This window comes from Leguminivora glycinivorella, chromosome 16 (assembly GCF_023078275.1).
Source record: "Leguminivora glycinivorella isolate SPB_JAAS2020 chromosome 16, LegGlyc_1.1, whole genome shotgun sequence".
In the NCBI taxonomy this organism is placed as follows: domain Eukaryota; kingdom Metazoa; phylum Arthropoda; class Insecta; order Lepidoptera; family Tortricidae; genus Leguminivora; species Leguminivora glycinivorella.
In genome coordinates this window covers 17,420,097-17,560,098 of record NC_062986.1, presented here as the reverse complement: position 1 = coordinate 17,560,098, position 140,002 = coordinate 17,420,097, and the positions used below count along the sequence as shown (strand labels likewise).

Below are 140,002 nucleotides of genomic sequence, written 5' to 3'. Positions count from 1 at the left end.
AGTAATATGAATGAAGTTCCTCAAGAGCATAGTTTACCCTATTTATGGCAATGTCTACACTATGATGCACTGAGTATAATACAAGGTCATCTGCAAATTGCAAAATATTTACAAACTGTGTATTTACATATTTACAAATCTCACTAGTGTACAGATTATATAACAATGGGGATAAAATTGCACCTTGCATAGTACCCTTAGATACAGATCTTGGTCCATGTAACATGTTATTATGTTTCACATATAAAATACGGTTACTTAGGAATTCATATATCCATTTTGCAAGTAGACCGGGTATCCCCAAGCCAGTCAAGACTTTAACTAGAACACTAGGCTGGACATTATCAAATGCCCCTTTTACATCTAAGAAAGCACATACAGCACTAGAATGACTATTTTTTGCATATTTCAGGTCAGATATGAGAGAAAGGAAGCTGTCTGCGCAGCTCCTACCCTTCCTGAAGCCATATTGCACATGAGGAATGATGCCGTTAGATTCAACAAACCAGTCAAGTCGACACTTAATAATATTTTCAAATATTTTGCCTATACATGAAGACAAGGATATAGGTCGATATGAATCGGCGTTATTTGGAGGTTTACCAGGCTTAAGGACTGGGATCACACATTGCGTTTTCCAAGACTGCGGAATTATTTGTTTCGACCATAATGCATTGAAGATGGCTAATAAAATATCTAGTACTGTTGAATCCAAATTTTTTATTAATATATAGGGAAAATCGTCTAAGCCAGGGCTAGTATTTTTACGTGATAAAAGACTTGATAAGAATTCAGTTCTTGAAAATGGTTGCAAAAGAAATTTTGTATTTTCGTTGTTATTATTGAGATTGTAGTAAACATCAAGATTATCTAACAAAACTGTGCTGTCATCAGACAACTTATCTAAAAAGGAGGGGACAAATTCATCACTATATGATTTATTTTTATTTGTATTCATACCTTTAAACCTTTTTATGTAGTTCCAAATGATGCTTATTGGCGTAGTTTTATTGAAATAATTACAAAGTCTTTTCCAGCCATTACTTTTTTCCTCTGCAATAGTTCGTTTTTTTAATGCATCAAGTCTTTTGTATTTTATATAATTATCTATAGTAGGATTAGCTCTATAGTATTTTAAAGCTTGATAAGAGTTGATGACACTCTGCTCACATTTTTCATTCCACCACGGAGCGGGAGATTTGCTTTTAAAAGTTGATGTTTTAGTAAATTTTGGAATACATTGTTGTTTAAGAGTATCAAGACCTATGCAAAATTGATTGTATGACTCTAAAGGATTTTCATAATCAACAGTAAAATTTTCAAAGACGCTACTTGATAACTGATTAAACTTTGTCCAGTCTGCTTTGCTGTATAAATATTTATCAATAGGAGAGTTTACTTGATATCTATCAACTGAAAGTGTAATGTCGGTTATGGTCGGGAAGTGATAGCTTCCCATGTTGTTATCATTTACCAACCATTCGCAAAGAGGGGCAACACTAGGACTAATTAAACTAACATCTATGGCAGAAGGATTACGATTTGGATAATTAAGAGTTGTAAAGCTACCATCATTCAAAATGCATAAATCACACTCTTCTATCATGTCAAATAATTGCCGGCCACGCGGTTTGGTGGACGCACAGCCAAATGCTATATGATGAGCGTTGAAGTCGCCTGATACGAATATAGGTTTAGGTAGATCAAGAATTATTTTCTTTAATTTATTAATTTCTAAAAGACCGCCTGTTGGAGGGCAGTAAACACATAAGATTGTCAACTTACCTGTTTCAACCGACAGTGATAAAGCAATTGTCTGTACATCCTCATAGAAATCTGTTTGTAGTATTTTGTACTTTAAAAATGGTTTAATAAGTATGGCTACACCACCATGTCTATTTTTTGCATTTTTATTATAGAAATTGTATCCAGGAATATTAAAATTATAACCATCTGTGAGCCACGTTTCGTTAAGTAAACAAATATCTATGTTATTTTCTTTTAAAAACTGAATAAGTAAAGGTTTTTTATTTTTAACACTTTGAATATTATGTAAAGCAATTCTTAACTGTGAAATATGAGAGGGACAAGAATCCATGTTATGACAAATTCTTTAAGAGCATATCCTTAATTATTTTGGTGTTAATTGGAGAGTCGTCAACTTTATTTGCTAAATCTACTAAAGTTTGAACAACAGCTGAGGCCAGAACATCGTTGCTCAGTAACTGCGCCTTAACATCGGCACAGTATAATAAAGAGTATTATCATACAGTATGGCCACTCCTGCTCCCCGCTGAAAGTGCCGCCCACCCCCTCTCGGTTACCTCACAGTTACCGTCTGTCAAAAACGCGAACAGTCGACCTGTCATATGTCACTCATACAAGCATAGTACTCGTTTACCTACACGAGCTTAGACTGTGTGCTAGGAACGCGCCTCTTTCATATATTTAATCGCCAGTGTCCGAGGTGTGACATCGGCAACAGTGGGCAGTGCCGGTGGGGTCTGTGACTTATTTATAGTTACAGGTTTATTTACATTCTTTTTTACATTGGTATTTACATTATTAGTATTTACATTTTGCGCTGCTTGCAGCGGAGCCTTTAAGGCTGGGAAATTAGTCAGGTGTTCAGTATTTACAACAGTATTTACAGTGGAGGCGTAAGTGATTTTACTCCTTTTTTCATTAATTTTCTGCATTTTAATTGGGCATGCCCTGGAAATCGCCATATGAGGTCCGCTGCAATTAACACAATTAAGTTCCGTTGGGGTTTCACAGTCCTTGTAGTGATGCTCACCAGCGCAACAGCTGCAGCGCTGTTTGCCGCTGCAGATCTTGGCCGAGTGATTAAATTTAAAACATCTGTAACATTGCTGCAGAGGAGGAACATAGTCAAAGACTCTGTACGAGAACAGGTCGTATTGGACATTATCCGGTAATGTGTTCGACAAGAATGTGATGCTTACAGTTTGTAAAGGCACTCGGTCTTGACCTACTTTTTTTGTGAATCGTCGAATTGAAATGATTTCGTAAATCGACGACAGCTTCGAATACAAATCCTTGTTAGAAATGGTCGTTGGAACAAATCGTATGATACCAGTTTTTTCTATATGCGCCGCAGGAATAAATGCTCGCAAGCCATTTTTTTCAAGAAAAGCGGAGTTATTTATGAAATTGTTCGCCGTGTTAAATTGCTTAAAGGCCACTACAATTTTATTTGCATTAACTCTGCGAATAGCCTGCACACCTTTGATTCCATTTGTGAATATATGATTCAGGTAAATCGGGCTTTTATTTCCAATTTTGTCCGTGCCGGTTGACTCAACAAAAACTTTAAATTCACTGTTGAGTGAGTTTTCTGGGTAAAGTCTTTTGTAATTAGGCTTGAAGTAAGGTAAATAAGAATTTTCCTCACCGCCGCCGACGCCATTACCATTTTCCTTGTCTAGGTCCACTGTCTTACTCCTTTTATTCTTTTTGTTCCTGGAGGCCGGGGGTTTCTCACCCCCGCCCTCGCCGTCACTCATTTTCTATCAGTATATTACACTAATACTATATTACAGACAAAATTACAATATATATATACAGAATTTTGAAAAGTTTGAAAAATATTTGAAATTTTCCGCCCTCTCAGTTCAAATTCCCGCCAAAGAATCCCAAAAGTACCTTAACTGAAAAATACAGTGTTACCAGTTGGTTACCGGCAAAGAATATTAATTTAATACGTTAGGGCCCGCGCACACGGATGCAACAGTTGCTCGGCGACTTTTTTGTCTCAGTCGTCACCCCTTGCGACAATTTCCAAGGTGCGAAAGAATATATGATCAAACGAGCTTCGCAAGCGAAGTTCGATCGATATTATATGACTCGCTTCATTGGAAGATATAATTATTAAGTTTACATTATTGTAGTTTATTTAATCTACTGGCAACATATTGCACGCTTATTTTAGAGATTTATAAAAAATAAGTATTTCAATTGGCTCTAAACCTTCCCCCCCCACCCTCAGGTCGGTGTCAACCGGCGGTGGGATCCTCATTATTTTCAGAGATTATTCTAAGCAAAACTTTGGAATCTGGGTGTATCGGGAGGGAGGGTAATTATATCTTCCAATGAAGCGAGTCATATAATATCGATCGAACTTCGCTTGCGAAGCTCGTTTGATCATATATTATATTTCCTCGCTTCATTGTTCGATATAATTATTAAGTTTACATTATTGTAGTTGTTTAGAGACAAAGTTTTGCGGATGCCAATTGTGAAACCAAAATTAAATATTTATCATTAAATTGTGTTACATAATTATTACTAAACAACTAGCAATTACATAATTATGTAATTTATACACAAGATCAGTCTTATTCAGTAACACAGTTCATAATTAATTATAGCAAACTGATCTTGCAAATAGGTCTTCGTCAACTATTTGACGATGGCAGAATTTAGGAAATATTTGCGAGGTTGAGGTCCAACCCGCAGTTTTTCTGATAATGTCAAACATTGACCCATGCCGAAACGGCAGTAGACGTGGTAGTATGGCGAGTGCCTGTGTGCACTAAATGTTGCCACGTCCATCCCGATCTCCGCTAGTACTTGTTTTATCCACCTGCTTATTGACTGTGCCATCGCGTCCCTGTGAGGGCGCTTCGCAGTTAATAAGAGGTGTTCTGAGTTCGGAGGCCTTTTATCGCTTGTTAGAGTGAGATACTCGCGAAGGACCGAAGTCGCGCGACACGTTTTTTTTTTAAGGTACGAAAGGAACAGTATAAGTATGTCGGGGCAGATGGTTATATCTGACACGATAATTTTTACCCCATTTGGGTAGTGTATATTCACTCATTTAATCAGTAAGAATGTTGGCACGCGATGGGCAGTGCATAATGCCAATAATACGACAAGCTTTTTAGTACCTAGGTAATCTGCTCTAAAGATATAGTCGTATTTGGATACCATTCATCAATGTAATCCAATACTATTTTTGGATCCCAAGAGTAAGTATATTTTGGAAAATTAGGTCTCATTTTAAATATGCGTTTTAATTTTTTTTTTTTTTTTTTGGTCCTGAGAAACAGGGATAATGCTGACCTTATGATTGTTTATGGATCCATAATATGACGATCCTGCTGTGATCAAAATGTCCACCATAGTTTAAATCACGTTTAAACGAAACGTTATATTGCTGAATGGTATTTTTAGAAATAGATGCGATCACATGAAGTTTCCTCAGATAACCTTTACCGGAGAGCACCGCTGCACCCAGGAAAAGGCGCTCGTGGAACGGATTCCTGGTGCTGTGATCAGAACAGACCTTATGTTCTTCGGGGCTCATGTAAATAATATCGGATTTTACTAGTGACATTAACAAAGGAAACTACGCTTGGGATTGCCAGACGGGGAAGCTAAACTTCCTGTTACTTTGTCATAGATTATCTTTTTTAAAGATTTTAAAATGATCGGCAATGGAGGGAAACTATAAAAGTCTAGTGTAAAAGCATCTATACAGCTGATGCATCTGGGTATTTCCACCATGATAAGTAAGTGTACATTTGACATTGGAGCGAGAAGAGAAAAGATCAACATCAGGCTCACCAGCAGTATACCTACATTATGCGTAGCAGTATAAACGCTTCATGAGATAGTTCCCATGCAGTATCGAGATTCACATTTCATGATACAGACCGGGTATCACTTCTATAATATATAATGTCTTTCGTATATTTAATATTTATATACGATGCAAAAAAACCAAAGGTTTCGCTTCTTCGCACCACTGCCAAATCCGTCTGAAAGGGTCGTTCAAATTTCGAAATTGAACGCTGCCCATGCGATTTTCATCGCTTATATCAGTTATAGCTTTCGTATTGTCTATACGAATTAATATAAAACTGTCACAACGACTATTAAGAGGTATTACGACAAATATTAAGAGGTAAACATACTGCTAACATTTCCAAATGGTTTATGTGGAAAGCTTTTTCCTCGGATCTCGACGCTCCGTGTGCAAGAGAATATAATATTCATCCCCCAGTTCGGATCATTTAATATTAGTTTCGGTAATTTAATTTTCTTACTATAGTTTGGGTCGCGTTGCAAGGCTAGAAATTTTTGGCGTTCTAGAATTTTAGTATATAGCCACCCAAATTTAGCTGCAGGGCATGCGTCAATAAGTACTCCGATCAGTTGAGATAATTCTCTAACGGAACAAGAGTGTAGTGACAGAGATTTTCTAACCATCACGTTGATTTTCTTACGTTTTTCCCGTAGGTAAAAAAATCGACTGAGTTTGAACATAAAACCTAAGTCTCGACAAACCTGTCGCGGTTTTAATGTCCTATTAGTATAGTTTATGACAAAGCACAAGCATTCTAGTAGGTTAACGTTTACGTTTCGTAAACACTCTACATAAGAGTACCCGACACATAAAATACCGCGCTAAAAAAGACCATAAGACAAAGCCGTAAATTCATTTAAGTTAATAAACTAGGGTTTTCATCTTCAAAATGGACGCTCAGATATTTGCGGCAATGTCTCGCAATAAGAATCAGTGGGTAAGCTTCCTTCAAATCAACTGTAGCCATGAATCTACCTGTTGGTAAGTATAAGCTTAACAGTTGGTCTGTGGTTTTCCATTTTGAAATGTTCTCTAGGAATAAATTTGTTCAGCTTTTCGAGATTTGGAATAAAACGTTTGGTGTCATAGATTTTTGTGACAAAAACGTTCTCGAAATAAACTGGTCATGCTGTGGGATGCAAGGGACAACTGCATCCAGCTGAATTAAATTTTGGACGTACCTCCATAACGGCTTTTCCACTACTCCAATTTATTTTTGGGGTACAACGTCTTGAAAAAACCGGACGTTCAAAAGTTACAGAGCAACCGTTTTTAAGCGAATCTAAAATAACTTCATTTGATGTTATTTTTGACCAGCAATCATAAAAAATATTTTATTTTACCAGCGTGAGGTAACTGTCTAGCTGGAGGGTTCGGGGTTGGTTGACTGCTGTCCTTTCTCTGGGCTCCCCCCCCCCGTTTTCGACTGGTAACGAGGAGGGCCTGACCCATTTCCCTGAAACTGGTATTGGTTGCGCGCCGACGTTGTTGTCGAAGTTGATGGAGCCGTGTTGCTCTTTCCCGAATATACAGACTTTTTTATCTGTAGCCATTGTTTCTCAATTACTTTTGAGGCTTTTATGTTTTCCGGGAGTTTACTCCATAGAGTAAATCGCCCGCATCTTGAATTATGGTCAAAAAGGGTTTTTATAACCTGGGTGTGACAAGCCTTGTACGTGCTTGGGTTTTGCAATAATGCAAGTCTGATAAGATGCGACAACTGTCGCTTAACAGCTTGATAGCAGTGATCTTATATATCATCAGACGTCAATAGAACAGTAATAGCTCGGTTTATGGCTGTAATGCCTACACCCAACTGGCAGCTGCCACAAACAGCATGGCTGTAATGGCCGCAGAAATTTCTGCATGAAGCATCTAAATGCGTACAATTTTCGGAGATAAGGTATTCTTTTAATATCTTATCCTTCAAATATTTGGTAAACCCTTGCGGACTAATGATAGCCAAGGGGAGGCTAAGTTACCGTGAATTTTTCCCCAAGTATGGGTGTATGTTCGGTATATAGCCTCACCTAAACACGGTAACCAGGTCTGGGTCCAAATCAGGTACTTTTGGAGCTGAATTTTCAGGAGTTGAGCCTGGCGCCGTACCCGCAGGGTGTTGCGTCTTCAGGTAAGATCTCCGGAACATTCTCGATGTATGGAGAATTAGAGTCCTGGTAATCGAGTTGGTTGTCCGGAATGTACCATTTCGGTCTCCGTGACTTCTTGTTCGAGAAAGCAACGATGCTTTCTGAACAGAACAAAAACCAAGCCATAATTTAGTTTTATAAAAACTAAAATAAAAATAGTACCAAAATTGTGGGTACACTGAGAGAAAATACAACCAGTTTCATGTTCGTTCAACAAATTTTTTGGTTAAAATAGCACCTACGTGCTTTTTGGTTCAAACAACAAGCTACTTGTCATTTGAATCAACAAGTCGATTTTATAAAAACAACCTGACACATATTGTTTTAAACATACGTTTGGCTGATTCAAACGGATAAACCGCAACAAGTCGAACTTGTTAAATTCACAATGCAAATTTCTCTCAGTGTTTCACCCATATGCGCGAATGCGCGTCTTACTTAGTGTTATCTCGCGGATAACATTCAGTAACTAATGTTCATATCAACATGTGTTCGTAATAGAATCACCATGTCTTACATGAGTTATGCCTTCGTGTTGACTCACGGTCAACCCCCGGCTGCCTTCGTGTTGACTCACGGTCAACCCCAGGCTCGCGTCTTGTTAAAAGTACGCGTTGTGTGATCATCCGTAGATGATGATAAAAATACTAGTCCACTGTTTTTCTTGGTTAGTGCGTTTTACGCTTTGGCATTGCCAACAACCAAGATAAACTTAGTATCAAAAGATAGTGCAGTGGACGCGTGCGTCTGTTGCCGTGCACGAAAAAATAATGAGGATCCCACCGCCGGTTGACACCGACCTGAGGGTGGGGGGGGAAGGTTTAGAGCCAATTGAAATACTTATTTTTTATAAATCTCTAAAATAAGCGTGCAATATGTTGCCAGTAGATTAAATAAACTACAATAATGTAAACTTAATAATTATATCGAACAATGAAGCGAGGAAATATAATTAATGATACCTTTTACAACTCTCCAAAGAATTTAATACTCACCTACTGCGGTAATTTACATGTCATTAAAATTTTATGGTTTTTGAACGCACTTTGATATTTTTTATTTGACAGTCATTTGACAGTGACATTGACAATTGACATGACTTATTAAACGTCCGGGTCCGGTCATCGGTGATGACAGTGATTTTATGTTAAGATTTTATCTCATAGAAAATTAGAAACATTAATGAAATAACATTTTAAGCGTAATTTATATAGCTGGATTGATGCCGCTAGGAAGTTAACTTTATTTAATTCATTACACTTCACGTTATAGAAAAGGAATTTTATGTCACTAAGATGACTATAATGTTTGCGTAATTTCGCCACTATACCTACTGGTATTATTATGCAAATAGAAAAACTTCCTGATTCATAATGACGTTACGCTTTTACAATTACTAAGAGGAGTATCGGGATTACATTATTACTTCAGTCTCGGTCGCAGGCCGGATCATGTCAAAATAGTGCGAAATTGTAATTTAACGTTTTTATTTTCGCTCCTGAAAATGTGGGACAAAGTGATGTTTTACTGGTCCAAAACCAATCGTTGGCATAGAGGTTTGTAAATCAATTTACCTTTTTAAATTGCTTTTGAAATTTTTAGTAATCATATCTCACCTAAGTCCATCATCCTTGTGTTATCCCGGCGTTTGATTGGCTATTAAAGATTGCCTTAAGAAGTTACAGCCTGGTAAAAAAAGAAGAGAAATTAAATAGTGTCGCATTTATATCACAAATAAATAAATATTGGGGACACCTTACACAGATCAACTTAGCCCCAAAGTAAGCAAAGCTTATACTATGGGTGCTAAGCGACGATATACATACTTAAATAGATAAATACTTACTTATATACATAGAAAACATCCATGACTCAAGAATAAATATCTGTGCTCACTCAAATAAATGCCCTTACCGGGATTCGAACCCAGGATTGTCGCTTAGCAGGCAGGGTCACTACCTACTTCGTCAATATGTTTTGAGAGAGATGATACTACTATGTTGTGTTAAATTTTAGTTCTTGTTGCCAGTTTGTTACTCTTAATATTTCTAAATAAATAAAAATATACATAAAACCTTTGAAATTTCCAGTGTTCCTGATATTTCTGCTAGTAGAGCTGCGACTGATCCCCGGAGGGCAGGTGGGGTTCTGGTGCAAGGACCCTGCACTGTCACACCCGTTCACCGGAGACACCGTCAACTGGAAATGGCTGCTGGTCACAACTATATTCCTTCCGCTGGTTGTTGTGAGTGTCTTTAATACTATTAACTAAGGTCCGACCGAGAACGATATTTTTGTCTCGGCCGAGAACGAGACCGAGACCGAGATTCAATTTGATTCTCGGCCGAGACCGAGACCGAGACCGAGAATTTGTAAAACAGTAAAAAAATATGCCATTTTTACAAAAAAATGTTTTCATAATCGAAATTCGCCTATTAACCAGGAAACCAAGAGTATGTTGGGTCCTGCTTAGTGTTTGGTTCCGTAACTACCCAAACCTACCCGCGCTCCTTACCTATCTACCGTAGCAAAATAGACTACGTCAGTGACAAAAACAACTATACGGCTCGCCCGGTAGTAAGCAGTTGCCATAGCCTATAGAGGCATGCAATTTCAGAGGTTTTACACGCGCGTTTAATACCCTGATTTTTTGTGACTCTTTGCAAGAAATCATAAAACAGGTTGTCGAATCGTGTTTTCTACGGATAGTTTTCCAGGTTTTACTTGAAAGTCTTTACTAAGCTTTACTTTGATTTTGACGTATTTTTAGGCACATGATTCAAAGTTAAGGGACACGAACTATTTTTTTTTGATAGCGATTATTTCCAAAATTGTATGTATGTATGTATATCATAAACATGACTATGAAAAACCCATACTCATTAAAAAAACTCAAAACAGCATCCACAAAGCTCAAAATTTCGTCCGATATTCCGTAATTCGCCATTTCTATCATGTAAGGTAGGTATTATTCTAACCTGCTGCTTTGATTTTTAGCGTCGTCGTTGTCTTCCACACACATCAAGTTGTCGTAAATATTTTACACTCTTTTATGAATTATACCTAGGTATTTGTTTGTTTTTGGCTTAAAATGTCGATAAAGACCCTACCAAAATCACTAAAATCGGGATACCAAACGGGCGATGTAACAAACTGAAAGCTAAAAACCGGACGCGAGTGCGCAATAAATTCAAAATCACAGTCTCGGTTTTGCCGAGAATCTCGGCCCATTTTGGCCGAGAACCGAGACCGAGATCTCGGCCCGATTTTCGGCCGAGAATGCCGAGACCGAGACCGAGACCGAGATCTCGGTCGGACCTTACTATTAACCCGCCATAACTCAGCTTTAAAACAAAAAAAATCTAAATCGAAATCGGTTCACCACTTCAAGAGCCACAGACAGACAGACACGTCAAACTTATAACACCCTGTCGTTTTTGCGTCGGGGGTTTTGCGCGGCTCATGGGAGCCTGGGGTCCGCTTTGACAACTAATTCCAAGATTTGGCGTAGGCACTAGTTTTTACGAAAGCGACTGCCATCTGACCTTCCAACCCGAAGGGTAACTAGGCCTTATTGGAATTAGTCCGGCTTCCTCACGATTTTTTTCCTTCACCGAAACACGACTGGCAAATATCAATTGACATTTCGCATATAACTTCCGGAAAAGTCATTGGTGCGAGCCGGGGTTTGCGACCTCTGGAACGAAAGTCGCACGCACTTACCACTAGGCTACCAGCACTTGTTATTTAAAACAAAAATTAAACTAAATAAATTTAAAATATAATTTAATATTGCTTCCAGATGTTACTAGCTGAAAGAAAATACCACAAACATGAGAAGTCCAATGGTAAAAGTAAATCTAGAGCACTGGCATGGTACAAGGAGTATTTGTTCGGTCTTCTCATCAATATGACCGTAGTGCAAACCTTGAAGTTGGTAGTCGGGTCTCCGAGACCGCATTTCTTTGACACATGTCAGCCGGAAGAGGCTTTGAGCTGTCAAGGGTGAGTTTTAATGGTAGTAAAACACTTAATTGTACAAAAAAACACAGAAAACAGAAAATAACACACACGTTGTACAAAGGTGAACTTATCCCTTTTAGAGATTTCTTCCAGTTAATAGTTGTTATGGTTTTCTGATTTTGGTTGTGGTAAGGTACATTGAGGCAATTAAGACTGTGTGGCAAGTTAATAGTGTAAAATATGGAAAAAATTCGATCAGTTAAAAATCCCTCCCCCCTCCCCTCACCTGAGGCTATTTGCTCGGCAGTCAGTCACAGTTCAAAATACACTCACGTCCATTTTTTTTAACTTATTAGGTTTACTAGGCTATTACAAATGGCTCTAAAGTTTTTGCATTACGTTTAAAGGAAATAAAAAAATCTTAAGCTTAAAATATCGCTGTTGGTGACATGTTCCGAATTAACTGGTGATTCTTCGTCAGGCATGACAAGTTTAAAATTTTATTAGGCCCGAGTGGCACTGAAATAAAGGCCAATTTTTCACTTGGTCACTAATTTCTTCTACAGGTCAAATTTGTAATAGTACATTTTACGATACAAGTGCGGAAAAGAAGAAGTTCAGAACGAGTACTGAAAAAGTCTTACGATATACGTGCGAAAAGGAAATTCGCAACTCGTGTCGATTTAAATTAATTTATCGGCAGTCGTTTCGAACTTCCTTTTTTCCGCACTGGTATCGTAATTATTAGAATGGGGTTTTCAGACAAATTGACGGTTACAGATCAGAGTACGTGCAGAGTTACACGTGCACTAAGGCAGTGTGGCAACACCAGTCGGATAAGAGCTTCCCCTCCGGACATACGTCATTGGCGATACACGCCGGGATTTTTATAGCGGTAAATCCACAGAACTTAATTTAGATAGAAGAAACAAATTCATATATTTGTATAGGGGCCGAGCGTGTCAAATTTTGTACTGAAGTTGATTCTTGCCTGTAATTTTAAATATGTCTCAGGCTCTTGATTGTTCATAATTTTTGTGTTGTTGCAATTGAATATCACGTAACGAGGCATTTTTTATGTTTTGGTTGACTTCAACTTACAAAAATTGACGCCCGAAAGCTGCAAGCTGCGTGTAAAGACGGACAACTCAGTGGATTTCACTGAGTTCATTTGACACGCTAAGTAGATACGTTTGCTTGATCTATGGTGGTGACACCTATATCACGTTTTGGGACAACTCGAGTCGATTTAAAACACTGTTTTTACTGTTAGGTCAACCGGGGTATTTGTGTCTGGTGGTGGTCGTCTTTAGGACTATGATAGCCGTATAAATTCGCGTAGGCATTCGTTTTTACAAAAGTATCATGACCCCCATGACCCCTACTGGAGCCCAGGTTGGCCATACAAATAGACCACATAAAACAAATAACTATTAGGAGAGACATTTTTCACGAAACACTAGGTAGCTTCAAACGATTATCTTTACAATGTATTCATAAGCACACTATTTGTATTAGATATTTTCACTTGTATTACTTAGTAATGTATACCAATACCACTCAAACACCAGTAAACAATATATTGAATGTTATAACACTTTTAACTGATAATGTTTAGGTTAAGATAGTTCAAATATAGTCTACAATATTAGTAATTTACACTGTAACAGTCTACAATATTAGTAATTTACACTGTAACAGTCTACAATATTAGTAATTTACAGGGTAACAAAAATAATTAATTGTATATTTTATGTCCAGGTTACGCCAATCATTTGGATCTAATCATATCATTTCTATGCGACTATTTTGTAAAAAAAAAAAAATTCAGTATTACAGGTGAATAGTTCATAGCATTAAAATATTATTAAAATTATAATTATATTAAAATTTATATAAATTTAGATACAAAAACTATAAAATGATTTGTTTTGTATAGTTTGTAGCTGCGCTCTCTCGGAAGGGTCTCCACGGAAGACCAGCTTCAGGGTCCTCCAGGGTCCCTTGGCATGAAGCTGAGTGGAGACCTTTTCAGTTACGCTTTAATACAATAATATTTATTATGTTAGTGCTCTGCCTACCTCTTTATGGGATACAGGCGTGATTGTATGTATGTATGTATGTATGTTAGTGTTATTAGTTAAGTTTAAATTAAGCGTTTTTGAATAAAGTTCTTCTATTCTATTCTATTCTAACAATTGTTACAATATCAGACTTTTTGTTTCTTAAGAAATAAAATAAATAAATAAACTATTGTTACAGTATTACATGCGACGCCGCGCAGGGGATACCAGGGCAACATGGGCCCTGCAAGGACTGACTCTGTTAACCGCTGCATACTGCAGTCTGTCCCGCATGTCCGACCATCGCCACCACTGGTGGGATGTGCTGGCGGGTGCCACACTCGCGTTGCCTATACTGTTGTACACTGTAAGTATTCAAGTAAACTGGCAACCACCATGATATTGCAAAAATGTTACCAATATATTGCGATTAAAGGTAGTAATTAGAACACCAAAAAAAAAAAAACAGCCAAGAGCGTGTCGGGCCACGCTCAGTGTAGGGTTCCGTAGTTTTCCGTATTTTTCTCAAAAACTACTGAACCTATCAAGTTCAAAACAATTTTCCTAGAAAGTCTTTATAAAGTTCTACTTTTGTAACTTTTTTCATATTTTTTAAACATATGGTTCAAAAGTTAGACACACACTTTTTTTTCCTTTAGGAGCGATTATTTCCGAAAATATAAATATTATCAAAAAACAATCTTAGTAAACCCTTATTCATTTTTAAATACCTATCCAACAATATATCACACGTTGGGGTTAGAATGAAAAAAAATATCAGCCCCCACTTTTCATCGGGTGCGTATCGATCGATATAACTTTTTTTGATATATTTTTAGTCGTTATAACGATCATTTGATATAATTATTGAATCATGTAACAACAAATAATATACTAACAAATTGTATAATTCTTATTTAATATAATGATCATTTTTTCGAATAACATTTTTTATAACATACTTTGAGTATAATGCTTATTTCCGATAATAAATAAATTGTATAACACAAATTATTTCTAAAGCACAGTTAGAATAACAAAAAAATGTACAATAAATTAAATCCATCACTTACCAGAAAAGTAAATTAGGTTAGAACTATAGAAAAATAGGTTAGGTTAGAACTGTGACCCTTAAACATAGGTACTGCTATCAGAAAAGTGGGTTAGGTTAGAACTGTGATCCCTTAAAAAAAGAATAAAATTAATTCGTGAAATGTTTTATACTGTTTTTTTTTGTTTGCTAGTTATATTATACTAGTCGTATATCGATATTATCGATAGATAGTTATACCATATAACGGTTATTATAAATAAGTGTTATACGAAATTATGTCAAATGAGTAATTATATCCTTTAAATATATACCAAATGTTGTTATATCAAATGTTACTATACCAATCATTACACACCCCTTTTCATCTGGGGGGGGGGGGGGGGGGGGGGGGGGGTACCCAAATAAAACATTTTTTGTATTTTTTATTTTTGCACTTTGTCGACGTGATTGATATACATATTGGTACCAAATTTCAGCTTTCTAGTGCTAACGGTTATTGAGATTATCCGCAGACATGGCGAAACTATAAGCGTTCCTAGTTGACTACGGAACCCTAAAAAGCCCGCGGCTTCGCTCGCGTTGTCTTCGAGAATTGCGGAATGTTCCATACAAACTTCCACCCCCAAAGAGAAACATAGTAAATGAATTGACCGTGACGTCACTCCTCGGTATTTCATAGTAATTCCATATTAGCAAATCGTTTTGACATTTCTTAAACAGAAGCTGATTTGACTAGTAGGAAACTAGCCTATTATAGTCCCAGATTTCTAAGAACCTCTTTTTGACACATGACAGCGTCCACAATACGCAAACTCGCGCAACCTAATGAACTTTTAAATAAAATCCTGTAATAATATTAAAAAAAATCAAGTACTTAAAAACAATGTTTCGCTTACTTTAAACATAATCTAGCACATAGCACATGTTACATTTTTGCGGATCTTCGTTAGTGAGTATTTTACGATATTAATTTATCACGCAGGATTTACTTATCATGTCATTTATCATTCATTTTTATTTTTAAACTAGTGCTGTGGCAGTCTGTCATTTCGATTGAAATGACATTTCAGTAAGTTGATAGAAATCGTATATTTGTTTAAGCGCCTCCTTGTACATAGGGCCTAATCGATTCAACCAATTCGAAATTAATCGTTAGATTTGGCAAACGATACATCTTAGCCACATCGCGACATACTTCAAAACAAATGTGTCAAAAATGTGAACTTACAGATCCGGGACAATAAGTAGTTGGCGGTTTGTCATTCCATACTACACATAGATAACATTTTGACAATTTTCATTTTCAGATTCTATTCCTCTGTAAAAACTTCGAATGTCCTGAAATCGGAGTTGACACAGATGCCAGCAGTACAGATACATCACTCAGTGCCACAGCCAACGAGACAGACAAATCACATGGCAACGGAACTGTGGGCCATACGTAACAGTAATACGGTTATGAAGGGCCGCAATTTCGAAATTGTTGGTTCTGTGTTTCACTTGTTTGAACATGATCTATTCACATTATCAGCATCACTATAGATATAGTAAGGCACAGCTGGGAAAATCGCGACTGATGGGCAAATGTAACTGGTCCAATTCTTCCATGTTTTACAACGTTTTCATTATTAAATAGAGTGTCCACCGGTTATATTTGTTAGGCGTGTTCAGAAAACATACATATACATGTAGAACCCAAAACTATAGTGTAATATTTTATTTTATACTACGTCGGTGGCAAACAAGCATACGGTCCGCCTGATGTAAAGCGAAATAATTGGAAAAAATAGATAAGTTACAATTGCCCCCGAGGTTTTCCCCGCTGTACCTTAGGGATCATCCATTAATTACGTCACACATTAGGGGGGAGGGAGGGGGTCGACGAAGTGTGACAATGTGTGACAAGACAAGGGGGAGGGAGGTGTCCTAAATTTCGTGACGTCACATTTCAAAATCTATCATAATCTAAGGATTAAAACGAACGTTTTTCTACTCCCGTACTGTTATTCGTGAGTTACAAGGTCGTGCATAGAACTTTAAAACCCTACATAAAAGATGTCAGGACAAGTCTATCTAGTCTATACCCTGAAAACATTTAGTAGCAGTAGCACGATATAGCTGTTACAGTTCAGTAAATACATTGCTACCAACTTAACAAACCAATTCGCAGAGTCGAGACTCCTTCGTTTTCTTCTGCGTTCATTGGCGACGCGTCGAATCGCATTCAAATGTATGAGAACTCGATTCAACTCGGCTTCAAAGAACCATACCATAGACAGTTTTATTTTCATGTTTGCACTCAAACTGCATATTCAAAATGGTAGGCGGTCCACTAGATAACTAAAGAACTAGATAACTAAAGATGACTGAAAGTAGGTATTTGTTGATTTATAATTTTCTTTCAAAATAAGTGCTTGGTCGTAGAAAAAGTATTGTATGCAACGGTGTTTAACTGAGTCAAAAAATGCTCGTGGCGTCTTTATTAACAATTTGAGGCGAAACCCACGCCACTCACCTTTTTTGACCTCTTTTAACCACCTGTTGCATAAAATACTATAAACTGTTACTTTATTAAAACCTCATAAACATAATTATACAAATACAGGATGTTCGGTAACCGGATTAAAAGCCGAAATTAGGCGATAGTCTAGGCCATTTAGAGCATTCTTTAGCTATAAATGTCTTGGACAAAACTTGATTCGTCGTTTTTTTTTTAAACTTCTCAGTGAAAACTCCAAAATTTCAGACTAAATCGATAAGCGCACTCTTGTTACTGTAGGTAATTGTTTTGGTTTTATTTCGTGTTGTAAAATGTCTATCGTACCTATACCATAAAATAAATTTGTCTAAGCCATGTACATATAGCTAAAAATGTTCTAAATGGCCTAGACTATCACCTGTTTTCGGCTTTGCATCTGGTTATAAAATTAAATATAAGATACCAATTGTTATGTCGACCGATTCAGAATGTGGAATGTTGAGCGTTTCGGTCTGTTCAAGGCACGTAGGTTAAATAAATTTGTCACATACACACACCAACACGTGGAAAATATTAACTGCAAAACATGAAACAATTTAGTTTGATTCATATTTTTTTAATTTAAGAATCAAAATTATCATTCAAACGTTTATTCTATCAGCCACAGCCAGCTCAAGCTCAAGTTAAAATTTCTATGAAAATACTTGGCACTCTTTTAGATAAAATAAAACTTTGTCATTCGTTTTTGAAGTACCTATCAAGAGAGCCTTTACCTGCTGGTGTGGTGAAGAATAATTGAAGTACATAAATAGAAATAAGATTGATTTCAAACCGCTGTTTTCATTCAATAATTTCTACGTGTAAATTTGCAAAATATGTGACGTCACACTAGGGAGGGGGGAGTCTAACAAATGTGACCAGCTGTGACAAGGAGGGGGGGAGGGGTCAAAAATCATGTTTTTTAGTGTGACGTAATTTATGGATGATCCCTTATGCACTAAAGTCGCCGTCAATAGAACTTGTAAACAATGTAAACAAACCTTGTAGTCAAAATGTCTTTATTTCAGATCAGATACTGGCTAAATCCATGTGTTATTTAATGAATTCATCTGACATTATGATCCTCAACCTTTAAAATAATAAAATTGTGCTAAAATATTGATATTTTATATACTAGTTTGTTTACATTGTTGACAACTTCAATTGACGGCGATTTTATTGTTTTATAAGGTGAGCAGATGTGGTGGGAAATGTTTCTCCTTCGTATTTTCTCGGAAACTGACGAACGTATGCTATTTCAGTCTGCCTCGTTCCCTCAATGCTGAGGATCGCGACCTCAAGTACCGTGTCTCCATTGAACGCGGCCATAAGCACGTGGACTGCAAGGTATAGGTTGCCGCCAATCGACTTCACACTGTCAGACCACTTACGACCCCCACCCCAAGCGCGTTTACCATTCATTCGCGCTAAATGATACACCTCCATATCTATTTCAGTCAGGTGCAGTACAAGAAGTACTTTGCAGCTGTTGCGGTTCTATTAAATATGAACGTTTCCGAGAGAAAGAACCCATTTCTCACTATGTCTGTACGTACCAGTAAAAAACAAAAACCAAATGAAACACTAGTCAGACAGCTATTTCGAAGTTGCGATAGAAAATCAAAAACAGTGAACGTTTTACTAAAATGTAAGCTTTATTTATTTATTTAGTTATTATTGCATCACATTCCAAAATTATTGTAGAATGTAAGAATATTTATTTAGAATTAAGTCAGTTTTTATGCACCTAGTCACAATATCTGCCTGATAGTGAGATGCTTTTTACTTTTTTACCAAACCAAATTTGCTAAGAGAACTAGTAGGATTATAGACAAGTTTCCAATAATATCCATATAATAAGTTTTCTACAGTAATTTAGACTATGTATATCTACATATACAGGGTGTACCAATGAACGTAATACAAAATAAGTGATTCCGGCTCTATTAACGACCAAGAATATAACGCACGTATATTCATATAATTTTGTTAAATATATAATATAATTTTGTAACAAAATAAATAAATCAAATTCTGGCATGGCATGACGTCAGTTGTAGGACTGTAGGTGTCTTATCAGTTTATCAATGTGTTGATTATTGTGACAGGTAACATGTCAGAACGCATTTTATTCATAAAATGTCAGTCTAGATAAACAAAAAGGTGAGTTTATACTACAAAACTAGGTTCTAGGCTTGTGCCGTTTCGTTCGTTGATCGGAGCGCTCCGATCTCGTTCAATCGCTCCCACGAACTAGTTCGCTCTTTTAGGTCTTTTGCTCATTTAGTTCAGCCAGACCAGCGACCACTGCGGTCGGAAAGATCAGAACGAATGGGACCGAATAGTGTCAAAATGACACGAATAGTCCACAGATAGTAACATTCCGGGCCGAAAGGTTGTAAGTAACTGAAGTTTAATATGAAAACTTGACTTTTTTTGTTGCTCTGCTAAGTAGCTCTCGCTCTCGGTCGGCGCAGTCACACATTCGTTCTCGATCCAAACCGCTCGCGCTCGCCGATCCTATACTGAACTAAATGAGCAAAGACCGATTCTCAGACCACGGAAAGATTTAGTTCATTTCGGTCATTGATGGGATTTTATTCCTAACTCCTAACAGTTCATAGTTCGTGAACGACACAAGCCTACTAGGTTCGAACTATTTTCTCTTAACAACCTAGGTAGGGTAACCATGCTGTGACCAAAATAACAGGATTTAGGAAAACAATGATACTAGTGATTATTAATAGTTTAACAACACGCGACCTAACATAGTGTTTTAGCAATAGGAAGACGTGTTTGAAAAACATGTTTTTCTCAAACATGCAATGAAATATTGTCTTTACGTTCCTTAAAATGGGCTGGGAAGTATCGCTTTTTGGGCGCAACAACTCGAGAGGACTGTAAAGGGATTTCATATTATTTTTTAGGCCTAGGCCTGCAAAGTAACTTTTTTTTTAATTTCGACAACATTTTTTATTTCATTGTATGTTTGAGAAAAGCACTATACATGCCTCGGCGTGAAAACGGATTCCCGGCCTCGTATCCCTATCCGGCCCTAGCCTATATATACCCACTTGGCCGGAAATCCTCATTTTCCCGGCCTCTGATGTAATGTACTACGTTCGTTATATTGTATGTAGATTCTAAATTCAAGAGGTAATCAAATATTCGAAACGAAACAAATGGTCGTTTTGCGTCGGGGGTTAAAAATGACGGTACACTAGCACTACTAGCAGATACAGATTTCTTAATAATATGCTATTTGATTGTCGCTCCTAAACATATAGAGAACTTATGATATGGATGTACTTAGATATAGTTATTTGTTATACAAGGGGGCAAAGTTGTATTTTAACGCCGAGTGTGGAATTGAAAAACAAGCAAGTGAAAGGATTCTATAGTTGAACCACGAGCGAAGCGAGTGGTTCGAGAATAGAATCCTGAACTTGCGAGTTTTTTAACACACGAGAAGTAAAATACATTTGCTCCCGAATGTAACACAAAACTTTTCCCCTCACTATAGCGAGGAAACTACAACGCAAAAAATGCGTTTATCACTGCTTCCAGTAGTTCCACAGGTGGTAAATCATCTTTATTACTAGATTCACCTACTTTTATCAGTTTTAAAGCAGTTAATTTGACTTTATTCAAGGTCAAATTACTTTACCCACTAGTGGATAAAATGAGTTTATACCCGCTGGTATTAAAGGACAAAACACGTGTTTCCGAGCTAGTGAGGGGAAAAAGAAATTAATCTAAGACTAGCGCCAAATTGCAATCCCTTACCAGTATTTTAATTTAATGCCAGATGTTATTTATATTTTGTATTCGGGGCTCATAATTATGTAGTATTTTGCTTGGGTATGGGTGAATTTAGTTTAGGGCAATTATACATTTATTTTGTGTACAGGTGTATTTTAATAGTCAGTGAGGGCAGTACCACTACCAGATCCCGTGCTACGCGACAACGATCTTACTAGACCTTCCCTCGATCTCAATTTACAATTCAGCATCGATAGTAGCCAATGAAACAACGTACCATAGGTATAGTACGAATCATTTGAGATGGTTTTTGGCTTTTGCCGTAATCTGTTAAACAAAAGCCTTTGTTTCTATTATTCACGGCGGCTAGCTCCCGTCTCCACGGCATGCGCTAGTCTCAGTGTAGTTAAAAAGCAACTATCAATAAGGTTCCAATCCATAAAAAGCCATTTCGGAGATAACACGTTTTGTCATCTTCAAAAAAGTTACCTGCATACTGCAAACTGTTTTATTGAACCTTATTGCTATCATGATAGTTGCTTTTTAACTACACTGAGACTTTAGCGCGTGCCGTGGAGACGGGAGCTAGTCGCCGTGAATAATAGAAACAAAGGCTTTTATTTAACAGATTACGGCAAAAGCCAAAAAACCATCTCCGATGATTCGTACTATATCTGACATCCTGACCTGAATAACTTTTCTAAATACATATACACGGTGGGAATGAGTATACCGGCAAATTTTAACCACGCATTTCTGAGCCCAAAAGAAAGAAAAAATGCTATCTAAGAGATGACGAAATTTAGCCAAAAAAAATATTTTTGTATTTTTTTTTACTACTCTTGATGTTGATGTTGTTTCACATAAAAAGTAAAAGCTGTTCATAAAAATGGCACTTAAATTGAATTAAACTTTTTTTTCTAAAAACCTCGTTTTTGAAAGGTTTTGTACTATTATCCATAATGGTAATGGCAGCAACGCCGTTAAAAAGGCCTTTTGTACTGAGTAACAATAAGAAAATATTTTTTATTCAATTGGTAATAACTCTGAAACTAGGCGAAATCCAGAAAAGTTTGTGACATGTTAGTCTTAAAATGGGATCTGGAATACGCCGTTAAATTGTGCTTTTTAATTGGTCGGTATACTCATTCCCACCGTGTAGATAAATCTCTACAGTTCGTGGTCAGAAATGTCGAAATTTTAGGTAATTATTTTGTCTATGTATAGTATAATGCACATCTCTTTTTGTTTAGAGGTGCAGAATGGTACTTCTGAAGCGCTATTTATACGCTACTTTTTATGCTGACTATATTACAAAGTCACAAATGGTCTTTTTCTCGCACTTGCATGTTTTTTCCAGCATGTGTGAAAGCCAATCTTAATTAATTTAAAATCAAGGGAAGGTCTTCTAAGACCATTTTTGCATAGCATCACGGCATCTGGTGTTAGGGCATTTTCAGAATTTGGGACCCCCAATTAGCATAAGTTGTTAACAAAAATTAACTCACTGTCAGTTTTGTGACGATAATCAAAATCAATAAAAAAATTGTTTTTGTGTTAATTACATAAACTTTAAGCGATAATCTACATTCAGAATGTGAAAAAAGTAAATTTTCAGACAGATTTCATGCTTAATTGTCGTCACAAAACTGACAGCGAGTTAATTTTTGTTAACTTTTGCTAATTGGGGGGGTCCAAATTCTGAAAATGCTTATTAGCTGCTCTTGGTCTTGACCCGCTATTAAAATTCACCCTGTATAAGATTGGACGCTTACCTCGATGTAATATTTTTATACAATACAAGGTGTTTGTATAGATAATAAGTACGGATGAAAATAAACAACGAATTTATAAATAAAAGCATTTTTATTAACCAACCATAGCTTAGAAATGTAACTGGAAACACCATATATTAATATCGTATTTTTTTTATACTGCCAATCTAATGTAGTTTATATATAAACTTTGTTGAGAAGTCTATACAGATTTATTTCGTAAGTACCTAAGTATTAGCCACCAAACTTTGCTTTACATTTGAGGTCATAATGAACAACGTTTAGTATGGGAGGAATGCCGAAATCGCGAAAGAAAAATGGCAGTACATTTCTGTGGGCCTAGTGAAAAAGGGTATAACTCGAATTGACTCGGTGAAAAAGGGCACAAGTCCCACCTCGGACTTGTGACCCTTTTCACCGAGTCAAATACCCTTTTTCACTAGGCCCACAGATTTTGACTGACGTGACGCGGCTCATTTCTATGGAATAGCCGATTTTTTTTTAAGTCACTATGCAAAGTTTGTCTCGTACTTACAAAATCACCCTGTATTGCAACATGTTTGTTTACCTTCAGATAATATAATTTTACCAAATGTTGAACGATACTTAAAAAATTAAATGCAACAAATGCACTCATTGGCCGTTTAAACTAAGCCTTTGAAGAAAGAGACACGCTAAATAAATTACTACATTAAAATACAAGAAACTTATTCTAATCGAATCACAAAAAAGTTAATTAAAGAGTGAATGCCGTAAATTCATACCAGCCCCCAAAAAATAATTTTATTTTTTGTCTTAGATATAACATTTTAATAGTTTTACCGGCGCGATTTTAGCGACGAGACACTGAATTGAAACTTCATCCAACTGGGAATGTAGCTCCTTGCCACATCTCGGACACTGGCGATAAATATAAGAGTGCCCTCTGCGTTTGATACATCCATATGATTTTTTCTAAGTAATATCAATTATCCAAGAAAAGAATGTAGGTTTTTGTAGTGTTCTTTCCGTACGGTAGCACTATTCTTTATTATATGCTTCTATGCCGTCTTAACCTTTACACCACTCCCTTAAATGATTGGTATCACTTAGGCTTCTCTTGCAAAATGACAATAAGAATTGAAATCCACATCAATTTTAAACAAGCATACTGTATGATAGTCGGAAATGGCGCTGGATAGGACATGTCTTACGAAGGCCAAACCACCTGTCCAAGCAAGGGTTGAGTTGGAATATTCACGGATGAAGGGGGAGAGGTCGCGGACTACCTGCAGGCGCGCGGTCGGCAGGAGGCTGGTCAGCGCGCCTGGAGGAGGCCGCCGAGGGCCGGGAACAGTGGAAATTCTTCCTAAGAGCCCTATGCCCCTGATGAGGGACAACCGGATAAAATCATCATCATCACTGTATGATAGTCTCATATTGACGTCAATCTCGTGTCTGGTTGTATAATTTCGATCAGGGTTCGAAAATATCCGATATTTATAATAAATATCAAAATATCGGATATTTATGATATATATCGGATATATATCAACTTCGATATATATCCATTTTGTATGGAAGGCATATTATTATTTTGTTGCACTATTTATGAATACAACTTAAGATAAGGAAAATTCTACTAAAAATCATAACATTTAGCAGAAAAACAGTAACAAACAAAAAAAAACTATATTTTTAACAATGTAACATTTTTTTTAAACCATTTTTGTATTGCAATATTTATAAAAAAATTATGTTTATCGGATATTTATATCCATTGATATATATCGTCGAACCCCGCTGGATATATATCCGATATATATCGGATATATATCGTGATATATATCCATTGATATACATCCTCGAAACCCTGATCTCGATAGTTACGATTCTGATATCATATGCATCTTAAAGGTTAAGCTATTCTCGGCGTTCAAAAGTCGAATAGGTATACTACTTGAGCAGCTGACTGTCTTCAGCCAAAGTCTTCTCTTTGACGAGCGTGTTGAAGTGTTCGATAAGAGCCTCTATAGACATCTCTCCGTGGACTTTGTTGTCTCGAGTGCGCACGTTCACCGTGCCTGAGGATTTCTCGCGTTCACCCACCACTGGAATGAAATATGAATGTTATAGGGGAGTAGGGGAGTAATTTCATTTTAACACATTTATTTATTGGTAAACATGATTACATGACTTTACAGCTAACCATCGCGTCACGTTTTTTAAGCTGACATAACAAGAAAAACAAGTAGACATATACATTTACAATAATAGGCATACACCTAACAGACATTTTATATAGGAACAGTTGAACACCTCGCATCCATCGCCTCACACAATCTCAAGCATTCACTACATATTGCCGCCCATCGCCACGCAAACAAGTCGCACTCAGGTGTCGATGTCAGGAGCGCATTGAGCTGTGAGAGGGCGCGGGGCAGCGGCGAGGTCCTGTACGATGCGGCACGCGCCGGCGGCGGCGGCGCGGCCCGAGTGCTCTCCGAGGAACATCAGGAACAAACAGTACGAGACAAAGAACAAAGAGTCTTAATGATAGCAAGCAACGGGACCATAAAATATACATTGTACCACGAAGGGCGGCGGTAAGCGAAATTTACAAAATTACTTACTGAGCTAGTCGAGCGTTGAAACTTTGTGACCAGATTTAATTGAATATACTGTGTGTGCCTGTCTGTGTGTGTGTCTCTGTGTTGTCCCTGTCTTACCTAGGATGTAATTGAACTGGGCGAGCTGAGCGTTCCGCACTTTCTTGTTGAGCGTGTCACCAGCGTCCGTGTCAGCTTCCGACATGAAACCGGCCGCGTATAGTTGATCGTTCACCTGCACAACAATTATTTAAAGAATAACTACCTTATTCATAAACGTACTCTAAAGTTATCAAGCCGATAAAGTTCGTTTGTCCTTTTCTATCACACCAATACGTCGGAAAGGGACAAACGAACTTTATCGGCTTGATAACTTTAGAGTACGTTTATAAATAAGGGGGTAAGTCCGGAGTTAGCCTATTTAACGACTTTTACCATATCAAAGACATAATTATGTAACTCCGTATAGACGGATAGTCTATCACATGGCAATAACAGACAAGAAAAAGAGTTTTCATCACACCCGCACTTTAAATGTGCACACAGGCGGAGCGTGAGTTATAGAAAAATCGTTCTCCCGAGGGAATAATGAAATGTCTTGTACCGTACTTAACTTTTTTACATCTATTTAAGTAAGTAAGTAAGTAAGTAAGTTTATTTGCGAAGAATAAGTAGGTACATTAGTGTCTTAGTTGGTAGGTGACATTTGGTTGCTTATTCTGCTATTTGTACTATACAGGTTGTACTAGCATGCAAAAATCTTAAATTAACTACTATTCTATCTGTATATCTTCAAAGAGGAAATCTTTTACACTGTAATAGCTCTTTTCAGTCAGCAACTGCATCAACTTATTTCTAAATCTATGTACAGGTAGCTCTCTTAAAGATTTTGGTAACTTATTAAAAACTTTCATACACATGACAAAACAGTGATTGGAATATAATGCTGTCCTGGGAACATAATTATGTACTAGTCTTCCAGGATCACGTTGGTTTCTAGTAGAGGCGCTTTCAGCTGTTGTAAATAAATACATATGCCTCTTTACAAACATGCACATTTCTAAAATATATAGACTTGGCAGCGGTAAGAGCTTAAGTTTTTTGAAGGATGGCTTGCATGTTTTGTAGGGGGCTAGATTACAAACAGCACGTATACATTTTTTCTGCGCTACAAATGCAGTATTAAAATTCATACAATTTCCCCACAAGATAAGCCCATATCTCAACACAGAACTAACATACCCATGGTATGCGATTAACGCTGTATGTAAACCTGATGCTCGTCTTAACTTGCGAAGTACATAAACAAATCTGTTAAGTTTACATCGAATCTTTTCTAATTGTGCTTGCCAATCTAAATATTTATCTAAAACTATTCCTAAAAAGCTTACACTTTGCATTTCTTTAATTGTCTCATTTCTGTAGTGTACATTCATTTCAATACTATCGCTAAGTTTTGAGCTGAATTGTATATAATTAGTTTTACTGATATTAATTTGCAGATTATGTGCTTCTAACCATTTTATAACATTTTTTAAAGTATCATTTATTTTACGTTCATGTTCTTCAATATTTTCATTCTTTTTTGTTGTAACAATAAAGGATATGTCATCAGCAAACATAACAGTTTTATAGGGAATTATATCTGGTAATTCATTTATATACGCTATGAATAGTAAAGGCCCAAGCACACTGCCTTGAGGTACACCATAGTTGTTACATTTTAGCTCCGATCTGTATCCGGTCTCTACATTAAATTCATTTAGTTTGACAATTTCTACGCATTGTTTCCGATTCTGTAGATATGTTTTTAGCCAGTTTAGTGCATGACCTCTGATACCATAATTTTCCAGTTTATCTAATAGTAACGAATGGTCCACAAAGTCAAATGCTTTTGACATATCCAGAAAAATCGCCGTAGTATGTTGTTTTTCGTCTATGCATTTAACGATATGGTGAATAAGATTAAAACCAGCTAGTGTTGTTGATTTTTGTTTTTGGAAACCATTTTGTTCTAATTTTATTATGTCAAATTTATTTAGGAAGCTGTTTAGTCTTTTGTGCATACACTTTTCAAAGATTTTTGCAAATATTGGGATAAGCGTAATGGGCCGATAGTTTCCCATATCCTTTTTATCATTTTTCTTATATAGGGGTTTAACTATTGACAATTTAAGTAGTTCTGGAAATATGCCACTTTCAAATGAAAAGTTTACTAAGTGTGTTAAAATTGCACTAAGTTGAAGTTTGCATAGCTTAATAATATTTGTGCAAATACCGTCAAAACCTACTGCGTGCGAATTATTTAAAGAAGTAACGATATTCATTATTTCATTTTCCGTACACGGAATTAGAAACATACTATTATAATTATAACCTGTATTATTTGCAGACTCTTTTTTCGTCTGCTTACCTGAAGACTTATTTTTAATATCCGCTAATCCAATAAAATAATTATTAAAACATGATGCTATCTCTTGAGGTTTTATAATTTCATTGTCGTTTATGCATATTTTTTCTATATACTGTTGAACATTATTGGTTTCCGTTTCTTTTTTTATTATATTCCAAGATGCTTTACATTTATTTTTACTATTAGCTATGTAGTTACTGTTACTAATTTGTTGCGCTTTATATATGCATTTCTTTAGTAGTTTAGTGTAAGAGTAATATTCTAATTTCCTTTGTTCCGTCTTTCCCTGTTTATAATATTGGTATCTAAGTGATCTTTTAGTTTTGCAACTTTTTTTATTCCATTTGATATCCACTTTGGTTTCTTAAGACGTCCACAAGTGATTTTTATGCGTTGAAATGGAAAACAAAGATTATAATAAAGTAAGAGAATTTCGTGAAATTTATTAAAAGCTTTATTGAAATCTGTTTCCATATATACTTCTGAAAAAGAGAGTTTAGATAGGCATTCTTGAAACTTTTTTATGTTATCTGTACAGTAGTCCCGTTTCAGCTTATAGTAGTGCATATTGTCCAGTATTTTATTATGTGTATTAATGCTAATCATCTGAGCAGTATCGTGGTCAGAGAGACCAAGAGGTAACACTTCTGATGATGCGTTTTGTATATTGCTTAAAATATGGTCAATGCAAGTTTTATCTCTTGTAGGTTTATTAATGTGTAATTTTAAATTATAGTTTTTTGCAATATCTATTAATTCTTTGCTGGTTTTATTTATGATTAGTGTGTTAATGTTTAAATCTCCGGATATGACAATTTTATGAAATTTATGATTAAGTTTATGTAACAGAATATCTAATTTATGAAAGAAATGGTTTGTTTGTGAATTTGGCGTTCTATAAAGACAAATCACTGCAAGCCCATATTCGGGAATATTTATACCACAACATTCAAAAACTTTCTCTATTGCGAGCTCCTTTACACATTCTAGCTCATTGTACATAATACCTTGCCTAACCATAATACAAACACCACCTCTTTTTTCATTTTTGCGAGAAAAAGAAGCGGCGAGTTCAAAGTCTTGTACTTTACAGTTGCTCTCGTTTCCCCTTTGAATGAATGTCTCTGTGAGACATAAAACATGTGGATTGTTATTATTTTCAGTTAATTCATTTAAAGCTACTTCTAAAATATCTTTTTTTGAGATGATGCTAGCAATATTTTGATGCATAATCCTAAGCATATGTGAATTATGATTTTGTAGATCGAAAAAGCCACTTATTAGGTGATGTGCTTACTGAAAAATAGTCATAGATCTTCTTTTGGGTAGCATTTTTTTGTTGTTTTGTCTTGGTATGCTCTTCTGTTTTTGTTTTCCAATTAATAAATTTGCTCACATGACTAATAATATTAGCCATTCCACTTCTATTTAGGTGTCCTGATGGTAGAAACATATCAAATTCCAAATTCAAATTGGTGTCATAGGAGTAATGCATCTCGTGAAATTCTTCATCGTTCAATAATATTGAGTTAAATTGCTCTATCTTGCTGTTGTATATTGGTTTTCCAAGTTGATATGTTGGACAGGCAACTATTATATTGGTGTGTTTCACAGATTTTAGAGATTCATTTATATATTGCATTAGTTCCCGGTGTTCTACATTCGTTTCGAAATCTTTTTCCCCTATTAGAATGACGCAATAATCATCGGCGGTAAAATTCCTCACCTTATTTTGTACTCCAAGGAGTAATTCCTGTATGCTTCCGCCAGGCGTAATATAGTGGCAGTACGAGAAGTGTTGTAGTTCTGGGTCACTGCTAATCAATTTTAAGATTCCGTGCTTGTTGTTCGTGCTTATTATAGCGAATTTTCTTTTTCTTGTTTCCAACGGAGGGTTTGTCTGCTGCGTAATCATGTCTTCCTCCAATCTTTTTTGAACGAATACACCAGATGTATTATTATTACTCGTGTCTTTTTTAATTTTATTTAATAGACATGTAGTATTTTCTAAATTGTCAACGCTCATTATTGAATTGTTATTTTTCGGTGTACTGGGACGTAATTCTTCTTCAAGGAAGCTATTATCTTGGTCTAGTGATGGCAGGTTCTTTATAACTGATAAGGTTTTCTTACTAGGGGTAAGTTTGCGTGCAGGTGTACGCTCTACAAGCAACTTTTTATATAATTCCATCTTCTTTTCCTTCTCTTCTAATTTTTTATTTAGAGTACAAATCTCCACGTTTAAACGGTCCACTTCGTTGTGTGCACTAGCAAGTTGAGTATTTAAAATATCTATTTCTTGTTTAAGCTCCAAAACATGTGAATTTTCACACGTAGGAAGGGCGGGTAAGCTTCGAGAAGTGTCATCCAAAATAGATGATACTTGCGTGTCCGTGTCTAACTCATCAGAGGATTCACTATCCGAGGGTTCCTGACTATCCCGAATTTGTTCTTGTGGTGTAATAGGTAAATTGTTATTTTTTGTTGGTCCGTCATTTGTCGATTTGGGTCCACGCGATGTGCCAGTGATTTCACGTTTTGGCTTCTGCTGATCTACGGGTAAATTACAGGTTTTGCATTTCCACGATGATCTAGATCCAGTTGTCATACTCCCGAATTTCCTCGCGCCAAGGTTTGTACAAGTAATATGAAAGAATTTCTTGCATCCAGAACATTGTAAGTAATCTTTACTGTGTATTAATTTTTTGCAGATAAAACAGGACTTTTTTTGCGATTTCGGAGACATATTGTATGATTATTCGATATTTTTTATATTTCCGGTATGGTATCACTGATCTCTGAACTCTGAGGTGATGATCTATATTTCTAAACGCAACTTGGATGTCCGACGTAGAACGGAACGTCAAATGTCAGTGACTGACAAGACAATGACAGTTTGCTTGTCACTTGATTTTGTATCAGCTGGTGGATTACCTCTTTGTTTTTGATATTTTTTGGAAATATTGTGTCGTTAAATCAAAAATATCTATGTGTGAGTGCGTTTACTGACAAATTATTATTCCATCATAATAGTTTTCATAAGAAAAAGTAGCCATAAACAGCTCACCTAGGCCATGGCGAGTTATTCCTTGTGTTCTTCGTGTTAGTGCTGTTGTTTTTCTGAGGTTTGTATGCAACTTCTTGACGATTTTCTTAATTTTTGACGATTTCAAATGTAGAGACTAATTTACGCAATGTTTATCCTTCAAACGTCAAACCTCTTTTTTTACATTGCGAGTGTGATGAAAAACATTGTGTGTAACTCGGGGAGTATGAATATTACTAACTCGAGTCTTTAAATCGCTCCGGCAAGCCGTCGCGATTTAACTTACTCTCGTTAGTAATGTTCAACTTCCTCCCCTTGTTGCACAATGTACTATGATTCACCCTAATAGTACATTACGTCACAAGTGCGAAAAAGAGGAAGTTGAAAAGTGGCGATAAATTTAATGCGACCAAACGAAAATCGACACCAGTTACGAATTTCCTTTTCGCACGTGTATCGTACGACGTTCTTCAGTACAGATGGCTCTTCAAAGTTTCGACCTGACAAGAAATGAACATCTTTTCACACTAGTGCGTAAAAAAGCACCATCTGTACTGAAAAAGTAAGTTATTCCTTGTTATGTATATAAGTATGTATGTACCTATATCGTCGCCTAGCACCCATAGGTTTGCTTAGTTTGGGGCAAAACCATATGTAACTCCGTATAGACGGATAGTCTAAGAAAAAAAACGTACCTCAAAGCCCTAGAGCAAAAGGTACGGTGGCCTAGATGGCGTTACACCTTTGGGGAACGCTCGCTCAGGATGGCAATCATTCGCTCAACTCTCTGTTTACTAATATTTCTCTCTCATAGAATCTAAGATATAAGTGACTATACCTTGATAGCGTAGTCATCGAACGCAGGACCGACAGGAACGATGCAGACTTGCCGTGGACTGAGCCAGAAAGGCCATTTGCCAGCGTATGACTCGCTCAGGATGGCGATCATTCGCTCGACTGAGCCGAGGATCGCGCGATGAATGATGACCGGCCGTTTTTTTTCGCCGCTCTCACTGAAAATAAAGTATTAGAAATTAAGGACAATACATACATACAATCACGCCTGTATCCCATAAAGGGGTAGGCAGAACACATGAAACTACTAAAGCTTCAGTGCCACTTTTGGCAAATAAGGGGTTGAAAGAAAACGAAACTGTGACATTGCAGTGACAGGTTGCCAGCCTCTCGCCTACGCCACAATTTAACCCATATCCCATAGTCGCCTTCTACGACACCCACGGGAAGAAAGGGGGTGGTGAAATTCTTAAGAGGGCATTCAACGAAAACGTCGTAATAATGTAAAATTGATAGTTTTAGTCGGCAAAATGCTACACTTTCCCTCATCTGAAAGACTTATTACGTTCAGGATTCGATTAGGACATCTTCTTAACTTACATGTTGTGAGACTGGATTTTTTAAAACTAACTCACTTAATTAATTATGATTTTTTTTCTGGTGCATGTTTAGGAAAACCCGCGAAAAGTGCTGACTTAGTCCGTCTAATTTGTAAAATTTGGATAGTTTTGAATGCTTCAAGTGGTAAATTTGTATTATGTATATCCTGTACTACAATCTTCTGAGACTACTTCTTTGTTATAAGGCTTTAGAATAGAGTAAATGAGGATATGATGAATCCAATTTGTTTCAGAAATCACCTCAGAATAAGTGTCAATTTCTTCGAAAACTTACGTGTTTTTGAAGTAGTTTTAATATAAAAATAATCTGCAACGCTTACTCAAACAGATTTTATGCAAAAGTTTTCTATTAATTGCAATTTAATATTTTTGACGATTTTTTTAAAATGCCTCCTTATTACCGGTTACGCGCACTTGCGATGTCAGTACCGCGGCAGAGCTTGTAGAGGCAGGACGTATGTTAGTCCGCTCCGCACGCGGCTCGACGATCGCGAAGTTATTTTGTCATTGTGTGCGGCACCCGCCGTGTCCAAAACCGCACTTGTGTGCGTGTTTGGCTGTACTGTTGCATGTATACTGCGACCGAAAACTTTGATCCTTGGGTTGACGACTTTGGTAACTAACTAATTAACTTGACTAATATTTTTAGTAAGTATTATTTATTATTGAATATCATTTTAGGTTACTGACTCGTCTCAACAAAATCTTTGACAATAGATGGTACTCAGGATCTGATGATGAAGTCAGATGGTAGTCATGAGTTCTCATCAACCAGGTCTTGAAACCATTTCGTGTTTGGGCTCGTTTGATTCGCCTCAACAAGATCTTTGACAAGAGGTGATGGTACCCAGGATCTGATGATGAAGCCGGAAGGTAGTCATGAGTTCTCATCAACCAGGTCTTGAAACCATTTCGTGTTTGGGCTCGTTTGATTTGCCTCAACAAGATCTTTGACAAGAGGTGATGATACCCAGGATCAGATGATGAAGCCGGAAGGTAGTCATGAGTTCTCATCAACCAGGTCTTGAAACCATTTCGTGTTTGGGCTCGTTTGGTTCGTCTCAACAAGATCTTTGACAAGAGATGGTACCCTGGATCTGATGATGAAGCTGGAAGGTAGTCAAGAGAATTCATCAACCAGGTCTTGAAACCACTCCGTGTTTGGGCTCGTTTGGTTCGTCTCAACAAGATCTTTGACAAGAGATGGTACCCAGGATCTGATGGTGAAGCCGGAAGGTAGTCAAGAGTATTCAACAACCAGGTCTTGAAACTCTTCTGTGTTTGGGCTCGTTTGATTCGTCTCAACAAGATCTTTGACAAGAGATGGTACCCAGGATCTGATGATGAAGCTGGAAGGTAGTCAAGAGTATTCCACGACCAGGTCTTGAAACCACTTCGTGTTTGGGTTCGTTTGATTCGTCTCAACAAGATCTTTGACAAGAGATGGTAATCACTCTTTTATACTCTGGCGCATCCACTGTCTCAGTGTGTCAACAGTCAACTAAAGCAGGTAGGCGTAGCGTAGAGTTGTATTTCCTTACAAAAAACTAACACATAGATGTGGACCTTCCTGTGCTCCATGCAATTAAAACAACATAATATTTAAAAACCGGCCGAGAGCGTGTCGGGTCACGCTCAGTCTCAGTGCCTACACTGAGCGTGGCCCGACACGCTCTCGGCCGGTTTTTAAAGCCGCGTTGGTAAATAGCCGCTCGGCTCTTCCGTATTTTTCCATATTTTTCAAAAACTACAGAACCTATCAAGTTCAAAACAGTTTTCCTAGAAAGTTTATAAAGTTCTACTTTTGTGATTTTTAAATATTTTTTAAATATATGGTTAAAAAGTTAGAGGGGGGGGCACACTTTTTTTTCCTTTAGGAGCGATTATTCCCGAAAATATTAATATTATCAAAAAACGATTTCAGTAATTCATTTTTAATTACCTATCCAACAATAAATCATACGTTAGGGTTGAAATGAAAAAAAAAAATCACTCCCTACTTTACGTGTAGGGGGGTACCCTAATAAAACATTTTTTCCACTTTTTATTATTGCACTTTGTCGGCGTGACTGATATACATATTGGTACCAAATTTCAGCTCTCTAGTTCTAACGGTCACTGAGATTATCCGCGGACGGACGGACGGACGGAGGGACAGACAGACAGACATGGCGAAACTATAAGGGTTCCTAGTTGACTACGAAACCCTAAAAACACATTTTAAATATAAAAAAAACTACTTAAAATTAAAGAAAACCGATCTTAGTTCCATTATATATATGTACCTAGAAACATCATCATCTTCCTTGCGTTATCCCGGCATTTGCCACGGCTCATGGGAGCCTGCGGTCCACTTTGACAACTAATCCCAAGATTTGGCGTAGGCACTAGTTTTTACGAAAGCGACTGCCATCTGACCTTTCAACCCAAAGGGTAAACTAGACCTTATTGGAATAAGTCCGGTTTCCTCACGATGTTTTCCTTCATCGAAAAGAACCTAGAAAACATATCATATACAAAATGAAATAAAACTAAGAAAACGGATTATCTTATACTTTTAAACGAGCAATTCTTGTATATTTATTTATATATTTATACTGACGATCTCGAAAACCGCTCTAACGATTTCGCTGAAATTTGTTATGTGGGGGTTTTTGGGGGTGAAAAATCGGTCTAACTTATCCTTAGGTCCCGGAAAAGGCGAATTTTCGAGTTTTCATGCGTTTTTCTTCACGCGCCATCTCGTGTGCAGTAGTTGTACTGTTAAGACAGAATTCTTTCGGTCGATGTAAGTACTATTTATTGCAAACACTAGATGGCGACACAGGTCAAGGCTAAAACGAATAGAAAAATACACTATTTGAGTTTTTGTGGCGAAACGCGCGCCATCTCGTGTGGAGTAGTTGTGTTGTTAAGGCTGAGAATTCTTTCGCTCGATGTAGGTACTATTCATTTTTGAACTAGATGGCGACACATGTCAAGGATACGAAACAGAACCGAGCGAAGCTCGGTCGCCCAGATATTATTCATTATACGCGATATAATCTGATTCCATAAATTTATTTCATGAGTAACTATCGCGGTGACAGAAGACAATATTATATACACAATTTATTATATTATAAAAGTTTTTTAATTTATTTCTTCCAAGGCTACACACGTTTTAATAAAAAAAACTGTGATAAGTTTAATAATTAAACTAAAAGGTCAAGTATTTATGCACGAAATCATGTATGCAAATATGTAATATATATGGTGGTGTTTTTACGCAAGTATCAATAATGGTTAGTCCGCAACGCTACTGACGGCGTGGCGGTACCGACCATGAATGCTATCCCTTTCGCTCTAGCCGCACGTAAGGTTGGTTCGAAGAGGATCGCACGCTATGTCTGCACCGCAGGCTACAATCGTTATGCTTCTGGTTATAGTGTGCGTCTGCACACAGGCGCACGCCAGCGCCGCCGGCGTCGAAATGCGAGCAAGCAGATTTTTTGAAAGCGCTCTTAACCCGTCACCACGCAGGCAAGGACAATAATAAATAAATAAATATTGGGGATACCCTACACAGATCAACTTAGCCCCAAACTAAGCAAAGCTTGTACTATGGGTGCTAAGCGACGATATACATACTTAAGAGCGTTATAACATTTCGGCGTCGGGCGAAATTAGGTATTTTACCCGCCGCGCGAGCCCAATATGCCGACCCTTTCTAGCACGTCTTATCACTCGCTCGCACTACAATAATGGACAAAACAATCTTGATCCTTTCTATGGAATTTTGATAACAACCACAATCTACTATCTCGATATAAACTTTTGGTTTCTAATAAACATTATTTTGTACGAAAATACGAGAATATAGCGCGAAATAATATCAATTATGTTAAAATTTATTTAAAAAATTAAAGTAATAATTATAAAAGTAGATCCCATCCCAAATATTTGCTTTTGTTATATGATAAGTATTAGAGTAAAGTATAATTATATTAATATGATGATAAAATAAGACAAATACAATTCTAATTACTTCAAGGTGGTGCTCAGGGTCTGATGATGGAGCCAGATGGTGGTCACCAATACCAATGAACAATATGACTATACAACTTCGTGGTTTACATGTCATTCTAGCATTTTCACTTTCACATTTCAAGTGCATATACCACGAGTATAGGTTTTCGGGTGAGCTGATTTAAAAATTAATGACCGATTTGGAATCTGACATTGCTGACTGGCACTTTGACACAAAAGTCGTCATGGGTGTCGTAAAATAGGTTTTAGGGGGTGCTGATTCCAAAATTAATGGCCAATGTGGAATCTGACATTGCGGACTGTCACTTTGACACAAAAGTCGTCATGGGTGTCGTCAAATAGGTTTGCGGGGGTGCTGATTCCAAAATTAATGAACAATGTGGAATCTGACATTGCTGACTGTCACTTTGACACAAAAGTCGTCATGGGTGTCGTAAAATAGGTTTTAGGTGGTGCTGATTCCAAAATTAATGACCAATGTGGAATCTGACATTGCTGACTGTCACTTTGACACAAAAGTCGTCATGGGTGTCGTCAAATAGGTTTGTGGGGGTGCTGATTCCAAAATTAATGAACAATGTGGAATCTGACATGGCTGACTGTCACTTTGACACAAAAGTCGTCATGGGTGTCGTAAAATTGGTTTTAGGGGGTGCTGATTCCAAAATTAATGACCAATGTGGAATCTAACATTGCTGACTGCCACTTTGACACAAAAGTCATCATGGGTGTCGTAAAATAGGTTTTAGGGGGTGCTGATTCCAAAATGAATGACCAATTTGGAATCTGACATTGCTGACTGTCACTTTGACACAAATTTCGTCATGGGTGTCGTAAAATAGGTTTTAGGGGGTGCTGATTCCAAAATTAATGACCTATGTGGAATCTGACATTGCTGACTGTCACTTTGACACAAAAGTCGTCATGGGTGTCGTCAAATAGGTTTCCGGAGGTGCTGATTTGAAAATTAATGACCGATTTGGAATCTTGACATTGCTGACTGTCACTTTGACACAAAAGTCGTCATGGGTGTCTTCAAAAAGGTTTCCGGGGTGCTGATTCCAAAATTAACGACTATTTTGGAATCTCACAGTGCTAATTGTAATTTTGACACAAAAGGAATCATGGGTGTTGTCAAATAGTTTTTAGGGGGCACTGATTCCAAAATTAATGAAATGATTTAAAAAGTAATGACCGATTTGGAACCTGACATTGCACAGTACCCCTGGAAAGGAAACCTATTTGACGACACCCATAACGACTTTTATGTCAAAGTGACAGTCAGCAATGTCAGATTCCAAATTGATCATTAATATTGAGATCAGTACCCATGACAACCTATTTGAAGACACCCATGATCACTTTTGTGTCAAAGTGACAGTCAACAGTGTCAGATTCCAAATTGGTCATTAGTTTTCAAACACCTCCGGATACCTATTTGACGACGCCCATGACGACTTTTGTGTCAAAGTGACAGTCAGCAATGTCAGATTCCAAATTGGTCACTAATTTTGGAATCAGCACCCCCTAAAACCTATTTTACTACACCCATGACGACTTTTGTGTCAAAGTGACAGTCAGCAATGTCAGATTGAACATTGGTCATTAATTTTGGAATCAGCACCCCCTAAAACCTATTTTACGACACCCATGACGACTTTTGTGTCAGAGTGACAGTCAGCAATGTCAGATTAAACATTGGTCATTAATTTTGGAATCAGCACCCCCTAAAACCTATTTTACGACACCCATGACGACTTTTGTGTCAGAGTGACAGTCAGCAATATCAGATTGAACATTGGTCATTAATTTTGGAATGAGCACCCCCTAAAACCTATTTTACGACACCCATGACGACTTTTGTGTCAAAGTGACAGTCAGCAATGTCAGATTCCACATTGGTCATTAATTTTGGAATCAGCACCCCTAAAACCTATTTTACGACACCCATGACGACTTTTGTGTCAAAGTGACAGTCAGCAATGTCAGATTCCAAATTGGTCATTAATTTTGGAATCAGCACCCCTAAAACCTATTTTACGACACCCATAACGACATTTGTGTCAGAGTGACAGTCAGCAATGTCAGATTGAACATTAGTCATTAATTTTGGAATCAGCACCTCCTAAAACCTATTTTACGACACCCATGACGACTTTTGTGTCAAAGTGACAGTCAGCAATGTCAGATTCCACATTGGTCATTAATTTTGGAATCAGCACCCCTAAAACCTATTTTACGACACCCATGACGACTTTTGTGTCAAAGTGACAGTCAGCAATGTCAGATTCCAAATTGGTCATTCATTTTGGAATCAGCACCCCTAAAACCTATTTTACGACACCCATGACGACTTTTGTGTCAGAGTGACAGTCAGCAATGTCAGATTGAACATTAGTCATTAATTTTGGAATCAGCACCTCCTAAAACCTATTTTACGACACCCATGACGACTTTTGTGTCAAAGTGACAGTCAGCAATCTGAGGTACTACATATTCGTAATCTGAAAGTAATCAAGTCAATAATTTCAGTTATTTTGAATCGACTATGATTCCGAATTATTGGTAATAGTAATGATTGTATAGATGATTAGTGATTCCTTTACATGTAATGGTAATTTACCGTTTCACTTGATTACATTACAAGTAATCTGACACCCAGTAGTGTCAGATTACAAAGTAAAATCAAGTAATCGTGTAATCCGGAATCGATTACGATTTCCCCATCTCTGGGTTTAGTTATATGGTTCATTGGTACTGGTGACCACCATCTGGCTCCATCATCAGACCCTGAGTACCACCTCTTGTCAAAGGTCTTGTTGAGACGAACCCAACGAGCCTAAACACGAAGTCGTTTACTTACATGGTTCACTGGTACTGGTGACCACCTTCTGGCTCCATCATCAGATCCCGAGTACCATCTTGATGTGTCTTATCATCTTGACCGTATTGTAATTTTCACATTTTTATCATCACAACGTTGTAATACTTTAACATTTAAACATAACAAAGTATTACAAAAGCAAAGCAAATATTTACGGATCTAGGATCAAATTCGTTGGTCGCTGTTTACACACACACAATGCGAGGATAGCCCGTGTAGAAACAAGGCGTCCGACCCACACAACAATAAATATTCTCGACGTTTGCGATGAAAACTCGGAGACCAAAGCGACATACGTCTTACCTCCTCGAGCTCCGGCGCGGCACTGAAATCGCAGGCGTCCGTCGCCGGTAAAATAGCGACAGGAAGGCTAGTTTTCAAAAAATTGGCAAAAAATCATGATAAAATATTATAACGACAAATGGATAACAGCAGTTTAAGCACATTGTGCAGATTATTTATATACTAAAATAACTTCGATAACATGTAGATTTTCGGAGAAATGATCACTTGTTTCGATGTATTTTCAAGACAAAATTGAGTTCGTTTTACTTTCAATTTCTCAATTTCAAAGGATTAAATGATAAATATTGTTTAATGGGCCTTAAGTACAAGATATTTGGAACTTAAATTTACCTCATTTATGAGAGTGATCTTATCAAATTGTACATAATAAGAGCTCCGAATTCTGTGCTTCACGCGGTTTTTCCTAAACGAGCATCAGAAAAACAATCATTACTAATTGAAAAAGCTTTTTTTTTCATATGTTTTTTATTTAACCGACAGTTAATAAGATGTTCTAACTGAAACAAGTACTTTCACTGTCTTTTAGTATGAGTAAAGTGTACAATTTTGTCGATAAATATTGTGCATTTTACAATATATCGCCTTTTTTTGTCATAGCGCTCTTAAAGTCGCCGTCAATGGAACTTCCAAATAATGTAAACAAACCGCCATTTTGAAATTGTCTCTGAATGATGAATTTCTTAGTGATGCGAAAATACTCTGTCAAATAATGTCCAAATGTCAAGTAAGCGCTCTCCACACTCGCGCGATATTCGATACGCAGAAAGTGTCCACACTCGTGTTCGCGGCATCGGCATGCGTACATGCCAATAAAAGCCATTAACGAGTAAAATAATATTGAAACCGTCAGTACCGACATTTTTTTATTCTTTTACCTACCTAAACAATGATGGTTGGTACAAAGAGTATTGAATCACTACGTGGTTGGTATAGAGCGTTAGTTGGGTAGTGTGTAGCTGGCTTTACAATATCGGCAACTTTAGTCCCAGCCCTATCCATCATAGACAATTGTAGAACTTAAAAGAAACAAAAACGTCATTTTGATTCGTCATAATAACCTAACTTTTAAACCATTTCAAGTTTTTATTGAAATCTCTAGATTAATATAAGGTTTTGCATGTTACGATAATAGGATCGTTTCAGTAATGTATGGTTTCAGTGGTGTTTGATGAGGTAGCGTGAAAATTCAAGGAGAAACAGTAACAAAACAATGTGATGCCGTTTGTTTACATTGTTTAGAAGTTCCATTGACGGCGACTTTAGATAGATAAATACATACTCATATTCATAGAAAACATCACTCAGGAACAAATATCTGTGCTCATCACACAAATAATTACCCTTACCGGGATTCGAACCCAGGACCGCGGCTCGGCAGGCAGGGTCACTACCGACTGCACCGGTCCTCAAAGAAGTGGATGACAATCATGAAAAATACCGAATATGTCAAAATAAGAAGAAGACAGGTATTTATTTACCTACTAAAACAAATAATTTCTAAAGAGAAGGTAGAAATTCAGATCCATATGTACGACAGCTAAGGCTGAACATCAGACTGAACAGGATAGTAGTCTAGCTAGAGTCATAAATAACTAGCATAGCTTGAGCACGCCTCAAATATATGAAAGAGGCGCGTTCTTAGCACACAGTCTAAGCTCGTGTAGGTGAACGCGTACTATGCTTGTAAAGTCGCCGTCAATGGAACTTCTAAACAATGTAAACAAACGGCATCACATTGTTTTGTTACTGTTTCTCCTTGAATTTTCACGCTACCTCATCAAACACCACTGAAACCATACATTACTGAAACGATCCTATTATCGTAACATGCAAAACCTTATATTAATCTAGAGATTTCAATAAAAACTTGAAATGGTTTAAAAGTTAGGTTATTATGACGAATCAAAATGACGTTTTTGTTTCTTTTAAGTTCTACAATTGTCTATGATGGATAGGGCTGGGACTAAAGTTGCCGATATTGTAAAGCCAGCTACACACTACCCAACTAACGCTCTATACCAACCACGTAGTGATTCAATACTCTTTGTACCAACCATCATTGTTTAGGTAGGTAAAAGAATAAAAAAATGTCGGTACTGACGGTTTCAATATTATTTTACTCGTTAATGGCTTTTATTGGCATGTACGCATGCCGATGCCGCGAACACGAGTGTGGACACTTTCTGCGTATCGAATATCGCGCGAGTGTGGAGAGCGCTTACTTGACATTTGGACATTATTTGACAGAGTATTTTCGCATCACTAAGAAATTCATCATTCAGAGACAATTTCAAAATGGCGGTTTGTTTACATTATTTGGAAGTTCCATTGACGGCGACTTTATGAGTGAAATATGACAGGTCGACTATTCGCATTTTTGACAGGCGGTAACCGAGAGGGGGTGGACGGCACTTTCATCGAAGAGCTGCGGGAGTGGCCATACTGTACGATAGTACTCTTTATTATACTGTGGCTTAAGTTTTCTTTTAAAATATACGTAGTCATATGTAGAGCCTACCTGACATAGCTGAGGTTGAATCTCTCCGGCAGCTGGAAGTCCAGTTGTATGGTCGCACATTGGTGTGACCTTCGCAAGGCGTCCTGGATGGTGATGTCGATCTTGGGCCCGTAGAACGCGCCATCGCCCGGGTTCAGTTGCCACGGCTTGCCAAATTTGTTTAAAGAGTCTTCTAACGCCTGAAAAAAAAAGTTAATATTGTATAGATCGTATTCATATCATATCATTTAAAAGGACTCCTTGATTTTATTGTCATGATACCATACATTTGACAAATTAGCGCGGCATTATAATAGTATTTTATGCAACAGGCATTAAAGGAGGTCAAAAAAGACAAGTGGTGTGGGTAACAATTTGAGGCGAAGCCACGAGTATTTTTTGACTCAGTTTAACACCGTTGCATACAATACTTTTTCTACGACCATGCACTTGGTTTTTAATAGTTTTCTACAATAACTTTCGTGAAATTCACACTGTTTCCTATAAATAAATAAATATTATAGGACATTCTTACACAGATTGACTGAGTCCCACGGTAAGCTCAAGAAGGCTTGTGTTATGGGTACTCAGACAACGATATATATAATATACAAATACTTATATACATAGAAAACATCCATGACTCAGGAACAAATATCTCTGCTCATCACACAAATAAATGCCCTTACCGGGATTCGAACCCGGGACCGCGGCGTAGCAGGCAGGGTCACTAGGCCAAACCGGTCGTCAAAATCCTATAATTTGTCGTTCTATAATTGTCGTCGTTCCTATAATTTGACGCAAAGGTTTGCACTGTCAGCGCAGCTGCCCAAAGCCATCCAGCGCACGCGCGCAGTATCGTTATAACAATGCGTTGCCATAGTTACAGAGCAAAACAATGCGTTTCCAATTTTTCGGTACTGCGCGCATGCGTGGAAAGCTGGCAGACGCTGGCTTTGGAGAATAGACTTTTATGAAGGGTTTTAAAAGATCTATGCACGTAAATGCCGAATAACAGTTCAGGAGTAGAAACACGATATATTGGCTACGTGCATGACGGTCGCTGTCTATGTTTTGTGGGCTTTTCGATAACAAATTGTATTTTCAGCAGTTTCATGTGCTCGGCCTGCTCCTTTTGGGAATACAGACGTGAGATTAAGTGTGTATGTATGTAGGGTCAATGCGGGGCCCTTTGCCCAATGTTGCTTTGCAGCAGGGGCACAAGCCTTTGTCGGCCCAAAATACAATACTTATGTCTAATTTCCGTGGCAGTTTTCAATATGCCGCCATGACATGTTGGAACAATGTGCCCCCACCTATTATAAACTATACGTCGATAGCAATTATTAGAGTGGTTATATCGACACTATCCCAGGATTTATTAGTAATGTTTGTATGTATGTTTGTGTGTGTGTTTGTGTACCTTTTCAGCCTCGTTCCAAGCGGCGAGCTCCCCGAGATACTTCTCCGGGCGAGTGGATAGCTTCAGTTGGAACGTGAACCCAAAAGTCGAGTACACGGCTTCTAGGAACTCTAGGCAACCCACCTGTAGATTTACATAACGTATTAGTAAAATAATGCTTAAATTGTTTTTTGACACTTTATTCGTGTATTTAGATTTAATTCAACCCATATTTTTAAATAAAAGGAAAACTGAAAAAAAAAGTCAGAGTCCTGCCGGAGGTGTGAATTTTTCCATTTTTCCTTTAATTTTAAAATATGTAGTATTGCTCGCAGACGTTTCTGCATGATAAAAACAAAGATTTTTAAAGCTATTATGAAGGAAGAAGGCTCGACAGTGAGCAGTTATTTACCATCTCTTTCTCAATGTAACAGTTACTGGTAAATCAATAAAAAAAATGCTGTTGCGCGCAGAATATAGGCCAGTGAGGGCGCCACTGAGCTCGTTGCGTTGCAGGATGCCGAAATAGGCTTTACAGAGCGGCAGTTCACTTATAAATATAGTCACTAGTATTGAAATTTGGTGCCAATATGGAATTTCAATCACGCCCACAAAGTGCAAAAATAAAAAGAGGTATTATAATAGCGGTCACTTGTTAATATCGTAAAGTATTATTTTAACCCCCGACGCGAAAACGACGGGTGTTATAAGTTTGACGTGTCTGTCTGTGGTATCGTAGCTCCCGAACGGGTGAACCAATTCAGATTTAGGTTTTTTTTTTTAAAGCTGAATTAGTCGGGAGTGTTCTTAACCATGTTTGATGGAAATCGGTCTACTATATCGGTTTTTTTTTTTCAAAATTTATTTACCATCTCCTTTTCAATGTGTTGTTGAGCGCAGAATATATGCGCGTCATCTTGCTGGAACCGCCTGACTCGAGTTAGGCCAGTGAGGGCGCCACTGAGCTCGTTGCGGTGCAGAACACCGAAATCCGCCATACGGAGTGGCAGCTCGCGCCACGACCGGGTGCGGTTGTCGAACATCAAACTGGAAGATAAATTTTATTGGTTTTAATATTGACACAACAGAAAATACAGTAACAGCCACTAATAGCTAACAATAAATGCTTTACGAGCCTGATTCACCTAATAATCTTTTGTGCTTAACCGTCATATTGATTTATGTATTTGAGAGAAAGGGATAACAAACTAGTTCAACTAATTTAGGAAAGTTTTTAGGTGATACGAATTAAGGGTCTGCCAGTTTTAAGGGCTAACCCCCTTATTCATAAAAAAGTTACTAGAGATCGCTCTTAAGCGATAAGACCGCCTGTTGTTACCTTTGTTTAATTTGTTTTTGTTTCTTGTGCATTACTTGTAAACTATGTGAGGTGTGCAATAAAGAGTATTGTATTGTATTGCATTGTATTGTAAGTTACTGAACTGATTAAGTGTTTTGTTCCTTTCTCACAAAAATATAAGTCAACATGACAAAAAGGGACAAAACACTTTTACAACTAATCAGTATGAAGAAGTAGATTAAATACAAGCGACGCATGCACAACCTAGTGAAAATTAACAGCTTTCAAATGGTTTTCACGCATTGTTACTACACAATATCTAATAACCGTTTTAGAAGTATAAATTGAAATGGATATCATACACGAAAGAAAAATCGACATGGTCCACTGGCGGCCGAGAATCGAACCCGGGTCTTCAGCTTACGCGGCTAACGTCTTTACCACTAAACCACCCGCCCGCCGTGGTACCTGAATATCTATTTCAATTTATAATTTACTAGCTTTTGCCCGCGGCTTCGCTCGCGTTAGAAAGAGACAAAAAGTAGCCTATGTCACTCTCCATCCCTTCAAATATTCCCACTTAAAATATCACGTCAATTTGTCGCTCCGTTTTGCCGTGAAAGACGGACAAACAAACAGACAAACACACTTTCCCATTTATAATATTAGTATGGATATAGTAGTGTGACTACTTGAAAAAAGAACAAATCAAAAAATATGCAATAAAATAATTTGATTTGTTCCCTAGTCGTTTTAGAAGTGTAAAACTCTTACGGTAGGGGTAGGGTAGGTACCTTTACGGCTCAGCCACGACATTGGTCTAAGCGCGACAGCGGCGAGCGGCGGCCATACATTGGAGCGAGACACAGCGATGGGACTTTTCATTCGCACGTATGGCTGCCGCTCGCCGCTGCCGCGCTTAGACCATTGTCGTGGCTGGGCCGTTAGGCGCACATGGTTGAAATATTTGCTATGCTGGTTAGCGTCTTCGTAGCTCAGATGGTAGAGCATTGGGCTAGCAATCCAGTGGTCGTGGGTTCAATTTCCACCCAAAAGATTCCGCTTTCAACTAAATTTATCTCTAAGTCTTTTTCAGACGGTTATGCTTGTTCATAATGATTATAAAGATTGTTATCAGCGTGCTGTATTGGTGGCAGAGTATGGTTGGCAATAAAACAAAAACACAAATATTTAAAACATTATACACTTAACAAATTATGAAATATATACATATTTATAATTACTTATCTAAATTACATTGAATAAATAACTAAAATTTGTTCAACAGATTTGGCTTCGGGCACTACTTTTGACTTGAACTACTTGAATAACAATTCTTGATATTTGTATCTAGAGTGCATTTGATTATTTGGATTACAATAATAATAGACTTCGAGTAATGTATTTTTATGGCATAATTAATGTCATTTGACGTATATTGTTTCAAAAATAAATAGTGGTCGGAAAAGGCTTTGTACCGTAGAGGTGTAATCCTAAGGTAAGTATTTATTTTGTAATTAAGAACAAATTGAATATTTAAATGTAAGTATTTGGTTTTTTTGCCAACCGTACCATTTGCCACGAAAAGTGCACCTTGATAACGATCTTTCTTAATGAATTAACTTACCAATGTCCCGGACAGTTCATGGGTTTCAAAGCGAAGGTTTCCTTCTCGACATCGAAGGAGAACATATTCTCTGCGTAGTGAGCCCAGTGACCGGATGTCTGCCACAGCTTCGCGTTGTAGATGTTCGGAGTTACTACTTCTTGGAATCCTCGGATCCTGTTAGATATAAAAACATTTTATGCAACAGATGTATAATAGTTATTTGTTTTACAAGGGGGCAAAGTTGTTGTTTAACCGCACGTGCCAATATTGATACCCGAGCAAGCGAAAGATTCCAATATTAAACCGCGAGCGTAGCGAGTGGTTCAAAAAGTGGAATCTTGAGCTTTGCGAGGGTTTCTGGGCACGAAGGTTAAACAGACTTTGCCACTGAGTGAAACACAAAATTTTTCACCACACCAACACGAACAAAATACTGACTATAAAACATCAAACTAAATCAAATCCATCAATTTATTCAATATTTGTGATTCAAAATCATCATTTTCAGGTAAATTCTACCAGCCAGCTAAAGACATAAAGTTAAAATTTAATTGAAATTTTGCTATCTGTTTTCGAATAGCAAAGTAAGCCTTTATCAGTTGGTGTGGTGAAAAGTTATTAATATTCTAGAATCATAAAATAAACACAAAATGTATAGCCGCAGTCATGGGGGACGGGAACAGCTGGGAAAACACAAAAAGGATAAATAGGCGAATAAAAAACGCACAAAAGTTAACTTTATCTGCAAGTCAGAGAGTTTGGCAATCTCATCAGTCAAGAGCTAATTGACATTCAAAACCTTAGTAGTTGGGTAGTTGTTGGCCGCCGATCGTAAAGTATGTATGGAATCCTCCAAAACCAATATTTTTTATTTAAATAGGCGTAAGGCGTGAGTAATATACTGAGACTGACTGAAACAGTTCGTATGTTTCCGTAGAAATTCGAAGAATAATAATTTCGCACTACATTTTTAGTGTATTTTCAAAGGTACACCAGTATTTGCGCCTGATGGTCATAATTTTATGTGGCTGAGCTGATGATGGAAGGTCAACTCCTCAATGGTTAGGAGTTAAAGGACAATTCTTTCACTACTGTACATATATTCCGACTGATACATATAATATCACTAGGAACCACTAAAAATCAACAAAAAAAGCGTGTTACAAAACACGGAGAAACTAAAAAGCCAAAAATAATAAACCTTCGAATTCAGATTTCTTATCGGATTGCAATAATCATCCAAATTATAAACAAATCAATTATTTTTGGAGTCGGGGCCAGCCTGCATATGGTTGGGTGGGGCAAACAGGAAATAGCAAGGCGAAGAACAGGTCTGGTACCGACTACAAAAATAATTGATTTGTTTATAATTTGGATGTTTAGATTATTGCAATCCGATAAGAAATCTGAATTCGAAGGTTTATTATTTTTGGCTTTTTAGTTTCTCCGTGTTTTGTAACACGCTATTTTTGAAGGCGGTTTTATTTTTTTCTAAGATCACTGACTTACCTGTACTGTTCGCGAATGAAGTTGACTAGCGTGTTATAAATGTGCGCGCCGCGGGGTTGGAAGAAACAGGAGCCAGGCGATAGCTCGTGGAAGAAATACAACTCTTGCTCCTGTGGAAAAAATAAAATAATTATCTAATTTGACATATTATTAAACACTTATTATTACAGCTATTGGTGTTTTTGGACTCATTTTACTCAGAACTAGTAGCATTCTCCAGACAACTATTAAAAAGTAAGATGCTTTAAAACGCTCCTTCTCTAACTTCCAAATTGCATGATGTATTGTCCCAGAGCTGTAAGAACCTCATTTTGACACATGACAGCGTCCAAAAAACGTAAACTCGCGCAACCTAATGAAATTTTGAATAAAATCCTGTAACTAATAATATTTAAAAAAATCAAGTACTTAAAAACAATATTTCGCTTACTTTAAACACAATCTAACACATGTTAAATTTTTGCGGATCTTCGTTAGTTAGTATTTTACTATATTTACTTATTATGTCATTTATTATTCATTTTTATTTTTAAACTAATGCCATGGCAGAGTCTGTCATTTGGATTCAAATGACATTTCAGTAAGTTGATAGAAATTGTATATTTGTTTAAGCGCCTCCTTGTACATAGGACCCAATCGATTCAACCAATTAGAAATTAATCGTTAGATTTGGCAAACGATACGCCTTAGCTACATCGCAACATACTTCAAAACAAATGTGTCAAAAATGTGAACTTTTAAATCCGGGACAATACATGGAATACCATACCTATCATATCTCCACACTGACCGAGCAGCCTCGCAAGGCAATCTCGCGCGCAAAACGTCCATGTTTCCGTGATTCGTGGTTCTGTTTAGTTTAGAGGATGGGTCCTTTTCGCAAAACTACGTTTTTTTTCCATTTGAAGTGAATCCGTGAAAATGTTTTACGACTTACTCTGCCAATTTTTCTCTTAGCAGCCTCTTCCTGTATCGTCTCCCACTCCTTCGGCTGTTTGGGCTCCAGGAAAGATACTCTGAAGATACGTTGGAGGCTTTCCCATACATCTAAAATAGTACCTTTCTTATATTCGCCTATTACAGCCGTATTTTTTGCTAAAAACGAGCCAGCGGGCCGATTTTCGAGTCTCACGCGTTCGAATTCAGAAAATTGTCACTGAAAATAATAAGCAAGTCACCGTTTCCAACCGGTATTTCAGTGACAAAATCCCGTATGCGAGATTCAAAAATCGCCCTCCAGGAGCCGTGAATTAAACATGGCGTGTCGGATTTGACTGTTTTTTTTTTATGGTATAGACAGCAAACGAGCAGACGAACCGCCTGACGGGAAGCAGTCATCGCCGCCCATGGACATAAGCAACATCAGGGCAGCCACTTATGCGTTGCCGACCTTTGAGAACCCTAACGGCCCAGCCACGACATTGGTCTAAGCGCGACAGCGGTGAGCGGCATCCATACGTGCGAATGAAAAGTCCCATCGCTATGTCTCGCTCCAATGTATGGCCGCCGCTCACCGCTGTCGCGCTTAGCCCAATGTCGTGGCTGAGCCGTAAATACCTGCTTGAAGAACCCCATGTCATAGCGCAAGGGGAGCACCTTAGAAGGTAGCTCATTCCACAACCTACACGTTCTGGGCGTTGTTTGCGGGAGTGCGAGTAGATAGCTTCCATGCCATTATTCGGAAGCGTATCGCCTCCATCATGTCATGCAGCGAGTGCGTGGGAGTAACAACGGCATTCTGAGTGTAATTGCTGGCAGTCTAGACTCCCCGATAGCTAGACACTGGAGCAGTCTCCATGTGTATATTTAATAATGTAATATTTATTTTGTGTAATATTGTCTTCGGTTACCGCGATAGTTACTCATGAAATAAAAAAAAATTGTATTTTAAATTCATTATACGCGATTTAATCCGTTTCCATAGTTTTATTTCATTTATTTTGTGTTTATTTTATTTCATTTTGTGTTTCTGTCATTCTTATTATTATATTTATCTCTGTGATTGTTACTTTTAAGTGTTTGTGTATGTGATTTTAATGTTAACCAAATGGGTCTTTTGTTACCTGATGTAATAAATAAATTAAATTAAATTAAATTAAATAAACCTTGCCCAGAACCTTTTGCATTCTCTTTGGGTGACAAATCTAAGATGTGGTCTATATCTTACCCTGCCAATTTTCCTGTGGTCCCTCTTAGCAGCCTCTTCCTGAATCGTCTCCCACTCCTTGAGCTGTTTGGGCTCCGGAAAGGATACTCCGTAGATACGCTGGAGGCTTTCCGCGTCGGCTTTGCCTTCCCAGTACGTTGCTGAGTTCTGAAACACGAGGGTCAGTTAGGGCTAGTTTCCGCCCAGCGTCTCACCACGAGCTAGTAAGCGAGCTAGTATACGGGAGTGCTTATCTTTTGTTCGTTTTTACAATCGATAGCACATATGCTATCGATTGTAAAAACGAACAAAAGATAAGCACTCCCGTATAAATAAAAAAGAGACACGGCGATATTTATAGTTACTCGACGTGTATTTTTTATTTATACGGGAGTGCTTATCTTTTGTTCGTTTTTATAGCCGATAGCTCATAGTTTACTAGCTCGCGGAGGGACCAGTGCCTTAGTTTTCAACAATTCTTCTTGGTTGCCAGCGGCCAGTAACTACCCTATACTAAAAATTAATTCTCTTTACTTATAAATATAGTGCATACCTACTTAAATTTTGGTATAAAGTTTCTATTATTGACCGCCTCTCGATAACTCGCATTCTGGTTACCATTTTCAAGTCCATTTTTAGTACATGGGGGTCTGTTATTGGATGGGGCCAGTTACTGGCAATTTACCTAATTATTGTGTAAACTAAAAAATATTTAATGCGGTGTAAAAGTGCCCTACAGTCAAATTGCTAAATAATTACTTGCCTTGGTGACCTTGACGGCTTTGACCTTGCCAGTGTGTACCGTGAGGGCCCCGACACAAATCGATGAGCGGTCCACAGCGGTACACAGTCGTGGTGTTCACCTGCTAAAGTATATCTAAGGACTGATTCGTAACAAATTTGACAAATTCAGAATGCTTTTTCTTGGATAATTTCTAGTTTATTTTGTATTATCATTCCACCATTAAAATTGCCAGAATCACAAAATTATTATATTTAAAATCATTTTTAAAAGCAAATTTCAACTAACTAGATAAATAAAATTAAAGTGAACGCTGAAAATAATTCGGCGACAAACTGCTGTCAAAATCTTGATTTCTGTTGACGAAACTTGCATTTAAATAATTTTCAACACTACCTGGCAACCAAGATTATACCATATCTGAAAGGCAATTTCTTTACGATTCCCGTGAAACAATGAAAATGAAGACGTGTGTCCAAATATCTACTTTACCAGGAATTAAGTTGATGCGGTATCAGTTACCTGGCATTGGTTACTTTTCGATAGAGAAATCTACAGCAAAAATTGCTGAAAGAATCTGTCAGCAGATTTTATTTAATAATACAATCTTTCAACTTTATTTTGACAATAGCTGGATATCATCCATGATATTTATGAAGGCAGCAGCTTGCTAAAGCCAGTTCTCTCGAAATCGGGACGAAAGACTTGATTTAACGAAGTCCCACAGTATTGATCCATTAACCGTTATAGGATGTAGTGTCCGAGAAATTCGTTCATTAAAATGACACCCACGATGAGCAACCAAAATATTTAAAAGAAAGGTAGTCCTTGATAGGACTAAAAGTAAGGATGTGTCAAAAAACACTGTCGGATGTATGATGGAGGGCATACAACAAAACTTACCACATGAGCAAGGAGAAACGGAGAATGATGAATTTACTAATAAATAATAATTTTTGAATACATTTTTAACACATAATAGAAAAACAAACTTTGATTCGGACGGCTTCGGGACCTATAATACAGTTTCGAATTTGTCAAATTCGTTACGAATCAGTCCTTAAATAACATACCTTGGCGACCTTGGCGGCCGTGACCTTGCCCGTGTGTCTGATGTGCGGGCCCCAAGACAAGCCTATAAGCGGTCCGCAGCGGTACACAGTCGTGGTGTTCACCTGGTAGAATATATCTACATAACATACCTTGGTGACCTTGACGGCCTTGACCTTGCCCGTGTGTCTGACGTGCGGGCCCCAACACAAGTCTATAAGCGGCCCGCAGCGGTACACCGTCGTGGTGTTCACCTGATAGAATATATCTAAATAACATACCTTGGTGACCTTGGCGACCTTGACCTTGCCCGTCTGTCTGACGTGAGGGCCCTGACACAAGTCGACGAGCGGTCCGCAGCGGTACAGAGTCGTTGTGTGTTCACCTGGTAATCCATCTACCATCACCACCATCTATATAATAGTAATCCGTCTACCACCATCTAGTAGTGAATATACCTGGCCTTGACCTTTCCATGTGCCTAACGTCAGTCCCCGACACAACTCTATAAGCGGCACAGTGGTAGTGTGGTCACTTGGTAGAATACTTGTAATAGTGTACAAGTGCACATACCTTGGTGACCTTGACGGCCTTGACCTTGCCCGTGTGTCTGACGTGCGGTCCCCTGCACAAGTCGATGAGCGGTCCGCAGCGGTACACAGTGGTGGTAGGTGTGTTCACCTGTTGACAAATAGGTTTAGTAGTTTTGGTATATTAAGGGGCTCCACACGGTTTTCATCGATTTTTGACAAGTTTTGAGTCGAAACTCCTAAATTTGCACTACAGATAGAATTATAAAACCAGCGGCCATCGATTTTTCAATCTTTGATCTCTATTATTAAGAGCTATATTTTGGAGCAAAAAAATACTTATTTTTTTACACTTTCATCGAAATTTGATTTTATTGAAGGGTTTTATTGTTAGGTACAGTGGGCCAAGAAAGTGGTCTGCCAGTTTTGACAAAAATTTCTGCGAGCTCTAACGATCGCTAAGGTTGACTTGACACATGGCATGACGTAAGTATCATATATGTATAGACAGAGCAATTGTCACTGACAATATTATTGCAATGGGAAATCGACCTTGTTGTCTCATGAGTCTCATGACGTTCAAACGAACCTCAACCGTAGGGTGGTAAACCACATTTTTGGTCGACTGTACATACATGAAATCGACATGTTCTGATTTACCGTTGACTTTTCTAAAAATTTTAAAGTAATTAAAACATAAGTTATGACCAAAAAACAGATTTTGGCCCTAAAATTGTTCAAATTTTATGCCAAATAACACAGAAACAATCAGCTGTCATGTAATTATGAGATACTATTTCGTTCAAAGACGATGCTATTAATGTGATAGGCTTTAGAAACTATCATAATATCACTGATTTAAATTTTCATGATTATTACACATAATTATTTTTAAAATCGGGTCTTCTCCGAGACCACGGGGACAACGCTGTCCCTGAAACGTTGGAGGTCAGTTTTAATATGTATATACGCGATTAAGTCCCGATTTTAAAAATAATTACATCATAATATCAATGGATTCAAATCGAAGGTCGTTGGCGCAGGGAACGCCCTTAATGTAGGAAACTGGTTCCACTAAAAGCGAGTGAGCTTTGAGTTATCGGTGACAGAAACGAACAAAAGATAGTAGTTCCCGTGTGAATAAAAGAGACGCGATGATAGCGCAAGCGATATACTTCGTCGCCAAGCGATGAACTATTATTCAACTAGCTAGCTCTCTCTTTTTAACCCCCGACGCAAAAACGACGGGGTGTTATAAGTTTGACGTGTCTGTTTGTGTGTATGTCTGTCTGTCTGTGTGTGTGTGTCTGTCTGTGGCATCGTAGCTCTCGAACGGATGAACCGATTTTGATTTAGTTTTTTTTGTCTGAAAGCTGAGTTAGTCGGGAGTGTTGTTAGCCATGTTTCATGAAAATCGGTCCACTATGTCGCGGTCGGGGGTTTTTCAAAATTTTAATTTTGTGGTTAGGGTAGGTTATATATTATTTTCAGGAATATAAGGCAGCCATGTCCTTCTTGACGCAGTCTTTGAAATGGCCTCTCAATATGTTCTTTTTTTTATACCAGGCATCGGTGGCAAACAGGTATACGGTCCACCTGATGGAAAGCGGTCACCGTAACCTATGGGACGCTTGCAACTCAAGGGGTGTCAAATGCGAGTTGCCGACCCATTAGAAACTTGTACACTTTTTTTTGAAGAACCCCATGCAACATGCAGTTCATCGGAAATACCTCGGCAGGGAGCTCATTCCACAGCCGGAGCGTTCACGGGAGGAATTTCCACTGAAACCGCACAGTGCACGACCATTTAGGTTGCAAGGTCTATCTCTTTTGGCATTTGCTACTAAGCACATTCCCTAGCCAGCCTCGCGGTCAAACTGGGCAGCTCTTTTCCAGAACCGTGTAACTAAAAGTAATAAAATTATATTTACCTTCTCATTAAGAATCCGCACTTTGAACGGGTTATAGTCGAACATCTCCAGCAGTTGTTCCTTGGTCAACTCCAGGCGTTCGAACGGCTGCTTCTCCTTGGCTATCTTCTTTACCAGACCTTCCAGCACATGGAAGTCTGTGGATGAGATCTGGAAAAGAAAACATGTAATTATTATAAAAATCGGGACTTAATCGAGTTGTCTTCTCCGAGACCACGCTGTCCCTGAAACGTTGGAGGACAGTTTAATATGTAGTCATACGCATTTAAGTCCCGATTTTAAAAATAATTATGTGTAATAATCGTGAAAGTTTAAATCAGTGTTTAAAAAAACATGGTTATAAAATTTCCTGTCAAATAGCCTATTTAAAAAATTTAATTTAATTCACATGCTCTCAGTTTAAATTAATTGATTAATGACTCTTTGAAATCTGTATTTTCTCAACAACCATAGAGGTTGAGATTATGGATTTATACATTTTATGATCGTATGATGTGATCGTATTTACAAGTAACTTACTCCTTTCTCGGGATAGTACATGTCATAGTAGAATCCTTCTTCAATGGGCGGTCCGTAGCACAAGCACCCACCATATACCTGGACATAAAAATATAAATAAATCAGCTCAAGCTAACCAACAACAGCATCTTTGGAGTAGCAGGCGTCCTTAGGCACCGGTGCCTGCTTACTATTTATTGTTTTCCACTGGCATTCTAAAAGCAATAACTTTAAGGTCTTCTTGATATGAGGGTTTATATAAATTTTAAGATCTGAAGATTCTGAAGAGTGCCAGAACACAGCCTGGGCATCAGTGTAGCAAAGTTCCAGCTTGCAATCCCCTTCCAGAAGTCTGTCCAGGTGTAGACACTCACCCGCTCCATAGCCTCTCCCAGCATATGCGCCGAAGAGTGCCAGAACACAGCCTGGGCATCAGTGTTGTCCCAGCGGAGCAGCTCCAGCTTGCAATCACCTTCCAGCGGTCTGTCCAGGTCCCAAAGCTCGTTGTTCACTCGAGCTATGATGGTGGAGTCGGCCAGGCCTTGGCTGAAAAGGATGGTCAATTTACTTCTGGAGTTTTACTCATTTGAAACAGAGAGAAGGTTATAGGAATGCTTGTGAAGAATAATAAGGAATTTCCTAGCTAGATTCCTAGGTACACATACTTATTTTCAGTAGGTGTACCTAGGAATCTAGCTAGAAAATTCCTCTGGTATTGCATAAAAAATTGTTCTGGTATAAAATTATATTATTTATGTATGGTGGATCCAATCTGCTTGGAACCTTTAGCGATGTTCATGAAATAAACCAACCCACAAAAGTGCTTTTTTTTTTTATAATTACAAGAAAAAACCTTGAGTCTGATAATTTTTCTTCGATTGTTTTGCAGGTTTTGAATGTTTTGATTATCAGTTTCTAACCAGTGACTTATTAATCTAAACTTTACAACATCATGAAGTATAATTGTCATATGCTTTGCATCATATTTTACTCTACTCTCTGTCTGCCTATAGACTATAACTGATAATTTAACTGTCAATAATTTATTTTGAATACTTACAACTGACTCCAAAACTCGCTTGGGAGCATTAAATAACATAATTTACTAGTTAGGGGTGCTTAACACAAGCAAACAAATAAATACAGCATTTGACATATAAACATTGTGTCAAGCAAGATTCAAGGAAAATTTAAAAATTAAATTTGTATATTCTAAGTAATTTAATACAAAATATAGAAAACCAAATTAACACACACAATGCTGTTGGCTGCAGGTAGTGCCCTCTGTTTCTAAAGTAAAAAAACTGCCACTAGCTATATTCTAGCTAGGTCATTCTCAACAAGTTCATGTGCATGACACTCAGTGTTATTTGACTGAAGTTATAAGATGCAGTGCTACAATTTTCTCATGGAATGCCCCAGCTTAGTATCTCAAGTAACTTGGTATTTTTTTATTTGGTCTTATTAGAGTCATATTTGGGAAACACTACACTTACCTTCTTAGCAAAAACTAAACCTATTTACCTGATTCCCTTGGCCACATCATAAGGCGTAGTCCTCCACGCTTTAGCCTCAACAGTCTTCCCGTCTGGCAGCGTAACAACAATACTGACATCAGGCTTCTTGGCCAATTCCTCGGTGTATTGCACTTTGTACTTGTCCCATAGGGTAATCCTCTTTTGAATGAACTCGGGCCAGGGGTTCAGCTCTGAGACACCGCCAGAGTCTTCAGTCTTCTTCTTTTTTTCCTTCATTGCTTTGGTTTTTGACTGAAACAATATTTTGAAGTTGAATGGTGGTATTTTTCTTTCTTCAATACACAAAGAATTAATTCAGGAAGATGGTAAAGTATTTTTTTTTTTTTAGTGTTGGTTTATTATTTGAAGTAAAGCCTGTTTATCAGGTAATTTGTATAGGAAATTACTTGAACTCTGAGAGGCACATGAGAATGATATTAAGGATAAAATGTTAGATAAAATATAACAATCACAGATGCAATTTTGTACATGTATCATTGAAAATTGGTGGAAAGTAACTTTCTACATATTGGAATACATATTATTACATATACATAAAAATGTTTAATGAGTAGTATTTGCAAATTACAAGTTACTAAAGAACGCAATATCGGCTACCTAAAAATATGGTTAAGCGATATAAAAGTGCACAAGATAATAAGCAGTTTTCAAACAACCAAAGGTATGTAATACTAAAGTTTTTATTGCAACATCTAGGTACGTTATGGGTTATTGTTATGTTGGGTCTTCAAGTTTGATGACGAAATCCTACCCATGTGGCATAGCCTCCCCGCACGCTGACTCTACGTAAACTGAACAACTTTAACATCACTCAGTGCATTAAAAGTATGGCGGTTAGGTTGGAATGAATTTGTTTAAAGCCCTGCCTTGTCGTTTATGTTAAGATCCTTGATTGCGTCGGCAGCAGAGTCTCCCATTGCGGCTAAAATCCTCGATACCGATCCGTTCCGTACAGTGACAGTGAGTGACAGTACTGACCTATTGACAGTGACAGCGTGGTGACAGCTGACAGTGATAAAAAAATAACATTTTGACAGTTGTTGTGGTGTTGCCATCAGTATAATGGGGCTCTACAGATGTAACAATTTGTTTTCAATTCAATTTTAACACAAATTCGTCAACTTGTCTAATGTATTTTTCTTCTAGCAGTTCTAGCTAAATCTGTCATGTTGATGCTAACTTTATGACCATGTGATTGCTGAGTTGCCGTTTGCCGATTTGCCTTTTCATGAGTAGGCACCGATAAAAGAAAATGATCTCATTTCGCATGCCGTGTGCATAGTGAGTATTATCAAATACTATGTAAACTCTACGAGTTAATACGTGCAGCTCGGTGCCAAAGTTGGCAACAGGCACACTAGCGCTCCTAGCGGCATGAGTTGATCAAAATAGTTAAGTTTCATACAGCATAAAATTAAAAAAAATTACAAATTCTTATTTTTTTGTTTTATTCCGTCTAAAAATGTTAAAGTAGATCAAGTAATAGCATTTTCTATTTTAATTTACTCAAATAAAAGTCTGAACAACTACTTTGATCAACTCGAACCGCTAGATGGCGCTAGTAAAATTGTTGCCGCTCAATTGTATAGGAAACGTCAGAAGCTGCACGTATTATAGTATAATATCTGGGCAACCGAGCTTCGCTCGGTTCTGTTTCGTATCCTTGACATGTGTCGCCATCTAGTTCAAAAATGAATAGTACCTACATCGAGCGAAAGAATTCTCAGCCTTAACAACACAACTACTCCACACGAGATGGCGCGCATTTCGCCACAAAAACTCAAATACTGTATTTTTCTATTCGTTTTAGCCTTGACCTGTGTCGCCATCTAGTGTTTGCAATAAATAGTACTTACATCGACCGAAAGAATTCTGTCTTAACAGTACAACTAATGCACACGAGATGGCGCGCGAAGAAAAACGCATGAAAACTCGAAAATTCGCGTTTTCCGGGACCTAAGGATAAGTTAGACCGATTTTTTACCCCCAAAAACCCCCACATAACAAATTTCTGCGAAATCGTTAGAGCGGTTTCCGAGATCGTCAGTGTAAATAAATATATATATAAATAAATAAATAAATAAATAAATATACAAGAATTGCTCGTTTAAAAGTATAAGATAGTATTTGGTATTATATTCTTTGGCCGTGTGTCTCGTGTAAACGTCTATAGAGCCTCAAGCTGATCCACTGAAAAATCGCAGTAAGGCTCCGCGCACACGGGCGACAAAACTGTTTTGTCTCCGTCGCTCGGTCTATGGGCTAGTATGAAGGTGCGCACACGAGGCGACGCAACTTTTCATACAAATACGAAAGTCGCCGAGCAACTGTTGCCTCCGTGTGCGCGGGGCCTAATAAATCGTTTGCAAATTGTAGCATCTATAGATCTATCTCTTTATATGACAATAATAAAAAAATTGCAGTTGCGCATGCACACTGTTTTTGTTGCATTTAAAGCTAGGAACATACTACGCGGACGTCCGTCGTAAAACGACCGCGACCGCGACCTATCAGTGTGCACGGAACAAAACATCCAGAGAGCCAGATTTCGATCGGACGTCCGTGCGCTCAAGGCCACGTCCGCGTCCGTCGACCGATAGTTTGCACGGTTATGTGTATTTCCTTTGTCCAGATTCCCGTCCGCGGTCGATTCACGACGGACGTCCGCGTAGTGTGTTCCTAGCTTAATTTGCATTTTTTTATTCTTTTAATTTGTTTGTAAAGTACAGTAGTTAAAGTCATCAACTGCAATGTTTTCAGTTGATAACTATATATTATATTTGTCTTTTAATTAATGGAGCTATAACTTTATGAGAATTTAACTAGTGCCAAGACAAAATTCTAGTGCAACGAATATCTTTGTCCACTTGTGATAATGAATCCTCTCGACGTGTAAGTAAATTTTAATATTTTTAATTTACTTTTAACTTGTGAGTGCCTCAAATTGATAACATTCAAAATCCTATACTCAAATTAAACAAACAAAACAAACAAAGCATTTATTGCAAACATATTACAAACATATAACATGTGGGAGTAATATGACCCTGCAAGGGCGCAGCAATCTTACAACTACTTAATAGTAGGTATATAAATAAATTACAAATTAGGTTTTACAAGTTATTAATAATACTTTTAGCTACTTAATTTTGTTATAATAGGTATTAATTAAACATTCTGTCATCAAAAAACTCTTGCAATGTATAAAAGGTTTTGCTTATTAGATATGTGTTAAGAGATTTTTTGAATAATTTAATACTGTCTATTTGTTTTATAGATTGAGGAAGTTTATTAAAGATTTTTATGCACATCATATGTGGTCCGGAGTGACATATTTTTAAAGTAGATGTGGGCAGTGAAAGGTGGTTATTTTGGCGGAGGTTTAATGGTTTGGCATGTCGGTCTTTTGCTAAAAGGAAGAAAGAGCTGTTTAGTTTTACGAAAGTGCAGACTTCAAAGATGTACAAAGAGGTTAGTGTTAATATTTCCAGGTTTTTGAAATGAGGTCGACAGGTGTCTAGAGGCTTTATATTAACTAAAATTCGAACGCACCTTTTTTGTAAAATGAATAAGTTATATTAGTTTTTTTGTCTGGCAAATTCAGGCCCTTGGGGGTTTGTATAACCCGCCTGCAGTTGTTTATGTTAAAGAAGCTACATAAGTTTCATAGTAAATAATTGTATTAGTATACGATATACTTATTAAATATTTTTATACCTTTATTGCTTTCAGATCATACAAGTCGTTAGAGCAAGGGCAGTTCCTGAAAGTTACATTTTCAATTAATTTTAAAAGAAGAGGTGATCCATACACAGCAGAATTTAAAATAGATGATGTAGTTCAAGTACGTTTTAAATTTGAGCAAGATACAACTAGGGGTAGTGATGGTAGCCCATGCTATGGCTATGGTGATGGAGAAATAGGACTATTGGTCTTCATGTCATATAAAAAATCTGACACAGTGAAAGATTTTGCTGTTAAATTAAACATGAAGTTAAATGATTTTAACTACTCGGAGCAATTAATTTGTCCTGAAACCTGGACTGAATGGATAGAAGTGGGTAAACTACCTAAATTAAAGAGCAATTCAAATCTTCTCCTAGAAGTAAGTATGGCTGTGAGCAAAGCAGAAGTTATTACATTTTCCAAGCTGTATAATGATACAATCACAACTGATATCAAAGTCAGTACAAAAGGCAGCAAAAATCCTATTCTGTTCCACAGGAGCTGCTTGCTAACACACAGTGATTTCTTCAAGACACTGTTCCAAACCGGAGATTTTATTGACAAGAAAGATTTCGAGATTGGAGAAAAAGATGTGACAGACCAGACAATACAGCATTTAAAGGATTATGTATACTTAGGTATTCTGCCGGATGATGGTCTGTGCTCATTGCTCATGCTTGCCAGATGCTATTTGTTTGAGAACCTCAAGTCGGAGTGTATTATGAAGATAGTTCAAACGGTGACCCCTGAAGGCCTGCACCGGTTTATGGGCTTTGCTTGTGAGAACAATATGCCGGAGTTGGGTGTAGCATTACTGCAGACTCCTCATGAAGTTGTTCACCAAGCCCATGTGATGAGTAAGAGTGACAGGAAACGAGTTCATAGTGAGGATTCTGAAGAGCCAAAAAGAGGAAGAAAATGAAGAAATAGATTTTTTAAAGTGTGTTGCAGATGTCAAAGACTGTATACTATATTCTGGCAAGCCAGCTTTGTCAGTAGAAATATTGCCAAATTTGAAAATTGCATGTGTAAAAGATTTAGTTTTTTTATAAAAAAAATTGCTTACAAAGTTGGTTTGCCAAAGTATTAATCTATTTTAAGTTATTTTTTATTTCGTTGACATTTAATTCTAATCAGGCGTAAAAGCCCATCTTAAGAAGACAAAGGTTTCTTAAGAGAAAAATTTGTTAATTTTTTTTGTACCTATTGTTGATTGTAGCTTAAACAAGGTTTTGTATTATTATGTTATTATCAAAGAGTAAGAAAATACTCAGATTATGTTCCTGTTAAATATTAATTACATTTTAATTAATAACTATGACAATCATGAGACTTCTGTGACCAAATATATCAAGATTCGTATTGTTATAATACTAAAAGGGCTTAAGTATTAGATACACATGATCACCAGGGTGGCTAGCCGAATGGCACAATCGCTCACGAAACGCTCACGAAACGAAGCGCTAGTAGATATCTATCTCTATCGCGCTTGCGTATTGGCGCGACAGAGCCAGCGGCGTATCGCTTTCGTTTGGCGTCGGAGAAATGCCATTCGGCTACGGGGCCTGACATTTGCAGACACGTCCTTGATGATTTTGATGACTCTTGCGAGGAGTATTCTCCGTTTCAGGAAATATTAGAGCATCGCAATAATTTGCAATTATAATATTTACAGTTACCTGCCTATATTTTTGGTCTCATATAATAATATATTTTGTTGCTAATGTCTGCATACATAAGTATCATTAGTTTTTCGTTATATATTTCATAATGTCAAGAATGTTTATTTAATCATTTGTAAATTGGAAAATATTCTTTGCAAATGGCTCTTTTGAAAATGTGGACCTAGGCTAAATAATCGCTAAACGGTTTTACTGCCTTGCCGGTTGTTACTATTTTAAATAGGGAAAGAAACTATTTTAAATAATAAAAATTAAAATTACCAACTACTAAGTTTTTTCACAAATTCCGAATAGGACCTGTAGATATAGAGATTTAGATTTTTCTGCAAATCTATGTAAAGTGCATTAGAGTAATTCCGAAAGTCATCTAATTAGGAAAGTCGCATAAAAATCACCAGTATTTCTATCATATTAAGATTCTCCTTTCGGAATTATCCGAGCATTTGTCATTTGGAATTACCCTAATGCACCTTACGCGCTTCCAGCAGAAAAAGACTTAATTATTTCTTCTTAATAATTTATTTCATATCAAATATACAGTAAAATAGATAAGTAGATGATTATAAACTGGTAGATTCCCATTTCGGCTATTGAAGTTAGATTTGATATGATAAAAAGCGCCTGCGGTTTTGTTGCTGCAATTTCCCATGCAGTAAGCATTAAAAGAATTCAACAGGATAAAGAGAAATTTGTACGTGTTTTCTCGTAGATTTAGGAGCTAAAATTTTGTAAGATTAGTGGTATAGCCTCTGTCGCGTATCGGGGATTCCTTATTAATAAGAGCTTTAATCGCGCTCCGTCCGCGGGCAGATTTCTTAAGAGCTTCGGGTTTCTTCATTTTCAGCGGACGTTTCGAACCGAAAGTAGATTTCGCAATAACTGGTTCGTAGCTCTTCGCCTTAGCAACTTTCGGTGGTCCTGGGGATTTTCTCTTTAGAGACGCGTGGCTCATGTCGCATTTCTCGATTTTGTTCCTAATGTCTTCGTCTTCGTTGTTGTGGAAACCGGAGAGGTTACCGACCATGATGCGAAGGTCGTTCAGCGTTTTATTTTGAGTAAGAAAATCGTCTTGCAGTCTGTCTATCTTTCGCTCGACTTGCCTGAACGAATTGATGATCTTCTGCATTGCGTCGAGAGACATGACGTTGTTTCGTTGCATTTTTATTTAATTTTTGAAGATTTAAATTATTGGAATTGACACTGACAATTTTTGTAACGCTTTATATTTCATATCATTTGACTTGTCATCGATGTTTTGACAAGTTATTGTAAAATTTTTAATGAAGGAATTTGTCAAATTGGCGTGAAAAGTTTTAGTATAGGTACAAGCTACGGAGGTGAAATATAATAAATAATACAAGTACGACCGAGTAATACGAGAACGAAAGGGTTGATGATATTTTGACTGTGTTGTCCCAAGTTGCGCTCATAGTAAATATTTAGTAACGTTGTAGTCAGCAAAACTAGTTCCTTTGCAATTTTGAATAAAACTACTGACTTTGTGTACTGATAGTACATAAATTAGGTTCATATTTAACTTAAGTTTTACTTGAGTTGAGACACCGTTGAGCTTCAAACTTAGTAATTATATTTTGTCGATAATTGCAAACATACCGCTTATAATAACTGCTTATTAGTTTAAATTCCGATTTGCAAATAAGAAATTCAAGAGCTAAAACAGAAGCATTCTATTCATCAATTTAAATCAGCTTTGGGCAATTATTTACATGGCCTATTATTAACTGCTGTAAGTTGATACTTAACAGTGTTGCATTTCTGTCAGGCCAAGTTAACTCTTCAGTGATTCAAGCGCTTCACAGGGTTTACCCTTGAATCGCCGACAGACACTTGTTCGAATATTATTTCAAAGGCAACGTTTCAAATAATTTCATTTCATCGACAGTTCATATCGTAGAATAATCGATACAAGTAAAATCAAACCGTAGACTATTATTTCGTAGATAAGTTATTCCGAGTATACTTTATATCGTGGTATTTCGTTTCGTGTTTTTTCATTTCATTTTGTTTTACATTAAATACAATTCATTACGCATAATATTATTTCAATTATGATTTTTTCTAAAATTTTACAATTTGTAAACTGTTTGTTTGGTCACAGTTATAACCTAACCTAAACCTACTTTAAAAAAGGTTCGTTGTTGTGTAGGGTCGCAGTTCTAACCTAACCTAAAGCTATTCTGTAAGCACTAAGCAGTTTGTTTCTGTGTGATCACAGTTCTAACCTAACCTAAACCTACTCTGTAAACTGTTTGTTTTTGTGTGTGGTCACAGTTCTAACCTAACCTAAACCTAATTTAAAAGCCATTAGTTGTAGTGTAGGTCGCAGTTCTAACCCAACCTAAACCTAGTCGGTAAGCCGTTTGTATCTGTGTGATCACAGTACTAACCTAACCTAAACCTACTCTGAAAGCTGTGGTCGTTTTTGTGTGTGGTCACAGTTCTAACCTAACCAAACCTACTTTAAAAGCCGTTCATCGTTTTGAAGCATCGCAGTTCTAACCTAACCTAAACCTACTCTAATATAGGATTTAAGCCAATGGTCATAGTTTAATTATGGACGTATGTGATCTGCCACGATAAAATAGACAATTTGAAGTTTCCTAGAATAGAAACATCTATAAATGTGTAGTACGACAAATGAGAAAGTTTTGTAATAATACGTCGAATAAATGAATTGCGATGTTTTGTAGTTCTGCTATTTGAAGTACTTTGAAACGAATCAGCGATGAAGAAATATTAGTTGAATAGTATTTATAATAACTAAAAAAAATTCTAATAAATAGTAGTTGAAACAAAATTACTCGAAACAATTTTACTCGAACTAAACTTTCGATGATTTGTTGTCGATGAAATGATATTCGATGAAAAGTTTGTCGGCGAAACAAGGGTACACCGCTTCACAGCGAACTAAGTCACCCACAGTAGGAAAGTGGGTAGGTAGTGAACTTCTTAAACCGTCACCACATGGGTAAATAACCACAGGACAACTATAAAACTATGGATATCTGGAAACTCGTATCAATGATATGGCTTGTCAAATCTTACGTGGAAGGTCGGCCTGGGATTGGTACATTTTTGACTAGCTTCGTGGAAAATGAGGGGAAACCAACAATGGTGGTATTTCATGGGATTTGTTGGAGTAATCGTAAGTATTTTTGAAGACAATTATTTATCTTGAGCATGGCTCTGTTCGTTTAGGAACACTATGAACCTAATGGACCTTGGGCACTAGGAACTTGTTATTAATAAGGGGCGAATCCCAAAAATTTAATGGGCTAGTTCATTTTCTGATCAATCGCTTCACATACTTTTCTGCTATAGTAAAGACGTGATGTTGCAAAATGAAGGGCAAGGGATTTTATGTTCGTGGAATCCGGTGATTAGCAAGTGTAAGTAAACGTGAGAAGGCGATCGGTCACATCAGATGTCGTGAGTGTTGTAATGTAAACGTAAGTTTGAGGCGTTAAGTCCCATTTTAATTTTAACGACACATAATATGTTTATTTCAAGCCGTCAAACTCCGTGTGATGAAAGAGCTATCCACGGCTGGTACCCGAAGCTCTTCCATCATGTCCAAGGGAATTTCCTTCAGAGATCACACCGTTTTGTTACTTGCCGATCTGAACTGCCCAGGAACGGAGGAGTTGATCATGAATGTAAGTCATTTCAAAGTCAGCAGTGTGTCCTTAGAGATGTTCGATATTGAGGCCAGTCCCGTAGTAAAAGTTACACATACCAATGGCATGAATTTACCCTGATCAAAACCATAATTATACTCATTTGTATTGTATTTATTTTCATAAATGGTGGAGATGCTGGGATTATTATTTCATCTATTGCTATTAGATTTAGTTTCGTTGTAATTATGTACGCCTAATTCCTCTTTTTCTGATTCGAAAAATGGTGCAGTGGTGCTGAATATTCGTTCACGGTATATGTAAGTTTTGTCGCGAGTCCCGGAAGTTGTTTACCGAAAAGTGTTCATGTGCTATAAGTACTCGAATGTAAACAAAGCTTTCTATCACACAGGCTACTCATCGGCAACTAAATCGACTGCCGTATCGCTGGCTGGTGTTATCAGACACACCTCGCTCTAGTCGGTCCTCGCTCTGGGATCCGTTCCTGGTAGACAGCGATATCGTGCTCGCTACTGCTGATGAAACAGGCTACAATATGACTGAGGGTAATATCACAGGCAATTACATCTACTGCCGTATATCACAGGCAATTAAATCGACTGCCGTATCGCTGGCTGGTGTTATCAGACGCACCTCGCTCCAGTCGGTCCTCGCTCGGAATGGGTGCATTCCTGGTAGACAGTACACTGAGGTGGTGCTCGCTACTGTTGATGAAACAGGCTACATGATGACTGAGGGTAATATGAGTAATATTCCAGGCAATAACATCGACTGCCGATGTACTGCTGGTGTTATCTCAGACATGCCTCACTCTGGGAACCATTCTTGGCCCCGTAGCCGAATGGCATTTCTGCGACGCGAAACGAATACGAACCTCCGCGAAAGGTAGTCTGGCTTTGTCGCGCCAATCCGCAAGAGCGATAGAGATAGATAGCTACGAGCGTTTCGTTTCGTGAGCGTTTGTGGATTCGACTACGCACGCTGGTATACAGCAAGCTATGCTTGCTACTGTTGATGAGACCGACTGGCCACAATAGGAGCATAAAATTGTACTAGGAGCGCTGGTGAACATCAGAACGAAGTGAAATTTGGAAAGATAGTCTTGTCTTACCCTAGCTACAAGTACTACAACCTACCTAAATAGTATATTACTCCTAATTGTCGTCTTTTAAAATAAATATTTGCTGCCTATTACCATTTGGACCCACAAATCGCTTAATTTTTTTCTAGTCTACAAGCCATCTCCCTCCAGTCCTGCCATCGTATCACCCCGTGGTTCTTTCCATCAAGTCCTGACAGACACCAGACCCCATCGGGAATTCTTCCGCCGCCGTCGGGACCTCATGGGAGTACCCCTGACTATAACCAATACTATTCAGGAGAGCAACTCGTCGATATATCATTTGCTGCAGGAGGATTCGCTGTGAGCATGTTTATTTTATTTGGAATTTAGTTTTTCCATATTAGGAGTAATTAGCTAATTAGAAGTTGTAGAAGGTCGACCAAATTCCATCCTGATGCCTAAAGCCTGACCAATATGTGACTACTGATTATGCGTCATGTCGCGGGATTTCATTAGAACTGTTTTCTTGATGTTAAAGTGATAGTTAGTGATGAGTGATAAAATGGGAAGCATGATATTTTGGAGGTATTCCCGATGAACTACAGTATGGGGTTTTTCAAAAAAGGAGTGTATAAGTTTCTAATGGGTCGGCAACGCACATGTGACACCCCTTGAGTTGCAAGCGTCCATAGGTTGCGGTGACCGCTTTCCATTAGGCGGGCCGTATACATGTTTGCCACCGACGTGGTATAAAAAACCGGCCAAGTGCGAGTCGGACTCGCCCACCGAGGGTTCCGTACAAACTTTCTTTCAAACTACCTAGTAAAAATAATCTCATATTTTCATATAACTCTAATGACTTGACTAGAAGACAAAAGTATAGGCACTAAATGAGTATTATTGTGTATAGCGCCATCTCCCGGTCAATTTGCTAACTAATTTGCGCGACCTGGTTTTTCAGGGATAATTCTTTATAATGTTAACCGATTTAAACAGTTTTTACTTTATTGGACAGAAGATGGTTTACGTAACATCTCGTATTAATTTGAAGTACGATATACATCCGCAAGGGTGGGTAAATTGAAAGTAAAAATCTGAAAAGTTTTTTTGTGAATTAAAAAAAAAGTATTCAAAATACAAACACGATTATATTTTTCCTGTAATATTTAGCATAAAGCCAATGTTTACTAAAATTTTCATAATTTTTCGTTGGTAAACTTCGGAGATAAGGGGGGGGGGGGGGGATTTTTTTTTACATTTTCCTTCAAAATTCTTTTTTTTTCCACAACAAAAAAATTATAAAAAATAGCTTATTTACGTTCAATTTGAGCTCTTTCCAACGATACCCCACTTGACCTAGTAACTTGAAATTTACAGTTTGCCCCCCTTTCATTTTGGCCATTTTCTACAATTAAAATTAATATATTTAAAAAAATTATACTTTCTATTTGTAGAGGTTTACAATGTTCATAACTATTTCAAATTTCAAGTTGATAGCATTAACAGTTCTCGAGATATTTAGGAATGTGACAGACGGACAGACAGACGGACAGAGTCGCACCATAAGGGTTCCTGTTGTACCTTTTTGGTACGGAACCCTAAAAATGATACGCCGGCAGAATTGTTATTGTTATTATGTACCTAGTGAAACTTAATAACCCAAACCATTAATCACGATACTTGGCATTTGGACTTTCCACGAACGAAGTTTAAGTACTGTCTTCTTTTAGGGAGCTAGAGCATGATCTCATCAGCAAGAACTCCTACACCCTTGCCAAAGTGGCGTTTCTGACTTTGAACGCGACTCCCGTGGCCACGTTCACGGACAGCTTCGGGTACCTTCAGAACGGAGAATGGACTGGAGTTATCAGGGAGTTGCTGGAGTATAATGCTGATATTGGTAAATTGTCTTACTTAAGTACCTACTTACTTACTTGGCTAGCGCGATGACGCAAAATGAGTTTTGCCAAAACATTAGTACGCCGCCTTGCTCGGTCTTGAGCGGCATCGTGCCAGTTTTCGCCGACGCTGAGCTCACAGAGGCTAACCTCCACTCTATCCGCCCATCCCAATGATATTTTGGATTGTCTAAATTGCCTTACCCCCTTATTCATAGACGATCACTAAAGTTATCAAGCCGATAAAGTTCGTTTGTCCCTTTCTATCACACCAATACGTCGGAAAGTGACAAACGAACTTTATTGGCTTGATAACTTAAGTGAACGTTTATGAAACGGTCAGAGAAACGGTCTTTGGTACCGTAGATCCACCGCGGGTTGTCCGTTACAGCAGCAGCAGTAGTATTTAACATCTCAGACACTTAAACATCTATTGGTTTAGTACTAAACTGGCCAAACCGATCTTGTTATTCCTAAAGCTACTGTACCTATATATTTCGCACGAGTTTATTGAAATATCAAAAACTCTCGCTTTTTCCCCGTATATTACACCAGTGATGAGTAGACATACCTACATTGTTATTACACTTTTCAGGCACAAACGTCGGGATGAGCCAATCCCGTCTCCAACAAGTGATGTTCCTCGACCCTTTAGACAACGGCCGAGCCCGTTTCATCTTCCGCCAGCCCGCTCTCTCTCTCACGGCTAACATATTCTCTCTCCCTTTCTCCCCTGGAGTTTGGATGGCCACTGGAATATCTTCCTTCGTCGCTGGAGTGGCTTTCTACCTGAGTACGAGGATGATAAAGACGAGAGCAGAAACAGGGACAGTGAGGGATGCGTATCTGTTGACTATAAGTGCGCTCAGTCAGCAGGGATGCGAGGTTCAACCGACACATGTGTCAGGTAAGACCTGTGGGCTATTTTGACATTGACAATGTTGTGCCTATTTCTGGTTTGATAAGTAATATTGGTACCATACTTCATACTAAGAATCGTACCTCGATTTTTTTATCGCCACCTATTAAATACTATATATTATAACTACACTGATGATGCCTACAATTTCTTTTTTCAAAATGTGTATTGACGTGATATCATGATTTTAAAATAAAGAAATATGTCATTTGTTCTTATAAAAAATAAAAACACGCAAAAATATTTGGGGAAAATTTATGATTTTGGCCTGAGCCTGGCCTTGAGCCTAAAAGGCCCATACATTTCAGGGGTACGTTTTTAGGGTTCCGTAGTCAACTAGGAACCCTTATAGTTTCGCCATGTCTGTCTGTCCGTCCGTCCGTCCGTCCGTCCGTCCGTCCGCGGATAATCTCAGTAACCGTAAGCACTAGAAAGCTGAAATTTAGTACAAATATGTATATCAATCACGCGAACAAAGTGCAAAAATAAAAAATGGAAAAAAATGTTTTATTAGGGTACCCCCCCTACATGTAAAGTGGGAGCAGATATTTTTTTTCATTCCAACCCCGACGTGTGATATATTATTGGATAGGTATTTAAAAATGAAAACGGGTTTACTAAGATTGTTTTTTGATAATATTAATATTTTCGGAAATAACTGCTCCTAAAGGAAAAAAAAGTGCGTCCCCCCCCCCCCTCTAACTTTTGAACCATATTATTATTATACTCTTTATTTATTTTCTTTCTTAGGCTAGGCTGTTTATAATATGAATATAAAAGTAAAATACAAAAACACATACAAAACAATATAAAACACATATAAACACATTATAAAAAACCTAACCTAGGGTGCCGCCAGCAGCAGGGCAGGGCCCAAGCTGCCGGTGGTTAGGGCTGCAGAGAGAGGAACCGTCGAACTATCCGTGCTGTGTCCAAGATCACCGCCTTCTGCATCTGGCCCTTGATCCAGCCACCTAGCGAGAGTCTCTTAAGATGTTGGTCGAGACTCTTCGCTATGAGACCGTTCGCTGAAACGACTATCGGAACAATGATCGTTGATTCAACATCCCACATGGCGGTTATCTCGTGAGCCAAGTCTAGGTACTTACTGGACTTGTCCTTCTCGGCTTTCACGAGATTCTCATCATGGGGGATGGTGATGTCAACGAGCACTGCCCGGCGTTGCAGTCGATCTATTATCACAATGTCAGGTTTATTATTATTATTATTATTTGTTTGTCTTTTCCAGTTCTCGGGACCATGGGGTCCCGGACTTTTGGGAGGCGTGCGTGGGGCCGAAGCCAACAGCGCAGAGGCCCTTTAAGACAGTTTAATTTAAAGTAATGTGACACTAGCCGGCGATTGTCCCTGTCCGCACTCTAGAATGCAAGCAAGGACAAGCCCCGGTTAGTGTAAAACTATTGCAATGAAAAGAAACAAATTATACTGGGCTATTGGGTTGAGATGTTAGTGTGCTAGTGACCGGTCTATGGAAAGGTCTATGGCAGCTGCCTTGATCATATGTTTTAAAAACACGAAAAAATAGGCAGGCGGTGACTCGCCAACTCACTATATGGGTCCCCGAAAACGGCCGCTCGCACGGAGCGACAATGTTTTAATGTTTTAATGTTTTAATGTTTATTTGGGCACAAACGGTACATGTTTCTTATAGCTAAAGTAAATACATAATTTATGAACCAATACAGTTGCCACCACTTAATATATCATTAAAGACTAACTAATACGGTATAACTAAATTTAAAATTAACAACAACAGTCAAATTAGGTCAATGGCTTCATTAATGAGAAAAAAAAAAAAAAAGATAAGTAACTATTTATACACACTACTTAATTACACAATAAAAGTTATAAAGGGATTACAGCTCAAATTATAAAGGTGCAGTCTTAAAATTAAAATCTTATTTTATTTGTTCATTTAAAACCAAAAGCACATGATGTTTAAATTTAGTCAAGGAGTCGTTAAATACATCTATGTTTGAGAAAATATCATTATTAAATTTACATGTTCTTATTAAAAAGGAGTTCGATCTATATTTATTTTTGCTGAAGGGAATATGAAATAATTTATCTTTACGTCGTGTGTTCAGGCGGGGAGTTTTAAAGCTAAGTCTACTTAACAAATAAGGGGAGTCGATTAAACTTCTTAAAATTTTATACAAAAATATTTGATCTTTTAATGTGCGCCGGCTTTCGAGCGATACCAGATCCTTCAGGTTTATCGATTGAGTTGACCCAATGTTTTTGTATGTTAAATGTTTTATAAGTTTCTTTTGAATTTTTTCAATACTGTTAATATAACACTTGTAATTAGGATTCCATACAGATGAACCATATTCCAGAATTGGTCGGACTAGCGAGTTGAAGAGTGTCAGCAATGTGACTGGTTCTTTGAAAGCTTTACAAGTTCTCAAGATGAACCCAAGTAAACCAAAGGCTCTATTTACTATGCTCGTAATATGGCTGCTGAACAATAGTTTGCTGTCCAGATGAATACCCAAGTCTTTAATAGTAGAGACTCTACATAATGGCGTGTTATTTATATGGTAGTCGTAGTAAATAACTTGTTTTTTTCTGGTGAATGTAATTATATTACATTTGTTAATATTTAAGTGCAAGTGATTTAATTGGCAGAATGTATGCAGTCGAGTTAAGTCTTCCTGTAACGCATGACAATCAGTTATACTCTTAACTAGTTTTAGTATCTTTTTGTCGTCGGCGTATAAAAGGCAAGTTGAAGATACCAGATGGGATGTCACATCATTTATAAAGACATTGAAAAATAGAGGCCCCAAATGCGATCCCTGAGGGACGCCTGAACTGACAGGGACAAAACTAGAACAGAAACCTTTGATAGCTACAGCTTGACAACGGTCCCGCAGATACGAAGTAACCCATCGCAAGAGATTGCCATGAATTCCGACTGACTCTAGCTTTTGTAAAAGTATAGAATGAGATATTTTGTCAAAGGCTTTAGAGTAATCGGTGTACACAACATCGATCTGGTAACCATCATTCATGCCCGACAAGATTCTATCGACATATTCGCAAAGATTAGTTTCTGTAGATTTTTTATCGATAAATCCATGTTGCTCTTGAACTAACAGTGGTCTGAGAATAGGGAATATTTGATCATAAATTATTTTTTCGAACAATTTAGGTATTGTGTTAAGTTTAGAAATAGGCCTATAGTTCTGTACGTCATGTTTATTTCCGGATTTAAAAACAGGGGTCACAAATGACCGCTTCCACAGTTTAGGCATAACACCTGAATGCAAGGAACAAGGGGACAACATAGCGTGAGCGGCTCAGGGTGTGGAGAGGTGTGCGCCGCTTTCTACCCAGTCTGTACGAAACAGCCACTGTGCCAACTCGCGTCTTATGCATATTTCACTTCCACCCTGCGAGCATATAGCTCTGGCACCCCACTCTGGACGACCGGTTAAGGCAAGCCAGAGGTGAGAGTCCTGCGACCCCTGCTCAGTGTTCACTCTGGCCGGCCAGCGAAGGCAAGCCGGAGGGAGGGGCCTGACCGACTCTCGGGGGCATGGGACCCAAGGGACGCCACTTCCCATTCAGCTCGCCACAAGCTGCCCTGGGGGCTTATTATTATTATTATTATTTCGTTTTAGACAGGCAGCTGATGCTGGTACGTCTAAATCATAGTTCACTTTGCACGATTTCACTACTTAGATAGTTTGTCTAGTCTATTTTTAAATATGTTTTATATGTTTAAAAAATATGAAAAAAATCACAAAAGTAGAACTTTATAAAGACTTTCTAGGAAAATTGTTTTGAACTTGATAGGTTTAGTAGTTTTTGAGATAAATACGAAAAACTACGGAACCCTACACTGAGCGTGGCCCGACACGCTCTTGGCCGGTTTTTTTGTATGGGCTTTGTCAGTCCAGTATTAAATATTTCCTGCCGCCGGCAAGGAATACCACAGAATACCACCTTCCTACCCTTCCCTTCCCTTTGACCTTTTATATTTGTTTCCACCAGCCCGCATCGTCCTCTGGGTAGTATTCACATCCATGATGGCGCTATATGCGGCATATGGCGCCAACATCGTGGTATTGCTGCAAGCGCCATCTACCTCAGTTAACAGCCTCGCTACGCTCGCCAGGTCCAAACTCGCTCTGGGCGCTGCTGATGTTAACTACAACCACTTTCTTTTTAGGGTAAGTGGTAAGTTAAATAAAACTTATAGGTAACTTTACAGAGATACTTATTCAAGGTCATGGAAATCTAAATATATAAATAAAAGAAGAAAAGAAACTGACTGACTGACATATCAACGCACAGCCGAAACCGCTGATCCTAGAGATTCCAAATTTGGCACGTAGGTTTCTTATAAGGTGTAGAGGAGCACAAGATTTTTCAAGATTCACCTCTAAGGGCCACTTGCGTCAACGAAAATGGAGGGTTAACCCGAGGGTTAACCCTCCATTTTATATGGAATTTGACAGCTAGATGACAGCCCACTGACCCCGTGTTAAGTAGTTGGTGCAAGTGGGTCTTAAGAGGGTGAAATGGGCGTCCAAAGTTTGTATTCCTCTGTTTGTATTCCAAAGGAATGGAATGCGCTCCCAGCATCGGTGTTCCCAGAAAAATACGACCTCGATCTCTTTAAACGTAGAGTGAATAGGCTATTACTGAATCGGTGAGCTCCATCTTAGACTCTGTCTTCACTTCCCATCAGGTGTGACTAGGGTCAATCGCCGATCAGTCCATAATAAAAAAAAAGGGAAAATAATATTAGATTAGTATGCGGGCGAAGCCGTAGGGAAAAGCTAGTTACTTATAAAGCGCCTACTTCTAGTACCTGTACGGAACTACGGAAAAAGTCGTGAAATGTATGATATCCAAAATATTCTACGACTTTTCACATTCCGCACATAGAAATATCTACATGCTACTTATAAATATAATATAAATAAATAAATATTGGGGACACCTTACACAGATCAACTTAGCCCCAAACTAAGCATAGCTTGTACTATGGGTGCTAAGCGACGATATACCATCACAGATGTCATATATACCATAGATCAAGCAAACGTATCTACTTAGCGTGTCAAATGAACTCAGTGAAATCCACTGAGTTGTCCGTCTTTACTCGCAGCTTGCAGCTTTCGGGCGTCAATTTTTGTAAGTTGAAGTCAACCAAAACATAAAATAAAATAAATAAATAAATAAAAATCTTTTATTGTGCCAGAAAAGGTGCTTAAACTACTTACATTTTTATTTGTCGTAACTATTCTATGGTAAAAACCAAGACAAAGTTAAGTAAGTGTATTTCTGACCCCCGTACTAGTATAAACTGTATTACGGTGGGCCAGTATTCACCGAACTCACCACTTGTTTTTTACATTCAAGTCTGTAATATAACTTATTAAACTAACACATCATTAAAAAATGCCTCGTTAGGTGATATTCAATTGCAACAACAAAAAAATTATGAACAATCAAGAGCCTGAGACATATTTAAAATTACAGACAAGAATCAACTTCAGTACAAAATTTGACACGCTCGGCCCCTATACAAATATATGAATTTGTTTCTTCTATCTAAATTAAGTTCTGTGTATACCATACTTAAATATATAAATACATACTCAGAAAACATCCATGACTCAGGAACAAATATCTGTGCTCATCACACAAATAAATGCCCTTACAGGGATTCGAACCCAGGACCGCGGCTTAGCAGGCAGGGTCACTACCGACTGAGCCAGACCGGTAATATATAACCATAAATTCATCGATTGCCATTTTATTTGGCATCAAAATCATATAAATATTCTTTAAAAGCATCAAACACACTCCTCACTTTCATTTTGTTTATAATTGTGAGTTTATTTTTATTTTTACCAGGCTTCTTCGGACCCAATACGCAACGATATAGCAAAGAGAATAAACTCAGATAAAGGACCCAAAGCATTCTACGAATTGACTGAAGGCGTCGAAAAAATACGAAAGGTTAAGTAAATGCTGTAACAATTATTAAAATTATCTAATTACGCGTTGTTATGGTCATTATGGGTACCTACGTACAATAAGCTGCGAAATTGCATGGAGAAATTATGAATAATTTCATTAAGACGCTACAGGAGCGAAAATGCTAAAATGAAAAGGAGGCCCTCTATCAATTTGGGAATTTTAGTTTAATATACTAGGGTTATTAACTAGATTTATCAAAAAAAAAAATTGTCCGTTCAGAACAACACAGTTAAAATATATTACGAAAAATTCCTTAAAATCAAGGTTCCGCTCTCGACTGTTTCCTCCTTCAAAACTTAATCAATCGTAACGAAATTTGACAATCTGAATAACAATGAAATTATCTGTGTCGGACCATTTAGTTTTTTTGGCTAATGGTTACCAATTTTGAATACCACACCTTTTTTTGCGCCATAATCAATAAGGCAGTTTTTGGAATTTTTTGGTGGGCTCTAGCGTCTATAAAAATAAGAATATCAAAAAAAATGAAAACGGTCGGACACAGATAAAAATAATAATAATCTGTGTTGAAAAAAATCATTGCTCTATCTTCAAAAACCAGGGACAAAATCTGAAATAGTCGAGAGCGTTTGTATGGAGAATTGACCCCTCCTGTATTGTCTTAATAGTCCATGGGCCAGTGAAGAAGTCGGTATAATTTGGGGGTACTAAGTTTCCTTTTTACAGCAGTTAGGTACGCTTATAAGGATGTTAAAAAACCATGATTGCCATCTCAAAATGGTAGCTAAACAAAATGGCCGCCAATCCAAGATGGCGGATATTGAGTTTTAAAAAATCGACCATATCTCCAGAAGTATTGGTCCGATTTTATTTTTCTTTTTTTTAAACGAAAGCTCTTTTTGTGTACTCAAATACTTTTCATATTCATTGATTCGATAAATTCAACCATTAGTTACTAATTAACGAAAAATGTAAAAAAAAAATCTTTTTTTCTAAGACTTTTTGTCAAAAATCATGTTTCTACAAAATATCTTGGATATTCTGATAAATATTTAAATGCAGAAAAATAGTGCCATTAATCACCTTTAATTTGATGTATAAAAGATACAGACTTAATTAACAAAAACGCATAGAGGATTAATTTTAATTCTGTCTTCGTTGAAATTCACCGTTGTGCATACAGTACTAAAAGCTTCAGGTCGATGTTGCAGATTACTAATATGCTGTTTTTAGTATATTTATTTATTTATTTAAACTTTATTGCACAGTAAAAATATACAGTTACAAAAGGCGGACTTAATGCTACATGTCAATCTCTACCAGTCAACCTTTAGGCCAAACAGAGAAGACCAAAAAAGGTGCGGGATATGTAAAGAACACTAATACAGACTTGATTAAATATATTTATATGATATTTCTGCAATTGTCCTTACAATTTTATTAAGAAAAGAACTGAACATGATAGTATCCGAAATCCATTAGCTTTAAGAATATAATAAAATACGTCATAGGTAAAGTACAGTTTTAGATATTTGATTATATGTATAAAATTTCTTTAGTGATGTAGCGCCAACCAACCGAGATAATACAAAATAAATAAACTAGACATAGTTGAGTTCCTATCCGTTCATGTCCGGATATGGCCGTCGCTGGAAATGCTTCCTAAGGACGCTAACCATGGCCATCAGTTTTGCCAATTACATTGGTTGCCCATGCGGGCCTTCTTAACGCCTATTTTTGCTTAAATAATTGCGATCCACGTCTGTCTGGTGTCCGGGGCACGACATATTCTTTTTCACTATTTGGCGTTTAAAAGGTTAAGCGATCTTTGATCCGTGTTCGAGAAAACTTATATTTAGTTAAAATAATCCTTGCATACAAAAGATGAAGAACAGACCCCAAAAGAAAAATATAAAATATATATAATGCATTAATAAGGCATATCTATGAAGTATCCGACTTTTTTTTTTTTTAGTATGGATAGGTAGACGTTTGACCACGATCACACCTGATGGTAAGTGATGATGCGGTCTACGGTGGAGCACGCTTACCTATGAGATACCTTTTTACTCTTAAGAGTTTTGAATGATTCACGGTTATTTTCATTAGACTTATATTGACCGGGATATAGACCGTGATTACCTTTTTCCCGATATTTCGACGCAGTTGCATGCATCATGATCACGGAAAACTCCGTGATCATGATGCATGCAACTGCGTCGAAATATCGGGAGCTCGACAAAAATCAAAAAGGTAATCACGGTCTATATCCCGGTCAATATAAGTCTTTTTACTCTTGCTTTAAAGAGACCTGGATTGACCTGGACTACTAATAAACAACGTGATATAGGTACCTACCGAATAAATTTTAATTTACGCACAGAAATATATTACTTATTACCGCTAATGTAGATTGTAGAGCCAATATCAAGCCTTCAAGACAGGTAACAGATTAATTTTCTACAAATTTTTCGAACTTTTATGGCAGGTCTTGTTTCTGGGCTATGCTTCCAAAACAATACACGCATATTCCACCTTTAATCACGACTTACGTGCCCTGGCCCGGCCGAAGCCCATTTTAGAGTAGCAATCCGATCTCTATAACTCTGACCCGTCGCCGCATCAGCATCAACTCGTTTCGCTTCCATCGTAGAAAGACATACCGAACGTGTTGTGCTCTATATGCAACTTTTAGCCTCTTCATTTAGTACATTGTTAGTGTCCACGTCTCGCAAGCTTATGTCACAGTGGGAAGTACCCAGTTACACAGTGATCAAACATGTTGGTCAGTGTGTAACTGTGAACTGGTCAGTGTGAACCATAACACAATACAGAAATCCAAGTCCCTGTATTGTGTTGTGGTTCGCCACAACTCAACGTTTTGTGCCTATTTTGCGTGATGTGGGGGATTTAGCTAGTCCTGTCAGCTTATCTCCTCGAGAAATCCTATTAGACCTTTAATATTGAGTAGGAGAACTTTGGAGAGGTTTCTCGGGGATCCGAGATGTTTTTTCCTGTATGGAGCCCCTCTGCTCACTCCATCACCAGGTGAGAGGCACCCTCGTCACAGGGGAATGTTCATAGCATCTGTTATGAAAATATGTTTGTTAAATAGTCTACGACCTGTTCTGACATTGGTTACCATTCTCAGTGCGTTTTCACATTATCCGATCCGATATCGGATGTCGGACCTATATCCCATACATTACAGGCGCCATCTTGGATTTTTTCTAAGGAAATCCTTCCGACATCCGATATCGGATCGGATAATGTGAAAACGTCGTCAGGCGGACTTTCCCTAGTTGAAGCAGCGTTTCTGTGAGTTTTCCATTGATGCTAGGCTAGGCTTGTTTGAAAGCAGCATTTGATCTGGTTTTGGCAGTGTGCTGTGTGTAGTTTCCTATTGAGCATACCTTGCTGAAGGGCATCGGGAGAATCGGCAGTCGACCCCAGCTGCCTGGCCAGCTCGTAGGCCGCATCATCACCTCGAGATCCACTGTGTCCTTTGGTCCATTGAAGGATGATTTTGTTATTATGACTTACCTCCTTTAGTCGTTTATGGCATTCCTTAACCCAAGCTTTATTTGTTGTTCCGGATAACTTGTCCTCTGTTACTTGTTATAAAAGCTGATATATGGTTAGCTTTGGATAAGCCTGTCCTTGCCGTAACTTTCAATTTGTACATATATGTTTAACTACTTTAACCCAACACTCACCGACGGCATACAGTTCGTCCAGCATATGACGGGGAACATGTGCTACTTTGAAGATGACAATGTTATCCGCATATCGAAGATAATTGAGGCGTACATTTATACATCTATCATTCCTATTGAGGCCTTTATAAATGCCTTCCTGTTTAAAAACTCGGCCAGATTGCCTAACCCCGGAGTTCCTCTCTAATAATTGAGATTCGTCGATATGGGTGCAAACTTTTCTTCTGATTCAATAGCAGGTTGCATAGAAACATTCGCATTTTGGTACACCTGTTATGAAAATTCTACTGACGTGGGTAGGTAATTAAAACGTCTGTTATTAACGTCTAACGTTTTTCGTTCGGTAATGACTAACAATACATGTTAATAATATTTTTGGCTCTACTTTAAGCGGTGATAAATGTCTCAAAGTTTGTCCATCCGGTATTTCACGGCTTCAAAGAACATTTCTAAAGTTTGCCCGAATTCTTCACTAACCCGCTCGTGCGTAGGTTTTTTTTTCAAATTTGAGAGTCCTTCAATGCGGAACGATTTTCAATCCGGAACACGATCTTAACCCTTAAACGCAAGTTGATGACGGAGTATTCCATCTCCTAGAGAGATACATGTAGCATTAAGTCCGCCTTTTGTAACTGTAGGTATATTTTTACTATGCAATAAAGTTTAAATAAATAAATAAATATACTAAAAACAGCATATTAGTAATCTACAACTTCGACCTGAAGCTTTTAGTACTGTATGCACAACGGTGAATTTCAACGAAAACAGAATTAAAATTAAGCCTCTATGTGTTTTTGTTAATTAAGTCTGTATCTTTTATACATCAAATTAAAGGTGATTAATGGCACTATTTTTCTGCATTTAAATATTTATCAGAATATGCAAGATATTTTGTAGAAACATGATTTTTGACAAAAAGTCTTAGAAAAAAAGATATTTTTTTTACATTTTTCGTTAATTACTAACTAATGGTTGAATTTATCGAATCAATGAATATGACAAGTATTTAAGTACACAAAAAGAGCTTTCGTTTAAAAAAAAGAAAAATGAAATCGGACCAATACTTCTGGAGATATGGTCGATTTTTTAAAACTTAATATCCACCATCTTGGATTGGCGGCCATTTTGTTTAGCTACCATTTTGAGATGGCAATCATGGTTTTTTAACATCCTCAAAGGCCTACCTAACTGCTGTAAAAAGGAAACTTAGTACCCCCAAATTATACCGTTTGGCAAAATTGGACCAGCTGGCCCATGGACTATAACTAATGAATTCACTATGCACTTTTGTAGCTCGCTACATGTTTTGAAACATAAAATTATCAGCATTGCACATAAACTTGTACAAATGGCGGACTTAATGCCTTAAGGCATTCTCTACCAGTCAACCATTGGATCAAATACATACATACATACAATCACGCCTGTATCCCATAAAGGGGTAGGCAGAACACATGAAACTACTAAAGCTTCAGTGCCACTCTTGGCAAATAAGGGGTTGAAAGAAAACGAAACTGTGACATTGCAGTGATAGGTTGCCAGCCTCTCGCCTACGCCACAATTTAACCCTCAACAGCTAATAACTAAATAATAAAACAATAATAACTAATAATAGCTTTAATTTAATTTTATTTGGATCAAATAGAAACTTAAAATACTGCAGGATTGTAAATTTAAGAGATGTGACATGAAATACAAATCAAATTACCATTTTAGTATGTACTGTTTGACATGATGCCAACGGCCACTTTTCATCATCGCACCGCTCGCCATCGACAGGGCGCTCATCCACACGCCTTGCAACCTAAAATGGTCGCGCACCGTGCGGTTTCAGAGGAATTTCCTCCCACGAACGCTCCGACTGTGGAATGAGCTCCCTGCCGAGGTATTCCCGATGAACTACAGTATGGGGTCCTTTAAAAAAGGAGTATACAAGTTTCTAATGGGTCGGCAACGCGCATGTGACACCCCTTGAGTTGCAGGCGTCCATAGGTTACGGTGACCGATTTCCATCAGGCGGGCCGTATACCTGTTTGCGACCGGTGGTATTAAAAAAAATTATGTTGCAGGGTTTGTTCGCCTTCCACAGCGTGGTGGAGCCGGTATACCGTCAGATCGACAGGACGTTTCAGGAGAAGGAAAAATGCGACCTGATGGAACTTGACTTCATAGGCTACGCTGCCTTCCACGTGCCAGGCAGCAAGAAATCACCGTATTTGGAGCTGTTGAGGGTTATGTAAGTACGCAGGAATTCTATAACAAATTCACTCAAAGAAATCTAGGTGTATGTGTGACAACGGCTTGCATTATCTCGGCATTTGCCACGGCTCATGGGAGCCTGGGGTTTGTTTCGAGAACTAATTCCAGGATGTGGTATGGGGACTAGTTTTTACGAAAGCGACTGCCATCTGACCTTTTAACCCGAAAGTAGAAAACCTTACTGGAATTACTTAGTTCGGATTTCTCACGATGTTTTCCTTAACTAAAAAAGCGACTGGATAATATCTTACGGCCCAGCCACGACATTGGTCTAAGCGCGACAGCGGCGAGCGGCAACCATACGTGCGAACGAAAAGTCCCATCGCTGTGTCTCACTCCGCTGTATGGCCGCCGCTCACCGCTGTCGCGCTTAGACCAATGTCGTGGCTGGGCCGTTAGGGTTACGTGAGTATAAGTCCTGAATGGACGCTCGGAGTGGAGCTTTAGCGGGGCGTGCAGCGGGGCGGCGAGCGTGCGTCCACGCTATGCAGCGTCGACTCAGGACACTTGTATGAGCTTCAATTGTTTGACGTGCACGCCGCACGCCCACCCCGCTGCACGCGTAATATGAGCTTGCACTCAGGACTTATAAGTATAAATACTAACTGGACTAAAAATAGGCAAATAATCCTTCTTTTGCAGGTTTAAACGATTGCGAGAGGTGGGCATAAAATCCGCAGTCAATTTCCGCTATGAAGCACGCCGGCCATCGTGCAAGGTATTTTTTTTTCTTTTCTTTACCCAGGGGAAGTCCCTTATGGATCCCACTGGCCCGGGAGAGCCAAGTGGTATGTCCGACTCCCACGGACTTAACCCCCTGGGGTGTTAAGACGCAACCTTCTGTATATCCATACTTTATACTTTATTACTTTATATATTACTAGCTTTAGCCCGCGGCTTCGCTCGCGTTAGAAAGAGACAAAAAGTAGCCTATGTCACTCTCCATCCCTTCAACTATCTCCACTTAAAAAATCTCGACAATTTGTCGCTCCGTTTTGCCATCAAGGACGGACAAACAAACAGACATACACTTTCCCATTTATACCTATTAGTATGGATATTATATGTATGTATGTATGTATAAGCTTTATTGTATTTATTTTTATTTATTTATTATTTTAATTGTCAGTCGAAGCAGAACTGAGGTCAACAAACATGTGATCCATACTTTCCTATTTACTGGCCAAGGCATACTATTTTTCTGTTAGACGTAGCCAGAAAGCTGTAATGACTGAATTCAGACGCTTTCCGCAGAAAAAGTCTAACTATGACTTCGTTTTCAGGAATCGGTCACCATGTTCAGCAGCGTGGGTATAACAGAGATGCGTCCAGTTTTACTATTCATGGCTTATGGAGTGGTGCTGAGCGTGGTCGTCACTGCGGCCGAGCTGCTCGTGTTCCATGCGTAAGAACCCATGTATATGCGTAAGAACCACCCATGTATATGCGCGAGAACCCATGTGTAAGAACCACCCATGTATATGCGTGAGAATGAGAACACATGTATATGTGTAAGAACCACCTATGTATATGCCTAAGAACCCATATGTGTCAGAACCCCTATATATGCGTAAGAACCCATGAATACCTATGCATTAGAACTTTAGAACCCATGTATACGTTAGAACCCAGTTCCCTGCTTAAGAACCCACCATGTAGAAGAACTCATTTCCGTGTGTACCCAGTTCTCTGCAAAACTGACAGGACGTTACTCACACACAATATTAATTTGTTTAAGAGCCTGCAACGAAAAAAGTAAACAAAATAAATTTTAAAACATGGATTTTATATTTCAGGAACCGCTATCGTCAACAGCACTGGTCTGAGAAATTGGCTAGAGGATTGTAATTTGGTAGAAAATGTATTAATCAACACATACACTAGATACCAGTTACTAACATAACATATTACGTACCTACCTGCCTAGATTACACACACAGCCACTAAATTTGAAGGCCACTCTATATTTGATTATAAAGTGTCCAATTGTCCATGCACTTTTGTACCTTGCTGTACCTAATAGGTACAAATTACACACGTCGCTCAGAAATAAAAGTAAGTACATAAGAAAAAGTAAAAAATATGCCATGTCACTAAATGGCCTTTCTTGTCAACTGAGTGCCGGTCGCCTCTCCAGACACTCTGCCCTGAATGACATTATACGCCGGTCTCTTGCTACCGTCAACGCGCCGGCCATCCTTGAACCAAACGGCGTTTCGAGGGACGATGGCAAGAGACCGGACGGTATGACCCTAGTTCCTTGGAAGATGGGACGGGTGCTAGTCTGGGACGCCACATGCGTCGATACACTGGCACCTTCCCATCTTCCAAGAACCTCAAACAGGGCTGGGGCAGCTGCGGAGGCGGCTGAAATAAAAAAGATGACAAAATATCGGGGTCTCGGACACCAATACCATTTTAGGGCAGTTGGCGTCGAGACCCTAGGGCCATGGGGTCCAAGCGCCCGTGAGGTTTTTAAAGAGCTGAGCGCAAAGCTCAAAGAAACTACCGGTGACCAGAGAGCTGGCAGCTTTCTCTCGCAACGCATTAGCATTGCTATTCAGCGAGGGAATGCTGCCAGCATCTTTGGCACCATGCCGCGGGGGCCATATTTAGACGTATTTTAGTTTATTTTTAGTTTAGTTTAGTTTTTAATTTAATTTTAAGTTGTTTTTTATTGTTATTTTTAGAGTTAGATATGTATTATTTATTTGTTACTTAAGTTTTATGTCTAATAAAAATATAATAAATTTCAAAAAACCTTTTTATATTTTTTTCAAGTTGATAAATAAATGGAGTGGTACCATTTTATCTTAGTTTCCCTTGCTTATCGTTAGCTACTAGGTAGGTACATAGTTACATAAAATATTATTAAAAGGTTAACCTAAAGCTTTGTTTACATAGTTAAACTAATAATAACGTACAAGAACCGGAAATAAAATTGGATACCGTTTTATTAGGCAGGCGTCCGGTTTTTTATCCATAGCCCAGTATTTAGTCCATCACTTTCATCAAAATAGACCAGTTCATTTTAGATTCCATTAACTCTCAAATAGTCCTTACACCCTGGCGGGTGTTGCCGCTGCGTGTGTCCCATGATGCGGGCAAGGGCAACATCCGCTCGGTGTACCCCTTACATTTCATTAAAGTGTCGAAAGGGCCTCTACGTGTTGGCTTCGGCCCCGCATATCGACGCTGGAAAGGCTAATTGACTAACAGACCATTTTTGGGCATATGGAGTTATATACATCATTGGAATCAGCGATTTTTTCTGCGTCTAACGAGCCGGGTTTTAAAACGATCTGAAGACTTTTTTGGCTTGTTAGCAATTTGGAAAAAGGCAATTTACTAAAAACATTTTCTCTAACAAGCCACTTTTTTGACAAATTATTGAGATACTGGCTATATGTTAAAGCCAAAAACACTTGTTTGGATGTTAGTCAATTACGTTTAGTGTAATTTTATATGTTTTAGTTTATAAGTCATTTTACCGGAATCAAAAAATGTTATGATTATACGTTAACCATTTTTCTAGAACCGCGGTAGTAAAGAACTGCACGTTAGCCGTTTAACCAGAACCGCGGCAGTCAAAAACTGCACGTTAGTCGTTTATCCCAACCGGCGAAATAGTGGCTTAGGTGGTTTACCTAAACACTTTTCTAATTTTATATTTTTTTAATAAATAATTTGAATGTATGACACAATGCTGTTTTTTTAAGTGAAATTGTTGTATTATGTTTCAAAAGTGCATAAATACACTTACAATATCGTGCACAAATAAGTTTAACTTAGTTAAAGATTCTTTCATGACAAATACAATAGTTTTCAGTATGACAGTTTCTAAAAACAGGTGTTAGTTTTTGGTGAAGTGCCTTTTAAGCTGTTATACCAGTGTTTCATAATGTTAGCTAGTGGCTGTTATGCATTTTCTTCGATTCTACTTTTGTTTGAAACGTCTTATTATATGTTCTTTTGGGTTGGGTTTTAAAGCTAATAGCTGCATAAGTTAAGTATCCGTTCCCTAAGAAACTATGAATATGGTGGTTAGAACTTTATCCTGGCTTTAAAAAAAATACAATTGTCTAACGTGCACTTTATTTCGTAAATACGTACATATATCGGAATACAATCATATTGATCAAATAAACAACACAAAGACCTCCAACTTCGTAGTACGTCGTTTTATTGTATAATAGATAAATAAAAATTTATGATTTTTTTTCCAAAAAAAAAAGTTTATTTTGGCTCTCCTGTAAAGTTTGCAAAATGCACGTTAGTCAATTAGCCTTTCCAACGTCGATATAAAAATTTCAGCTTTCTAGTGCTAACGGTTACTGAGATTATCCGCGGACGGACGGACGGACGGACGGACGGACGGACGGACGGACGGACGGAAGGACGGACAGACAGACATGGCGAAACTATAAGGGTTCCTAGTTGACTACGGAACCCTAATAGTCAAATCTAAAATGGACGTAGTTACGCAAAAACGTTCCAATCTATCTGAAATTGTCATTGAAATGAAAGACTTTTGTTTTTCATACAAGGTCTAAAACTTAATGACAATTTCATGTGGAATGGAACGTTTCTGCGTAATTACAAATCAAAGCGCGACTGTTTGTGAATGGCGCGATCTATGCAAAACATTAAAGTTTTAGAACTAAGTAAAGGCACTGGTCCCACCAAAAGCGATTAAGTATGTAAACGAACAAAAGATAGTCCGTGTAAATATAACCTAACCACAAAATTAAAATTTTGAAAAAAAAAAACCGACATAGTGGTCCGACTTTCATGAAACATGGTTAAGGACACTCCCGCTCCCGACTAACTCAGCTTTGCAACAAAAAAAAATCTAAATCGGTTCATCCGTTCGGGAGCTACGATGCCACAAACAGACAGACAGACACGTAAAAGTTTATAACACCCCGTCGTTTTTGCGTCGGGGGTTAATAGTGCATTACGATACAAGTGCGTAAAAAAGGAAGTTCGAAACGAGTGGCGATAAATTAAAACACGACCGAAGGGAGTGTTTTAAATCGACACGAGTTACGAATTTTCTTTTCGCACGTGTATAGTACGACGTTTTTCAGTACAGATGAGCCTCCAAAGTTTCGACCTGACATATAATGAACCACTTCTCGCACTAGTGCGTAAAAAAAACACAATCTGTACTGAAAAAAGAAGCGTTGATAGCGCGAACGAGTTACTTATAGTTTTTCGCCGAGAAACTATAAATCGCTCGCTCTCTCATTTATTTGGGCCATTTTTTTCACAGTTGTCCACCCCACTTTTTTTTGGATTTGGAATTTTTTATGTGGTTTCCACTCAGAATCGCGAGCTCTTTCAATCCTAATAGGAGAAAAAAAACCGGCCAAGAGCGTGTCGGGCCACGCTCAGTGTAGGGTTCCGTAGTTTTCCTTATTTTTCTCAAAAACTACTAAACCTATCAAGTTCAAAACAATTTTCCTAGAAAGTCTTTATAGAGTTCTACTTTTGTGATTTTTTTCATAATTTTTAAATATATGGTTCAAAAGTTAGAGGGGGGGGGACGCACTTTTTTTTCCTTTAGAAGCGATTATTTCCGAACCTATTAATATTATCAAAAAACGATCTTAGTAAACCCTTATTCATTTTTCAATACCTTTCCAACAATATGTCACACGTTGGGGTTGGAATGAAAAAAAATATCAGCCCCCACTTTACATGTTGGGGGGGTACCCTAATAAAACATTTTTTTCCATTTTTTATTTTTGCACTTTGTTGGCGTGATTAATATACATATTGGTACCAAATTTCAGCTTTATAGTGCTAACGGTTACTGAGATTATCCGCGGACGGACGGACGGACGGACGGACGGACGGACGGACGGACGGACGGACGGACGGACGGACAGACAGACATGGCGAAACTATAAGGGTTCCTAGTTGACTACGGAACCCTAAAAAAGTGTCCCAAGGTTGTTTTCCCATTCCGTTACCATTTTTTTAATACATTTTGTATGGTGGTATGCCACAGATATATGAAATAGTATTTAATGATCTAAGGCGGTAACGGAATGAAAGGTTCGAAAAAATTTATGGAAATCCTGGGACAATTTTTTCTCCTATCAGTAACGAAAGACCTCGCGATTCTGAGTATGAATTGCGTAAAAAATACCCTTGTTACAAAAAAAGTGGGATGGAAAACTTTGAAAAAAACCGGCCAAGAGCGTATCGGGCCACGCTCAGTGTAAAGTAAAATCCATAAACCTACGGACCAAATTGACAAGTAAGTGTGAAGGAATGTTGCCACAGTTTGGCCAGTGTCGTTCTTATCGATATTAAAATTATTATTACATCGTAGATTTAAGGTGCACCCAGACGGGACAATGAAATTGGCAATTTGATCGGCTAATCAATATACCAACTTTTTCTGTGATTTCGACAGATCAAAAGGTCTGTAGACCGCTAATTAATAGTAGTAGTAGACAGCAATAATATTATTCGAAAATTATATAGATATTTATGATATACTTGCCATAGCGTGACAGATAATTTATTATCGTCGGACATGGTATTTTATTTTTTACCTACAGGCTCGGAAACCTTTTTATGTTTTAAAACTAGTGGGTAAAAATGCATGGTATTCATCCACTACCTCGAAGATACATAGAACAAACCAAAATGTGTACCTCTTATTTGAAACTCATATATTTAAACTTGTCTGTTGTATGTACTTTACAACTTGTCGATATATTGTTATCGACATATACCCTTCCCTATTTTAATTTTGCTGTTCCTGGTATCATTTTACCTGTCAGTCATTTGTCAATTTAGTCCGTAGGATTATGAATTTTACTTTAGGGTTCCGTATTTTTCTCAAAACCTCCTGAAACTATCAAGTTCAAAACAATTTTCCTAGAAAGTCTTTATAAAGTTCTACTTTTGTGATTTTTTTCATATTTTTTAAACATATGGTTCAAAAGTTAGAGGGGGGGGGGGGCACACTTTTTTTCCTTTAGGAGCGATTATTTCCGAAAATATTAATATTATCAAACGATTTTAGTTAACCCTTATTCATTTTTAAATACTTATCCAACAATATATCACACGTTGGGGTTGAAATGAAAAAAAATATCAGTCCCCACTTTACATGTAGGGGGGTACCCTAATAAAACATTTTTTTTTTCATTTTTTATTTTTGCACTTTGTTGGCGTGACTAATATACATATTGGCACCAAATTTCAGTTTTCTAGTGCTAACGGTTACTGAGATTATCCGCGGACGGACGGACGGACGGACGGACGGGCAGACAGACATGGCGAAACTATAAGGGCTCCTAGTTGACTACGGAACCCTAAAAATGGCCCATTTACACGGGAGTGTCTATCTTTTGTTCGTTTCTCTCGCTAATAGCTCATCACTTACTCGCTTTGAATGGTACCAGTGATTGAGGTAAGCCAATTGATAATTATAGGTTTGGTATTCAATTTTGTATTTACGAAATAATTATCAGTTGTAGACTCGTGGATTCCGATTCTCAAATGATACACGACTGTAGTGCCTCTTAATTTATTCACAGACATTACAAGGATTTTAGTGCTTTTAGTCATTTATAGGCTTTAGATAATAAATAGGTACGTTACAATTAGAGATGGGCCGAATGGACTTTGCCGAATACGAATATTCGACCGAACATTTGGTTCAGCTGTTACCGAACCGAACATTCGGCCGAATATTCGATTTCGCCATATTTAGAAAGCGGATGATAAGATTAAAACTATTAAATGATTGATAATGGTTATACATACATATATGTTACTAGAACTACATATGTTCTTAACATTTAGTGGATTTAACTAAAACTTAAGTAGTTAAAACAACTCTGAACTCTTCTCAACTCTTAAACTACGGTTTTTTCAACTTTGTATTTATATTCTGACTCATAGACAATTATCTTTTTTTAGTAATTCCTTAGAAAGCTACTAAAATAGGAGCTTATAATCATTAGTTATGTACTTTGTTTATTCGGTAAATATTCGCCAATGCAACCGAATTATTGGGCAGAATACGAACATTGAAAAACCTGCCGAATATGCTGAATACGGAATATTTACCGAATATTCGGCCCATCTCTAGTTATAATAAATGTTACTTAGTATACTAAGTGTGAATTACTGTACTGCTTTCTCTTTTCTCGAGCCACCATTCTGTGAACAAAACATAATACATATTGCAGCTTTAGTGATAACTTGAGGATAGATTGGTACTTATTGATAGTAGAAGAGTCGTAATATATTTGAAACTAAATCGTGCTTTAGAATTTCATTCACCCACATCCCCTCGCACTCATTTTGGATTGCTTTGGATAAACTTACAGCCGTTTATAAGTGATATCCACCAACAACACAGCTGGTGCCATGAACATGCCATACAGCGTAGCAAACATAGCCGAGCACATATCCAACATGTCCATAACACCAACATTACTGAACAGTTGATACTTAAACTAACCTGTAGGCGCTTAATAAGCAGCACAGCTGTGTATTGTCTGGAATGTCTGGATGTACCTTCACTATGGAGTACCTACCTAGATGAAATTCTAGGCTTCCCATAAATTAAATACACTGGTACTATTACAAAACCCTGGGATACTATCTAAACTAACTATTTTGGCTCAATGATCCAAAGTGAATCTTGACCTCCGAAAAGAGAGATCGCCACCTGTCCCGATCCTGCACAGCCTTTTGCCAGTCACTGACTTGAAGCCGACGCAGATCCGCCACCACACTGTCCTCCCAGCGATACCTGGGTCGGCCCGCCGGCAGCCACCAGACCCAAGAACGGTATCTTGACAGCCCAATCGTTTCCCATTGTATGCTAGGGTTCGCTAAAAGAGACTGTTAAAAAAGTAGAACTTACAGCCGCTTATAAGCGATTTCCACCAACAACACAGCTGGTGCCATAAACATGCCATAGAGCGTGGCCAACAAAGCCGAGAACATGTCCATAATGCCAACGCTGCTGAACGTGTTGACTGCGCCGAGGCACCTCGGCTTGCCCACGTGGAGGCGCTGGTGGATGCAGTGCTGGATGCCGGATTCCCGGATCTTGATGAAGCTGGTGACAGAAGATTTACAGACGAATTGACTGATGGTTAGCGATTACATAACATACAATGAAATATGCCTTCCTGGGTTCCGTCTCCTCATTTAATAATAGAATAAATAAGTGCAAAAGATAGATGCCTAGCAATCCCAGCATCTAAGCATGTAGACAGAAAGTAAAAGGGAGAATATGTTGTATAAAATCAATATCAAAACGAAGCGGAAGCGAAAAACATAATTTAATAGAAATCCAAGATTTGAGTAGGTATTTCAAATAGAAGAAGAATGCAACTGTTTTCTGTCGATGTTGCATAGGGTTTAATATGTCGGTCGAGTCTTCAGTTCTTAGTACTTAGAACACAGTCTACTTACTTGATCTTGAACAGGTCTTTGTACGGCGAACGCTTCTGGCCAGGTACCCAAGGATCTATCTCATTGATGTAGTCGATTTCCACGAGATCACACTTCTCGTCCTCCTGATAGGTCTCTTGGATGAGACGGTAACCTGGGTTCAGTTCCATGTGGAAAGCGAAGAGACCCTGAAGATGAACAGAATATGGATTCAGGTTTCTACCTCTGGCCTCTTCGACTTAGATGTCTAAGTCTGATAAACTCCCGAGTCTGTTATTGAATCCTCGATTCTTGGATCGAAACTCTTTAAAACTAAGACTAGCAGTTAAGCTAAAGTTTCTTATATAATTATATATTAAAAAAGGCTAGCAACACTTCAAAACAAAATATTGGCAACAAACGAAACAAAATTGATAAAACCAAAAGAATATAAATGTTAAAAACCTTTCTGATCCTCTCAACTCCTTCCTTCATAGTGTAAAAGTTTTCTTTCTTTCCTTTCGGTGCAATCTTTTTGTTGTAGATTTCTTTGCGCAGAGGCTCATTCAATTTCTGAAACACGTGAAAATCATTAAATTCTTTACAAGACAGGAAAATCTAATAAGTTAAATAGAAGGTGAAATAAAAAGGACCAGCCATACTTAGCAGTGACTTTTGAGGTCATAATGAACACCTTTTATTATGGGACCAATGCTGATAACGCAAAAACTAATTTCTAGTTGTTCCATAGAAATGAGCGTCATTACGTCTGCCGGAATGTACTTATGGAACAGCCTGTTCCATACAGTTCATACCAGTTCTTTTTGTGATTTTAGCAAGTTGCATAGTGACTTGTAAGTATGGTTCATCATCTTTATCAGCCTATCCTCGTCCACTGCTGGACATAGGCCTCAATGCACGCTACTGCTCCCGATCTTCAGCTATCATCCAGCCTGCACCAGCCAACTTGGACGACGTCACTCTATCTTGTCACAGGGCGTCCTACACAACGTTTGCCGACTCGCGGTCTCCACTCAAGAACCTTTCGGTAAGTATGGTTGATCCTTTTTATTTCATCCCTGTATGTGTTGACTACCTCTAGCAACAGTAGAACATACGACGACTACTCATTCCTTATTCAAGTGACTTTGACTCCTAAAACTTTACCTTGAAGAAGTACCTATTGTAGGAGAAATCACTGGCGCCCAGTTTGATAGGGGAATTCAATATGTCTTGCAGACTCCTGACTGAGGAGCTAGGGGCCCGGAGCAACACGACGATGTTGGCAGAGTATGCAGCGTACAATATTGTTAGGGCGACAAAGAGTAACAGTGTCACTATACGGCCTGAAAAATGATGCTAAAATTGAATGTACCATATTGACATATTTATAAATGACGCCTTTGACGCTTCCGCGCTTCTGCGTAAAGTCTATAAGAGTGAAAAACTAGTACGATACAATTAAAATTTTGAAAAAAAAGTAACCCCCCCGACGTTGTGGACCGATTTTCATCAAATATTATAGCTAAGAACACTCGACTAATTTAGCCTTCAAACAAAAAAAAAATCTAAAATGGTTCATCTGTTCGAAAGCTACAATGTCACAGACATACACACACACACACACACACACACACACACACACACACACACACACACAGACAGCACACAGACAGACACGACACACTTATAACACCCCTACGTTTTTGCGTCAGGGCTTAAAAATATCCATATCATAGGAACCTGTCCGGCTCGAAGGACCATTAAATACCTAAAAATATTAATTTAATTAATATTGACCTAAAAATAAATAAAAATTTTATTAATTTACTTGAATTCAAACCGAACTAAATTACAAATATGAAAGTAAAAGTAACCGAGGCCTCCAGTGGACAAAAATAGCACAAATTGAAATATTTTCAATAGAATATACCTAATATGACTTGTATGTATGTATGTATAAGCTTTATTGTACATAAAGGAAACAAAAGAGACACAGTTACAGAGTCAGTAATATACAATGTAGGCGGACTTATCCCTTAATGGGATCTCTTCCAGTCAACCTTTGAGGAAATGAGTAGAAGCGAATTAACGATGAGTGACGAATTCAAAAATGTACAACCACTAAAAGAATTAAATGCAAATTTTGTATACACATGGTAACAAATATATACATATACAATTACATTAATACACCAATATATACATATATAATAATATAATAATAAATAAACAAATACTCATAAAATATATATTTATATAGGTACTTAGACCAAAAAGTATATGGATATTAATTCGAACCACAAAGCAAGACGACAATAAAAAAAAAATAGATTACTTGTGTTTATTAGAATTTATTTACTTGAAAAGAAGAAAAAGCGGTACAATAAAATGTAGCTAAAGTTAGAAATACAAGCTACATACAGAAGGTATTTGGGTATTCTTAGATACCTGCCGCACGTCTAGGTTCCAGAGTGCATCCTTGTTGAAGCACAGCGCCAATTATCAAGATTAGTACATCCGCCCACGATCCATCAAGCTGCATTGGATGCTGCAAAAACAGAAAAGTTACGAGTACATTTGTGAAATACAACCGACTGCGCCAGTAAGGGGTAGAGTAAAAAATATACCTGTAGAAAACGAGACCAATGAACTCGCTAGACAAGATTATATCCCGAGAGATGTTGAAAAACCTGCTTTTTAACTCACCATGCACATAGAAGCTTCCCATTTAGAAGTGATATAACTACAAAAACAAGGCATTAAGTAAGCACCGACGAAAATTGCCAGACAGCATCAGTGAAGGGTAAAGCGAAGATGTTAAAGACATTAAGCAAGAGGCGGCTCTCAAAATACGAAGCGGACGGCTGTAGTTCCAACCATGGCGATATAGTCGATCATCTTTATACATTCTTGGATAGAGAATGTTAACTATTTAAGGGAATAAAAAAACTTACCATACCCATAGACGCCTCCCATTTAGAAGTGATATAGAGGAACAAGGCACAAGCCAATACGCAGACGAAAACAGCCAGTCAGACAGCTCCAGTGAAGGGTAAAGCGAAGATGTTAGTGACGTAAGCAAGAGGTGGCTATCGAAATACGAAGCGGATGACTGGCGTCCCAACCATGGCGATATAGTCGATGATCTTCATGCGTTCTTGGATGAAGAATGTTAACTATTTAAGAGAATAAAAAAAATGCCTTAACACTTACCATACTCATAGATGCCTCCCATTTAGAAGTGATATAGAGGAACAAGGCACAAGCCAATACGCAGACGAAAACAGCCAGCCAGACAGCTCCAGTGAAGGGTAAAGCGAAGATGTTAGAGACGTAGGCAAGAGGCGGCTCTCGAAACACGAAGCGGACGGCTGTGGTTCCAACCATGGCAATGTAGTCGATGATCTTCATCCGTTCTTGGGTGAAGATTGTTAAGGTACCTGGAACAATATGGTTGGTTATGATCATTGTCTTGTTTGCATTAGTTTGCAGATGACATGGATCTGATTTGATGATGACGGTACTTGTACGATTGCGACCTTCGCATTGTAAAATCTTATTCATCACCTAGAAGCAGATCTTTATCACGTCTTTTTGTCGAATCTCGGTGTACCTACAGCGTAAATCCCAGCCAGCGCTTTTATAAATGGCATCTTTGTTCACTTGCGCCGAAATTTAATCGAGCAGCACTTACTTAGCAGGCTGTAAAGTGGATACGACCATTTACCTCGGGTCTAAGTTTATGGTCTCACAAATCCTTAAGTGTTGATCTCTGGTTAAAGTGGCCAACACCAGGCTTATCTTCTTCCTTATTATTACTTTCTACTTAGTACTCACCAATATCCCCCTCCTTCTTAATAAGCCGCTCCACGATCCCGTTCCAGGAGCCGTTCTTGTCCACGTACCCCCAGGTGTTGGTGAAGATCAGCTTCTCCGTGGAGTTCATCATCTCGAAGCAGATCTTCACCACCATGTACGACATCTTCGTTATGGAGTCTTGGTGCAGGTTTCTGGAGAGAAATAAGACTTGTCAAATTGATATTGATTGATTGTTTAGAATAAATAAATAAATATTATAGGACATTCTTACACAAATTGACTGAGTCCCACGGTAAGCTCAAATAGGCTTAAGTTGTGGGTACTCAGACAACGATATATATAATATATAAATACTTATATATAATGCAGGAATGCAGGAATATTTATTAGCTATATATATTTTTTGTTATATTTGAATACGATGTCGGGGTGAACCGCAAAAATAAGTACTTATAGTGCGTTTTCACATTATCCGATCCGATATATACCGGAAGTAGGATTTCAATGGAAAAATCAAAGATAGCGTCGTAAATATATGGGATACCGGTCCGACATCCGATATCGGATCGGATGATGTGAAAACGCACATATACGTATTTGGCATTCCACCATATCTCGTGCGTAAACTTAAATGGAAGCCGAACTGAACGAACGAACGAACTGAAAGGCGAGAGGTCTACGGGCTCCAGTCATTTCGAGGTAAATAGTTTTCGCTACGCTGCATCTAAATGCTGGAACAATTTGCCACCCGTAGTTAACTGTAAGTCCCTGGCGGTTTTCAAACAACGTTGTTAGGCTTATTTACTGTACCTATTATTATTTTTTAATATTGGTTTCCTCATGGCCACAGACTAGCCAAAGCGAAGACGTGAAAAACATTGGTGAAAAAGTAGCCTTACAGCCGTAACAGCAATTAAATAATCAGTCTGAATTCGTCTACGCACTTAAATTGAGAAGTTGATAAAAGCCAATAAGGGTAATTTTCTCAAAGTTGTGCACCCCACCTTTTTTTTGGATTTGGAAATTTTTATGTGGTTTCCACTCAGAATCGTGAGCTCTTTCAATCCTAATAGGAGAAAAAAAGTGTTCCAAGGTTTTTCCCATTCCGTTACCATTTTTTCATACATTTTGTATGGCGGTAACGGAATGGAAGGTCTGAGAAATGTATGGAAATCTTGGTACATTTTTTTTCTCTTATCAGGATGTATCGCGTGAAAAATACCAATGTTTTAGAAAAATTGGGGTGGAAAACTTTGAAAAAAAAAAACGGCCCAAAAGGAGTCGGAGAGTGGGGTAGTTCGGTAGAGTACCTACATGTTATTGATTAGGGGTCACGTAGCGACTTTTCACAAGCATATAAAAAATGAAATAACTTACAATCTATCGTCCATATGCTTCCTAGTTTCATTACTGTCCGTAATCACATTGACCATCGTCAACGTATGTTTCCTTATATCCATCCTTCTCCTAGACAGAATCTTACTCTTTCTATAATCTTCTACTATCCCATATTTGTTGGCTATAGATTTGGACTTGTTATAGTAAGTTATTACAGCTGTGTTGTTTTTCTTGTCTATGGGCCGCCATAGAGCTCTGGTGCTGTAGATTAGTTGAGAGTTTTCTATTATTTTGTAAACTGTAACAAAAAGTCTAAATTATTTTCATTAAGTGGTGTGAGGCGTATTAAAATCAGTATTTTCAAGTTATCTGGGAAATTATCATCCCCCTTACGTTATCCCGGCATTCGCCGCGGCTAATGGGGGACCGCGGTCCGCTTTAACAACTAATCCCAAGATTTGACGTAGGTACTAGTTTTTACGAAAGCGACTAATCTGACCTTCCAACATGAAATTTGCCCGGTTTCCTCAGGATGTTATTCTTCACCGAAAAGCGAATATATTAAAAATACTAATTAATACAATATATTACAATTTGTCATACATAATTCGATGTATGACAAATTTTAATATACTTAATCATTAAGACAGCGTTTATAAATCTTTATTTACTAATACCCCCTTATTATTCATAAAGTCAAATTAACTGCTTTAAAATTGATAAAAGTAGGTGAATCTAGTAATTAAGATGATTTACCACCTGTAGAACTACTGATAAAGTTCGTTTATCCTCTTTGAGGGGAAAAGTTTTGTGTTACTATCACACCAACACGTTGGAAAGAGACAAACGAACTTTATCGGCTTGATAACTTAATAGTAAGTTTATGAATAACGTGGTAAGTACTTAATTAATATGCAGCTCACGCCTAAATGATAAGTCAAGATTAAGTATTAGCACAAACATATATATCACCTGACCTACTCCGTTGAGTACCTGTTGTTGCAAAGTAAGTACAAATGTTGAACTTACCATTGGGCAAAACAGAATCTTACAATTAGTGCGGAATAGTACAATACGATACATGTGCGGAAATAAGCACAGAACTGTCAGTTTCAAATGTCATATGTCACTGTGGTGAAATAGCCCACAGATTAATCGATTCTCTTTTTAATATGATTTAATTACCCTTTAATCAAAATGGATTCCAAAACGCGTTGTCATTTGTTCTGCCTGGGCGCACCCGTCCTTAAAATGTCCTACAGGCCAGACAAAGTTATATAAAGGTCGCACACAAATTGCAATGTTTGACAATTATTGGTGAAGTCAAATAATCAATAATATTTTATTGGCTGATTGTATTACAAACTTCATAGCTTGTAATACAATCTCAACAGCGGTCCCATTAAAACACGGCGCTTTCCACGGATACCTGTGTAAATGTGAAGGTTTAGACATAGTTCCCCTTATCACACTTACCTGTATTGACCTTAACTAAGTTCCATTCCAATGATATTACACAAAGTATCTGTTCACAGAAATCGCGAAGCGTCTGGTTGAGGTAACTGGTGACCGAAGAGCTGGCGACTTCCTCGCACAACGTATCAGCATTGCGATACAGCGAGGAAATGTCGCTAGTATCCTTGGTACAATGCCTCAAGGGCCTATTTTAGACATTAGCTAGCTTTTATGTTTAGTCTTAGTTTCTTATTATATTAAATATGTTCATATAAATAAAATAAAAAATTAAAACTTTGTATTGATGACAATAATGGTACAGCCTGTCATTGCAAATTCCTTGCACAAAGTAGATTTGATTGATTTTTTCGGCTACAATACACGAACGAGACAAAAATCTCAGGCATGTTCTTTCTAAGTAAGTACTTATTGTTAGTATGGATTAAATAAAAACATACCTATGTTTAAAAATTATCTGTCTTCAATTTTGCAAATTGACCGATCCTTCATATCTGCATGTGGCCTATTTCACAAAAGTGACAATTGTCGCCCGACAGTGACACTTCGCCGTTCATTTGCCTGTTCAACAAGGAAGTATTGACGCTGAGTAACAATGTTACTTATCAACCCAGAAATAGGCACATTGTCAGTGTCAAAAGTCAATGTCTCTATGGTGAAATAACCCACAGGCACAGTATAATAAAGGGTAATGGTATGGCCATTGGCCACTCCCGCTCCCCGCTGAAAGTGCCGCCCACCCCCTCTCGGTTACCTCATAGTTATCGCCTGTCAAAAACGCGAACAGTCGACCTCACCTACACGAGCTTAGAATGTGTGCTAGGAACGCGCCTCTTCCATATATGATCGCCACTATCGCCAGTGTCCGAGGTGTGCCACAGGTATATTTTTAAGAATGATTAAGGAATATTTATCTCACTCCTTCATCTTACCTTCTACGTACTGGTAATCCTCTCCCCTCCTCTGCGCTAGAACGACATCAGAATCGACCAGCATAGCCAGATGATCCAGCACATTCAGCTCGGCTTGGTTTTGGCTTATTAACAACCAGCGGTAAGGAGACTTGAAGAAACCTTCGTCACTGGCCTGAAAGGAAGAAGAAACATTAGGTTGAATGATGAGAAGTGAATGAAATGAAATGGGTCTTGAAAGTGAATGAAATGGAGGTTCATAGATAACCAGTTTGCCGTATGATATCAGCTTCATTGCAGCAGTTGCAACTGGGAAGCTGATATCGCCCGTTTCGCGGTAATCTGTTACAATCCACCTGTTATTGGGAAGGTTGTATATGCAATCGACTCATGCTTGACCAAGTTTTAAGTTTGGAAGCTCAGTTGTCTATGTGCAGACTTTTGAGTTTTCAAACAGAGACTCTTTTGACAGGACTTGAGAAGTAAACATGTTTTGTAAATTAATATAAATAAATAACGTTTCGATAATCCAAAGTGCCTTCCTATTGTTCCAAGGACCTCCTGTAGGACCCCTACACCACCTCTTCTCCTTTCTACTTATTTTAAAGTTTTGACAGTTAAGATTCCTACCTTAATCAAAAAGTCATCAGTTCCTTTGCACCTCAAGTCGGCAACCATGACGAGGTTCTGCAGAAACGTTTCAGGTCTGTTCGGTTGCATTGAGACCGCCATGCCGATTCCTGTGTCGTGCAGACTCTTCGCTAGAGCTGTCAGTTCATCTGAACAAAGAATTGGTGAATTAATCATTTATTTTGCAAATTATGTACAACAAAATTGTGAGTTCCACATTCGGTATAAAATCAGAAGAAAGGCAATAATAGAGAACGTCAAGAAATTTGACTCCGTTTACAATATTTTATTTTATACTTTACTTTCTGTGGTAACTTTACCACAAGAGGTAAAGTTGCCACAGTTACAGGTAATAGAAATAACTTAAAAATATAGGTAGTTAATATGCAGCGCTGGTCCATAAAGCCGATTCCCACCGGCTTGCCCAAAATTGATTACTTAGTAAACCTTAGTACCTAATGTTAAGGTAGGTTTATTTTTACTCAGTGTTGCCTAGCAGAAATTTTCACCAGCCGCCACTGAAGGTATGTACATTTGTAAAATGTTTAATTGAAAATGAGCAATGTTTATAAAGAATATCTTTAGGTAAAATTGACAGAAAGCAAAGTTGCCACGTTTTACAACGCCAATATTTTTTTGACACAGTACAAAAATGAAACTTACATGCACTCCAACAAACGTAAGGGGTCAATACAGCTGTGGCTCTATTATCAAGCGTGACGAATGACACTATCATATTAATGTCATTTTCATCAAAAGCTTTTCCATAATTTAAAAGTAAAACAATAACAAACAAAAACAATATCTTCATCTTTATAAACTACTACTCCAGTTAAAATTAAATTAAAATAATTAACGTTTCGACATTACACCTTAATACAAATACAAAATACACCTTGCTAAAATTAACGAGATAGATTAGAATGTTTTTCCTATATATGTTTTTCTTTTTGAGGATAAGAAGGCGTGGCGCGAGCTCGGGGAGGCCCTTTGCACCTTTGGGGCCCTTTGCACCTTTGCCTTTAAACTACAACAAGATTATAAGTTTTTGAGGAAATTAAAGAATATTCGTAAAAAGTTCATCTTTGTACACGCATTGTCACTGTTCTTATGAATATCGGTTTGAGTAAAAACTCCAAAGAGTTGTTTCTTTGGTGGACATATTATTATGAAATTATAATGAGCATTACCTATTACTGATGATTTCTTTTGATTTAAGTATGTAGGTACTGTTCTGTAAGAAAGCAGTTGAGTAAACATTTTATATTTTAAACACTTTATGATGGATTAAAAAAAATACTTTGTAAAAGAAAAAAACATGACATCTCAGTATAATCGACTACTAGTGGTGTGATAAAATCTAACTAGGTATTTTCAGGACCAGTAAAATAATAAAAGATTTAGTGAAACATTGCAAAATACTAGGTACATTGCGCTACAAGTGCGGAAAAGTGTAAATTCAAAACGAGTGTTGGAGTGTAATTTATCGGCAGGAGCTACGAATTACCTTTTCGCACATGTAACCAAGCCATTTCAATGATACTTAGCGAACTAGTGCGGGCAAAAAGCACCATCTGCACTGAAGTACTGAAATAGTACAACGTTTTTCAGTACAGATGGCCCTCCGAAGCTTCGACCTGACAAGAATTGAACCACTCATCAAAAGCATACATCGAGTCAACACACTTACCTACTCGTATTGTTTATGTCGTAGTGTAGTCTTTTACGAAATTGATACCTAATGAATGTACTTTCAATTCCGATACAAAGATAAAGACGAACCGGTAGAGGTAACATCGAGACATAACGGTAACTTCGGTTCATATGGTGCATTTGCATCAGACTGCATGTCTAATTAGCGAAATTCATACACGTCTCTCATGGAGCGCGCAATCTACAGCAAACTCAAAATTTAATCGCGTCTCCATACGTTTAATGCTAGTCCTTACGATAACTTGTATTGGTCTTACAATTTTATTGTCGGCGTAATATCAAAATCATGTAAATAAACAAATTGTTTTCCCGTAAAACTCAATGTCCACAGTAGTACTGTTAGTAAATATTCTGTTTAAGGTATATTACGGACAGTGAGCATATCATTAGCTACCTAATGCTTCGAATTTTAATGAGAACGCATGACAAACGGCACTTAGCTTCTTTATTTATTTAATGACATCATAAAGTACCAGTTAATATATACCTAATAACAGTATACTAACTTACGACGCAACGGATGATATTAACAAAAGGTGTTAAAAGTTGTGATCAATGTAACCTTTTTTCACGGTACTTATTAATTTTTTAAGGTGTAACATTTTTTAATATTTTCATTACAGAATAAATACTTTTACTTTTTTGCTGTGTACTTGACGCAAAAGGGAGTGTACAAGTTTCTAATGGGTGGGCAACGCGCACGTGACACTCCTTGAGTTGCAGGGCGTCCATAGGTGACGGTGACCGCTTTCCATCAGGCGGACCACGTGCTTGTTTGCCACCGACGTAGTATAAAAAAATAAAAAAAAAATTGAGATAATTACTACTCCTAGCTTTTTCCTCTTAAATTTTGTTGTATCACTCGCAGCTACATCTGCATCTTCTTTGTATAATAAATGGTTAAAAATATATTTTCTTCCAATATAAATGTTGTTTCGTATTCTGTATTATATCTATGTATACCATGCAAGGAATAAAATAGAATAGAAACCATGTAAGGACCTGCAATAATATGTCACTTTCTGAAAGCCACAAAAAGATGTGACACGCTCTTATGGCTTTACAAATAATATCGTGTCAGACAAGCGCGGATCAGCTTATAATACAAGGCGTGCCCAGGGAAACGGGCCACGTGGTAGAGGACATGTCACTTTCTGAAACGTGGTCATTTGTATGGCCAACTTAGGCTCTTCATGACCCCCATGACAAATAATCCGCGCATGGTGTCAGATATTATTACGGCCTTTGAAGAGTAACATATTATTGCACATGACTTCACCATACGTCGATGCCGTCGCGACTGCGTTGAATTTATTAGATAAGACAAGTCAATATACTGTTTGATTTCTGTACTGGACTACGTTTATTTATTTACATTGGAAATTGTCTAGAGTATTTTATGTCATTGGGAGTAAGTTTTTATGTCAACTTGAGTAAACGTAAGCTTTGGTAAGTACAAAAAAACAAAAACAATCATTTTACAACCAGCACAAGTGCGGAGAAACATAACTATGAATATGTTTCATTTCACGTCTGATAAAAAATATATGAAAATGCGGTTTGCGGTTTTTGAAAGAAAACTCATGCAGCTAAAGAGCATGCAGTCAAAGGACCGACCGGTTTTAGGCTGACGATGACACTAGTTCGATTCCATGGAGGCCTTGGTCAGTTTATACATGAAAGTAGCAAATTTCTTTGTCCAGAAACATAATAAAAAACAATAAAAAAGATTTATTAACAACGTAAAACATATAGAATAACACAAAAAAAAACATCTTAAAACTTAGAAATAGAAAATTTTCAAAAATTACAGGTTTTAAAAAATATCGTACGAATTACTTGAACTCTAAGAAAACCCAACTACAATAAGTTTATCACGCATTTATCAATTATTACTAAGAACCGTATGAAGCACTGTAATCAAGTAATCATACAGTGAAATGACTTATTAGCAATCATTCCTCACAACTATGGCTACATGAGAAATACAAGTAATTTTGAATCATATTCCATATTAAAATAGTACATTTTTGCTGTTAAATACTTGATGTATCCTGTAGTTCTTGACACACTTTTCAAAAGGGGAAAAGTTAATATAGCTTTACATGCAATAATCTAAAAAATAAACCTTACATATACAGCAATAAGGTTTTTATTTTGAATATGTTTCATACAATGATTGAATTGTGGAGTGCAGAGTTGCACTTCTGAGAAGTTAAAAGAGTTTTTGACGTCATTCTTAGTATGGGGTTAGTAGGTCATAAGTTTAAGTGACTAGTTTAATTCATAATAATAGTGTCCTTAACAGCTCAACACTCAATTTATTATTGTAGCAATTTATTACAACTGAGTACCAATGAGTTTCTTGACTTATGTGCGAAATGTTATTTGATATTTGCCAGTCGCTTTTCGGTGAAGGAAAACATCGTGAGGAAACGAAACTAATTCCAATTAGGCCTAGTTACCCTTTGGGTTGAAAGGTCAGATGGCGCTTTCGTAAAACTAGTCCCTATGCCAAATCTTGGGATGAGTTGACCTAGCGGACCCCAGGCTCCCATCATCCGTGGCAAATGTCGGGATAACTCAAGGATGATGATGAGCAATAATGATGAGCAAAATTACAACTTGAGTAAAAAATGTATTGAATCATAGGTACATTTTATGACTGTTCTCTTTCTCAAATCATATTTTATCTAATCTTTATTACGAATTTGTGATATATCTGTAAAATTTGAATATTATAATATCATATTTGAAGTTTAACTGTGGCAACTTCACCTTCTGTATTAAAGTTACCATAGTAGGCAATGTTGCCACGGTTAAAGTCGGTCTTTTGAAAATATTTTATTTAAACGGCCTTTTGAAAATATTTTATTTTCATTTAATTTTAAATATAATTCATTCTTGTATTGTTTTTTATTTCTTATTCGTGATTTGGGAATACAGGCGTGAATAAGTATGCATGTATGTGCTATCACCTGCAAAAGTGCATGGCGATGAATTTTCAAATCAATGAATTGATTCATAACTTCTCCATTCAATTTTGCAGCACTGTACAGTCAGCTGTGAAATTGCATAGAGGGAGCTGCATAATACCATGAATTTTTGCAGCTCACTGTACGTATGATGTTTTATAGTTGCCGTCAAATATACATGTAAGAGCCCCGGAGATGCTCAGATGTCTGAACCCGCAATCTAACAATAACATAGATTATGTCACCTACATATGATGTACATATTAAATGAGTGCACTTCGAACTACAGCATACAATCGCCATCAAATACATCGGAGCTGCCAAAGCTCTCAGAAATATCGGAACACGTTCAGCCCCACATTCACGGTACGATTCATCGCTTCGGTCGATCGGACAGATATCGTGAACGATCGGTCGCATCGGAAGCGCCAGCCACACACGAGGCGATCGATCGTTTACGACATTAACGATATACCTCTAGTAAACGATCCCCCCGCTCCGCCCCCGCCCCCGTCAGTGCGTTTTCACATTATCTGATCCGATATCGGATGTAGGACCGATATACCTACCATACATTACGGGCGCCATCTTGGATTTATTCCATTGAAATCCTTAAGACGTCCGATATCGGATAGGATAATCTGAAAACGGACTTACTCGCACGAGACGGAATAATAAAATTAGTAGGTAAGTATGAGATAAAAATAGAATCACACACTCGATCGCACGGGATTTTGTCGCGATTTGCGATATCGTATGCGATCAAGTAAATCTTTAATGATGTTGATATACACTGTCGATCGGTCGTTTCGATTAATCTGTTGCGACGGATCGTACAGATATATCGTACCGTGAATGGGGGGTTGTCTTGACAATAGAGGCATGTTCCGATAATTGTGGTACCTTTGGCAGCTCCGATGTATCTGAAGGCGACTTTACAATCAGGAGCATGCATCTCTCACTTCTATATAGTTCCTGTAATGTAAATTAAGTTCGTAATAATCATAATCATATGTTAATATGTAATTCTAAGAAAACAACAGATGCGTAAAGGGCCAAGTTGGAATTTTTAATTAATTTCAATTTAAATAATTTTATTGTTTAAATGACCGATTAAGAGCACGATACCATTTAAGGTTCTGACTAAAATGGAAAGTGGGCGTATAGTCCCCATCTTATCATTTCCTGTTTTTATATTAAGTAGTAGTATAATTAAATACTTATTCAAATTTTGAAAATAGGTAGTAAATAGGTACCGTTTTTTATTGAATTCCGTTAGTTTTAAGGGAAGTTTATTTAGATCAAATACAACTAATGTCTCTCAGAAACTAGCATCTTAACTCTTACGGTTACCGAGTTATTAAAAAAAAATGAAGCCTTTACCACTTCTTAATGTTATATGTTTTGACATGTGCCGTCAATCACTTGACACTACCTTGAATGTTGTCCTTAAGGGTCTCTCACTCTGATTAATTCATTTATTATGTATGAAAACGATGAAAAATATTTTTGGCGAATTTAACTAAAAATGATATACAGGGTGGTTCCTGATAATGACCCTAATAACGTGTCGAATTTAACGGAAAACATACAACATAAAAACACGGTGTATAGGTACCCACATAGGTACCTAATTAATACCTTCGTATTATTTTCAAATATTTTTTTTTTGTCTTGGACCGACTACATATAGCACTATTTCAATTAGCCATCAATATCCTGATGTCATAAACAAGTTAAGAGACTATAGAATGACCATATTGACCATACAACACCAAAGGAAAAAAAAATCCCACTCGTCACATTTTTTCTCCCAAACTTGGCAAACACACTGACGTGTACCGTACAGTTACTCATTACATTGCGTACGCGCCGTGACATCCGCCAACATCTTGCGAAGGCACTTAGTCATCCCAATACTAGGAGATCAAAGAACTTGAGTGCTTTGAAGTGACGTCTATTGATGAGCTAAAGTCTAAAACATAATTACGTTGTTGTAGGTAAATGTGTAAAATTCGATTGTTGATATTTGTAGCGTCATTAGTGTTAATAATCGTTGTTTTGAATTTAAATGCAGCGAACATAATTATATTTTTATCGTAACAGATGGATGGGTGCCCAAGTGCACCAAAAAGATGAATATACTATCGACTAATATCGACGAATATCTAAAAAAAACATAGATTACATGAATATACCGAGGGGTTAGAGATAAAACTAAGTAATTATGCGGAAGTATATTAATATTATAAGTACCTACTCGCGAGTAAGTACACATCAAGATAGCACAGTGCTGAGTCATTAATTCATTACCATCATTTATACATTCGATTCGATGCTGTCATTGCATATTCGACGCGGACTGTACTATGGTGGATCGTCGAGTCACTGACATGACCGAGAATGACTAACATAGACTAAACCGCAAATTATAGTAACATCCGAGAATTATAAACAGATTATTGTGTTAAAATTAACTAACTATGTGTTAAAATAAGCTATCCATACCAATATTATAAATGGGAAAGTGTGTGTGTCTGTTTGTCCGTCTCACGGCAAAATTGTGCGACCAATTGACGTGATTTTTTAAGAGGAGATAGTTGAAGGGATAGAGAGTGACATAGGCTACTTTTTGTCTCGACACTACTTTTTGTCTATTTTTAACGCGAGTGAAGCCGCGGGCAAAAGCTAGTTACCTATAAAACGTCAAAAAGCTCGCAGTAGAGGACTGACAAAATTGAAGACACGTGTAGCCATTTTTAATACGTAGATTAATATCGCTATAAAGCTAAAATGCAACGACCTGTTAATGGTCTAATCTCCAAAATTAAACAGGTTTTATAGATTACTCTAAATTTTTAATTTATCCATCATATACAGGGTGTTTAGCACATGAGCCGATAATTTATTTTGGTGGGTTTGTGGTGACATTTCCTTTCGTTTCGCCCTTGCGGCCTTGGTCCTATTAGGAACCACGGTCCTGGAGATACAATTTTTTTTATTTTTTAGCCCCGAAACGCATACTAAGAATCGTACCTCGATTTTTTAGCGCCACCTATTAAATACTATCATAACTACACTGATGATGCCTACATTTTTTTTTTCAAAATGTGTATTGACGTGATATCATGATTTTAAGATAAAGAAATATGTAATTTGTTTTTATAAAAAATAAAAACACGCTAAAATATTTGGGGAAAATATGATTTTGGTCACTTCCAGGCTGCGAACAGCGCTATCTAGTTTTAAGCCTAAAAGGCCTCTACATTCTAGGGGTAACGCTTTTTTGTATGGCCTTTGTCAGTCCAGTATTAAATCGTTCTTGATTTTAATGGAGAGATTTTGTATGAATGAGAAAAAAAATCGTATTTCCCAAACCGTGGCTCCTAGGGATCAAGGTTCCAAGGACGGAAATGAAGAAAAGGACACCACAAACCCCCAATTTTTTTTGTCGGTTCATGTACATGTCAGCTGGAAAACGGAAGCAAGGTGGGCAGCACCTGCGTTACAAGGACGTGCTTAAACGCCACCTGCTGCCTGCAGAATACTACCTGAAAAATGGGAGGAGTACGCTTCTCAGCGGCCAGAATGGCGCTCTCGTATTTAAAGCAGCGTCAAAGACTTTGAAGACGCCCGTCTCATTGAGCTTGATACGAAGCGTCAGATACGGAAATCTCGGCCGAAACCCACCTATAATTATACCTACAATGGTTCTGGACAACTTTACTGCCCCACGTGCGACAGAGTTTTTAAGACAAAGTTCGGCTTTGCAAGCCATATCCGAGCACACGCTCGTAACGTAAGTAGCTAGGGTCGCTGTTGCTGATTATGGCATGGATGATATATGTACATGTAAGTGAGCTGCAAAATTCCATGGAGAAATTATGAATGAATTCATTGATAAATTCGCCATGCACTTTTGTAGCTGATAGTACCAAACACCCTGTATAGTATCCGAGTCTAGGTAAGATAAGTAAAGCGAACCAAAATACCTCTACATCCTATCTTCTTAAAGATAAGGTTATTGAGGCAGTGTAAAAGGCAAGGGGTTATTTTCGTAGAATATGTAGTTTTGGCTATCGCGGGTTGATCCCAGTTGGCCTCTGACCGATAAGTCACCTTTGACATCAATTTACTTTCGAGTAGATAATGTAATGATTTAGTGCATTAAGTGCATACAATGGATAGGTACTTAAATATGTTTATTGTGAAATTATTTTTTATCATGCAAAAACGTCTGCGAGATATTCCAAGTAATTTTAAAATTATAGTTTTAGCGTCTACACAATTTTTATCACGTCAGGGTAAGCGTTAAAAAGGTTTATGGTAAAATTAAGATACCCACAGTAAATATATTCGTATATTTTTTACTTTCTGCTTCGGAACACTATTGTAATAGTAACATATACTAGTAATATATATATAGCATATTTTTGGATTTTTAAGGCATAAAGAAATATTTTAGCGAATTTTAATGAATTTGACATGTCGCCGTGGTCCAGAAGATTAAACTATACATACCTATGGGTACGTAACAAAACATATCAACCAGCTTGTTTTTCAGTAGATAATTTTTGACTGTTTATCGTTTATTTTATACAATTTTCTGTAAGAGTCCAAACGATACCGATCAAAGTGAGAACATATTACCAAGTAGGTACAACCTCTCGGACCAGTTCTTTAACGATGAACATCGAGACATAACTGTATGTTAATATATGCTACGAATTGCCAATGAACATACTGATTGCCGATTACGTTGACAGCTATTCGGGTCGCTATTTAAACATAATATGTCTTCTGTTTAAAGTTAAGTAGTAGACTTTAACATGAACTATGTATTCGCTACTAGTGTCAGTCGAAGTTAAAATGGTACATATAAACGTTGAAACGCAATAGTTAGGTATTGTGTTTTTAACCCCCGACGCAAAAACGAAGGGGTGTTATAAGTTTGATGTGTCTGTCTGTCTGTCTGTCCGTCTGTCTGTCTGTCTGTTTGTCTGTGGCATCGTAGCTCCCGAACGGATGAACCGATTTTGATTTAGTTTTTTTTGTCTGAAAGCTGAGTTAGTCGGGAGTGTTCTTATATAGCCATGTTTCATGAAAATCGGTCCACTATGTCGCGGTCGGGGTTTTTTTCAAAATTTTAATTTTGTGGTTATTATGAATACTTAACACGTGCAAAGTCTGTCCGATCATCGCTACCCTCTTTGCATGATTTGAGGTTCGTTCTTAAAAAAGTGGCACCGTCAGGGTAAAGTGAATGAAAAAAAAATGAAAATGGTTTTTTGTACCTTTTTGGATTTAAATATGTTTTTGAGTGCATCAATGATACGGAATTTGCAGGAGGGAACGAAATAGTCGTAAAAACGTAGAACTTATAGCGAGTTGAAATTTTAGACATACAGGAGAAAGTGAATAGACAGGGTAGCAGGGAAAACGTGGCAGGATAAAGAGAGTTTGAATAAAAAAAACAAGTTTACCACTAATAATTCAACGTATATCGACTATTATGATTTCGTTGGGATTCAATTTTTTTTCTTTAAGTAGAAACAAAAGCAAAAAAATAGTCTTTTTTTAAACAATATCCATTATTTTTTATTCAAAACAGTTGTAGTACAGTAAGTGATATCTGATTATTATTTTCAGTCACGATGCCTGCAGTGTTTGACTGGTAGAGAATGCCTTAAGGCATTATGTACACCATTTTGTACTTTTTTATGCGCAATAAAGAATAAATAAAAAAGTACCTACAATCACAGTCTTGTAAAACAACAAAGCACATATCATGATTCACAATGTGAGCTGTACTTGTGCATGTAATGCCTGCAATGGCTGCCCCAGTGGAAGAGTTGGTTCGTCTCCTTGATGTCTCCTTGGTAACAGATGTCGAGATAATGAGGTCAGTATTTAAAATGAGGGCCACTCTAGGGCCGGACGGTGTGCCTTTTGGCTCTTTAAACATCTTGGAAGTAGATTACGTGGCCACATTGACGACTGCCTCCGAGAGGGTATAAATTCTCGTTGGAAGGTGGGCAGACTGTGCCTTTCGAAAAAAGGGTAGTCCAGCTGACTGCCCCTTAGGTTACCGTCCCATTGCCCTCCTAGATGAAACTGGCACGATGTTGAGCGCATCATCGTAAGTCTCATCTACTGCTGTGCACGCATTTTGAAAGACACGTGCCCAAACATCAGAGATCGGGTTCTGGGAGGAGCGATAGACGCAATTGATGCGCTGCATAAATACAGCGGTCTGGTAGCAGAGAAAAGGCAGGGAGCTATCGCAGTATCTCTTGACATTGCCAATTACTTCGGCTTTCTTCCTTATGTGGTAATAAAATAGGCGCATTGCTTCCACGATGCGCCTTTTTATTTGAAGATCATCATTCACCATAGGGCATTACCTTGCAGATAGAGTAGTGCTCAATGAATCAGGAGGAAGATGCCTAGAAAGACGAATGAATGGAGTGTGGTGTTCCTACCAGCTGCGCCATATAAACGTATAGGGACAGGTCAATGAGACTACGTGCTCAAATCAAGACTGACTTCTTTATTCTTCTTCTTACCCACATGCATATTCATAATAATCATAACCTACCCACATTTTTCCACAGGGGTACTGGGCGCCTGCTCTGGAGCCACAGAACTAAATCAAGATAGAAGGAAAATGCTCGGCGATTAACAGCGAAACCGAGCGTGTAACGTTTTGTGTCGAGCCTATGACGTCACGAGTGTACTTTAGTGATGGGAACGTTGTCGCCGCGTAACCTATTCGATCGATTGTGGAGGTTGCTTGCGGGATGCCCGCCGAAGTTAAAAATATCGGATGTTCATCTTCGTTGTGAAATGAAGTAAGTATATACCTGTATTCGTGTGATGACAAACAATTCACTAGTAGGTATATAATTTGCCTAAGGCCAGGAACAAAGATTTTAGTAGGTAGATATTAATACTAGTTAATATTTCGTAATATTTTTAAGAAAATCGATCATGTACTCACTTCATTATCCTCATGTTATTTGTTACAACTTTTAGTAATATGTATATAAATATAATTAACCATTAACACATTTTTAGAGTTATTTTTATTCATAATAAATATAGAGCGTATTATGTTTGTATTTGTTTTTCTGCCGACCACAAATTCAACGTTAATACCGTAACTGTAACCTATTTTTATAAAGTTAAATTTACTTTTCACTCGTACTTTATAAATGTATAGTTTCATAACAATATAAAAACATAATTATAATTTCCACTGCTTCGCAAAATCGATTTAAATCGAATAAGGAAATCGCAGCATACATGACGATATAGTTCCGTGGTGCACCACTATTCTTAAGTTCGACGTGAGTTCGACGGACAAAATAACAAATCTACCTTCACTTTGTCTCGACAGTTTGAATAGCCTATTTTTTTTATATCGCTTGTTTTAAACGCACGCCAAGTCGGACTCGTCAAATTAAAGCCGCAATGGAAAACTAGTTTGATGGCCGTACGTCAGCTAATGTTTTGATGATAAAAATAGGAAAATCGTGTTTTTTATTAACCGACTTCAAAAAAGGAGGAGGTTCTCAATTCGACTGAATGTTTTTTTTTTTTTTTATTTTTTTTTTGTATGTATGTTATTCGATATCTCCGAGAATCGTGGACCGATTTTCAAAATTTTTTTTTTGATCGAACCGGTATAACCCCGAGATGGTCCCATTGGCACCAAGTCAGGGTCTGATGATGGAATCCTGGAGAAATCGAGGGAACTCTTCAAATGTTATAGGCACATGTAATGTTTTTAGTCTATTTTTCAAAGGTACACCAGTATTTACGTCTGATGGTAATAATTTTATGTGGCTGAGCTGATGATGGAAGGTCAACTCCTCAATGGTTAGGAGTTAAAGGATAATTCTTTCACTACTGTACATGTATTCGGACTGATACATATAATATCACTAGGAACCACTAAAAATCAACAAATAAATAAACTTTTTAACAAAAAATAAAACCGCCTTCAAAAATAAGCGCGTTACAAAACACGGAGAAACTAAAAAGCCAAAAATAATAAACCTTTCAATTCAGATTTCTTATCGTATTGCAATAAGCTAAACATCCAAATTATAAACAAATCAATTATTTTTGGAGTCGGTACCAGCCTGTGTATGGTTGGGTGGGGCAAACAGGCAATAGCAAGGCGACGAACAGGTCTGGTACCGACTACAAAAATAATTGATTTGTTTATAATTTGGATGTTTAGCTTATTGCAATACGATAAGAAATCTGAATTGAAAGGTTTATTATTTTTGGCTTTTTAGTTTCTCCGTGTTTTGTAACGCGCTTATTTTTGAAGGCGGTTTTATTTTTTGTTAAAAAGTTTATTTTTTAATAAAAAATATTTTAGGACAAATGGTACTTACCGATGATAGGAAACACTTTGTTTAACACTCTTGCTTTTATTGGTGGTGTTTGAACAGTTAATTATCGAATACCGGCCCATTTTGTATTTTTCACTGTATGTCACTCGCGGGCAGCGGTCGGGAGCAGACTGACTTGCGCGGCGAACAATGTCGCTCGCTATTTAACTTTTCCGCACGCGAAGTAGATACACTTTTTCCTTCTATCTTGATTTAGTTCTGTGTCTGGAGCATTGGCTTTGACTTGGCTATCAGAGTAGTCCAACTTCTCCGCATGATCACCATTTGTTATGCCGATGACACAATAGTAGCCGTGAGGGGAAGAAAGTACCAGGATAATAAGGAGAGCCACAGTGGCAACTGAGCTCACAGTTAGGCGCATTAATTTGTTTGGGCTTGCGGTGTTACTTGCCACGACCGATGACGTGGTTTTTGAAGGAAAGGTTGGCTTCTGCCCGAAGAAAGTGATTGCTGCCGACCTAGCCAAAATGATAATCGTTGACGCTTTACGCCGATCGAAATGCAATCTGGTTCTGTAATGCCTATATGCAAGAGCGATAGGGATGTTGCCTTGCCTATCGGCGGTGAGGCGGTCCCTCTTACGCCCTAAATTAAGTACTTGGGCTTAAATTCAAACCAAAATTGGTACTCCGAGGAACATTTTATCAAATTGGTTCCTAGCCTCGTCGGGACTGCTTCGGCGCTGAGCAGACTATTGCCCAATATCGAAGGACCCAATGCCCCATATCGGCGCTTATATGCGAACGTCATCCGCAGCGTGTATACAAAATTTCAGCTCAGTCGGTTGAATATTTCTGCTTCAAATTGGGTTGCAAGATTTGACCTCAACATACATACAAACATACATACATGGCAAGTTAGTAAAAACCATGTCAAAATAGCTTTTTTTTTTACTTGTGTTTCTTTATCCTGTCAACAGTCACTTTACCCTGCAGAGTGATGGCAGGATAAAGTTACACAGGGTGTAGTGAAAATCCGATTAACTAGATATTATCTCCGAAACTGTTGATAATACAACTGTCATAATTTTAATATACATAGTTATACTTCAATACAACATTAAAATGTTATTGGTAAAAAAACTGCCGTATTAATATTTTAAAATAACCATGCCAGAATAAAGTGGACATACCTGTTACAAACTCCGAACGTCACACTTTGAAAACTTCTAACCACAAGACCGCAGCACCTCACACACAAACCTTTACACCGGTGGCTAGAACCATACTGGCTACGTGTTTTACGTATATAAGGGCCTCAATAAGACTTTCTGTGTGTGAGTGAGGTGCAATACCGCGGACGCACAGGATATGGAGAAAATATCGCTGGACAAACTTTGAAGGTGAAAATTAGTGTTCAAAAGTAATCGAAACATCCCGTGCAACGTATATTTAAGAATATAGTAGTCTATTCTCTACAAAAAACGATATTTTATTATCATAAAACTGCAATTTAATAATCTATAGAGCGAAAACTTGAGCAGTGTCGCGTTGTGACAAGGCAGGGTACAGTAGAAAACGGTCTTCTTTATTTTTTTTTTACAAAAGTATTATATTTATAGAAAAAATATGTCTTGGCCTCGATGTGTCACGTTAATGCCTACTTATGAAAATTTTAATTATATGTGAAAATTATATATTTCGCATACTTTCTATTCAAAAACGTGATGGCAGGGTACGATGCCATTATTTTGAGAATTACCCTTGACTGTTTCTATCTCGTTTGTATCAAGGATAATTTATATAGGTTTTACCCTTTCACAGACATACCTACTTACTATAATTTTACGCACACAGTACACATATGGATGAAACGGTATTTTTTGTGCCTTCAGCTCGAGAGCGAGGACCAGTCTGGCTGGTTAACGATTCGTCATCACATCGACACATACAATTTGGATTGCCCTTGACCGATTTCTTAAGCTTTTAAAAGTGCCTTAATCATCGGATGCCAATTATAATATACATCTTGAAGATTTCAATTTTTTTTCCTTGGCGTATCAGCTTGTAATATAGCGATGCCGTCAGCATCCTAGTTCACTGCCTCAAGGGCCTATTTTAGATTTAATTTCTCTATTAAGTTGTAGTTTCAATACCTATGTAATCCATAAAATTCAAGCTACTCTACTGGCATAATTTTTCACATGCTTTAAAAGGTGAGGTAGGTACTTAATAGTTAGATTGAACCAAAAATTACATACATTTTTCGTTTCGTATATTATATAAATAGGTACTATCAAAAATCGTATTCTATATCATAAAAACTCTCAAACAAAAAAAATCTTAGTAACTAACGGCTTTGCTTTTTTATGAACACGTTAAATCTTTTTAGGGTTCCGTACCAAAAAGGTACAACAGGAACCCTTATGGTGCGACTCTGTCCGTCTGTCTGTCCGTCTGTCACATTATTAAATATCTCGAGAACTACTTATGCTATCGATATGAAATTTGGAATAGTTATAAACATTGTGAACCTCTACAAATTGAAAGTAATTTTTTTTTAATTAATTGATATTACACTGGTCAAAAAGAGAAATAAAAAAACAAAGTGTGATGTAAAGCTGCATTTTTGGTATGTTATTTGGGGTCCTTGGGGGAATGTAGGACTATATTTTGCAAGCAAAAAAATGGTGTGCTAACTTCGTAATTTAAAAAAAAAAGTAAAAAAATCAGACTTTTTTTGGTTTTTGCCGTTTTATTAAAAAACTATGCATTTATGGTCGAAAGTTGCTTTATAATATTAAAAGCGCATTAAATTCCAAACAGTTTGACATCTTTTTTATTAATGTCCGTCAAATATTTTTTGAGATATGAAGCGTCAAAAAAAGAGCATTTTTCCCCTTTCTATGAAAATATTCGTTTTGCTAATATTTTGAGACAGATATCAGCAAAAAAACTCAGGCTATTACATAAATTGTAAAATAAACATGTAGAAAACTTCACTAGCTTTCATTTAAGACCAAAAGAGTGCCAGTTATTTAAAAAAATAGGATCATATCATAAGTCTAGTATAACTGGATCAGAAATAATCGGTGGATGGTAATGGCCAAATGGGATAGTTTACAATTACATATATTTACAGAAGGTGTAGCGGAGAACGAATTATTATTATTTGGGGGCTGTTCAAGTATTACTTAGACACATATTTGCGTATATCAAATCAACATTTATTTAGTAAGTTAAGTTTACGGTCAGAAAGACCTCCGGATCGCCGCTTGGCGGAAAAAAATATTTACGAGTAGAAAACCCTCATTAATTGAATCAGATTGTTCCGAAATTGTTCTTGTACGGACTGGTTTTTAAAGCATATCACTGAGGGTCAATAACATCGATGCAATCTCACGAGCGTTGTCGTGGACGTGCCCGAATCATAGTATTCTCCGTTTAACGAAATATCAGTACATAGTACTTATGTGTTGTATTGCACGCGCAGATCTCTCCCCGCCGCGCAGGTGTAGTCGGACCATAACTCGACAGTATAAACGCTTGTACAAAAACTGAGGAACAGCTGTCTTTTTACGCTGTCACTACATTTGGCGAATCTTCTAGCCAACATGTTTGCCCTTACTGCGGTGGCTCGCCTCTGCCTTTATATGTCGTCCTGGTCTTTTAAACTGGACAACAAGATGTGGCCAAGATATTTGACTTCGTGTACTCTCCGCAATTGTGCTCCATCAAGCAAAAGAGGTGGTACATGTGTGGGCATATGTGCTGCCTCCATGAGCATAAATTCAGACTTGTCCGGATTGTATCTCATGTTATGCTGGCTGGCGTATCTCTCGCATTCTGCAAGTAACTTACGCATAATTCCCACAGATGGTGCTAGTAGGACCATATCGTCTGCATATGCGATGTGATTTATCATTTGCCCATTGATGGAGCAGCCAACCTCGGTACTGGTCAAAGCCTGCGACAGCCCATCCATGTACACGCTGAAGGGAGCCGGAGACATGCTGCCTCCTTGTCTCACGCCACAGTTTAGCCCGCTGGCTGTGGACAGAGTTGACTTCCATCTTACTACGTTCTTCTGCTGGGAATACCACTTCTCCAGTATCTTAATAATTGGGGTGGGCGCTTTCCGTTCCCGTAGTTTATTCCACAGCAATTGGTGGTCAAATACAACTCAAGTGGACTTTCTATCACTACAGGAGTTGTGCCATCAAGATGCAGAACCAGGACCCTCAAAAAGGAAAAAGTAAAATCTAACTAATTCTGTTTTATTTTTCTAATTTACTAAACTTCAAAATTTTATTTTTCCCCTCACTCGCTCGGAAACACGTGTTTTGTCCTTTAATACCAGCGGGTAAAAACGCATTTTATCCACTAGTGGGTAAAGTAATTTGACCTTGAATAAAGTCAAATTAACTGCTTTAAAATTGATGAAAGTAGGTGAATCTAATAATAAAGATGATTTACCACCTGTGGAACTACTGGAAGCAGTGATAAACGCATTTTTTGCGTTGTAGTTTCCTCGCTGTAGTGAGGGGAAAAGTTTTGTGTTACACTCGGGTGCAAAAGTATTTTACTTCTCGTGTGTTAAAAAACTCGCAAGTTCAGGATTCTATTCTCGAACCACTCGCTTCGCTCGTGGTTCAACTATAGAATCCTTTCACTTGCCCGTTTTTCAATTCCACACTAGGCGTTAAAATACAACTTTGCCCCCTTGTATAACAAATAACTATTATTTTATTTCTTCATTAGTAATAGTCAAATCGATGCAAAGTTAGCTTAGACAATTTTTTCAGATAAACGGATATCAAAGAAAGTAAGATCGAATAGATAGCACTTTCAACCTAAAACTTTTAGCGTAAACTATTTTACCTTAACCAATCTACCAGACTCTTGGCTTCTCTATTTATAGATTTTTTTTGTTCACCAAAGTAACTATTCGTCTTACTGACCTTTATTTGAACTAAAACTAAAGCAAAATAAATTTTTTACAATGTTATATTGCAATATATATCATATCATGAAGTATTTTGCAGATAAAAATATTGGCAAAACGCTACATTTTATAAATGCGTCAAAAATTAACCTTTTTGACTATCTCGAAAACTATTTGATGGACATTGATAAAAAAGATGTCAAACTGTTTGAAATTTAATGCGCTTTCAACATTACACAGCAACTTTTGACCAAAAACGCATAGTTTTTTAATAAATAAATAAAAACCAAAATAAGTCCGATTTTTTTACTTTTTTTTTTAAATTACGAAGTTAGCACACTTTTTTTTTGCTTGCAAAATATAGTCTTACATTCCCCCAAGGACTCCAAATAACATACCAAAAATCCAGCTTTACATCACACTTTGTTTTTTTAGCCGATTTTCATGTAAGATTTGACCGGTGTATATAAATGATAGAAAATTGCCAAAATGAAAGGGGGGCAAACTGAAAATTTCAAGTAACTATGACCTAGTAGTGGGGTATCGTTAGAAAGAGCTCAAATTGTACATATCAAAACTATTTTTTATAATTTTTTGGTTGTGGAAAAAAAATGTTTTTTGAAAGAAAATGTAAAAAAAAAATACCGTTCCCCCCCTTATCTCCGAAGTTTACCAACATAAATTTATGAAATTTTCACCAAACATGGCTATTATAATGAATATTACAGGAAAAATAAAATGGTACACGTATCTTGAAAACTTTTTTTTTATTTATAAAAAACCTTTCAGATTTACATTTTCAATTTCAACACCCTTGCGGGTGTTTGTTTATTGTACCTGTATTTTTTTACAAAATAACAATGAAATTACCTGCTTTCAAATAGAGGCAAAATGGTTAAAATCGGTTCACGCAATAAACTATTATTCCATAAAAATCATCTTCCATACTAGCTCGCGCGCATTAGTTTACTCAATTTGCCGATAGATGTCGCTGTACGTTGAACGCTCATTTCCTACATCGCGTTTTTCCTGATATAATGAGGTCGGTTCAGGATTGTCCTTGCGACATGTCATAAGTCGTAAACTATTGAAGTCGAATAGTCTTGATTTTATTTGGACGTTGTCTAACAATTAAATTGTAAAAATACAAAATACAAAATACAAAATCATTTATTCAGCAAATAGGCCACGGGGGCACTTTTACATGTCAACATTACAGAGTATTCATTAAAGTTAAACAAATGAAATTAATAGAAATATTAACTATTACTTGTTATGTGGGAAATTGAGTCTTGAGGGATTTATTCAAATCTGTAGAGTTCTATGAATTACATTTTGATGATTCAACTATTGAAAGTTTGTACGGAACCCTCGGTGAGCGAGTCCGACTCGCACTTGACCGATTTTTTTTACTAGAAACTCTGTTATGTTGAAGGGTTTTACGCTTTTTGTTTGAGACTAAGATAAGTTTCATTGAATCTGTATGTTGTTTATATCTGCGTGGTATAAATATTCGAATCAAATATTATGTTATAGAAAGATTTAAAGAACAGGCACCTTGTATACACCGTGTTTTTTTGTTTTCCGTTAAATTCGACATATAGGTTCTAGGTTCATTATCAGGAACCACTATGTATACCTACCGCTTTTTGTTAAATTAAAAAAAAAATGTTTTCGTTTCAATACATTATTATTAATTAGTGTGAATTAATTAGTGTGAGAAGACCTTAATCGTAGCATTAATCAAGTGTTTGACGGCACACGTCAAAACAAATAACATTAGGAAGTGGTAAAGGCTGTCACACGTGTTCAGTAATTATCTGTATTTTTAAAATAACTCGATAACCGTAAGAGTTAAGACGCTAGTTTCTTAGAGAAATTAATTGTATTTGATCTAACGAACATTCCCTTAAAGTTAACGAAATTCAATAAAAACATGGTGTATAATTTTATTATTGTATTAATATCAGGGAGACCGAGCTTCGCACGGAAAACATATTAGGTAAGGTGGTGCAAAATTGAAGGGTTTTTTCTTGTCGGTTAAGATACTACCCTACCCTAGGCACTAGACCCTACTCATAGTGTTGTGTTCCTGCCGGTGAGTAAGGCTGCCAGAGCTCAACGAGGGTGCGGGGTGCTGACGACGGGAGGACTTACGGAACTAATTTGTTCCGTCTATTGTCCTTTGAGTCGTCGGCAACCCAAACCCTCCTTTGAACTTGTACACTCCTTTTTGCTGTGTACTTATACTTAACATAGCAAAGAGGAGTGTACAAGTTTCTAATGGGGTGGCAACGCGCTCTTTAAGTTGCAGCCGTCCATAGGTAACGGTGACCGCTTTCCATCAGGCGGACCGTATGATTGTTTACCACCGACGTAGTATTAAAAAAAAAGATAGAAAGCCGCCTGTAGGGCTTCACTATACGGAAACGGAACATATTTCATCTTACCCCTCAGGAAAAAACCTCCAATCTTCGCCCACATTACCATAATACCTCAAAAATGTGCGTTTTCCCAACTCTAGGCGAGAATTGAGACACCAGCGCGCTAACCAACCTTTGTCACTGGACACGGCCACATTCTCCTGCCAGCTTTGCGGTCGCGGTCTAATGGACGCTGCTTAACCCATCATATTATTGATGTTAGAGGCCATTGATGATGACACCTAGCTAGACCGAGTACCCATTGTTCGCCCTTAAAAACCCCCATTATAGCAAATTCAATCGATACCTATACATATAGGTACCTAAATATAAGTAGTAGGTACTTACATAAGTATTAAGAATCACATGTTTAAAGGTATAAAATGTAGTAGGTACCGAGAAAATCAACTCATAGTAATCATCACAACATAATATTCATCATAACATCATCATTAATCATTTACAATAGGTAATGATCATAGTTCAATTATGAAGGTACCTTATTACTATTATTATTAATTATGGATCTTACTAACATAAAGCCCTTTATTTACCACCAGCCTTAGTGCGTTTTCGCATTATCCGATCCGATATTGGACCGATATACCATATATTTAAGCCGCCATCTTTGATTTTGGTCTTGAAATCATTCCTACATCCGATATCGGATCGGATAATGTGAAAACGCACTAAGGCACTGGTCCCACCGCAATCGCGAGCTAGTAGGCTATAAGCTATCGACTATAAAAACGAACAAAAGATAAGCACTCCCGTCCCGTGCAATTATAAGAGACACTGATACGTGAAACTGTTACTGCATATAAACATCGCCGTGTCTCTTTTATTTACACGGGAGTGATTACCTTTTGTTCGTTTTTATAGCCGATATCTCATAGTTTACTAGCTCGCGGTGGGACCAGTTTAAAAAAGTTGATCTATTAAACTATGTACCTACCTACATAAAAATAATCGATGCACATCTAACATTATACCAATATTCTATTACATAAGTTTTGACTATATTAAACCCATTAAATGTGAAAACAGACAGGTAATAAAATATTTATAGCGCCAATGTCAAATTCTTGAATCCAGAGGCATGCGAAGCTATTTATACATAAATATTTATTTTCGCCACACCAAATGGTAAATGCTCTCTTAACTATTCGAAAACGAATTGCATTTTATCCATAAGTATTTTTAACTTTGTCTTAACGGATAATAAATATTTAATAAATCGATGGATTTGATGAGTTTAGTGTTTCACTCGGTGTCAAAGTTGGTTTCACCTTCGTGCCTTGATAGATAAGTCATTTATTTGGCAGACTGCAAACACACAGAATACACAATTTAAAACACACAAGTTAAGGGCAACATAAAAAAATAGACAGAACAGTAAAATACAATTGAGACTGTAAAAAAACAACAATAGCAAAAATACCTATCCAACAATATATCACACGAGGTTGAAATGAAAAAAAAAATAGCCCCCACTTTACATGTAGGGGGGGTACCCTAATAAAACATTTTTTTCCATTTTTTATTTTTGCACTTTGTTAGCGTGATTGATATACATATTGGTACCAAATTTCAGCTTTCTAGTGCTTACGGTTACTGAGATTATCCGCGGACGGACGGACGGACGGACGGACGGACGGACGGACGGACGGACGGACGGACGGACGGACAGACAGACATGGCGAAACTATAAGGGTTCCTAGTTGGCTACGGAACCCTAAAAAAGACAGAACAGTAAAATACAACTGAGACAGTAAAAAAACAACAATAGCAAAAAAGAGAAAATAAAAAAAGAAAATATAAACTGTGGTCGTTGCAGTGATACGCTTCGCTCTTTCGACCGTATTAAATAAAACGACCAAGTATAAACTGTAGATAGAGATCGTTATGTAGTTTTAACTAGTCTATACGCTTCGCTCTTTCGACCGAAGCACTGATTTCTGCCGGAATCCAGGTCACAATAGATTAGTTAAATAATTACTTATATAATTACGATTTATTATTGCCAACGTTAAAACGGAACCAAGTGTACCCCCCCCCCCCCCCCCTGAAACCCTCATAACAGTCACAACGCTCAAGATTCCACTTCTCAAACAACTTGCAACGCTCGCGGTTTAATATTGGAATCTTTCGCTTGCTCGAGTATTAATATTGACACGTGCTGTTAAACAACAACTTTGCCACTCGTAAAACAAATAACTTCCTACCTATTACAATTACAATGGGCACTTTTCAGTGCGTGATGTGCTATAAAACTTTTAGCATAGCGCAGCGTGTGACAAGGACCTAAATTTGATTTCGTGCCAAGTCTCAATTTATTATCCAATAACGCGTTTTTTAGCAACTGCACGTTTATTTTGTCCGGTCTAAAATAAAAACAATCTAATACGTCTAACTCGTATATAAGCGTTGCTAGGCTGTGGAAGTAAATTTTTCATCACACTTCCACAGTAAATGCAATTACACGCAGGTTGAGCGGGAGTTTTGGAAAAATCATTCAAGTGTGATGAAAAACATTGTGTAACTCGGGGCTTAAGAATATTGGAAATTCGAGTCTTCAAATCGCTCCGGCAAGCGTTAGCAATATTTAACTTCCGCCCCACGTTTCCCAATGTATTATTATTTAAGGGACAGTGTAACAGAACAAGCGTCTATGACGAGGAAATGGACTCGTTATTACATATAAAACTTACGGCGAATCAACTTTTCCTTGACCAACTTTCTTGGTACATATTTTCTTTGGGATTTCATTGGATATTTTAACAAATAATATCTGTGATGTTTAAACACATGTATAGTCACGTCTTCACTCATAAAATTCACTGTTATTCGATGCAAAACAGGTTGGAAAAACATATTTATCAACAAACTACGTTCACATGGATGAAATACTGACACTGACAGTTGTCAACTGAGTAGCGTTCCAATATTATGTCTTGATTTCAATCACAGGTCATAAAAGTTCATAATGATTAGTAGTATACTTTCTGGATGTGTTTAATGTAGCATTTAGAAACAAAAATGATATTTTACTGCGTATTTGATCTACAAATCTAACTAAAACCCTTTAACAAAAAAAAATATCTGCATACCTATACTAACCGCAATACATAATTCTTCGTCGCTTAACTAGGTATCAATAAAATTATTCCTATATCACTTTGGAACACGTGCAGTCATGCAGATGTTACTATTGAGAAGCAAAAACGTACGTGCTGAGCTGTCTTGGACATTAATGCCTAAGGCGTACGACTTAGTAAACAAAACAGTTATGACCTTTTACTTATGAGTGTAATTTAGCGGCTATCCATTGTTATTTGTCGCCAGTCGCCCCTTTTGTCGCCAGTCGCCCCTTTTGTCGCCATATTTGTCGCCAGTCGCCCCTTTTGTCGCCATAGTTGTCGCCAGTCGCCCCTTTTGTCGCCATATTTGTCGCCAGTCGCCCCTTTTGTCGCCATATTTGTCGCCAGTCGCCCCTTTTGTCGCCAGTCGCCCTTTTTGTCGCCTGTCACTCTTTGAATCTATAAAAGGGTCGGAGCGAGCCGACGCGATTCATTCTTAAAATATCTACAAGACTAACAGTGTCTCTGGCTTTCGTGTGTTATACTGGTGAGTGAAGTTGTTCTGCTATTATTTCTCTGTTTGTTTTTACTTGGAAATTATTCTAAGTGATTGTAAACTTTGAAATTGTGTCTCTATTTGATTGTGCGGGGACAATATCGTCGTACAGTTGAACTTAGACCTATGGTGGAATTGCTTTACCGTCAGTTGTGGGGTTATTTTAGTGTTCTATTTATAGTGTAGTGTTACATTTAAATTAATGTGTAGTGAAGTTTACTGTGCTTTGTTTCATGAGTGCCGTCAAGCAATACAAAGACTGGGTCGATGTATGGCTGGTGCTTGGAGATAAGTCTGTGTTTGGTTTTGTAGGGAGTAATTCTTGCAAAACTAAGCTTAGATTACAGCACGTAAAGAAAACTTCACTCGTTTGTTTAGTTGGTCAGTAAAATTGAATTTAGTAATTTTCTATGGGGTTATTTTGTGAAAGTTATAAGCCAGATCATTGTTTGTGACAGACTGTTGTCCGGCTAGGCGCTTCTTCCCTTACGGTGTCAAATAAGAGGCGTTTAGGGGTCTTTTTGTTCCAAGCGGAGGGCTTGGGCGCTTTTATTTACTTACAAAAGCGTATTTTCTCACCGGTCTCAAAGAGTCCAACTGTTAGATGGAAGTGAGGACTTTCACGATTGACGAAAGGCATTAGGAGTAATCCTTGCTCACTGAAGTCGGCAGTATTTGAGGCTGGGGTCCTATATATATATATATTTATTTACTCGGTGCTCTAGTCCATGCTGGCGTTGGTCGCTGGGGATTTGGGTTGTGATCGATCCACATCTAAGTAAAGTTGATCGCAGCTGGGTCTCTCATGTGGCTGGTACTGGTGTGTCCTAGAATACTGGATATATACACGGATAGGGCGATCTACTCTCTGCTACCCTAGCCCGCGGGCAAGAGCTGAGGGGGGGATCAGAACTCAAGCCTATAGGTTGCCTATCTCAGCTTCGCTGGCTGAACTTTACAGCTTATGGTAGGGATACACTTGTGCATATTTTGAACACAAGATCTATGGTAAGTGAGGGTCTGTGTTTCAGATATGTTAGAGTAGGGAAAACGATAGGAATAGGGTAAAGTCACACACTATTTCTATGAAAGTAGAGTTTTTTTATGATTGGTCTTAAATTATAATTGGTCAACGTGTATTGTGGAGAAATAATTTAACTACTACTATTTATATGGTTTAAATGGACTTTAAATGTGGTGTTTACTATCTTAAAATATGTGGTAAAACTGGTAATTTATAAAAACTCTTATTACTTAATTTATTTGAGTGAAATTAATAATTGTGGTAGCAATTTCTGATTCTTCATGTAGCATCGAGCTAGTGAGTGTTGCTAACTAGTTTTTCAAGGTAAATTCTATCAAGTTGGTTAGGGAAACAAACTATTCTTTGGAATAAAAAGCATAGGTTTGTTATAGGGCCCAGTGGCATGCGAGCGCCGTCCACTGATGACAAGTCAAAAGCTTCAAGGAGTTACTAGACTTATTTACTTCGTTCTCAGTGGTAGCAACTACTCGGAGCCTTGATGATACATTAGAAGGATCGAGAAGTTATGGTCTATTAGCAGTATTGGGGAAACGGGGGGTTTAGCTAGTGAAAAGAAACAAAATAAAAAAGGGGTTAGTTTGTAGATAGATAGCCCTTCAGGCTTACTTGCTTAGGATGCCCGATAATGTGGTTTGATTGGGCCTAAGGATTCCAAACGGTATCGCAAGTTCTCACCCCAAACCGGAATCGAAAATAGAGCGTAGCCGATGTTTTCTAAAATATTTTTTAATATTTATTTTATGTATGTTTCACTCACTAACTTTTATTCTAAAATTCCTTCATCACGTCATTAATTTTCTCACTCATAACTTTCTAGGCCTAAATCTGATAAAATACTCTTCTATAACACTATGTTATTATGCTACAATAACCTTTATTCTTCTTTAAAATATAAATAAATAAAAATTTAAATATTAGTCAAAAATACAGCTGATACTCATTAAAGGATCTAGGTTATCGCGGTTCACATCGAAGGGTTCTACTTATTCACGCTAGACGATCACAAGGCCAAATTTACGGGGTATATTTAAAGGGGGGTTAACTATACTGTTAGTTAGTCAAGTAAGTAAATAAGTAAGGTGAGCGGAGGTTTAGTTACATTTGGTTCCGTGACCAAGGGATCTAAGATGTGCTCTGTAGAACACATCTTGGATACCAAGGTTTACAAATAAATAATAGGAAGTAGCCGTTGCAAGGTTACTTTTGGTGCCAAGTAACCAGAATTTTAAGAACCTTATTTTATTAGCCTTACCAGGCTACATTTGTTGTTGTGAAAACGAGTGGGTGTGCTGTATTTCTGACTTATTTCATCTCTAAATAAAACTCATATACCTAATATTTTTATTCAATCGCTATTTCATAAAAACAAAAATAACTTTATTGTTAATAAACACGTCTGTAGTATTTTCTTCCATTGTTAATTCTTGCCGCGTTCCGAGCGAAGTCATGCATCAGTACAGAATCAATTATATTTTCGTCTTCCTCTGGTATCTGTAAAAATAAAATAATAAAATTAAAGTAGTGTAGTAAAGTTAGACAAAATTAATTTCTAGGAAATTAGCTCATAATCGTAGTGGTTAAACATCGTCCCGATTAGGCCATTTGGTTGCATTGCTACGTAGCAATTGTTGGCTTTGGCGCAACTTAACGTTTCCTTGCGCCTATGTGTAGTACTATTATTTATTCTGTGCCTTAATGTATGTTTTTTATGGCTGTTGTATAGGCGGGGCTAGTACGTAAAATACTAGGTACTTATAGAAAAAATATTCATGTACCTAAAATAAAAGAAAGCGCGGAACTGTAGCACTTTAGAAGAGTTTGCCACCTAGTGACCGGAATTGGAAACATAAGTGTGTGAACTATGTACAATAGCAATAGAATTTCATGTTAAAACAAATAGTTCTCTATATGTCTAGTACATTTTCATAGCAGGCTCTGCCATCTTCAGGGCTATTTTGAAATCTCACATCACGTTTGCACTTCACACCGGAGATCGGATAGCTTCGATGCTGTTTTATATAGTCTATGAACACTCTGATGATATACATATTCCTAGCAGGCTTGTTATACAGAATTTCATTCATAGGCAGGATAACTACAGTCTAGATGTAAGGTTATTTTCCTAAAATAATCTAGGATACCTAAGCCCTAGATTTAAGACCTAGTAATACAAGAAGATAGGCTCTAGTCTAATGGCTATGGGGGCGCGATTATTCATTGTCGCGCTGAAGTACAATATTATATGGGGCGTCCCGCCATTTTTATATGAATACTGAATAGCTACACGCATGTTATACTATGACAGTACCTCCTTCGATGGATGGTTTGTTTGCATTTCAGTTGTAACTCTATAATATATGTATTGTCTCACAGGATTTCATACATCATACAATAAATTGACAAAGTCTTTATACTGAATATTTTCACTATGAGAACAAATGTCTGTCTGTTAGGTTATACGTATTAATCATGTTAGGACTAATTTAGTTCATTAGCTTATAAGTCATCATATATTTTCATATTACATCCGTAGTAAACAAGCATACGCCCCTCTTGATGGTGAGAGGTCACCGTAGTCTATATCTGCCAATTATTTCAATAAATTAAATGCACTGTACGAATTTCAACTTTCTATAGGTATACATTTTTACTGTAGTAATACAAATAAGTATGTATGTATAAATAAGATTTGCAATAGCTCCATATGACATGAGTTCGATACCTCACATGATAAGCTGTAGGCTAGTCTAAAATAGTAAGTGTAAAACCATACAATTATTATGTTCGGTAGATTGTGTACACAGCTTTTATACAATATTACACAAGTCAGGAGTATGCCAACATACTGTACTTCATTACAACCATGTCAAACATATCCTACGAAATATTAGCATTACCAGCATCTGGGAGGTCGTACCTCGCCATACCCTAACTCCACCACTGCTTGATCATTGTCACAATTGCTTAATGAATTTCATGAAAATTGATTGAAATTTGTAATATTCCTGTTAAGTAGGCATAGATAATAAGCACTATTATCATTATAAAACCATATTTTACTGAGGTTCAGAAAAAGTATGTGGTATGTGGTACACATTAAGTATGTAAACCTACCTAACATGACCGGGTCCAGTCTGATTGTCGGATTACTTTGTTACTGGTAGTGCAGATTAGTGAGTCCTCAGTACACTGAAAGGAAATAGTCAGACATTAGAAATATTCATATAGATAGTGTAAGAAAAGGGTTTAGTTTTAGAGTAAGGTTCTGCCAAATAGGGTTCAATATTATTTCATTTATCTATTCACGGGGGCGCGTCGCTTAATTTTTGGAACTAAGACACGCCCATGAGAAATATTGTGTCAGAAAAAACAACGCATACAGCAAAATGTACAAAAGGAAAAAAAAAAAATATTAAAAAGTTTGAGAACCCCTGCCTAGCAGTTCATATCTACATGAGCTAGGACATAAATGAGTTAGTAATAAGTTTGCTTAACCAATAAAATTAGGATAAATTAATGTAAGTTCAATTTTCACTTCATCGCTTATTGCCATCGCTATACTTCGCCTAAATTATCTAAATGTAATAATTAGTATGAGCTATTATAAAAAAAATAAAAGTACCTTTCGTTTATATGAAGTCAGTAGATATATGGAAGACGGTCCAACTGAAGCGTGGCCTCTCAGGTAAAACCTGAAATTGTACATATTGAAAGATTAGTTAAAAAAGGGTGTATGTATGTTTAAGGAATCTTATTTATAAATACGTATCATTAAGATTGTTTATATTTATCTAGGGCATTCATGGTTAAGTACTCACTTGGGAATTGTGCTAAGACGGAGTACAGTCCATAAAAAGACACTCCGGAAAATTCCTCAGTCAACCTGCACATTGCCGACAGCTGGTTGATATTCTTCGAGGATGGTTACCCATTTCATATACTGAAAATTAATACATACATTGTTTAAACTCAATGTAGCAGAAATAAAATCTATGCTAAGTCTGGATTTTTAGTCTACATAATTTTATTTAAGTATCAGACGTCAAGTTTTATTTTTGAAAAATACAAAATTAAAGTTTAGATAAAATTCAATGCCTATTTTTAAATGCCATGACATTCGTTAGAGGTCCTACAAATATTATTTTCTATAGCCCATAAGCCAGCGCTTCAGAAAAATAATTGAGAAGTTTATATGTTGGTACGGAAACAACGTTACAATTTCCAAGAACAGTTAGGTAGCCTAGATCAAATAAATTAGTCGAACATATTTTTAATGCTTACCGTTTAACCAAGGTATGTTCAGTTTCTATAAATATTGATTTCCATAAATTTGTGGCAGATGTGTAGAAATATCGGACATTGTAAACTTTCCAGAGAAATTCCAATTAGATGTTGAAACTGAAAAATCGAACAACCATATAAACCTCATTGAAAGTAACAAATCTATTTTGACAGTTAGGCCTATTTCACGTACATTTAGATCCTCTTAGGGAATGTGAAAGTCAGAAATTAACGTGGGAAATTTACTATCAATAACTTATCTGACGACAGAACAATGAAATAAGCAACATTTCACCATATATATTCGGTCTAGTCGTTGTAGTTCGCAAGTATGTTCTGCTGGGTTTCGAAAACGACGACTTGTTTGAAAACACATCAAATAATAAAACAAAAGCTTACCTTTCATGCAAAACTGCTTTTGAAGTAGGCAATTAGTTCACTTTATCAATTGAGGCATAGCCCGATAAGACATCCTTTGCATGGGCTGTTTGCTCATTAAATCATGAGTATGAGCACTAAATTCTTCTATTATCTTGATGAGAAACACAACAAAACACATGTCCATTGCATTCACGTTTTTTTTTTCCAACAATAATGTCATGTCAATTTCGTAACCTCACTTTCGCTAACGGAAAATTACATTGCAATTGCAGTTCAGAGTTCAATTTGATAAAACAGGCTCACTTTGTCGACAAAATTATTTAGAAGTAACGCGTGTTTAGGGCAAATAATGTTTTGTTTGCATTTTCTTAGTTTGCTAAATGACAAAATGGCGAATATGGACGGTTCATGACCAGCGTCGGCGCAGAATTGCCTGTCGTATTGTTTAAGCAGATTAAAATGAAGCGAATATTTAAATAATTCTAGTTGTAGATCACGTAATTAATAATGAGCTAAAGAAAACAAAAACGGATCTGCCATTTTTTCGCGAACAAGCGGATTAGCGGTAAGCATGACATAGATTAGAGAAAATAATTTAACCACAGATAACATATATCTTCGCCAAAAGGTGTTCTATCGGTGACATTACACAAACTATCATTGTTTTTAAGTTGGTACGCTTGATCGGTCATACAATTTTCGACAAAAGATATTCAGTAATTCAGTAATTTATTGTCCGGTGTTGTCATTTACAAAACTTTACTTCATTTTTCTCTACTTCATTATAGTAAAATTAATACAATAGATGTATTTAAATACAAAAGATTTTGTTAATTTAATTTTCTATTGCTTAAATCACATCAAACTATTCAAGTTGTGTAGATTTTGAACGGTATTTTGTAAATAGGGCCTAACACATGTCCCCTTACAAGTGCGGTCCGACCGTCTGTTAGATCCTTAAAGAATCTCACAATATATTTTTAATGTGGTCACACTTTTGTAAACCGATGCGCACACGCGATTTCCTACGCATTGACAAATTTACACGATAGTTTTCGTTCGATTTCATTAAATTATGAAAAAAAAAACAATTATATATTTCTAATAACTAGTCAAATATTTGAACATTATGATAGGCTAAATTTATGATATCAAATAATTGTTTTGTTGATTTAATGTTTGTGACTACTAAAAACACATTAGTGTGTTTACAATGAAAATACGCCCATGAGGACAATTGTAAAAGAAAAAAAAACGGTTAAGGATGACAATATTGACAGTGACAGTTCCTTACGAAAAAAAATCTGAGCGCGAAGTTATTAAATTTTATTTAAGAAAACCGATTTCACTGAAATTATTATATAGTGTTATGTAGCTTCAAATAATTAGTGTAATTGATAGTGTAGGAGCATGTGTGATTTTTAGTGACGTCTTATTATCACACGTAGAGAAATGTGAGAGTTAACTACGTTTTGAAACGAAGAGCTCTGTTAGTGAAAACATAGTAATTTCAATTAGTTTTAGGCCATAATTAGTTAGTTAAAAAAGGTGTTAGTGCAATAGTGCAGGACTTGAGTACATGGAGACAGAGTTAGCAACAGTTTGGACGCGAAAAACATGAAGTGAACATTGAGATATTTCGTGGGACGTTCGAGTTGAAGTACCCGGCTTTTGATGTCAACTAACGGAGGAGTAAGAGTTTTTGAGCCTGGTCTCATACCTGCTCATAGGACCAATGTGTTACTGAAGATTTTCAATATGATTATGTTGTTAGTGGTGCCATATTATGCCACACTAAACAGAAGAATGGAACAGAAAATGCCGATCAAGAAAAATACATATATGTAAGTGTTCAAAACCCCAGTTAATTTACCTTATTCTAGTTTTATTGAGCAAACAAGACGGAGTTTTATAGTCTGCAGTAATTTTTGAGTTAGAAAAATTAAAGTCACTTAGCGATCAGACATCATACTAGAGGAAATAAAATAATTATAGGTTAATAAAATTACTTTTGTAGAATGGTATTTAGTAATATAGGTGAACGTAAATGAGACGTACGTCTCATATGGTTAAAGTATCTAGATGGTCCTGCAACCTTAGTTGGCATATTTCTTATAATTGAAAAATATTTAGACACTTGTAATTTTATTTTATCTTTCTCTCTGTTTATTGGAACGTCTTTAACATAGTTTTAATTTTAACCTAAGATAGGTTCTTACCACAGCAGTGTTTCTGTCATTGAACATAGTGAATCAGCGAGGATGGAGGACCAGTGAATACCATCAGTGTGTGTTTAAGTGCATGCTTAGTAACGCTAGTGAAATAACAAGTGTTTATGATATTCGATTTATGCAATATTTTATTTTTTGACCAATGATTGGACAAATAAGGACTAGCCAACTTTAGAGTTGAAGAAATATTCATTGGTTTCAAGTTACTTGCTGTGTTCAAAAATAAGTAATTGGATCTTTTGCGGTTATGCTGATTGTGATCAAGTGTGCAACGTGTCTTCGGAAGAGGTTTCATGGTGTCCTGGGTTATGACACCGACTGAGAAGAGAATAGTTTGGAAAATTTTGAAATATTACCAGGAGGCCAGCAGGATCTAATCATCATCATTAGCTACTCAAGAACTCATCATAGAACTAGCCAAGTATGAAAAGAAAAAAAAGGAAGAGAGACACTTTAACCAAGTTCCTCAGCCCATTGTCGTGTTTGTTAACAATTTGCAAAGTTTGCTGCAGCTGCAAATGTAATGAAGAAGGAATAAATTGCCCGAGGTTACAAAAGACTTTCGGGGCATGTTATACAATATTGAAGACATAGAATAGGACAATACAAGTTTAAGCTTGTTTCAAGAAAAATTCATTATTTTGTTATATTATTATCCAATCAAATAAAAGTATTTTGAACCTACTTATGACATCATTTTGTATTTTATCATAAGGCAATTAAAACCAAAATAAAATTTTGCAGATAGTTTGAAAAAAAAAGGGAATATATTTTATCAAAACCACATCAAATTTGATGTTACATTATATTTTATAAAAAATATCAAAACCATATCAAAATTAAGGATACATCATATTTTGCGGAAAAAAAAATTGAAAATATGAAAACCACTTCAAAACTGCAATTACTTTTTTTTTTGCAAAATTGTATTATGCGTTTATTATGAACATTACATGATGTGTAATGTAAATTCTATGAGTACATTGGTTACAAGTCAATGACCTTTTAGTAAAAAGTTTTCTTTTATTGCGGCATACCTATGTGGAACATTATTATTTTTCTTTCTTATCATCATCATCATTATCATTATTTGAAATGTGTTATGAATTCTTGTAAATTTTATTGGGATTCAGTGTTATTATTATAGGGGTGGTAGAAGTCAAAATTTTGTCTGAAATTAATTTTATTTCTATAGTGATCTGTGTGGTAAAGGGCGTTATTGGCTAGCACATCGTATAGTCTCTCTGTCACTTAGTAGTTTTGTTCCTAGGATTATAAAATGGTGTATGGTGGTTGTAAATCTATAATACGGATTTTTTTTAATTATCTAGATAAAGATGTCGGTTCATTATGTGGACAACAATTTTTTTTTATCTTTATTTTGTATGGAGAATGTATTGAACATTCATTGTATGGTTGGATTCTTTTAATATAACAATAAGTGGACATATAGTATCTAGTCTACCTGGGGTAGACATTAGAAAATTCAGAGCGGTGGATAAGCTATTTTTCATTTTAGTTATTACAGTTAGCAGTGATATTTATTATTTATGCGTTATCATTTTTTTACATTATATAGGGTGGTATACTGTACGATGTCGGCAGGCATCAGTGCAAATCCTCGTTTCTAAGCATAACGATTTTATCAGACAAAGGTTAGAGTAGGGAGGGCCACTATTTTTTTTTTGCTTACTGTACTTTATTAAATTTTTGCATTTTGTGCTATCAATGTTGCATTATGAACTGAAAAAAAAAAAAAAAAACAAAAACAGGGAAATTGAAAGTAGGGTAGTGTCCTTACAGTAATTGACTCTAATTAAAATGTGAACACAAAATGTAACGTTTTCTTCGTACGAACATTTTATTTTTAGTATGTGCATCAAACAATTTTCACACATTGTCAAATTGTTTGCGGTTAGTAATTATTTTATAAAATTAAATATAGATGTATAAAATGAAACCTATCATAAATAAATTGAAATTTTCTTTGCCTTCGAGTCAGGGTAGAGTGGAGTAAAATGGGATACGTAAACTTTTGAAGTTATTGTGTAATTTTATTTCCATTTTTATTCGTTATTTTGATTACTTTTAAAAGCGTTGGCTTTCTGTTGAGATCGAGTGAAAGAGCGAATGAGGAAGTAAGAATGGTTACATTGTGTGTGTGTGTGTGAATAATTTAGAGATGATGAATGTTTATAGATGTAAGAATGTTTTGAATGGGATGAATGACTGAATGATGTGTGTCTTGAATGTTTTTTTTTTTATAGAATGATTGGATTGATATAGACAGACAGCGCTGGAAAGTGGTCAAAACTAGTTTGGTCGGAATTTGCGGGAATAAACAGCGGGGGGGCTGAGGGAAACACATTAGCCATAAAAAGCTTATCGGTTAGGTTAAAATCCATTTGGATTCGACCCATTTCAAGGGTAGTTTTTCGTGGCTACTCACTCTACAAGGTAATAAGACCCACACTGAATCCACACACCTCATCTTGAATGGGATGTATTTGACAATCGACATATTTAAGGGCCGATATCGTCTAGTGAGAACGAGGCTCTTTTCAATATTTGTTTCCTTGTTATTTGTTCAAATATGTGAAGTTTAGTATCATCAAATCATTTCTTCATTTGATCATGATATGGTACCGAGTTGAGGTACATGCTTATGTCATTTAAGGTTTGTTTTATAAAAAAAAAAACACATCCAAACAGATCTTAAGTCAGTATATTTTATTCAAGTATGAGACATGCGCCAAAACATGTGGCTGGAGTGATTAGGTAGAGAAATTGGTTTGAGTTCCGACAATGGAGATTGAAGGCTCTGGACTTATAATGAGAGCTCTAAAGGTTTCTTCGTAATTGCGTGGGAAGTTATTGTGAACTCGTTGAAATTATTACGGTAATTATTCCGGTCCAACAGTGTGGATGGAATGAATATTCGCCGCGACCGGGGAACGAGCTAGCAAGAACGGGTTAGTAGGACCTATCAGATTCACAACCTGATATCCCTGGCGATGCGTGGACTCTGGGAAAAGAGTTATCATGGTTCATTGTCGAAATTCTGATGAGCTAATTTCAAAACTGAGTCGCTAGCAGTTGCATAGTATTGGAATACACACCACACGATTAGAAATGGGGGGATATTTCCGACTGATCTAGAGATATTTTTCTTTTCTTCAGTTTTATTGCTTCTTTTGCTAAATAAGATTGAAATTTTTTACAAACTACTTTGTATTTTGTAAAAGAATTCCAATCTGGGGGCGAGTTGTAACAGAACAAGCGTCTATGACGAGGAAATGGACTCGTTATTACATATAAAACTTACGGCGAATCAACTTTTCCTTGACCAACTTTCTTGGTACATATTTTCTTTGGGATTTCATTGGATATTTTAACAAATAATATCTGTGATGTTTAAACACATGTATAGTCACGTCTTCACTCATAAAATTCACTGTTATTCGATGCAAAACAGGTTGGAAAAACATATTTATCAACAAACTACGTTCACATGGATGAAATACTGACACTGACAGTTGTCAACTGAGTAGCGTTCCAATATTATGTCTTGATTTCAATCACAGGTCATAAAAGTTCATAATGATTAGTAGTATACTTTCTGGATGTGTTTAATGTAGCATTTAGAAACAAAAATGATATTTTACTGCGTATTTGATCTACAAATCTAACTAAAACCCTTTAACAAAAAAAAATATCTGCATACCTATACTAACCGCAATACATAATTCTTCGTCGCTTAACTAGGTATCAATAAAATTATTCCTATATCACTTTGGAACACGTGCAGTCATGCAGATGTTACTATTGAGAAGCAAAAACGTACGTGCTGAGCTGTCTTGGACATTAATGCCTAAGGCGTACGACTTAGTAAACAAAACAGTTATGACCTTTTACTTATGAGTGTAATTTAGCGGCTATCCATTGTTATTTGTCGCCAGTCGCCCCTTTTGTCGCCAGTCGCCCCTTTTGTCGCCATATTTGTCGCCAGTCGCCCCTTTTGTCGCCATAGTTGTCGCCAGTCGCCCCTTTTGTCGCCATATTTGTCGCCAGTCGCCCCTTTTGTCGCCATATTTGTCGCCAGTCGCCCCTTTTGTCGCCAGTCGCCCTTTTTGTCGCCTGTCACTCTTTGAATCTATAAAAGGGTCGGAGCGAGCCGACGCGATTCATTCTTAAAATATCTACAAGACTAACAGTGTCTCTGGCTTTCGTGTGTTATACTGGTGAGTGAAGTTGTTCTGCTATTATTTCTCTGTTTGTTTTTACTTGGAAATTATTCTAAGTGATTGTAAACTTTGAAATTGTGTCTCTATTTGATTGTGCGGGGACAATATCGTCGTACAGTTGAACTTAGACCTATGGTGGAATTGCTTTACCGTCAGTTGTGGGGTTATTTTAGTGTTCTATTTATAGTGTAGTGTTACATTTAAATTAATGTGTAGTGAAGTTTACTGTGCTTTGTTTCATGAGTGCCGTCAAGCAATACAAAGACTGGGTCGATGTATGGCTGGTGCTTGGAGATAAGTCTGTGTTTGGTTTTGTAGGGAGTAATTCTTGCAAAACTAAGCTTAGATTACAGCACGTAAAGAAAACTTCACTCGTTTGTTTAGTTGGTCAGTAAAATTGAATTTAGTAATTTTCTATGGGGTTATTTTGTGAAAGTTATAAGCCAGATCATTGTTTGTGACAGACTGTTGTCCGGCTAGGCGCTTCTTCCCTTACGGTGTCAAATAAGAGGCGTTTAGGGGTCTTTTTGTTCCAAGCGGAGGGCTTGGGCGCTTTTATTTACTTACAAAAGCGTATTTTCTCACCGGTCTCAAAGAGTCCAACTGTTAGATGGAAGTGAGGACTTTCACGATTGACGAAAGGCATTAGGAGTAATCCTTGCTCACTGAAGTCGGCAGTATTTGAGGCTGGGGTCCTATATATATATATATTTATTTACTCGGTGCTCTAGTCCATGCTGGCGTTGGTCGCTGGGGATTTGGGTTGTGATCGATCCACATCTAAGTAAAGTTGATCGCAGCTGGGTCTCTCATGTGGCTGGTACTGGTGTGTCCTAGAATACTGGATATATACACGGATAGGGCGATCTACTCTCTGCTACCCTAGCCCGCGGGCAAGAGCTGAGGGGGGGATCAGAACTCAAGCCTATAGGTTGCCTATCTCAGCTTCGCTGGCTGAACTTTACAGCTTATGGTAGGGATACACTTGTGCATATTTTGAACACAAGATCTATGGTAAGTGAGGGTCTGTGTTTCAGATATGTTAGAGTAGGGAAAACGATAGGAATAGGGTAAAGTCACACACTATTTCTATGAAAGTAGAGTTTTTTTTATGATTGGTCTTAAATTATAATTGGTCAACGTGTATTGTGGAGAAATAATTTAACTACTACTATTTATATGGTTTAAATGGACTTTAAATGTGGTGTTTACTATCTTAAAATATGTGGTAAAACTGGTAATTTATAAAAACTCTTATTACTTAATTTATTTGAGTGAAATTAATAATTGTGGTAGCAATTTCTGATTCTTCATGTAGCATCGAGCTAGTGAGTGTTGCTAACTAGTTTTTCAAGGTAAATTCTATCAAGTTGGTTAGGGAAACAAACTATTCTTTGGAATAAAAAGCATAGGTTTGTTATAGGGCCCAGTGGCATGCGAGCGCCGTCCACTGATGACAAGTCAAAAGCTTCAAGGAGTTACTAGACTTATTTACTTCGTTCTCAGTGGTAGCAACTACTCGGAGCCTTGATGATACATTAGAAGGATCGAGAAGTTATGGTCTATTAGCAGTATTGGGGAAACGGGGGGTTTAGCTAGTGAAAAGAAACAAAATAAAAAAAGGGGTTAGTTTGTAGATAGATAGCCCTTCAGGCTTACTTGCTTAGGATGCCCGATAATGTGGTTTGATTGGGCCTAAGGATTCCAAACGGTATCGCAAGTTCTCACCCCAAACCGGAATCGAAAATAGAGCGTAGCCGATGTTTTCTAAAATATTTTTTAATATTTATTTTATGTATGTTTCACTCACTAACTTTTATTCTAAAATTCCTTCATCACGTCATTAATTTTCTCACTCATAACTTTCTAGGCCTAAATCTGATAAAATACTCTTCTATAACACTATGTTATTATGCTACAATAACCTTTATTCTTCTTTAAAATATAAATAAATAAAAATTTAAATATTAGTCAAAAATACAGCTGATACTCATTAAAGGATCTAGGTTATCGCGGTTCACATCGAAGGGTTCTACTTATTCACGCTAGACGATCACAAGGCCAAATTTACGGGGTATATTTAAAGGGGGGTTAACTATACTGTTAGTTAGTCAAGTAAGTAAATAAGTAAGGTGAGCGGAGGTTTAGTTACAACAGGTACCTTATTGTCCTTATTCTATATTCTGTATTTATGTAGTTTATTTAATTGTGGACTAAATTTTGGATTATTTTTGACGTTTATTGTACTTCTGTATATAAGTTTGTCTATCTTACCTACTGGAATGATCCTCTCATCTAATCTAAGGTTAGCTGGAAGAGATCCCTTATAGGGATAAACACGTCTTTGTATCTCTATTCCTACGTTCCTGAGTCATGGATGTTTTTTATGTTTATAAGTATGTATTTATCTATAAGTATGTATATCGTCGCCTAGCACCTAAAGCTTTGCTTAGTTTGGGGCTAGGTTGATCTGTGTAAGGTGTCCCCAATATTTTTTTATTTTTTTATATTTATTTACAAATTGTATATAAACTGTTGTACACAATAAAGTGATCACTACTACTACATTCTTCGCAGATGACATTTGGCAACCTTACCCATTTTGATTGAAAAATATTATAACATAGGTCTATATTAATTTTCAAACTAAGAAGTAAATTAATTGAGTAATAAAATAACAAAATTCTGTTAATAATTACCCATTAATTATAAGAATACTTGTGTAGGTCAATTTGGTCAAAGGTCATTGAACTTCGGCGATAATGTGTTAGTGACCCCTGATTTGAAGGTTTGTGATGAGGTAAATTATGAAACGGGAAATAGGTAAACTTTACTATTAGAATTTACTTGAGTTTAATAACATTTCAACAGAATTTCGTTATCGAAAATAAGCTATAAGTACATAAATATATGTAATACAAAAGTGTAGTTTATAGAATAGATCATCATCAGCGTTATCCCGGCATTTGCCACGGCTAATTGGAGCCTGGGATCCGCTTTGACAACTAATCCCAAGATTTGAAGTAGACACTAGGTTCTATAGTCAAAGAAACAATTTGAAGATAGTTTTATCGATAGCTAATTTTACTTTTCAGTCCAGGGGCCCGTGTCTCGAAAGGTACAAGCCTTGTATTAATATTACAATTGTGTTTCCATGACAACCCATACGATTTGACAGTTCGCGCACTTGTAATACAAGGCTTGTACCTTTCAAGAAACGGGCCCCAGGTGGTGCTTTTTACGCACTAGTGCGCAAAGTAATCCATTACTTGTCATGTCGAAATTTCAAAGTACCATATGTACACTACTGTAAAACGACATACGATCACGACACGATGTGATCTTTAAATCGGCATTGATATGTTAGCTAATCGCGATGACGCAACGTTTGGTCACCTTAAGATTCAGTAGCGAGTTATTCATAGACAGCCGTGTTTCCCTAAGGTCAGTGTGGCCACGCGTCATCAACGCCGGCGGGACTTTGTCCGAGGGCGGAATGTATCATGGTCACTTTTTGGCTTCATTCTAGTACATCCGATTCACAGGTAGTTGTAGCTTTACCTTATCACGATGGATATTGACATTGTTATTTTTAACGTTTAGTGAAGTAGTATTATTAATATTAATTAAGTTAAACCTAAAAATGAAAATGCCTATAAATTTAATTTAATTAAAATGTATACCAATAAATTATGTATATCTATTCCAAAATATGTTTTGCCGTTAAATGTTGCATGGTATTTAAAAATCCACTTTATGTAAATAATTGTATATAGCTTTAGGATAGTTAAGTAAGTATATTGCTGTATACCCTAACAGGGTGCATGTGATCTTTTGCTATAAATAGCCTATTGTAAAACCTTGTGTAACACATGATTACAAATGCAACAAATGCAATAAGAGAGAATTATGAATTTGCCACCGTGGCAAATTCATAATTCTCTCTAAAAAAATATTTTAAAATCGCTCTCGGGTTTAATTCCTGCTAGTAGGATATGTCTTTTTGGCGGGAACTCCCAACATTTGACTAATTTTTTCACATCGAAAGGAATGCATTATCAATTTCTTTTTTGTGTACTTTGTTGTCAAGACTAGTAAAGTTGTTGAAAAAAAAATTGTTTTATTTTTTGTAACCAAAAATCAAGGTATTTATATCATATAATAAATATATGTTTTTTGTATGGAGCGTAATATGACACAATTAAGGTTAAAGGCCGTATCTCAGTGTTCAAGTTCCCTATTTTTAATCAAAACAGCGCCATCTCACAAAATACTTATAACAGTATACTTTATGTAAAATCTGGCTATGTCAAAAATATCTATGGTCAAAATAGTATATATATACGTTTAAACATCCTTGAGATTGTTTGTTTTTGTAGGTGAAAATTAGTAATTGACAAAAACGCGATTTACTCAAAACTTACGCTGATTGAGTTAGCGCCTTTCGGCGTAACAGGGCAGCACGGTTCATGGAAGTCTGGGGTCCGCCTTGACAACTAATCCCAAAATTCGGCGTAGGCACTAGTTTTACGACAGCGACTGCTCTGAACTTCCCACCCGAAGGGTAACTTGGCCTCATTGGGATTTTTGCCATTTTGGGGCACACGCTCTTACCGCTAGGCCTCCAGCGCTTCTCCAAAAATAAATAGTAAATGCAGAGAAGCATATACACCCTGTTTTTATAGAATTTCGTTAACTTTAAGAGAAGGTTCTTTAGATCAAATACAATTAATTTCTCTAAGAAACTAGCGTCTTAACTCTTACGGTCATCAGGTTATTAAAAAAATAAATATAATTACTGAACACGTGTGTGACAGCCTTAGTTACTAATTCCTAATGTTATTTGATTTTTTGCGAATTTAACTAAAAGTGATATACAGGGTGGTTCCCGATAATGAACCTAGCTATGTGTCGAATTTAACGGAAAACAAAAAAA

General features: G+C 37.2%; 5 protein-coding genes and 2 long non-coding RNA genes across 11 annotated transcripts; 3 read left to right on the top strand and 4 right to left on the bottom strand.

Annotated features, from left to right (window-relative positions):
• Positions 1-8,882: 8,882 nt before the first annotated feature.
• LOC125234676 (putative phosphatidate phosphatase) lies at positions 8,883-16,546 on the top strand. The gene is made up of 6 exons (XM_048141018.1): positions 8,883-9,317; positions 9,852-10,006; positions 11,564-11,766; positions 12,505-12,619; positions 13,987-14,154; positions 16,149-16,546. Exons 1-6 carry the CDS (start codon positions 9,266-9,268, stop codon positions 16,284-16,286), a joined length of 831 nt encoding a protein of 276 aa, XP_047996975.1. The 5' UTR covers positions 8,883-9,265; the 3' UTR covers positions 16,287-16,546.
• A 6,422-nt stretch (positions 16,547-22,968) lies between these two features.
• LOC125234483 (threonine--tRNA ligase 1, cytoplasmic) lies at positions 22,969-57,301 on the bottom strand. Of its 2 annotated transcripts, none has more exons than XM_048140740.1 (15): positions 57,196-57,301; positions 56,316-56,560; positions 55,166-55,337; positions 54,813-54,890; positions 54,294-54,443; positions 52,406-52,513; positions 50,062-50,208; positions 47,895-48,004; positions 46,404-46,559; positions 44,346-44,523; positions 43,498-43,620; positions 42,096-42,274; positions 31,782-31,956; positions 25,605-25,719; positions 22,969-24,986 (listed from the first exon to the last, which is right to left on the bottom strand). In XM_048140740.1, the coding sequence occupies exons 1-15, from the start codon at positions 57,244-57,246 to the stop codon at positions 24,832-24,834; spliced, it is 2,142 nt and encodes a 713-aa protein (XP_047996697.1). In that variant the 5' UTR covers positions 57,247-57,301; the 3' UTR covers positions 22,969-24,831. The 2 variants fall into 2 exon arrangements, with proteins under 2 accessions (XP_047996697.1, XP_047996696.1); XM_048140739.1 differs by having other exon boundaries at positions 57,081-57,214.
• A 1,723-nt stretch (positions 57,302-59,024) lies between these two features.
• Positions 59,025-61,460, top strand: LOC125234594. 3 transcript variants are annotated; one of them, XM_048140896.1, is made up of 3 exons: positions 59,025-59,221; positions 60,062-60,434; positions 60,554-61,460. In XM_048140896.1, exons 1-3 carry the CDS (start codon positions 59,205-59,207, stop codon positions 60,575-60,577), a joined length of 414 nt encoding a protein of 137 aa, XP_047996853.1. In that variant the 5' UTR covers positions 59,025-59,204; the 3' UTR covers positions 60,578-61,460. The 3 variants fall into 3 exon arrangements, with proteins under 3 accessions (XP_047996853.1, XP_047996851.1, XP_047996852.1); XM_048140894.1 differs by having other exon boundaries at positions 59,038-59,221; positions 60,062-61,460; XM_048140895.1 differs by lacking the exon at positions 60,062-60,434 and having other exon boundaries at positions 59,039-59,221.
• A 3,228-nt stretch (positions 61,461-64,688) lies between these two features.
• LOC125234693 (glutamate receptor ionotropic, kainate 2-like) lies at positions 64,689-83,304 on the top strand. The gene is made up of 12 exons (XM_048141041.1): positions 64,689-64,903; positions 65,269-65,414; positions 65,788-65,941; positions 66,627-66,819; positions 68,190-68,359; positions 68,953-69,264; positions 73,300-73,478; positions 75,175-75,279; positions 81,047-81,213; positions 81,879-81,954; positions 82,520-82,641; positions 83,033-83,304. The coding sequence occupies exons 1-12, from the start codon at positions 64,756-64,758 to the stop codon at positions 83,082-83,084; spliced, it is 1,824 nt and encodes a 607-aa protein (XP_047996998.1). The 5' UTR covers positions 64,689-64,755; the 3' UTR covers positions 83,085-83,304.
• Positions 83,305-88,977: 5,673 nt separating this feature from the next.
• Positions 88,978-100,081, bottom strand: LOC125234579 (glutamate receptor ionotropic, kainate 2-like). 2 transcript variants are annotated; one of them, XM_048140872.1, is made up of 11 exons: positions 100,018-100,081; positions 98,828-98,976; positions 98,219-98,372; positions 95,853-96,111; positions 94,494-94,666; positions 93,870-94,096; positions 93,105-93,204; positions 91,821-91,999; positions 91,119-91,226; positions 90,696-90,862; positions 90,135-90,336 (listed from the first exon to the last, which is right to left on the bottom strand). In XM_048140872.1, exons 2-11 carry the CDS (start codon positions 98,927-98,929, stop codon positions 90,135-90,137), a joined length of 1,671 nt encoding a protein of 556 aa, XP_047996829.1. In that variant the 5' UTR covers positions 98,930-98,976; positions 100,018-100,081. The 2 variants fall into 2 exon arrangements, with proteins under 2 accessions (XP_047996830.1, XP_047996829.1); XM_048140873.1 differs by lacking the exons at positions 98,219-98,372; positions 98,828-98,976; positions 100,018-100,081 and adding an exon at positions 88,978-89,426 and having other exon boundaries at positions 90,139-90,336; positions 95,853-96,407.
• A 25,179-nt stretch (positions 100,082-125,260) lies between these two features.
• Positions 125,261-127,624, bottom strand: LOC125235012. Its single transcript, XR_007178036.1, has 3 exons — positions 127,552-127,624; positions 127,044-127,118; positions 125,261-125,420 (listed from the first exon to the last, which is right to left on the bottom strand). It is a non-coding gene; the product is annotated as an uncharacterized LOC125235012 (long non-coding RNA).
• A 121-nt stretch (positions 127,625-127,745) lies between these two features.
• On the bottom strand, positions 127,746-128,670 carry LOC125235037. Its single transcript, XR_007178040.1, has 3 exons — positions 128,610-128,670; positions 128,211-128,327; positions 127,746-127,869 (listed from the first exon to the last, which is right to left on the bottom strand). It is a non-coding gene; the product is annotated as an uncharacterized LOC125235037 (long non-coding RNA).
• Between the last annotated feature and the right edge of the window lie 11,332 nt (positions 128,671-140,002).

What these genes read in the sequence shown, in the direction of transcription:
- LOC125234676 (XM_048141018.1), top strand. Translation starts at nt 9,266, where the DNA reads ATGTGGGACAAAGTGATGTTTTACTGGTCCAAAACCAATCGTTGGCAT. An exon ending in ACGCCGGGATTTTTATAGCG is followed by an intron (nt 12,620 to 13,986) that starts GTAAATCCACAG and finishes CTATTGTTACAG; the next exon opens with TATTACATGCGACGCCGCGC. An exon ending in TGCCTATACTGTTGTACACT is followed by an intron (nt 14,155 to 16,148) that starts GTAAGTATTCAA and finishes TTTCATTTTCAG; the next exon opens with ATTCTATTCCTCTGTAAAAA.
- LOC125234483 (XM_048140739.1), bottom strand. Translation starts at nt 57,137, where the DNA reads ATGTTAAAGTTGTTCAGTTTACGTAGAGTCAGCGTGCGGGGAGGCTAT. An exon ending in TGCGGATTCTTAATGAGAAG is followed by an intron (nt 52,514 to 54,293) that starts GTAAATATAATT and finishes ATTTGTCAACAG; the next exon opens with GTGAACACACCTACCACCAC. An exon ending in CCAGTTCAATTACATCCTAG is followed by an intron (nt 24,987 to 25,604) that starts GTAAGACAGGGA and finishes ATTTCATTCCAG; the next exon opens with TGGTGGGTGAACGCGAGAAA.
- LOC125234693 (XM_048141041.1), top strand. Translation starts at nt 64,756, where the DNA reads ATGGATATCTGGAAACTCGTATCAATGATATGGCTTGTCAAATCTTAC. An exon ending in AGGCTACAATATGACTGAGG is followed by an intron (nt 65,942 to 66,626) that starts GTAATATCACAG and finishes ATTTTTTTCTAG; the next exon opens with TCTACAAGCCATCTCCCTCC. An exon ending in ACAACCACTTTCTTTTTAGG is followed by an intron (nt 73,479 to 75,174) that starts GTAAGTGGTAAG and finishes TATTTTTACCAG; the next exon opens with GCTTCTTCGGACCCAATACG.
- LOC125234579 (XM_048140872.1), bottom strand. Translation starts at nt 98,929, where the DNA reads ATGGCGGTCTCAATGCAACCGAACAGACCTGAAACGTTTCTGCAGAAC. An exon ending in GAGTTGAGAGGATCAGAAAG is followed by an intron (nt 90,863 to 91,118) that starts GTTTTTAACATT and finishes GTTCATCTTCAG; the next exon opens with GGTCTCTTCGCTTTCCACAT. An exon ending in AAAGACCTGTTCAAGATCAA is followed by an intron (nt 90,337 to 90,695) that starts GTAAGTAGACTG and finishes TTCTGTCACCAG; the next exon opens with CTTCATCAAGATCCGGGAAT.